This window comes from Rhinopithecus roxellana, chromosome 13 (assembly GCF_007565055.1).
Source record: "Rhinopithecus roxellana isolate Shanxi Qingling chromosome 13, ASM756505v1, whole genome shotgun sequence".
Taxonomy (NCBI): domain Eukaryota; kingdom Metazoa; phylum Chordata; class Mammalia; order Primates; family Cercopithecidae; genus Rhinopithecus; species Rhinopithecus roxellana.
Genome location: NC_044561.1, coordinates 18,371,766 through 18,481,914, shown reverse-complemented (window position 1 = coordinate 18,481,914; position 110,149 = coordinate 18,371,766). Strand labels below are relative to the sequence as shown.

Below are 110,149 nucleotides of genomic sequence, written 5' to 3'. Positions count from 1 at the left end.
CGTTTCTCCTGCCTCAGCCTCCCAGGCGCACGCCACCACGCCCGGCTAATTTTTTTTTGTTTTGTTTTGTTTTGTTTTGTTTTGTTTTGTTTTTTAGAGAGACAGGTTTCACTATGATGGCCGGGTGAGTCTCGAACTCCTGACCTCAAGTGATCCGCCTGCCTCAGCCTCCCAAAGTGCTAGGATTACAGGCGTGAGCCACCGCACCCGGCCCTAAGGCGGATCACTTGAGGTCAGGAGTTCGAGACCAGCCTGGCCAATATGGTGAAACTACGTCGCTACTAAAAATAAAAAAATAAAAATTAGCCGGCCGTGGTAGTCCCAGCTACTGGGGAGGCTTAGGCAGGAGAATCGCTTGAAGTCAGGAGGCAGAGGTTGCAGTGGGCTGCGATAGTGCCATTGCACTCCAGCCTGGGCAACAAGAGCAAAACTCTGTCTCAAAAACAAACAAACATATTTTAAAAGGAGTTCTACTTTCCCAGACATCAATGCCAGCGTTTTAGGGACAACTTTTATCTGAAGTTAATGTGGCCAAGTAGTTTTAAAATAATTTAGTAAGCTTCAAGGTTGTAATTAAAAGTATAGCTAACATATTCACTGTAATTTAGCCTAAGTACTTACATAATTATGAAGATTTATATAAATTACATATTTAGGATAAGTCAATAAGCATTCTTTCTAGATGATTTGAGCTAATTTCCTAATGCTTTCTTCCTGTCATAGGCATTTACCATCCTCAGCTTTGACAAATTTAGGAGGGATGAAAGGCATTTCCATTTTGAATTACAATGAAAATAATTAGTCTTGTCAGAAAAGATTAGAAGATAACAGTATATAATAATAGCTAGGATAAGGACATCTTAGAGGCTGGGCACGGTGGCTCACACCTGTAATCTGAACATTTTGGAACGCCGAGCCAGGAGAATTGCCTGAGCCCAGTAGTTCAAGACCAGCCTAAGCAACAGAGTGAGACCCCCCCCCCCGCAATCTCTACAAAATATAAAAAATTTGACCAGGCGCGGTGGCTCACGCCTGTAATTCCAGGACTTTGAGAGGCCAAGGTGGGCGATCACTTGAGGTCAGGAGTTTGAGACCAGCCTGGCCGATGTGGTAAAACCCCATCTCTACTACTAAAAATACAAAAATTAGCCAGGCGTGGAGGCACAACCCTGTAATCCCAGCTACTTGGGAGGTTGGGGCAGAAGAATCGCTTGAACCTGGTGGGGACGGTTGCAGTAAGCCAAGATCCCGCCACTGCACTCCAGCCTGGGTGACAGAACAAGACTCTGTCTTGAAACAAACAGAAAAACTAAGGGTTACCCTTGGAGCAAGAAAAACTGAGTAGGAAAAAGCCCATTTAGAGAGGTGCAATCCAGCCTTCTGTGATGAGGCTGCTGAAAGGTCATGGCCTGGCATTAAGCTCTCACAGGTGCTCTCATAATTTCTGGGTTTCTAGTATTTTCTTTCTTCTTTTCTTTTCCTTTTTTTTTTTTTTTTTTGAGACAAGTTTCACTTTTGTCCCTCAGGCTGGAGTGCAGTGGCGCGATCTCAGCTCACTGCAACCTCCACCTCCCGGGTTCAAGCGATTCTCCTGTTTCAGCCTCCCAAGTAGCTGGGATTACAGGCATGTGCCACCACACCCAGCTAATTTTGTATTTTTAGGAGAGACGGGGTTTTGTCATGTTGGCCAGGCTGGTATAGAATTCCTGATCTCAAGTGATCCTCCCACCTCAGCCTCCCAAAGTGCTAGGATTATAGGCATGAGCCACCATGCCCGGTCAGTTTCTAGTATTTTCATTTGCTTCTCTGCTGTTCTTGGACTAATTTCCCCGACTGGCTGAACCTTTGAGACCCCCTTATGCCAAACTTTGGGCCAACAATTTGGACCTAAACCAAGATCTTACACACACTTAGTAAATAACTAAAATAATTTCTCTCTCAAAGAGCTTTCCCAAGCTGATATTTGAAAATTGGTTATTAGTTGCAGAAGGGGGCATTTAGAATTACAAATTATTGGCCTGGCACGATGGCTCACACCTGTAATCCCATCACTTTGGGAGGCCGAGGTGGGGAAATCACATGAGGTCAGGAGTTAAGACCAGCCTGGCCAACATGGTGCAACCCCATCTCTACTAAAAATACAAAAGTTAGCTGGGTGTGGTGGCACAGGCCTGTGGACCCAGCTTCTTGGGAGGCTGAGGCATGAGAATTCCTTGAACTCAGGAGGCGGAGGTTGAGTGAGCCGAGATTGTGCCACTGCACTCTAGCCTGGGGGACAGAGCAAAACTCGGTCTCAAAAAATTACAAATTACAGACCGGGTGCGGTGGCTCACGCCTGTAATCACAGCACTTTGGGAGACTGAGGCGGGCAGATCACGAAGTCAGGAAATCGAGACCATCCTGGCTAACGCAGTGAAACCCTGGCTCTACTAAAAATACAAAAAATTAGCCGGGCGTGGTGGTGGGCGCCTGTAGTCCCAGCTATTCGGGAGGCTGAGGCAGGAGAATGGCCTTAGCCCGGGAGGCAGAGCTTTCTGTGAGCCAAGATTACACCACTGCACTCCAGGCTGGATGACAAAGCGAGACTCCCTCAAAAAAAAAAAAAAGTTTCAGGCTGGGCATGGTGGCTCATGCCTGTAATCCCAGCACTTTGGGAGGCTGAGGTGGGTGTATCACGAAGTCAGGAGTTTGAGACCAGCCTGACCAACATGGTGAAACTCTTGTCTCTACTAAAAATTAGCTGGGTGTGGTGGCACGCGCCTGTAATCCCAGTTACTCAGAAGGCTGAGGCAGGAGAATCTCTTGAACCCGGGAGGCAGAGGTTGCAGTGAGCTGAGATCATGCCATTGCACTCCAACCTGGGCGATGCAGGGAGACTCCTTCATTCATAAATAAATAAATAAATAAATAAATAAATAAATAATCCTGCCAAGGAGAGTAACATTCAAAAGCTACAATGAAACAAGAATTTGCAATTTGCAAGCATCTAATTTTTGCCAGGCACAGGTGAAAGAAGTTTATGGAAGCCTCCCTTAGATTATTACCTTTTTTCCTAGGTAACAAGTGAGACTTTGAGAGGTAAGAAATGAGTTGAGGCCAAGGTTCTACAAGACATTAAAGGAGCCTAAGTAGGATAGACCAGAGGGCTCAGGATATTAGTTCCAGCTATCAAATCATGACAGCTGCAATGCCCTGGGCACTGATTTCATGTATGGCTTGTGGTAGTTTAAAACATGCCTACACATTCCTTGACATTCCTCCCATATAGAGATGGAGTCTAAGTTCCTTTGCCTTGAATATAGGGTAGCCGTGCTGACTCTAAGGAACAGAATGTGGCACGTGGCAGAACTGATTCCAAGGCTAGGTTAGGAAAGGCAATACAGCAACTATCGTCTGGTTTTCTTATTCATTCTCTGAACACTTGCCCTTAGAATCCAGTCATCATGTTTCAAGGAAGCTCAGGCCACAGGGAGAGGCCATGTCTAAGTGTTCCAGGGACAGCTCTAGGGGTCCCAGGTCCTAGCTGACCGCCACCATCAACCACCAGACATGTAAGCTTTTGGGGGACCCTAGGCCCCATCCTTTGGGCTGCCCCCACTGGTGCTGAATGGATCAGAAACCAGCTGGCCCAGCAGGAACCAGCCCATTTTGCAGATTTGAGAGCAAAATATACATAATTCGTTTTAAGTCACTGAATTCTGGGGTGGTTTGTTACACAATAGTAAGTAACCAGAAACCCATAATTTCTGGATTTTTAGTATTTTCTTTTTCAAGAAAGGTCAGGTCTGGCGGCTCATGCCTGTAATCCCAGTGCTTTTGGAGGCTGAGGCAGGAGGATTGCTTGAGGCCAGGAATTCGAGACCAGCCTGAGCAACATAGCAAGATCCCGTCTCTGCAAAAATTCGTTAAAAATTAGCTGGGTGTAGTGGCAGGAGCCTGTAGTTCCCGCTACTTGGGAGGCTAAGGCTGGAGCAGTGAGCTATGATTGTGCTATTGCTCTCCAGTCTGGATGACAGAGCAAGACTCCATTCTCCCCCAAAATAAAATAACCAGAGCAGTGGTTTTAATGTTATCTTTAATTCCCTGTACAAGCCTGAAAAGTAGGTATACTGCGATCCCTTTCTGAAAAATGAGGAAAGGGAGATCCAGGTGATGAAATGCCTGGCTCAGGTTTCACACTAATTGGCAGGGTCAGGATTTAGCAGCTTCAAAGAAAGCGCCTTCTCCACTACTCCGGGGAGTCTCTAAGACACTAAAGGGGATTTTTCCCACAGCTTTAGGAAGAATTTGGATTCCAAAAACAGCTTGATTTTTAAAATCATAAAAACACCTGCTGTATTATCACCTACAACATGTCTCTGTATAGGCTTAAAAAGGCTCAGCAGCTTTATGGGTTATATAAGGCTTTACCCACCTTATTCTGTTTAATCTTAACTGCCCCATGAGCAGGTTATATCATCTTTCCAATTTCACAGGTAAAACTAAGGATAGATAGACTAACTCTCCATAGCCTGTAGGACGTGGCAGAAATGAGAATGCAAACTCGGGCCTGATTTGCATGTTTCCCTCTGCCTCGTGCCTGCCAAAAAATAGTTGGTAAGAAACACATTTTATTCAGTAATACAAACGAAAAGAAAAAGGTTTTCTGGCCGGGCGCGGTGGCTCAAGCCTGTAATCCCAGCATTTTGGGAGGCCGAGACGGGCGGATCACGAGGTCAGATCGAGACCATCCTGGCTAACACGGTGAAACCCCGTCTCTACTAAAAAATACAAAAAAAAAAAAAAAAAAACTAGCCGGGCGAGGTGGCGGGCGCCTGTGGTCCCAGCTACTCGGGAGGCTGAGGCAGGAGAATGGCGTGAACCCGAAAGGCGGAGCTTGCAGTGAGCTGAGATCCGGCCACTGCACTCCAGCCCGGGCTACAGAGCGAGACTCCGTCTCAAAAAAAAAAAAAAGAAAGAAAAAGGTTTTCTGTTGCCAAGATTCACAAGGGAGCCGAGTTAGTGGTCACTCACTGCTTAATACCCTAATTTCACAAGTGAAGAAAGTGAAGTTCCAACAAAATAGGCCTCTTGGAAGAAATGTAGACGTCGCTGTCCTTTAACGAGGAAAATTGCGTTCTCCTTCGCGCCTATGTATCCCTTCACACCAACGCTGTGAGTATCACAGGGCAGAAATGGGTGCTTGTGGTATTCCTGCACATAGGACCTCCTCCCCAGGACGGCAGTTACCCGCACTGCTCACATATTTGCATTTCTGTGGCCCCCTGTCAGCCGAGTCTGCACTACGTGGTAAGCGCTTGACATTCGCGGTCTCGTTTCCCCAACTCCACTCGCACTTCCCCTTTCCGTGCAGGCTAAGGACAGATTCAGGTTACGTGAGGGAAAGAACATTTCAATGAATTTGTCAGTCGCCTTTATCTCTATCAAAGCCAATCGTGACAAGTTTGTCTATTAATGCAGCAATCAGTACTGTCGCATAAGCCTCATAGATTTAGAGAGGCCATTTTAGAAACACGACCGAAACTCTGCGAAGTCAGCTTTGCCCAAGATCACGCCACTCGCACAACAGCTGAGGTTCGAACCCGCACTGGGAAGGCTCGGAGGACCCCAATCTAGCTCAAATTCCCCACTGCCGAAGCCCCACGGTTCTCTGCCGATGCGAACCGTGCAAATACAGGGGTGGTCGCGCCACACGCCGCTCTAGCCGCCAGCCCAGGCCCATCCCGCCGCCGTCTCCCCGGGAGAGTGTCGTGCCGCGAGTCTCGGGTCCCAAGTGCCACCCGCTCTGCCCCGCAGTGCGCGTGGGAACGCGGTGGCGGCGGCCTCGGGGCTGTCCACGGCGACCGCCTGCGCGCACGGGAGCGGGCTTCTGCTGTCCCCGCCGCGACCTCCTCCTCGCCGCCACCGCCTCCCCACCGCCCGGCCCGCGCAGGGGCTGGCGTCTGGGGGGCGCGCGGCGATACTTCTTTTCCGCCCGGCACCGCAGCAGCCACCTCACATCCGGGCGCGCGGCGGGGAAGGCGGCGCCGGGGCCCGGGTGCGTGGAGGGAGTTATTAAGGGGGAGGGGGCCGAAAAGGAGGGGCGGAGGGCCGGGCTGCAGTTACGGCGGCTGAAGAGAGACAGCCCGAGCGGGTCGGGGTGGGGGCGCGAGAGCGAAGGCTGCGGGGAGCGGCGCTGTGACCGGCGCGGGCGGCTGGGAGGGGAGCGGCGACCGAAGCAAAGGGCCGCCGAGCGGCGGAGGCACCGAGTAAGGGCCAGCGGCGGTGGCGGCTGGGTCCGGGGCACCGCGCGCCGGTGCTCGCGGGTGTAGAAGGGGCGCGGGCTCATTGCTCCCGGGGTCGCGTGCGTGAGCAGAGGGTGAGCAGAAGCGCGAGGCCCGCAAGGCGGCCGGCGGGTAGCCGGCGGGCTGGCTGGGGGTGGGGGGGTACCGAGCCGCCGGGCTGGGGAGGACGGCTGCGGGCCTGCGCCAGTTCCAGCTCGAAGCGCCCGGGCCGGGAGATTCGGCCTCCCTGCTCCCTGCGGCCGGCCGCCGCTCAGTGAGTACCGTCCCCGCCCTTCCTCCAAAGGAGGCCGCTGGGCCCGGGCCTGCGTGAGGGGCTGCGGGTTGGGGTCGCGGCCCGGGGAAGCCAAGTTTCGGAGCTGAAGCCGGTGCTCGCTCTTTCCTTGCCATCGGCGCCCCTGACATGGCCACAGGTGCGGCTCGCCGGGCGAGGGGCGCTCGGGCCCCGTCCCCAGTCCCTGATCCCCGGATAACAAGGGGCAGCTGGCGCCGTCCATAGGCAAGTGACAGGCACTTTACAACAGACTTCGCGGGTTCCCAGCCCAACCAGTCTTCTACCTGCCCCCAGTCCTGGAAACTTCCCCACCAGTCTTGAAAGATCCCCCTGGGTGGCAGCTCCTAATCTTGGTTTCTCTTTGTGTTAAAGCACCTTCTGCTTTTTACCGTGTTGATGCTTAGGATACTAGGAGAGATAACTGAGTACCAACGATTCTATCTCCGAGTTCTAATTTATAGCATAATTTTGGGGTGGGGACTTATTTTTAACGCTAGCTGTTTTAAGAGATTAAAACGTTTCAGCCTCTGAAGAAACAGCCAAGATTTCTGAAAACTTACTGTTCTCGGTGACAATTTTGTGCCGATTTATCTTCCAGGTGCAGAGCATTGTAGACCAAGGAGCCATGGATAGGAGAAGTGTGGGTGAAACAGAAAATGGAGATGCTTTCCTTGACCTGAAGAAGCCACCTGCCTCCAAATGCCCCCATCGCTATACAAAAGTAGGGTTTGCCACTAATGAAATAGTGTTTCTTTTTAGGTGGGGAAGTTAGTAACATTGTATAACCATTTAATTCCTATTAAGTGGTAATCTCATTCTGACTCACTACATGGACTAAATATTAACTAAATTTAGTAGAGCATTACTTTGAACATTTTTCTGCAAGTGCAGATACCTAGAGTTTAAGCTGGAATTTGCTTTGAGAGGCTTTTAGGTGAAGGGAATGTAGGCTTAGATTTTTTTTAAATTGCAGATCAGGCCGGGCGCGGTGGCTCAAGCCTGTAATCCCAGCACTTTGGGAGGCCGAGATGGGCGGATCACGAGGTCAGGAGATCGAGACCATCCTGGCTAACATGGTGAAACCCCGTCTCTACTAAAAAATACAAAAAACTAGCCGGCGTGGTGGCGGGCGCCTGTAGTCCCAGCTACTCGGGAGGCTGAGGCAGGAGAATGGCGTAAACCCGGGAGGCAGAGCTTGCAGTGAGCTGAGATCCGGCCACTGCACTCCAGCCTGGGCGATAGAGCGAGACTCCGTCTCAAAAAAAAATAAATAAATAAATAAAAAATAAATTGCAGATCAGTATACTTTGTAAGTTCTGTAACAGCTATGTCATTGGTATGTTATTGATTTACATACTGTACTGTGAGGATTAAAGCTCTAGGATGTGCCACAAAATTAGTGTCCTCTGTATTGATGTTTCCTTAAGAGGCAGACTCCCCATAGGAATGCTTTTGAGTGTGCTTGGCGGGGTAACTGGATTTTTCAATCCTATTTTTTTACTTTCTATTACAAATTGGATATGGACTCAAAAAAGTAAGGCTTAGTCATATTTCCCCTAGCTGAAAACTGGAGATGCTTAAACTGCTTGTCCAGATAACTGCTTTTTGGGGGAGAGAGGAAGTCATATTTATTAAAGATCTTGCTTCAGTACATGTCTTGTTGGCTACTGAATGTTTCTGAAGAAGTTGACAGGACTCAAATTGTAAATTCATTTCTCGGTCCCTAAAATATATCAGGCTGGTTCCCATAAAACTTGCTTCACAGTGTTGAAGTAGTTGGGACATTGACGACAAGAACGGTTATATCCTAATTGGGCCCACATCCGTATATCCTTAGTATGGACTTTTTTTTAAATTTAATTTTATTTATTTATTTATTTTTTGCACGCAACAGGGCCTCATTCTGTCGCCCAGGCTGGAGTGCAGTGGTGCGATCATGGCTCACTGCAGCCTGGACCTCCCGGGCTCAAGCCATCCTCCCGTCTCAGTCTCCCGAGTAGCTGGGACCACAGGCGTACACCACTACGCTCGGCTAGTTTTTGTATTTTTTATAGAGATGGGAATTCGCCATGTTGCCCAGGCAAACTCCTGGGCTCAAGCAATCTGCCCACCTTGGCCTCCCAAAGTGTTGGGATTACAGGGGTGAGCCACTGTGCCAGGCCTCAGTCATGGCTCTAACATGGCTAATTGTCCCTGGCTTCCTGGGATACTGACTGGTTAATGCTTTAAAGCCAGCCGTCGTTTATGTACTGGTACACTACTCTTACCTACTTGATAAAGTATCAAATGCTGTCAAATTAATATTCATTTTCAGCACTGAAGAAAACTGCTGTAAGAGAAATGTTTTCAGGTGTAAAGCGTTCTTGGTTGATTGCTGTCTTAGGATGGTCTGTTTTGGCATGACAGCATGTGAGCTGATAGAAAACTTTTTCCACATTCAGATTTGGTCTTCCCAAATATATTTCTCTCAAACCTGAGAGTGTTTAGAGTAGTGTTTCACAACTTAGATTCATTTCTTTTTTTTTTTTTTTTTTTTTTTGAGACGGAGTCTCGCTCTGCCGCCCAGACTGGAGTGCAATGGCCGGATCTCAGCTCACTGCAAGCCCTGCCTCCCGGGTTTACGCCATTCTCCTGCCTCAGCCTCCCGAGTAGCTGGGACTACAGGCGCCCGCCACGTCGCCCGGCTAGTTTTTTTGTATTTTTTAGTAGAGACGGGGTTTCACCGTGTTAGCCAGGATGGTCTCGATCTCCTGACCTCGTGATCCGCCCGTCTCGGCCTCCCAAAGTGCTGGGATTACAGGCTTGAGCCACCGCGCCTGGCCTTAGATTCATTTCTTGAAATGGTGACAGGTGAATTCTGAATGCAGAAAAGCCATCAAATGAAGTGAAATGTAAATCTTCCAGTACTTATTTTTTTATTTTTGTTTTTATTTTTTGAGATGGAGTTTCACTCTTGTTGCCCAGGCTGGAGTGCAATGGCACGATCTCGGATCCCCACAACCTCCCCCTCCTGGGTTCAAGCGATTCTCCTGCCTTACCCTCCCGAGTAGCTGGGACTACAGGCATGCGCCACCATGCCCAGCTAATTTTTGTAGTTTTGGTAGAGACGAGATCTTGCCATGTTGGCCAGGCTCATCTCAAAATCCTGACCTCAAGTGATTCATCTGCCTCAGCCTCCCAAAGTGCTGGGAGTACAGGTGTGAGCCACTGCGCCCGGCCCCCTTCCAGTACTTTTTGTTTTTCTTTTTCTATTTTTTTTTGAGCCATAGTCTCGCTCTGTCGCCCAGACTGGAGTGTAGTGGCGTGATCTTGGCTCACTGCAACCTCTGCCTCCCTGGTTCAAGTGATTCTCCTGCCTCAGCCTCCCAAGTAGCTGGGACTACAGGCACACGCTGCCACACCCAGCTAATTTTGTTTTTGTATTTTTATTTATTTATTTATTTATTTATTTTTGAGACGGAGTTTTGTTCTTGTCGCCCAGGCTGGAGTGCAGTGGTGCTCTCAGCTTACTGCAACCTCCGCCTCTGGGGTTCAAGTGATTCTGCTGCCTCAGCCTCCCAAGTAGCTGGGATTACAGGCATGCGCTACCACGCCGAGCTAATTTTTGTATTTTTAGTGGAGATGGGTTTTTGCCATGTTGGCCAGGCTGGTCTTGAACTCCTGACCTCAGATGATCCAACTGCCTCAGCCCCTCAAAATGCTGGAATTACTGGTGTGAGCCACTGTGCCTGGCCTATTTTTTTTATTTTTTATTTTTAGTAGGGACGGTTTCACTGTGTTGCTGGTGTCAAACTGCTGAGCTCAGGTGATCACCCACCTCGGCCTCCCAAAGTGCTGTGATTATCGGTGTGAGCCACCTAGCCCGGCCCCTTCCAGTACTTTATTATTATTATTATTATTATTATTATTATTGAGATGGAATTTCGCTCCTGCTGCTCAGGCTGGAGTGCAATGGAGCGATCTCGGCTCACTGCAACCTCCGCCTCCCAGGTTCAAGTGATTCTCCTGCCTCAGCCTCCCGAGTAGCTGGGATTACAGGCATGTACCACCATGCCCGCCTAATTTTGTATTTTTAGTAGAGACAAGATTTCTCCATGTTGGTCAGTCTGGTCTCGAACTCCTGACCTCAAGTGATCCACCTGCTTCGGCCTCCCAAAGTGCTGGGATCATAGGTGTGAGCCACTGCACCCAGCCTTTCCAGTACTTTTTGAACTAAAGTTCTGACTGGTTGTCTACTGGTAGAGTCCAGGCAGAGAGGCTTTTGAATCACTTTCACACACTGATCAGAGGTTAACATGTATATTTCGGCCGGGCGCGGTGGCTCACGCCTGTAATCCCAACACTTTGGGAGGCTGAGGCGGGCGGATCACGAGGTCAGGAGATTGAGACCACGGTGAAACCCCGTATCTACTAAAAATACAAAAAATTAGCCGGGCGCAGTAGTGGGCGCCTGTAGTCCCAGCTACTCAGGAGGCTGAGGCAGGAGAATGGCGTGAACCCAGGAGGCGAAGCTTGCAGTGAGCTGAGAACGCGCCACTGCACTCCAGCCTGGGGGACAGAGCGAGACTCCATCTCAAAAAAAAAAAATGTATATTTCATCTTTGTGTATGTTTTATCTTTATGCTTAAGTCATTTTTAGGAAGATAATTTCTCTTTCTTAGGGTAGGACTTGTGTTTCTTTGCAGTAAAGATTAAGAACCTCAGTATTGTCCATTTTTGATAGTCCAACCGCAGAATTCTGTCATACTTAGATAAATGTGCCTTGAAGAACTGGTTAAAAGCATTTTTTAGCTTAATGACAGTGGAGCTTAGATTTAAGTCTTTTCTACCAAATTAATTGGAAATAGGTTTACTTTCTACTCTTAAGAGGATTTAGTTAATAACAATTTTAGGATAGTGTTTAGGCAGTGTTAGGGTAGTGCTTTCATGTTTTTCAACACTCTAGTAATTTTATGCGGGACTTGGGGATAACGAAGTCTTCTCCCTTTAAAGAGAGGTTGAAATGATTATATGTTACTAGCACTGTAATAAATATGTTAGTTCCACAACTGGAATAATATTCAAACTATCCTTCTTCCTTTTCTATATACTGAGATCAAACTACTGGAATAAATAGACTAATAATGTTTCTGCCACTTCAAGTTCATGGGCTAGATCTGGAAGCAGTAGAGGGAAACTGTTCTCATTGGTGATTTTGAGGTGGAGTTTCGCTCTTGTTGCCCAGGCTGGAGTGCAATGGCGCGATCTTGGCTCACGGCAACCTCCGTCCCCCAGGTTCAACCTATTCTCTTGCCTCACCCTGCTGAGTAGCTGGGATTACAGGCATGTGCCACCACGCCCAGCTAATTTTTGTATTTTTTTTTTTTTTTTTTGAGACGGAGTCTCGCTCTGTCGCCCAGGCTGGAGTGCTGTGGCCAGATCTCAGCTCACTGCAAGCTCCGCCTCCCAAGTTCACGCCATTCTCCTGCCTCAGCCTCCCCAGTAGCTGGGACTACAGGCGCCGCCACCTCGCCTGGCTAGTTTTTTTTTTTTTTTGTAGTTTTTAGTAGAGACGGGGTTTCACCGTGTTAGCCAGGATGGTCTCGATCTCCTGACCTCGTGATCCGCCTGTCTCGGCCTCCCAAAGTGCTGGGATTACAGGCTTGAGCCACCGCGCCCGGCTTTTTTTTTTTTTTTTTTTTTTTTGAGACGGAGTCTCGCTCTGTCGCCCGGGCTGGCGTGCAGTGGCCAGATCTCAGCTCACTGCAAGCTCCGCCTCCCGGGTTTACGCCATTCTCCTGCCTCAGCCTCCGGAGTAGCTTGGACTACAGGCGCCCGCCACCTCGCCCGGCTAGATTTTTTGTATTTTTTTTTAGTAGAGACGGGGTTTCACCGTGTTAGCCAGGATGGTCTCGATCTCCTGACCTCGTGATCCGCCCGTCTCGGCCTCCCAAAGTGCTGGGATTACAGGCTTGAGCCACCGCGCCCGGCCTTTTTTTTTTTTTTTTTTTTTTTTGAGACGGAGTCTCGCTCTGTCGCCTGGGCTGGAGTGCAGTGGCGGGATCTCAGCTCACTGCAAGCTCTGCCTCCCGGGTTTACGCCATTCTCCTGCCTCAGCCTCCCGAGTAGCTGGGACTACAGGCGCCAGCCACCTCGCCTGGCTAGCTTTTTGTATTTTTTAGTAGAGACAGGGTTTCACCGTGTTAGCCAGGATGGTCTCGAACTCCTGACCTCGTGATCCGCCCGTCTGGGCCTCCCAAAGTGCTGGGATTACAGGCTTGAGCCACCGCACCCTGCCATAATTTTTGTATTTTTAGTAGAGATGGGGTTTCTCCATGTTGGTCAGGTTGGTCTCGAACTCCCGACCTCAGGTGATCCGCCCACCTTGGTTTCCCGAAGTGCTGGGATTACGTGAGCCGGCCAGTGACTTTTTTTTTTTTTTAATAGGTGGTGTATTCTGTGGGAACTTGTAGTTGTGTATGTTTACTTACAGGGTCAAAGGGCCCCTTAACCTTTGATCCTTCTTAGTTTAGTGTTCAGTTGCTTTCTGGGATAATGTTAGTAGTTTGTTGTTCAGAACTCGAAGAGTTTTTGTTTCTCCCCCATGAGTAGAAGAAGTACAGATGTTTTGGTCAGGTACTTTTCAGGATAATGTACCAGAGTTTCCTTTTGTGCTAAGACATCTTTAGTTCAGCTTGTTTCTCACATGTTAATATGCCTGGGGAATCATGTTTAGGCCTTGGGGAAGGAATTCTGAGTGGTAAGCAGGGGTGGTCCTGAAGATTCTGCTTTTTAACCCACTCCCAAGTGGTGCACATGTTGCTGGTCCACTGACTATACTTTGAGTATCAAGGCTTTGGTCTTCCTTAGAGAACTTGATAAATGGTGTTGGTGGTGTCAAGTAACTCAGAGGATGCATAGTTGTTATTTGGGGTTCAGAAGATGTTCATTGTGCTTCCAAGAATATCTTTGGAACTCAAGTTAGAGTCACATGGGGTGCTTTCAGGCCTACTCCTAAACCTCAGTGTGGGATGGTTATAAGTGGGTTTATCATATGCACCTGTTACCCTGAGGGTCTGGAGCCCCTAAGTTGTAAATGCTGCTCTGTTTTTTAGGCCAGATTCCTAAGACCAAAAGCTATATTTTGGTAGTATCTAAGTATGCATTTTTAAAGTGATTGGATCATGTTGAAGGACGTTTGTAGATTATAGAGTGGGGTCTCACCCGAAAGTTGTAGTTTAAAAGTGGTTTAGACAATGGTTCTCAAAGTGTGGTCCCTGAACTAGCATTAGCATCATCTGGTGACTTGTTAGAACTATAAATCTCAGGCCTCTTCTCAGTGGTGTTAAAGGAGAAACTTGGGGAGTAGAGCTTAACTGTCTGCATTTAACAAGCTCTTCAGGGGATTCTGACTCTGGTTCAAGTTTGAGAACCATTGGCTTAAGAAATGATCACCTCCTGACTGAGTGTAGTGGCTCACACTTGTAATCCCAGCAGTTAAGGAGACTGAGACGGGAGGATTGCTTGAGCCCAGGAGTTCAAGACCAGCCTGGGCAGGATGACAAGACCCTGTCACTACAAAAAAAATTTTTTTAATTAACTGGGTATGGTGGCATGTTGCCTCTAGTCTCAGCTACTCAGAGGTCAGGGACAGGGGACTGAGGTGAGAGAATCGTTTGAGGCTGCAGTGAGCCATCATCGGGCCATTGCACTATAGCCTGGGCAACAAAGAGAAGCCCTGTCTCAAAAAAAAAAAAAATCACCTGGCAGTGCTGCTAATTCAACTTTCTCTTCACCAGAGGCACTTGTTCACCAGTTATTAAGGAATATAGTACCTGCTATTCTGTTAGCAATGCTGTCTTCTGCTTGAAATACAAAATAGAAATGTTTTAGGCCATTCCGCTATTCAAATCCATGTGGTTTTTTTTTTTTCTGTTTTTTGTTTTGAAGTGGAGTCTCGCTCTCTCACCAGGCTGGAGTGCAGTGGCCCGATGTCAGCTCACTGCAACCTCTGCCTCCTGGGTTCAAGCAATTCCCCTACTTCAGCCTCCTGAGTAGCCGGGACTACAGGCGTGCACCACCACGCCCAGCTAATTTTTTTTGCATTTTAGTACACATGGGGTTTCACCATGTTGGCCAGGATGGTCTCGATCTCCTGACCGCATGAGCCACCCACTTTGGCCTCCTAAAGTGCTGTCATTACAGGCCTCAGCCACCACGCCCAGCCTCAGATCCATGATTTTTTCTTCAAGTGAACAGACTCTTTTTTTTTTTTTTTGAGACTGAGTCTCACTCTTGTCACCCAGGCTGGAGTGCAGTGTTGCAATCTTGGCTCACTGCAACCTCTGCCTCCCAGGTTCAAGCCATTCTCCTGCCTCAGCCTCCTGAGTAGCTGGGATTACAGGCATGTGCCATGATGGCCAGCTAATTTTTGTATTTTTAGTAGAAACGGGGTTTCACCGTATTGGTAAGGTTGGTCTCAAACTCCTGACCTCAAGTGATCTACCTGCTGCTGCCTGCCAAAGTGCTGGGATTACAGGCGTAAGCTACTGCACCCAGCCAAGTAGACTAATCTTATAGAGGATACATACGTTATGCTGTTCTTCTTTTGCTCCTGTATTTTGCCATTGATTCCTTATTAAATGACTGTCACCTGCCAGTTGGACAGGGAATAAAAGCAGAGACACTCAGAACATTCAGCTTGATACTGATCAGTGTTAAACATGCGTGTTAAAGGTAAAAGTGAATGTTGAATTATCTTAGTTTAACCTCATGTGGAATTTTTTTTTTTTTTTTGAGACAGGCTCTCACTGTGTTATCCAGGCTGGAGTGCAGTGGTACAGTTAACTCACTGCAGCCTTGAACTCTGCATTCAAGTGATCCTTCCACCTCAGCCTCCTGAGTAGCTAGGACTACAGGTGTGTGTCACCACACATGGCTTATTTTTTCATTTCTTTGTAGAGATAGGATCTCATTACGTTGCCCAGGCTGGTCTCCAACTCCTGACCTCAGCAATCCTGCCTCAGCCTCCTAAAGTGCTGGAGTTACACGTGTGAGCCACTGCATCTGGCCCCATGTGGACTCTTCATAACCTTGACTAGTTACAAAGTGGCATTATTGTAGTCATTAGTGTCTCCAGGGATCTTTAAAGGAGGCCACCCTAATTCGTGGCCGGTAGGCCAATTGGACATAGCAGTCAGTACAGCCATGTTTGTCTTTCCTTTAAAACAATCAGGAAAATGGACAAGCAGTTGATGTGACTGACTTGAGTAATCCTAGCCTTCTTGGATATAATCAGAAGACTTGAAGCAAATCCCCAGAGAAAAGAGTAACTGTGATTTAAATCCTAGGTTGAAACAGGAATCAGGTGGTCAGTTTTTCCGTATAAAAATCTTGTTTGATAACTTTAAATGTATCTTTCATAAACTGAGTAGTAACTCTAACAGGTGACATTTCTGTGACAAATTTAGTTATAAACTTCTTAAGCTAATATAAGGATACCTGTTTATGTTGGAGAAGGTAAATTATGGTATGAAAAGTCATTGGGAGGACAAGGTGGGAGGACGAATTGAGCCCAGGAGTTCACTATCAGACTGGGCAACATAGTGAGACCCCATCTCTAAAAAAAAAAAAAATAGCCAGGGGTGGTGGTGTGCACCTGTGGTCCCAGATACTCAAGAGGCTAAGGTGGGAGGATCACTTGAGCTTGGTAAGTTGAGGCTGCGGTGAGCTATGATTGCATCATTGCACTCCAGCGTGGTCAACAGAGTGAGACTGTCTTGGAAAAAAAAAAAAAATTCAATCTTAGTGTGTCAGCTGTCCAGAAAACCTATCTAACTGGAAGTTCTTAGAACGGGCTGGCTGGTAAGACCGTAGAGAATAGCTTCTGACTGCTTTTTACTGCCCGTTCCTTTTTGGTTGTTGTTGAGACAGAGTCTTGCTCTGTCGCCCAGGATGGAGTGCAGTAGCATGATCTTGACTCACTGCAACCTCCACCTCCCGGGTTCAAGTGATTCTCCTGCCTCAGCCTCCTGAGTAGTTGGGATTACAGGTGTGTGCCACCATGCCCAGTTAATTTTTTTTATTTTTAGTAGAGACAGGATTTCGCCATGTTGGCCAGGCTGGTCTCAAACTCCTGACCTCAAGTGATCTGCCCACCTTGGTCTCCCAAAGTGCTGGGATTACAGATGTGAGCCACTGTACCCGGCCTCTGCCTGTTCCATTTGTTTTAGTTTTATTTTGTTTTGTTTTGAGAGGGAGTTTCGTTCTTGTTGCCCAGGCTAGGGTGCAATGGTGCAATCTCGGCTCACTGCAACCTCCGCCTCCCGGGTTCAAGTGATTCTCCTGCCTCAGCCTCGCGAGTAGCTGGGATTACAGGCGCACACCTCCATATCCGGCTAATTTTTTGTAATTTTAGTATAGATGGGATTTCTCCATGTTAGGCTGGTCTTGAATGACCTCGGGTGATCCGCCTGCCTCACCCTCGCAAAGTGCTGGGATTACAGGTGTGAGCCACCACGCCCGGCCAGGAATATTTCCCTTTTAATCCCCCTTCCATAAATGTGACTTACATGAAATTTTACATAATGTCAGAATGTCCATCAGAATGCATAGTTGCTTCTGTGTAGGATTTCTGCAGAAAGAAATGGATAAGGATTTTAACTATTGTTCTTTTGGGCTTTTGTTGAGATTCATTTGCTTTCCACTTTAATACTGATCACCAAAAATGGGTGTTCATACTAGTAATTCCCCAACAGGTTTTGGGAGGCTTGACCCATTTTCTTTAAGGAAGGCTGCTGCAACTAAGAAAATATGTTTATGCTTCCTTGGGTGTGTGATTCTTGGGCAGTTAGCAGCTTGTTCTTGCCTAAGGATTTAGTAACCTGTGCCAAAAGTGAAGTCTCAGGTATTAACTCTTGTATTCTCCATATGGTAATCTTAAATGAATTCATTCGGGATCAGTAAGTTCCTATGGGTTAACACTTTCCAGGCTAGGGACAGTGGCTAACACTTGTAATCCCAGCACTTTGGGAGGCTGAGGTAAGATGATCACTTGAGCCTAAGAGTTCAGACCAGCCTGGGCAACACAGCAAGACCTCATCTCTACAAAATTTTTTTTTTTTTTTTTTTTTTGAGACGGAGTCTCGCTCTGTCACCCAGGCTGGAGTGCAGTGGCCGGATGTCAGCTCACTGCAACCTCCACCTCCCGGGCTCACGCCATTCTCCTGCCTCAGCCTCCCGAGTAGCTGGGACTACAGGCGCCTGCCACCTCAACCGGCTAGTTTTTTGTAGTTTTTAGTAGAGACAGGGTTTCACTGTGTTAGCCAGGATGGTCTTGATCTCCTGACCTCGTGATCCGCCCGTCTCGGCCTCCCAAAGTGCTGGGATTACAGGCTTGAGCCACCGCGCCCGGCCACAAAAATTTTTTAAAATTAGCTGGGTGTGGTGGCATGCGCCTGTAGTCTTAGCTGCTTGAGAGGCGGAGGCAAGAAAGATCACTTAAGTCCAGGAGTTTGAGGCTGCAGTGAACTATGATTGTGCCACTGCACTCCAGCCTGAGAGTGAGACCCTGTCTCAAGAAAAAAAAAAAACCTCCAAAAGGATAGATTAAAAAAAACCTCTCCAAAAGGGTAATATCACATCCTTTCTTGAAATACTCATAAGAAGGGAGCGCTCCTGGTTAGAGTGGGCACTTCCCAAGTATTCTGTCTTTAACCACAGTTGAATGTTTTCTTTGAAAATATCCCAAAGGGGTATTTCCACGAATAATGTTAAGGGCTCTTGATGAGATGGCAAATTTAAGAACTCTTCTCTTGGCCAGGCATGGTGGCTTACCCCCATAATCCTAACACTTTGGGAGGCCAAGGCAAGCAGATTACCTGAGCTCAGGCAGCCCAGCCAACATGATGAAACCGCATCTCTGCTAAAATACAAGAAAAAATTAGCCAGGCCTGGCGGCATGAGCCTGTAATCCCAGCTACTTGGGAGGCTGAGGCAGGAGAATTGCTTGAACCCGGGAGGCAGAGGTTGTGGTGAGCTGAGATCATGCCACTGCACTCCAGCCTGGGTGACAGAATGAGACTCTATCTCCAAAAAAAACTTGAGAGAGTGGAAGACCTAAAGGGGCGGGAATGAGAGTCATCTTCCTATGTGAAGCACTGAACCAGGCACACAGGACGTATTTGTGGACAGTTATAAAGAGCAAATTGTGTTTTGTTTTGTTTTGAGACAGAGTCTTGCTCTGTCACCCAGGCTGGAGTACTGTGTCGTGATCTCAGCTCACCACAACTTCTATCTCCTGGGTTCAGGCAGTTCTTGTGCCTCAGCCTCCTGAATAGTAGCTGGGATTTCAGGTGCCCACCACCAGGCCCAGCTAATTTGTTTATTTTTAGTAGAAACGGGGTTTCACCATGTTGACCAGGCTGCTCATGAACTCCTGACTCAAGTGATAGCTGGTCTCGGCCTCCCAATGTTTTGAGATTGCCGGTGTCAGCCGGCACCCCTGGCCCAAACCGTATTGACTTAGCTCATGGTTTCTCTCTTCCCCACTTACGTAGGGGATCTTCTTGTGCTCGGATACTACCTTAAGCATCTTAGGATCATGCTGGAAGGTAACACATTTAGTGCTGTAAACAGGAAGTTTTCTCTCATTTTTCCCTAAATGTCCGGGTGGACTTTGGGCCATATTTTGAGAAACATGCTCAATTGGAAGCAATAATTTTTAACCTCTTTGGCGTTCATTGGAAATCTTTTGAAGGTGTGAACATTCACTGCAGAAATTGCACAAAAGCATCATTTTCCATATGGTTTCAAATGGGAGGTCTTACACTCCTTGACACCATGGAACTGGTTTAAGAAGTCTTACTTTTCAAGAACAGTAAATACTGTTTACCTGGATGTTTACAGTGACTCCCTGCCGTTTTTACAACCCAAGAGTTGTCTTGTTTCTAAACCCATTTCTCAGACTATTAGTGAAGAAAATGGCTCTTTATAGACGGGTGAGCTATGTTTTAGCCATTGTATTTGGTCAAAAGTGTGCCCTGGCACAAATAATGTTGCTGGTGTGGTTAATGCCAGTGTGTAACTAGCTTGCTACTCTGCCTTCTGCTCTTACAGGCCTGTGAAGTTTGTACCTCTGTTCACTTAAACATCATCTTTCTGTATGCTAAGCATGTAAAGTCAACAATGAAAACTGGAATAATACGGAAGTGAAAATGAGAATTTTGTTAAGTCTTGTTAACTGAGAGTAGTTGGTGTTTATCACTCTGTGATTAGAGCAATAACTCTGTAAGAAGAAAGATTATATTGAACAAAACATTAACTTCAAATAACCTCTCAATTTGAAATTCTTTTTTTTCTTCTTTTTTTTTTTTTTTTTTTTTTTTGAGACAGTCTTGCTCTGTTGCCGAGGCTGGAGAATCTCAGCTCACTGCAACTTCCGCCTCCTGGATTCAACCAGTTTCTCCTGCTTCAGCCTCCCGAGTGAGGCTGAGATTACAGGCACGTGCCATCATACCCAGCTAATTTTTTAATTTTTAGTAGAGACAGGGTTTCGCTATGTTGGCTATGCTGGTCTCGAACTCCTGACCTCAAGTAATACACCCGGCCTCTCTTTTTGAGACAGGGTCTCTTGTCACTCAGGCTGGAGTGCAGTGATACAATTACAGCTCATTGCAGCCTGGATCTTCTGGGCTCAACCAGGTAGCCTGGACAACAGGCACACCACCACGTCCTGTTTTTTGTGTTTGTGTTTTTTTGTTTTTTGTTTTTTGTTTAGAGACAAAGTCTCCCTTTTTTTCCCAGGCTGGAGTGCAGTGGCGTAGTCTTGGCTCACTGCAACCTCTGCCTCCCAGGTTCAAGCGATTCTTGTACCTCAGCCTCCCAAGTAGCTGGGGCTACAGGTGTGCACCCCCACACCTGGCTAATTGTTTGTTTGTTTGAGACAGAATCTTACTCTGTTGCACAGGCTGGAGTGCAGTGGTGTGATCTCGGCTCACTGCAACCTTCACCTCCCAGGCTCAGGCAGAATTGCCTGAGCCTCCCGAGTAGCTGGGATTACAGACATGCCAGGCTTGAACTCCTGATCTTAAGTGGTCCACCCGCCTTGGCCTCCCAAAGTGCTGTCATTACAGGTGTGAGTCACCGTGCCCGGCCCACATTTTCTTATTTTTAAGCTAAGACGGTTTTTCTGTTCCAGGATTCCATCCGGGATACCATATTACATTTAGTTATCCTCTCTCTTTAGGCTCCTATTTTCCTTTTTTTAAGATTGTTACTTCTGTTAAAGTATTTTTTGATTTCCCGTCAATAGGACCAAAATTAGGCTTTTCTGGATGTTTTGTGGTTGTGTTAAAGTGTTAACCTTTCCCAGGTGACTCCTAAATAAATAAGTAAAATCATTATAGAGTTCAGCAAACAACTGTAGTAGTAATTGAGAACACCTATTGGGATCCCTGTTACCTTTGGAGGTAAAAGTTTCAAACAAAACACCACTTAGAAACTCTGTACATTAAGAATTTACACATTTATTGGGAGGCCGAGGCGGGCGGATCACAAGGTCAGGAGATTGAGACCATCCTGGCTAACATGGTGAAACACCGTCTCTACTAAAAAATACAAAAAACTAGCTGGGCGAGGTGGCGGGCGCCTGTAGTCCCAGCTACTCGGGAGGCTGAGGCAGGAGAATGGCATGAACCTGGGAGGCGGAGCTTGCAGTGAGCTGAGATCCGGCCACTGCACTCCAGCTTGGGCGACAGAGCAAGACTCCGTCTCAAAAAAAAAAAAAAAAAAAAAAAAGAATTTACACATTTAAGTGTGAAAGATTGTCTTTGATTTAATACAAGCACATTAGGGTTCTTAGTTTAGTATCTGCATGGGGTAGTAAGGGAATATGTGATAATCTTTAGTTACTTCTAAGAGTAAAAAATTGCTTTGCAGTGGTTTTTCCTGTAGCATTATGTATAAGTATTTACTATATTGCAAGGTCCTTCCTGTTTTTACTAGAAAAATTTTAAGCCCTTTTGTCCTTAGGATTTCTGTATTCTAGTAATATCTGATACCTTCATAACTACTATTGCTCCATCCTCCCTGCACCCCTCACCCCAGCCCCAAAGTTTTGCTAACCACACAGATCTGACACCATGTTTGCCCTGCAGATGTCTCTGGACTCTCCCATAGTGTTTTTTGTTCTTTTCTTTTTCTGAGACAGGGTCTCTCTCACCCAGGATGGAGAGCAGTTGTGGATCACTACTGCTCAAGTGACCCTCCCACCTCAGCCTCCTGAGTAGCAGGGACCACACTTGATGATTTTTTTTTTTTTTTTTTTTTTTTTTTTTGAGACGGAGTCTTGCTCTGTCACCCAGGCTGGAGTGCAGTGGTGTGATCTCAGCTCACTGCAACCTCAGCCTCCCTAAAAGTAGCTGGGATTACAGGCACCTGCTACCACACTTGGCTAAGTTTTATATTTTTAGTAGCGATGGGGTTTCACCGTGTTGGCCAGGCTGGTCTCAAACTCCTGGCCTCAAGTGATCCACCTGCCTCAGCCTCCTATAGCGCTGGGATTACAGGTGTGAGCCACCGCGCCCGGCCCACTCAATGACTTTTAAAATTTGTTTTGTAGAGATGAGGTCTCCTTATATTGCCCAGGCTGATCTGGAACTCCTGGACTCAAGCAATCCTCCCACTTCAGGCTCCCAAAGTTCTGGGAGTACAGGTGTGAGCCACTGCACCCAACTGACTCCTGTCTTTACTGGTGATTTATAGGTTGTATGTCAGTTCTTCAACAAATGTTTTCAGAATTTTGAACAGCCTCTAGATATTTCCTTATATTTGGAACGCTATTTATCTCAGTCTTCCAAAGTTTTATTCATATTTCTATCCACTTATAAGACAGGTAATTCATAAATAAATCCTAAATAAATGCAAATGCCTGATTGATATCCTGGTCTTAAAACTAAAATATCATCTAGTCCTAAGGCATTTTCTTGTCCTGAAGAAAACATTCAGATGCTTCAGTTTTCTGTAAACACTGAGAGAATTCATGGTATGCTATACCCAGTGATTCTTGTGGGCTGAGTGAGCAAATCTGTCCCTCCATCCTCACCCCAAGATGTGGAATCAGTGATCTGAGAAGCAGTGCACATTCTCCTATTGCAAGGCCTGGGATGGGAGTGTTGTCAAAGTCGTGGCATAGTGGTATGTGCTTTTTTACAAGGCAGTTGCAGCATTTTACTGGTGCTGAAAGTTTTGGAATTGCTTTTTTTTTTTTTTTAACTTTATTATAAAAAATATTTCAAAGTATGCCAAAAGGAGGCAGTAGTTTGCTGTATATATGGGTATATATGTGTGTTAGTGTGCATGTGTATATATGGGTAGATATGTGTGTTAGTGTGTGTGTGTGTGTGTATATGGGTAGAGATGTGTGTTAGTGTGCATGTGTATATATATGTGTGTATACGTAAGTGCGTATATTTCCTAGCTCTACTGAAAGGGCCTTCAAGCAAATGAGGATACCCAGTTCCAAGACTTTGGTGTTTTATGCAGTTCCCCACTTAAAGAAACCAGGATTTCTCAGAAATAGCTGATTCTAGGGCTGGAACAGGATGAATACAAGATAAGCCAGAACGTATGGCAGTCTTTAAAAAAAAAAAAAGATGGCATGTTGAAAAAGACACACGGGCCAGTTTGAAAAGGCACCCACTGGCAAAATCTGGGACAGTTTGAGCACCACATAATTCAGGACATTAATGAGTTATAGACCAACAGAAAAACCAGGAGTCGGCCGGGCACCGTGGCTCACGCCTGTAATCCCAACACTCTGGGAGGCCAAGACAGGCAGATCACTTGAGGTCAGGAGTTCCAGAGCAGTCTGGCCAACGTGGTGAAACTCCGTCTCTACTAAAAATACAAAAAACATTAGCCAGGCATGGTGGCAAATGTCTGTAGTCTTAGCTACTCAGGAGGCTGAGGTGGAAGAATTGCTTCAACCCAAGAGGCGAGGGTTGCAGTGAGCCAAGATCGCGCCAGTGCACTCCAGCCTGGGCGACAGAGCAAGACTCTGTCTCAAAAAAAAACAAAAAAAACAAAAAAACTAGGAGTCTGTGAGTCCATACCAATGATACATAGGTATATAAACGGGGGAAAGGAGGACTTGCCTTTACAGTATGATGCCAAGTGCTGGCTGGTAAATATGGAGAGAGGGCTAGAGTGGCAAAATGAAGAGTGGTTTGTTCAAGAATCATTAATGGATGCTAACTTTAGGGGAAAACTGGAGACCAAGATATTTGGATGATTTTAAAGTGTCTCCCCACAGATTGCATGCTAAATGCAAATGGGAAAGTAGTAACTAAATAGTAGAGAAACTAGGGAAAACCTTGACCAAATGATCAAAATTAGCACCACAGACAAAGGACAGATGAACATCATGGGCATCCAGAAGTGATGGTCTGAGAAGGGCACAACACCTCTTCAGTTAGTATTCTGCCCCATGTATATTTAGTCTCAGTCTAATCATGAAAAAACATCAGACCAACTCAAAATAAATAATGTTCTTTAACAGAAAGGGACTATATTCTCTAGAAATGTCAATATCATAAGAGACAAAAGTTGTAGAAATGTTCTAGATTAAGGGAGACCAAAGAGATACAACAATCAAATATCTGATTCTAGACTGGATCCTGTGTTGGAGGGGGAAGATCAATATAAAGGACATTATTGGGTCAGTTTACAAAACTGGAATTGGGAAGGTAGATTAGAAAAAAGTATTATCGATAACTGTAGTTATAAAAAAACCTGGCAGTTCTTCTCAACTTGAGTCTGCAGAAGTAAGTCCTTATGCCCTGCAGCATCTGTTATATGTGAGGGATTAGCCTCTCTCCTGTGCATCGGATACCGGCTAAGTACATCCTTGAGAGAATGGGAAAATAGTCACTCAGGTCATTTTCTGTAGGGCCAAATTCTCTCATGGAGCTGGATAACAGGCTGTAAAAGAATATCTTCATTCTTAGGAAATAGGCACTGAAGTATTTAGGAGTAAGGTATCACGACTTAGGCAATTTACTCTCAAGTTAGTTAAAAAAAAAAAAAAAACTCGCTCATATGGGGAAGCCAAAAACTTGGCTTCATGGAGGTAGAGAATAGAATGATAGATACCAGAGTCTGGGAAAGGTGTGTGGGTGGGATGGCAGAATACAAAGAGGTTGATTATATGGGTACAAACATGCAGTTGAAGAAGGAATAAGTTCTAATGTTTGATAGCAGAATAGAGTGGATGTGGTTAACAAGTGTATTGTATATTTCAAAATAGCTAGAAGAGAGGACTTTAAATGTCTCCAAAACATAGGAAGGATAAATACTTGAGGTAATGGACACCCCAGATATCCTGACTGGATCATTACACAGTTTATACATGTAACAGCATTATCACATGTACCCCATAAATGTATATAAAGATCTGTATCAATTTTTTTAAATTCTGCAAAAAAAAAAAAAAAGTAAATGATAAATAGGGAGAAATGTTAATAGGTAAATCCAGGTACATAGTATATGGATGCTTTTTGTGTTTTCTTAGTCTTGCAACATTACATTTAAAAAAAACTATCGCCTGCCAGGCCCAGTGGCTCACACCTGTAATCCCAGCACTTTGGGAGGCCGAGGCGGGCAGATCACCTGAGGTCAGGGGTTTGAGACCAGCCTGGCTAACATGGTGAAACCCTGTCTCTATTAAAAACACAAAAATTAGCCGGGCATGGTGGAAGGTGCCTGTAATCCCAGCCACTTGGGAGGCTGAGGCAAGAGAATTGCTTGAACCCAGGAGACGGAGGTTGCAGTGGGCCAAGATTGTGCCACTGCACTTCATCCTGGGCTACAGAGTGAGACTCCATCTCAAAAAAAAAAAAAAAAAAATTTATCCCCTTGTAAATTGGCATATAATGCATTTAAAATTGGTAAGATTAGGCAGAGGTTTTATCTAAGACTAAAGTTTCCTTGCCTTGCTGAGCATTCATTGTTATGGACTATAACAGTGTTATTGAATAGGAATTATGAGAGAATGTTTTTAGCCAGAAACTGATCACTTTTAAGTTACTAGATTATTCTGCTTGAGCTTGTAAGAACCTTGATGTACTCCAGTCCTTTCTGAAATAAGGCAAGATATAAATAAGAATTGTGTGAAGTGTTTAAGATGGACACTTAGAATTATTCAGAACAGAAAGAAGTTTAAAGTGTGTGGCCTAAGAAATGTAATTCAAAATGACTATTTGATTTCTCTTTTTAGGAAGAACTCTTGGATATAAAAGAACTCCCCCATTCCAAACAGAGGCCTTCATGCCTTTCTGAAAAATATGACAGGTATGTGTGTCATTCTAGTCCTTAACTACTTCTAGTCAATAACTTTTTGTTATACCAAACTTGGTAAATTAAGAATTGTATTGTTTTGAAGTTTTCTGGTAGAATTATGAAAGAGGAATTTCAAGAGGTAATAAGATGGGTTTCAACAACCTAGGAATGAAACTAAAATTAAAAAATGATCTGGCCGGGCACGGTGGCTCAAGCCTGTAATCCCAGCACTTAGGGAGGCCGAGACGGGCAGATCACGAGGTCAGGAGATTGAGACCATCCTGGCTAACACTGTGAAACCCCGTCTCTACTAAAAAATACAAAAAGCTAGCCAGGCGAGGTGGCTGGCACCTGTAGTCCCAGCTACTCAGGAGACTGAGGCAGGAGAATGGCGTAAACCCGGGAGGCGGAGCTTGCAGTGAGCTGAGATCCAGCCACTGCACTCCAGCCCGGGCGACAGAGCGAGACTCCGTCTCAAAAAAAAAAAAAAAAAAAGATCTGGTCAGCGTCACATAGTCAGAAAGCAGAATTAAGACTTGAACCCAATCGGGCGCGGTGGCTCACGCCTGTAATCCCAGCACTTTGGGAGGCCGAGGCGGGCAGATCACAAGGTCAGGAGATCAAGACCATCTGGCTAACATGGTGAAACCCTGTTTCTACTAAAAATACAAAAAATTAGCCGGGCGTGGTGGCAGGCGCCTGTAGTCCCAGCTACTTGGGAGGCTGAGGCAGGAGAATGGCATGAACCTGGGAGGCGGAGCTTACAGTGAGCTGAGATCGCACCACTGCACTCCAGCCTGGGTGATAGTGCGAGACTCCGTCTTAAAAAAAAAAAGACTTGAACAACCAGGAGTCCTCACCAGGGTCTTCTCTCTCTACCAGTGGTTTTTTGCACTGTACTTTGAGGGTACCTGCCTTGGGTATGCTGCTCAGGGGGGCTCTTAGTTCTTTTTTTGCATTCCCACAAAAAACTATTCAGCCATTCAGATTAGCTTTATTGCATCTTAGTTTCCTTTAGAAGAAGGTGGCTTTGGTTTGGGAAGACTATAGCTAAAAATGGTTTGAAAATCTCCTACAATAATCCTATATTGTACTACTTATGGCCACTTTAGTCATTTCTTTTTTTTCTTTTTTTTGAGACAGAGTCTCACTCTTTTTGCTCAGGCTGGAGTGCACTGGCGCGACCTGGGCTCACTGCAACCTCCACCTCCCAGGTTCAAGCGATTCTTCTGCCTCAGCCTCCCGAGTAGCTGGCATTACAGGCACCTGCCACCACGCCCAGCTAATGTTTTTGTATTTATAGTACCTATAGTACTATAGTGCCTATAGTCCCAGCTACTCAGGAGGCCAAAGCAGGAGGTTTGTTTGAGCCCAGGAACTTGAGGATGCAGTGAATTATGATTGCATCACTACACTCCAGCCTGAGCAACAGAGATCCTATCTCAAAAAAAAAAAAAAAGTCCTATTTAACCAGGAAATTGAACATTAATATGATGCTTTATATGTTAAAAAAAAAAAAATGTAGGCTATTATAAACCATCTACCTTGATATTTAAGAAATGATGGGCCGGGTGCCGTGGCTCACACCTATAATCCCAGCACTTTGGGCGGCCAAGGCAGGCGGCGGATCATAAGGTCAGGGGTTTGAGACCAGCCTGGCCAACATGACAAAACCCCGTCTCTACTAAAAATACAAAAATGAGCTGGGTGTGGTGACATGTGCCTGTAGTCCCAGCTACTCGGGAGGCTGAGGCAGGAGAATGGCGTGAACCCGGGAGGCAGAGCTTGCAGTGAGCCAAGATCGTGCCATTGCACTCCAGCCTGGGTGACAGAGCAAGACACCATCTCAAAGAAAAAAAAAAAAAACATTGATGCCTCAACCACATTCCCTGATGAAGGTGATACTTGAATAATGGCTATTCCAATTAGTTAGGATTTTTCTTTCTTTTTTTTTTCTTTGAGACAGAGTTTCGCTCTTGTTGCCCAGGCTAGAGTGCAATGGCACAATCTTGGCTCACCGCAGCCTCCGCCTTCCAGGTTCAAGCGATTATCCTGAGTAGTTGGGATTACAGGCACCCACCACCACACCTAGCTAATTTTTGTATTTTTAGTAGAGACGAGATTTCACCATTTTGGCCAGGCTGGTCTCGATCTGCTGACCTCAGGTGATCCACCCACCTCGGCCTCCCAAAGTGTTGGGATTAGCAGGCATGAGCCACCGCGTCTGGCCTACAAAATGTGTTTTAAAAGATTATCCGGGCATGGTGGCACTTGCCTGTAGTCATAACTGCTCAGGAGGCTGAAGTGGGAGGATCACTTGAGCCCAGAAGTTTCAGGCTGCGGTGAGGTATAATCATGCCACTTACTGCATTTCAGCCTGGGTGACAGAACTCTGAGACCCTGTCTGAAAAAAATAAAAACAAAGTTATCCTGGGCAGACAAACAGCTTTTATTTCTGAAGCAGAGACTGTGCCTGGTGATAAAAATAAAAAAGAGGAGAGAGCTTCTCATTTTGTTTCACCTCTCTGAGAACTAAAATTTGTTGGGCTCTTAAATGCTAGATAATCCTCACCACTACCCTAGAAGGTAGGTAGTATATATTTTATTGTGAGGAGTTGGAGACTGAAAAGTTAACTCACTTATTCAAGAAATGTTCATTGGTACCTGCTATGTGATAAATAAACTGTGCCAGGTTCTACAAAATATTCCATGGCTTCATGGAGCATTGGTCTATGGAAGGACACAATCAAACACTTGTAAAAATTTATCATTGCAAACATCACAGGCTGCAAAGGACAAGTGTGGAGTACATTGCTAGTGTATAGCATGACCTGGTCTGATCTGGCGGTTGGGAAGTTCTTTCTGCAGAAGATGCAGCTCAGTAACTTGTCCAGGGTGTTCCCATTAGTGGTGGCAAAACTAGAATTAGGGTCCAGATTTTTGGGCTCCAAAGTTTCTGCTCTGTGCACTGTACTACGCACCACCCCCTCATTACACAGAGAATAACAAAATAAAACCTAAACTACACATTTTAGGTCGTAAGAGCTGTCTGCCCTGCTTATGGAAAAACTAAGACTGTGCATAGAAATTCTGGAAAAATACACATCAAATGATCCAGGTACTACTTCTGGTGAGAGAGTTAAGGGATTTTTTTTTTTCTCCTTTGTGTTAATCTTCAGTAAACAACAGTTAATATTTATGGAACATCTTCTTTGTATAGTACAGGCATAGTTATTGTAATCCATGTGCACTCCAAGGTATATGGTCTGAATGTTTCAGTTGTGTACAGACCATTCGTTTTCAAGAGACTGCTGGTGTTGTGTGATCAACAACAAAGCATTACTGAATTAATAGCATGTTTTGGTTTTCGTATTAAAAGAGGTAACAATTCTGCAGGCATTCATGAAGTTTTCTATTGGAAATGGGTTTCCGGATGGGCGTAGTGTCTCACATCTGTAATTCCAGCACTTTGGGAAGCCAAGGCAGGCAGATTACTTGAGGTTAGGAGTTAGAGACCTGGCCTGGCCAACTGGTAAAACCCCGTCTCTACCAAAAATACAAAAATTAGCAAGACGTGGTGGTGGGCACTTGTAATCCCAGCTACTGGTGAGGCTGAGGCAGAAGAATCACTTGAACCTGGGAGGCAGAGGGTGCAGTGTCATGCCACTGCACTCTATCCTGGGTGACAGAGCGAGACCCTGTCTCAAAAAAAGAGAAATGGATTTCCATAACTTAATAGCTGAGGAGGTTTAGAAATCAGACTGCTTATAGGGTTCATGGGCGCAAGTGCTAACATTTGTATTTTCTGACCTGTAGTGATGGCGTCTGGGACCCTGAGAAGTGGCATGCCTCTCTCTACCCAGCTTCAGGGCGAAGCTCACCAGTGGAAAGTCTGAAGAAAGAGTTGGATACAGACCGGCCTTCCCTGGTGCGCAGGATAGTAGGTGAGCACACAGTCACTCAAAAGTGGGGTTGGTGATTTTAGGGACATGCTTTTGGCTGCTGGTTTCATTCTCAGCTCTGAGAATTGTATGCTTTGAGGGGAAATGTCATTATCAGGAAACTGATTTATCAGTTGGATTTTTCCTAATCAGCAGGGTAAAGTCATAGTCTACGTTGTCACAGCTATTACATAGCTGTCTTCTTATAGAAGACTGTTAGGCTGTGTGCTTCTGAATTAAAAGTACTGATTATCTTTCATTGGCATGGATAACTGAGTTAGATGCGGTGGGTAGCATAAAGCTGTGCTGGAAATCTCATTATGCTTTCTCTCATACGTGAGACCAGTCCTCGGGGGGTATGAATTAGTTCTGGCAATTATTTTTTATTTTTTATTTTTTTTGAGATGGAGTCTTGCTCTGTCACCCAGGCTGCAACCTCTGCCTCCTGGGTTCAAGCAGTTCTCTGCCTCAGCCACCCAAGTAGCTGGGATTACAGGTGCCTGCCACCATGCCCGGCTAATTTTTGTATATTTAGTAGAGATGGGGTTTCACCATCATGGCCAGGCTGATCTTGAACTCCTAACCTCATGATTCCCCCGCCTCGGCCTCCCAAAGTGCTGGGATTACAGGCATGAGCCACCGCGCTGGGCCTAGTTCTGGCAATTCTTAATTCATGATGGACTGTGATCTGAATACAAGGCTTCAATATGGTTTGAGACTGAAGTTAAGTCTGATCTTCCAACTTTTCTAGTTTAAAGTTTACCCCTTCAAACTAGAAACGTTGTTTAAGGGTGAAATGGAGACCAGGTAATATAAAAGCAGTCAAGGAAGTTGTTGCAAGAAATCTTTTTGAGATAAGAGGACGACCCATCATAAAAACTTGGAACTAAATGAAAAAGATAGTCCAGCTCTAGTTTAAGCTATAAGACCCTTCTACACAGTCTGTCAGTCCACTCAGCACAGTAATGTCTCTCAAATAATTTATCCTAGCAGAATCATTAAAGATATGCAGAGACTTTATTACAGTGATGAAAACTGAGAAGGAACCTAAGTATCCAACAGTAGAAATGGGTCATGTAAACTTCGGTATATCCATATATAGGAATATTACATTGCATTGTCCTGTAAAACCATGTTGCAGATGTGTTTATTGGCAAATAATGTTCATGACGTACTGACTTATAGAAAACTGTCCATATTGTATCCTGTGTTTGGAAAAAACTGAGACTGTGCACAGAAATTCTGTAAAGCATGCAACAGAACATTCTAGGAGCTGTTCGTGATAACAGAATTAAAGCAGATTTTTCTCACTTGGACTAATCTTCAGTTTCCTGGTTTTTCTAGGAAGACATTTTTTGTGTGGTGACTTGTTTGTTCTTCCTACACCAATAAATTTATTGAGATAGAATTTACAGATAGCCTGCACAAAAATATACCATTTGATGTCTTGACATGTGTATCTATCTGTGAAACCATTACCAAGATCAACATAAGCATTTTTATCACCCCCAAACGTTCCCTAGTATTCCTATGTGTCCTCCGTTTAGCTGCGCACCCGCCCCCAACACTTCCCCCTTCCCAAGCAAGCGCTGTAAACTTTCTTTTTTTTTTTTGAGAGAGTCTCCCGCTGTCGCCCAGGCTGGAGTACAGTGGTGTGATCTCTGCTTACTGCAACCTCTGCCTCCCAGGTTAAAGCGATTGTCTTGCCTCACCTTCCTGAGTAGATGGGATTACACATGCACGTTCCACCACGCCCAGCCCACTCCACCCGCCCCCACTGGGATGGAGTCTTGCTCTGTCACCCAGGCTGGAGTACAGTGGAGCAATCTCGGCTCACTGCAACCTCTGCCTCCTGGGTTCAAGTGATTCTGGAGCCTCAGCCTCCCAAGTAGCTGGGATTATAGGCATGCACCACCATGCCTGGCTAATTTTTGTATTTTTAGTAGAGACAGGATTTCACCACGTTGGCCAGCCTGGTCTTGAACTCCTGACCTCAAGTGATCCACCCACCTTGGCCTCCCAAAGTGCTGGGATCACAGGCATGAGTCACTGTGCCTGGCCCCAATTTTTGTATTTTTAGTAGAGACAAGGTTTCACCTTGTTGGCCAGGCTGGTGTCGAACTCCCAACCTCAGGTGATCCACTTGTCTTGACCTCCCAAAGTGTTGGGATTATAGACGTGAGCCATAGTGCCCAGCCTGATCTGCTTTCTATGTCTGCTTTGTTCCTGTAGATTAGTTTACATTTCCTAGAATTTTATATAAATGTAGTTACTATAGTACGTACTCCTTGTGTAGCTTTTTTCACTAAGAATAATTAAGATTCATCCATGTTGTTGAGTGTCTAGTTTATTTTCATTGCTTAATAGTATTCCATTGTATGGATTTAGCAGTTGGTCTGTTTATCTGTTGATATACATTTGGGTTGTTTCCAGTTTTTGACTGTTATAACCAAAGCTGCTATGAACATTCACGTACGAGACTCTGGACATATGCTTTCTTTTCTCTTGGGTAAAAAACTAGGATTAAAATGGTTGGGTTGTGTAGTAGGTGTATGTTTAACCTTCTGGGAAATTGCCAAACTTTTCCAAAGTAGTGGTACCACTTGACGTTTCCACCAGTGGTGTATGAGAGTTCCACTTGCTCCACATCCTCGTCAGCACTTGGAATGGTCAGTCTTTTAAATTTTAGCCATTCTAATAGGCGTGTAGTGGTATCACATGGTTTAATTTGCATTTCCCTAATGACTAATTATGTTGAATATCTTTTCATATGCTTATTTGCCTTCCACATAACCTCTTTGGTGAAGGGTCTGTTCAAACCATTTGTCTGTTTTTTAATTGGGTTGGGGTTTTTTTTCTTTTTTTTGAGATGTAGTCTGGCTCTTGGTACCCAGGCTACAGTGCAGTGGCGCAATCTCGGCTCACTGCAACCTCCACCTCCCGGGTTTAAGTGATTCTCCTGCCTCAGCCTCCCAAGTAGCTGGGATTACAGGTGCCTGCCACCACGCCTGGCTAATTTTGTATTTTTAGGAGAGATGGGGTTTCACCATGTTGTTCAGGCTAGTCTCGAACTCCTAACCTCAGGTGATCCACCCACCTCAGCCTCCCAAAGTGCTGGGATTACAGGCATGAGCCACTGGGTTGTTTTTTTAATTAAGAGGTTTTATGTGTTCTGAATTTAAGTCCTTTATCAGAAAAATGCTTTGAAATATTTTGTCCCAGTCTGTGGCTTGTCTTTGCATTCTCTAAACAGTGTCTTTCAGAGAGTAGAAATTTTTAAATTTTGATCAAGCCCAGTTTATCAGTGTTTTTTAAATGGATCATGCTTTTGGTGTCATGCCTAAGGAAACTTTGCCTAACCCAGTGCCACAAGGATTTCCTCCTATATTTTGTTCTAGGAATTTTTAGTTTTAGGTTTTACATTTAGATCTGTGATCCATTTTGAATTAGTTTTTGTATATATCTGGTACCAAATATAGATTTTTTTTTTTTTTTTTTTGGGACAGAGTCTCACTCTGTCGCCCAGGCTAGAGTACAGCACGGTGACCTCTGCTCACTGTAACCTCTGCCTCTGGGTTCAAGCAATTCTCCTGCCTCAGCCTCCCAAGTAGCCAGGATTATAGGCACCTGCCACAATACCCAGCTAATTTTTGTAGTTTTAGTAGAGATGGGGTTGCACCATCTTGGCCAGGCTGGTCTTGAACTCCTGACCTCGTGATCCCTCTGCCTTGACCTCCCAAAGTGCTGGATTATAGGCATGAGCCACCATGCCCAGCCCCAAATATAGATTTAAGTTCATTTCTTTGTCTGTGAATATCTAACCATTCAACACTATTTTGCTGAAGGGACACTTTTTTTTTTTTTTTTTTTTTTTTGAGACGGAGTCTGGCTCTGTCGCCCAGGCTGGAGTGCAGTGGCCGGATCTCAGCTCACTGCAAGCTCCGCCTCCCGGGTTCACGCCATTCTCCTGCCTCAGCCTCCCGAGTAGCTGGGACTACAGGCGCCCGCCACCTCGCCTGGCTAGTTTTTTGTATTTTTTAGTAGAGACGGGGTTTCACCGTGTTAGCCAGGATGGTCTCGATCTCCTGACCTCGTGATCCACCCGTCTCGGCCTCCCAAAGTGCTGGGATTACAGGCTTGAGCCACCGCGCCCGGCCTGAAGGGACACTTTTTAAGCAGTTATTTTTTCAAATACTGACACCTACTGTAGTTTATTAGTTGATAAAACATTTGCTAATAATTCTTAGATAAGGATTTGGTCAAAATAAAGGCACTGCAGAGACTAATCATGGAAAATCATATATTGTGAAGTACTTCTATTGCTGCAAAGAGAAAGGCCAGTGTCTCAGCCTTATTTAAATACATAATGCACATGTTACCCTGAATCTGTTGATAGCCCAATTTTACTGGTGATGTCTTCCAACCATCCCTTTCCTCCCATTAGTCGTGGACATACTATCTAAAAAAGAAGAGAACACCCTTGTTGGTTTGTTTAACTTTCTCTTTCCCACATCCTTCCAGATCCACGAGAGCGTGTGAAAGAAGATGACTTAGATGTTGTTCTCAGCCCTCAGAGACGGAGCTTTGGAGGGGGCTGCCACGTGACAGCTGCTGTTAGCTCCCGGCGCTCAGGAAGTCCATTAGAGAAAGATAGTGATGGGCTTCGTCTGCTTGGTGGACGTAGGATTGGCAGTGGGAGGATAATCTCTGCCCGGACTTTTGAGAAGGATCACCGTCTTAGCGATAAGGACCTGCGAGACTTGAGAGACAGAGACCGAGAGAGGGACTTCAAGGACAAGCGTTTCAGGGTTTGTCTCTTCTTCTTTTTTTTTTTTTTTCCAATTGAGACAGAGTTTCGCTCTTGTTACCCAGGCTGGAGTGCAATGGTGTGATCTCGGCTCGCCGCTGTCTCAGCCCCCCGAGTAGCTGGGATTACTGGCATGCACCACCACACTCGGCTAATTTTTTTTTCTTTTTGAGACAGCGTCTCGCTCTGTCGCCCAGGCTGGAGTGCAGTGCCCAGATCTCAGCTCACTGCAAGCTCCGCCTCCCGGGTTTACGCCATTCTCCTGCCTCAGCCTCCCGAGTAGCTGGGACTACAGGCGCCCGCCACCTCGCCCGGCTAGTTTTTTGTATTTTTTAGTAGAGACGGGGTTTCACCGTGTTAGCCAGGATGGTCTCGATCTGACCTCGTGATCCAACCGTCTCGGCCTCCCAAAGTGCTGGGATTACAGGCTTGAGCCACCGCGCCCGGCCTAATTTTTTATATTTTTAGTAGAGACGGAGTTTCTCCATATTGGTCAGGCTGGTCTCAAACTCCCAACCTTAGGTGATGTGCCTGCCTCGGCCTCCCAAAGTGCTGGGATTGTAGGCGTGAGCCACCACACCCCACCTGGGTTTGTCTTCTAGATTCTTCAGTAGTTCATGTGCTTGGGGACTTGGCATTCACTTCATTTATACCAGGTTACTTTGAGAACAGGCATGAACACAGCCTGCTCTTAAACCAGTCAGGGAAGAAGGGCTGGGGATGGTGAAGGGCCTAAGGTATACAGCATCATATCTTCCTTTCACTATTGAACTTTACAATGAAGAACTTGACTCTTAAGTAGAAATGCCTTGACTAGAAATTTTTTAATCTTGATTTATGTACTTTTCCAGAGAGAGTTTGGAGATAGTAAGCGTGTCTTTGGTGAGCGTAGAAGAAATGATTCTTATACAGAAGAAGAACCAGAGTGGTTCTCAGCTGGACCCACAAGTCAGTCTGAGACCATCGAACTGACTGGCTTCGATGATAAGATACTAGAAGAAGATCACAAAGGGAGAAAAAGAACAAGGCGACGGACAGCCTCTGTGAAGGAAGGTCAGTTCAAACTTTGGGAGGGAAGTTTGCTGTTTTAAAATGAGATGTAGGCCAGGCGTGGTGGCTCACACCTGTAATCCCGACACTTTGGGAGGCCGAGGCAGGCGGATCACCTGAGGTCAGGAGTTTGAGACCAGCCTGGCCAACATGGTGAAACCCCGTCTCCACTAAAAATACAAAAATTAGCGGGGTGTGGTTGCGGGCGCCTGTAGTCCAGCTACTCAGGAGATTGAGGCACAAGAATTGCTTGAAACTGGGAGGTGGAGGTTGCAGTGAGCTATCACACCACTGCACTCCAGCCTGGGTGACAGAGCAAGACTCTGTCTCAAAAATAAATAAAATAGAGATGTGATTATCACTGGCTAATTGTACACTTAGGAATGGGCACCAGATGTATAGGAAATGGCAAGTTTTTCATGATGCATCCTGATCTTGAAACTTTCTCCTTGATTCAAGCAATTCTCCCCTGCCTCAGCCTCCGGAGTAGCTGGGATTACAGGTGCCCGCCATGACGCCCCAGTAATTTTTTCAGTTTTTAGTAGACATGGAGTTTCACCGTGTTGGCCAGGCTGGTCTCGAACTCCTGACCTCAGGTGATCGACTCACCTCAGCATCCCAAAGTGCTGGGATTATAGGCGTGAGCCACCATGCCCGGCCCCTGAAACTGCTTCTAAAGTGAGAATTCACTAAGTGTAGATTGTACTATTTACCTAACTTGTTCTGCCTGCCACACTAAACAGAAAAGTCTCAAGTTATCCTGTAAGAGCACTGTGTACATGAAAGAGTTCCCCAGAAATAAGAAATGTGGTAGAAATAATGAGAGGTCTCATTTATTGGGCAATTAGGTCCTAAACACAGTGCTGAGTGTGTTTTGTCCATGTAATCCTTTGTCTCTTAATGACCTTGTGTAGTGTAGATACATTTTGTTGTTGTTGTTGTTGTTGTTTTGTTTGTTTGAGATGGAGTCTTGCTCTGTCCCCCAGGCTGGAGTGCAGTGGTGCCATCTCGGCTCACTGCAACCTCCGCCTCACGGGTTCACGCCATTCTCCTGCCTCAGCCTCCTGAGTAGCTGGGACTACAGGCGCCCGCCACCGCACCTGGCTAATTTTTTGTATTTTTAGTAGAGACGAGGTTTCACCAAGGTCTCGATCTCCTGACCTTGTGATCCGCCCGCCTCAGCCTCCCAAAGTGCTGGGATAACAGGCGTGAGCCACTGCGCCTGACCAGTGTAGGTACTTTTTTTTTTTTTTTTTTTTTGTAGGTACTTTTTTATGCCCATTTCATAGATGAGCAAATGGAGGCTCAGAGGGCTTAAGTAACTTAAAGACACCTAAGGTAGTCACCATGGAAATAAGTAGTGAAGTTAAGAGTAGAGCAAGATGCTTCGGGCCATCAGAACCTGCCTTCTTCATCATGGTATTAGGCCTTCTCAGGTCAGTTGTTTGTGATTTGCCTTCTCTCAAACTTAGTTTCAGGCCGAGCACGGTGGCTCATGCCTATAATCCCAGCACTTTGGGAGGCCAAGGCAGGTGGATCGTTTGAGGTCAGGAGTTTGAGACCAGTCTGGCCAACATGGTGAAACCCTGTCTCTACTGAAAATACAAAAACTAGCTGGGTGTGGTGGCGCCTGCCTGTACTCCCAGCTACTGGAGAGGCTGAGGCAGGAGAATTGCTTGAATCCAGGAGAGAGGTTGCAGCGAGATTGTGCCACTGCACTCCAGCCTGGGAGACAGAGTTGAGGCTGTCTCCAAAAAAAACAAAAACTTAGTTTCCTCAGCTGTAAGATGGGGTCAGATATCTCCCTTGGCAAATTGAAGGAGCCAGAGCTAATGTGTGTGAAGTATCTGCTGCAGAGTGGGAGCCCATTGTTCTGCAGACAGTCATTTTTTAGGGCAGTGGCCTGGCTCTGAGGTGGCCAGTCCCAGACTGGTGGTCTTGGGAAGGAGGCAGCGAAGAGCCAGGTGGGGACTAACCTGGGTTAAAGTACTGGGGCTGCTGCTTAGAAAAGGGTAATTTTTGACAAAATTTTGACAGCTGGGCTTATTTCTTTGTAAAGCGAAGAACAATGCCTATCATAACTTAAGGGTTACTTTTAGCATTGAAGAACACATGTACCTATCAGAACTCGGCCTTCAAGAAGGCACTTAGTAAATTCTAGCTGCTTCAAGCTTTCAGGGTTAGTTGAAAGCCTTTTGGCAGATACTAGGCAACCAAAGGGGAAAGCTTTTTTTTTTTTTTTGAGACTGAGTCTTGCTCTGTCGCCCAGGCTGGAGTGCAGTGGCGCGATGTCTGCTCACTGCAAGCTCCACCTCCCGGGTTCACACCATTCTCCTGCCTCAGCCTCCCAAGTAGCTGGGACTACAGGCGCCAGCCACCATGCCTGGCTTTTTTTGTATTTTTAGTAGAGATGGGGTTTCACCGTCTTAGCCAGGATGGTCTCGATCTCCTGACCTTGTGATCTGCCTGCCTTGGCCTCCTAAAGTGCTGGGATTACAAGCATGAGCCACTGCGCCTGTCCTCTATTTTTTTTTTTTTTTTTTTTGAGATGGAGTCTCACTGTGTTGCCCAGGCTGGAGTGCAGTGGCCTGATCTCTGCTCACTGCAACCTCCGCCTCCTGGGTTCAAGTGATTCTCCTGCCTCAGCCTCCTGAGTGGCTGGGATTACAGGTGTGCGCCACCACGCCCAGCTAATTTTTTGTATTTTTAGTAGAGATGGGGTTTCACTGTGTTAGCCAGGATGGTCTTGATCTCCTGACCTCATGATCCGCCTGCCTCAGCCTCCCAGAGTGCTGGGATTACAGGCGTGAACCACTGCACCTGGCCTGGGAAAGCTATTTTAATAAATAAGGGAGAAGTCAATGCCACCTAACATTTTGATGAAGACAAATATAAGCAGAAATAAGCTGATGGCATTTATTTAGAAGGAGAAAGAAATGGAGAATCACAATACTCATCTTCTTTTATAGTCTTGAAAATGTAATGCATATTACCATTATTTTTGTGCTATCACACATTCTTCTCCCTGGATAATGTAAGAAATTGATAGTTAACTTGGAAGACTTTGCTATTAAATTGGCTTTGAGATATGTCTTTGTCTCATTCTTAATTAAAGCAGCACCCAATAAAGCACCTCTTTAACGATAAAGATCAGGCTTCTGGTGAGAAAAAATTGTTTTTCTTAAGTGAGGTGAAATCTGAATTTCAACCATTCTTGTATCAAGTGCAGGAGCCAGAAGGAATGAGACAGATTGGTAGTGGCACCTCCTTATTTTACAGATGCAGAGAGAGATTGAGACCCGGAGAGAAGGGATGGATTTCATGGCAGAGCCTGGAGTAGAATCCAGGGGTCTTCGTTCATCCCATTAGATAACTACAGAATGTCTCTAGGTTGCCCTTGCTATGTATTTAAAATAAATTAAAACAAATAAAAACATTAAAAACTAAGATGTCAGATGCCTTAAATGTTAGCATCTAGCAGTTTCACTTTATCTCCCCATCCTAAAATCAACTGAACATTATAGAGTATACTTGGCACTATAGAGTAAGACAAAGCTGGTTAGACCAGGTTACCTACCCTCAGAGAGTTTAGCCTCACAGAGAGTTACTGTTATACAGTGTGATAAGTACTCAGAGATGACACAAGGATTATAGAGAAGGTAGCAATTAATTTTACTGGGTAGGGCAAAAATGGGTAGGCAGGGCAGGCTTCCCAGAGAAGGTCACATTTGAATTTCGCCTTGAAAGATGAGCTACAACAACCAACTGTAGGCAAGTGAAAATTACCCTTAGGCCAAGTTTCTCATAAATACTTTAGGTTGCTGAGCCCTGACTGAAAGTGGTGCTACAGGTGCATGGGCAAAAGCAGAGCTAAATTAATTTGGTTCCATTTTTAAGCAATAAGAGACTTGCAAAGACTATCCTTTAAAAAAAAAAATTATCACTAGAAAAAGAACTGGGTACGCTGCTGGACACGGTGGCTCACTACTATAATCCTAGCACTTTGGGAGGCCAAGGCAGGAGGATCACTTGAGGTCAGGAGTTCAAGTCCAGGCTGTGCAGTTTAGCGAGACTCAGTCTCTACAAAGAATTAAAAAATTAGCCAGACATGGTGGTGTGCACCTGTGGTCCCAGCTACTCTGGAGGCTAAGGCAGGAGGATCACCTGAGCCCAGGAGGTAGAGGCTACAGTGAGCTGTGATCGTGCCACTACTCTCCAGCTTGTGCAACAGAGCAAGACCCCATCTCAAAAAAAAAAAAAAAAAAAAACCCTCCACTATAGAAAATACGAAGTTCTGAGGAAGGGAACCATAATCCTCCCCCCATTCTATTGGTGGTCTGGCTTTATTAAGGCTTTTTTCCTCTTCTACCTCCCATAGAAGGGGGACTGTTTTATTCTTGCAACTACAGTACCTGCACAAGAAGTCTGCTTTTAAAGTCATCTGTGGCTCTTCTACATGTATATTGATGGCTGAAACCACAGAGCGACACTGGAGTTTACTTATCGGATGGTTTTTGTCCTGGTTTTGCTTTCAGGTATAGTAGAGTGCAATGGAGGAGTGGCCGAAGAGGATGAAGTGGAGGTCATCCTTGCACAGGAGCCTGCGGCTGATCAGGAAGTACCAAGGGATGCCATCTTGCCTGAGCAGTCCCCAGGAGAATTTGACTTTAATGAGTTCTTTAACCTTGATAAGGTGCCATGCTTGGCTTCGGTGAGTGTAGCAGCACACTTAAAAATGTGTGGTTAAATTTGACCTGAGTATTTAAGATATCTTTTTGAAAGTGTTGTTTTGCTAGATGCTTTTGGGGTTTTTGGCTTTTATTCTTACATATTTAAATTTTTGTTGGCTTTGTTTTGAGAAGCTTAATGGATAATAAGAGATTTTTTTTTTTTTGAGACAGAGTCTCGCTCTGTCGCCCAGGCTGGAGTGCAGTGGTCGGATCTCAGCTCACTGCAAGCTCCGCCTCCCGGGTTTATGCCATTCTCCTGCCTCAGCCTCCTGAATAGCTGGGACTACAGGCGCCCGCCACCTCACCTGGCTAGTTTTTTGTATTTCTTAATTGAGACGGGGTTTCACCATGTTAGCCAGGATGGTCTCGATCTCCTGACCTCGTGATCCGCCCGTCTCGCCTCCCAAAGTGCTGGGATTACAGACTTGAGCCACCGCGCCCCGCCATAATGAGATTTTTGTGCCAGTTAACTCTTTTTTAAGCCAGTGGTGTTAGACTAAAAATTCCTTTTTTTTTTTTTTTTTTTTTTTGAGACTGAATCTCTTTCACCCAGGCTGAAGTGCAATGGCGTGATCTTGGCTCATTGCTACCTCTGTCTCCCGGGTTCAAGTGATTCTCCTGCCTCAGCCTCCCGAGTAGCTGGGATCACAGATGCGTGCCACCACGCCTGGCTAATTTTTGTATTTTTAGTAGAGACGAGGTTTCACTATGTTGGCCAGGCGGGTCTTGAACTCCTGACCTTGTGATACACCTGCCTCAGCCTCCCAAAGTGCTGGCATTACAGGTGTGAGCCACTACACCCGCTGTGAAGGTGGCTTTTTATAACTGATGATTGTTGTCACACTGATCTACATTCCTTGGAGGAGGCTGCCTCTTTGATACTTTTGGGATGTGATGGTTCCAAAAACCTTTAATGAAAAGGAACTTGTAATACTTTCAGTATTGCTGTTAAACTCTTGAGGTTCAGTCTTTCTGGACTTTAAAAGTAGTAGTAAGCTCTCCCTGAATCTTTTGCTACCCACCCTTGCTCCTGCCCCATCAGCATTTATGGATTAGTACCTACTCCTTAATCATAACTGCTCCTCTTATTTGATTATTGTATGAGCGGACAAAGCTGGGCACAACAAAGCAGGCAACATTGGCCTATCTCCATTGTCACTGCCTGCTCCCCTACACCCAGAAGATTGCCACCAAGAATAAGTGAGCAGGCACTGTGTAGTACTGATAGGTACAGGGCCACAGATGTGTTCTTAGGCAGTCTTCTTAAATTTTTCTATGATGAGGTGCCAGGCTTTATTTCCATTCCATTGAAGAACAATATTTTAGTATAAAGTACAAATGTCATGGCAATGCCAAATTGGTATAAAAGTTTCTTTTCTTTTTTTGGAGATGGAGTCTTGCTCTGTCACCTAGGCTGGAGTACAGTGGTGCAATCTTGGCTCACTGCAACCTCTGCCTCGCAGGTTCAAGCAATTCTGCCTCAGCCTCCCAAGTAACTGGGACTACAGGCACACGCCACCATGCCCAGCTAATTTTTTGTTTTTCAGTAGAGATAGGGTTTCACCGTGTTGCCCAGGCTGGTCTCAAACTCCTGAGTTCAGGCAATCCACCTGCCCTGCCCTCCCAAAGTGCTAGGATTACAGGCATGAGCCACCACACCCAGCCTTTTTTTTTTTTTTTTTTTGGAGAAAAAGCCTCACTCTGTCGCCCACACCGCAGTGCGGTGGCGCAATCTCAGCTCACTCTGCTTTCTGAGTTCAAGTGATTCTCCTGTCTCAGCCTCCCAAGTAGCTGGGATTACAGGCGCCACCAACATACCCAACTAATTTTGGTATTTTTAGTAGAGATGAGGTTTCACCATGTTGGCCAGGCTGGTCTTGAACTCCTGAGCTCAAGTAATCTACCCGTCTTGGCCTACCAGAGTGCTGGGATTACAGGTGTGAGCCACCATGCCCGACCAGTTTCTAAGCATTTACTCTCATTATTATCTCAATACAGATCAGCATAGTGCACACTTGTCCTGTAGCACTGCTCTGGAGCATATGGAATGTGGCTCCAAAGCAATGTTGGCAACTATTTGTGTGGTTTTGTTCCTAAAGTTTCAGCAGCAATTTTAATTGTAAGTCTCCTAGCCAGTCCTTTGGATCATATCCAGATGCAAGTTTAATTTAGTAGATCTAAAACTGAGTGGCCCTTTCAAATTCTTAACTTCTGAGGGTATAGTATTTTTTTTTCTTTTAGTGACTTTTTCTTTTTTCATTCTCTTAGAAGACAGATGGAAATTTTTTTTGTAGTTTTTTTTTTTTTTTTTTTTGAGACACAGTCTCACTCCATCACCCCGGCTGGAGTGCAATGATACGATCTCGGCTCACTACAAGCTCTGCCTCCTAGGTTAAGGCGATTCTTGTGCCTCAGCCTCCTGAGTAGCTGGGATTACAGACACACACCACCACACCCAGCTAGCTTTTGTATATTTAGTAGAGACAGGGTTTTACCATGTTGCCCAGACTGGTCTCGAACTCTTGACCTCCAGTGATCTGCCTGCCTTGGCCTCCCAGAGTGCTGAGATTACAGGCATGAGCCACTGCTCCTGGCCTAAACCTAAACTTTTAGAAACTGGTAACATGCATATAGTGCTGATTGTTGCAGGCTTTATATACAGTAAGTTATCTGATCTTCACAAATCCCTTATAAATTAGATTACTATTTCCATTTACAGATGAGGAAACAGGCATAGAATTTAGGTAACTTGCTCAAAGTCACACAGCCAGTAAATGGTGGAAACTGACTTCTAATTTATAGTTCCAGTAATGAGTTTCTGCTCTTAACTCCCCCAAATATGCTACCTCTGAAGTATAAAGGTAGGAATAGCAACTGAGCACTGTTTGTCCTCTGGCCATTATCCTGAACCAAAACATGGTTAATGCTAAGCAGTCAGAACGAAGCCATTAACTCTGTCTCCATGCTTTCTGTGGAGGTGTTAAATTATATATTCTATAATCCACTAAAAAGCAAAACTGAGGTCAGTAAAAACAGATGCTGTGTGTTATATAACCAACTGAACTCTAATACAAAGTACTCAGAAAATTACAAGTCAATTGGGAAAAATAAGAAAGGCTGTAAAGGATATGAATATTAATTTTTTTTTTTTTTTTTTTTTTTGAGACGGAGTCTCACTCTGTCGCCGGGGCTGGAGTGCAGTGGCCGGATCTCGGCTCACTACAAACTCCGCCTCCTGGGTTTATGCCATTCTCCTGTCTCAGCCTCCCGAGTAGCTGGGACTACAGGCGCCCGCCACCTCGCCCGGCTAGTTTTTTTGCATTTTTTAGTAGAGACGGGGTTTCACCGTGTTAGCCAGGATGGTCTGGATCTCCTGACCTCGTGATCCACCCGTCTCGGCCTCCCAAAGTGCTGGGATTACAGGCTTGAGCCACCGCTCAATATCAATTGACAAGTATGTAAGTGCTTTAAAACAGTATTGGAGGCCAAGTGCGGTGGTTCATGCCTATAATCCGAGCACTTTGGGAGGCCAGGGCAGGCAGATCACGAGGTCAGGAGATCGAGACCATCCTGGCTAACACGGTGAAACCCCGTCTCTACTAAAAATACGAAAAATTAGCTGGGCGTGGTGGCGGGCGCCTATAGTCCCAGCTACTTGGGAGGCTGAGGCAGGAGAATGGTGTGAACCTGGGAGGCAAAGCTTGCAGTGAGCCAAGATCACACCACTGCACTCCAGCCTGAGTAACAGAGTGAGACTCCGTCTCAGAAAAAACAAAAAACAAAAAAAGTGTTGTATGCTTAGTAAGCTCTACAAATGTTGGGTGTTAATAAATATAAACAGAACTTTATAACAAAAGTGAGAATACACTATCTTTTATATAACTTAACCAAATTATTAGGCTACAAAGGAAATCGCAAATAACGCATTTGTTCGTTTTATTTAGAAATATTTATCAAAGGCTGAGGCAGGATCACTTGAGGCCAGGAGTTTAAGACTAGCTTGTGAGACCCTGCTCCAAAAAAAAATAAATAAAAATAAGCTGGGAGTGGCGGCATGCTCCTGCAGTCCTAGCTCTTCAGGAGGCTGAGCCCAGGAGTTTGACGCTACAGCAAGCAATGATCACACCACTGTACTCCAGCCTAGGTGACAGAACAAGACCCTGTCTCAAAACAAATTATTGAGTAGTTATAACCTCTGGGCACTGTTCTAGGAACTAAGGCCATGGTAGTAAACAAAATCAAGTTCTCATCCTCATAGAGCTTACTTACAAGCCAAGGAAACACAAGGATCAGAAATATACACGCACATACACATGTATTTGTGGACTATATTCACTTAGAAATTGACAAAAGCCAGAAAAATGTATACAAACTGAACATTTGGAATACATGCAAATTTAAATAAGTAAAAAAATTTTTTTAAATATGGTACTCTTACTACAGTGATACATGATAGATGCATAATTATATTGAATGAAATCAAATTGGAAATACTGCATGTTTAGAGTGATTAGCAGGAAGATCAGAAAAGTATGTGCAGAAGAAAATGTATAACCTTAAATCAATTCATTAGAAATACAAACAAAAAGAAACTAGTGAAACAAATACAAAATGTAAAAATTACTATAAAAATGGAAAGCATTGATCAGTACAACCAAGTAACTGTCAAAGAGCAAAAATGTTTCATGGAATCTGTTTGATTAGCAGAATGACATTATGAATCCAAACTAAATGACGTGGCTTGAAGGACCAGACTAATAGCCATACAGGTTACCTTAAAAATGGTATTAAAAATCTACTCTAATAAGGGCAGCTGAAACACAAATTGCAGTTCCCAGGCTCCTCTTGTCAATCAGCTGGTGGCTGACAATGATGTGGCAGAGGAGATACCCTGACCAAGAAGGCAGAGATATGGGTCCAGGTCTTTACTTCCTCTAGCAAGGTACCTCGTGAGGGAGGCCCTGCTACAGAATGTCCTATTTTGCTATGTGATAAAAATTACTGACTAGATAAACTTTAGGTTTAACCTTTTCATGTTTAAGATGCTTCAGTTTCTTGAAATTAGTATTTCCACTAAATATGTGTAAAAGCGACTTGTTTCTGCTTGTTATGCTTTAACTATAATAAAAGTTTTGCTTCTCTAACAGAAGAAAAATTGGTTATTAGACAAAATATGGACGTGACTTTCAACACTTTAATATCTTTAGGGAATGTCCAGATACTTTGTATTAATCTCTTTTGCTTTCTCATGTTCTTTCTTTGTATCTTTCTTTTTTTCTTTTGCAGTATGATCATAATGGAGGAAATAAAAGTTAAAATGCAAAGCCATTATTTTTGCTATTTGTAAATTTCAAACTCTTTTCAACACGGAAACATTTTTAATTATGTTTTTTAGTTTTTTTAATGGTTTTTTTGTTTTTGAGACAAATTCTCACTCTGTCTCCCAGGCTGGAGTACAGTGGTGCCATCTTGGCTCACTGCAACCTCTGCCTCCCGGGTTCAAGTGATTCTCGTGCCCCAGCCTCCTGAGTAGCTGGGATTACATACAGTTGCCCATCACCACGCCCAGCTAATTTTTGTATTTTTAGTAGAGACGGAGTTTCACCAGGTTGGCCATGCTGGTCTTGAACTCCTGACCTCAGGTGATCCACCCACCTCAGCCTCCCAAAGTGCTGGGATTACAGGCGTGAGCCAGCGCACTTGGCTTTTTAAAGTTATTTTTAGAATTCCTGTTTATCACTAAGATACTTATATTTTGGATACACTCCCCAATTTTTCACAGTGATGTATCATGCTTATCTTATATTTTAATTAATACAAAATTAGTGTACTTAAAAGTCAGCATTATTTAAGGTATGAGCATCTACAGGTGGAATGTGATTGAAATTGTCTAGATAATTCCTCTGAAAATAGAAATTCTGGAAACAATAATTAGGGTCTTGAATTAAAATCCCTTCAAAAGAAGTATTTTGTGGCTTAGTTTGGGTATGGATTATGAAAACATTCTTCCAGAGAAGAACAAAGCATAAATCTCAGCTTCCCCTGCTTAACTTTGGAAACTGTGGGTTCCAGATTTCAAGTAAAACAGTCACTAATTCTGTCATCCATGTACCAGTTTTTGAAAAAGCATGTTTTCTGTTTATCAGTGGGATTGAAGTGAAAGTATATGATTTATTTTCAAGGATATGTCTGATTTTTGGATAGATGTTTGCTCTATCTTGTCTTTTCTAAATATTGATATGAATACTGCAAAAAATCAGTTTTGGATATTTGACTGAATTTATGGTATGATGTGAATTGAAAAATTTTTTAAATGCTTAAATCTAGTTTTTAAGACAGATTGGCACTATTTCGTAATTTTTACCAAAGCAATTTATTGTTCATAGTGTGTTATTTAATTGCCCTTATTAAATGAAAACTATGGGCCGGGCGCGGTGGCTCACGCCTGTAATCCCAGCACTTTGGGAGGCCGAGGCGGGCGGATCACAAGGTCAAGAGATCGAGACCATGGTGAAACCCCGTCTCTACTAAAAATACAAAAAATTAGCCAGGCGAGGTGGCGGGCGCCTGTAGTCCCAGCTACTCAGGAGTCTGAGACAGGAGAATGGCGTGAACCTGGGGGGTGGAGCTTGCAGTGAGACGAGATCGCGCCACTGCACTCCAGCCTGGGCGACAGAGCCAGACTCCGTCTCAAAAAAATAAAATAAAAATTAAAAAAAAAAAGAAAACTATGGAGGTTGGATTTGGAAACAGAAAACACCTGAAAACTCTCAATTGATGTCAAACAAATAGAGATCAGTTGTAATTTCATCTTCCACAGTCATACTTTTGCTAAACTTTGACTTGGAATTATGGTCTTTATGAGCTCTATTTTTTTAGCCTTTGGCCTCTGAAACTCACAGGATTGAATTTCATAATGTTCATTACAACCTTGAAACCACTAAGTTTGAAGCAATGGTTTTCTTTCATCAGTTCCCCATTCTTGATGTTTAGTTGAAGGTCACTCATCAGCTTGTCAGTGGAATGCTGTGGCATTGACACTGTTCTCTGAGAACATTTGGTAGTACATGGATTTACTCCTGAGGCAAAGAATAGAAAACGGAAGAACTTTTTGTAGCATAGAGGCTTTGCTTTATATTCTTAGAAAGTAGGCTGGGCACGGTGGCTCATGCCTGTAATCCCAGCACTTTGGGAGGCAAAGGTTGGCGGATCATTTGAGGTCAGGAGTTCGAGACAAGCCTGGCCAACATGGTGAAACCCCGTCTCTACTAAAAATAAAATTAAAAATAGCCAGGTGTCTGGTGGCATACGCCTGTAGTCTCAGCTACTCGAGAGCCTGAGGCATGAGAATCACTTGAACCTGGGAGGCAGAGGTTGTAGTGAGTCAAGATTGCACCCCTGCACTTCAGCCTGGGCAACAGAGCAAGACTGTCTTAAAAAAATAGTAATAGGCCGGGCGCGGTGGCTCAAGCCTGTAATCCCAGCACTTTGGGAGGCCGAGACGGGCGGATCACGAGGTCAGGAGATCGAGACCATCCTGGCTAACACGGTGAAACCCCGTCTCTACTAAAAATACAAAAACTAGCCGGGCGAGGTGGCGGGCGCCTGTAGTCCCAGCTACTCGGGAGGCTGAGGCAGGAGAATGGCGTAAACCCGGGAGGCGGAGCTTGCAGTGAGCTGAGATCCGGCCACTGCACTCCAGCCCCGGCGACAGAGCGAGACTCCGCCTCAAAAAAAAAAAAAAAAAAAAAAAAAAAAAAAAAAAAATAGTAATAAAAAAGGAAAGTAGAGAGTTGGTTATACTCAGAAATTACCCAGGAAGGAGGAAGAAAAAGGTGTTCAAATTCCTAGGTTCTGATTATGTTTATCTTCAGGTCACCAGCATCAAAGGAAGTTTCAAAGTAAGTGACCCTTTCATAAGATTTAAACCTTCTTGTCCTTTTTCATCTAGAAACTATTAGTTTTTATTGTCTTTTTCTTCAGATGATAGAAGATGTTTTGGGAGAAGGGTCAGTCTCTGCCAGTCGGTTCAGTAGGTGGTTCTCTAACCCGAGCAGATCAGGAAGCCGATCCAGCAGTCTTGGGTCAACACCACATGAAGAGCTAGAGAGACTTGCAGGTAAAATGGCTTCAGATTCTGCCCTTGAAGGTAAACCTGGGTTTTTCCCTGATACGGTTCATTCGTCTTCATTAGTCAGGAGTAGATTAGGGTCAAAGGGTCTCTGGACAGCTGAAAAGCCTTCAGTTTGTGTCCTTTTAATATTGTCGAAGGGGCTGGGTGCAGTGGCTCATGCCTGTAATCCCCGTACTTTGGGAGGCCAAGGTGGGCAGATCACGAGGTTAGGAGTTCGAGACCAGCCTGGCCAACACAGTGAAACCCCGTCTCTACTAAAAATACAAAAATTAGCCGGGTGTGGTGGCGGGCATCTGTAATCACAGCTACTCGGGAGGCTGAGGCAGAAGAATCGCTTGAAACCAGTAGGCGGAGGTTGCAGTGAGCCGAGATTACACCACTGCACTCCAGCCTGAATTAAAGCGAAACTCCATCTCAAAAAAAAAAAGAAAGAAAAAAAATACAGTTGAAGGCATGTTCCTTTACTGGAACAGATTAATTTTGAGTATGTTTATTTGCAATATCAGGTCTGGAGCAAGCCATCCTCTCTCCTGGACAGAACTCGGGGAATTACTTTGCTCCTATACCATTGGAAGACCATACTGAAAATAAGGTGGATATTTTAGAAATGCTACAGAAAGCCAAAGTGGATTTGAAACCTCTTCTTTCCAGCCTTTCTGCAAATAAAGAAAAACTTAAAGAAAGCTGTAAGTGTTTATAATTTTTTTAGATATCTGAAAAAGTCTAGATGTTCAGTCTTTAGGCAGTTGGGTCTAACATACCTCTGTTTCCTAAAAAGTCAAATATATATTGGGTTTTTGTTTAATGTTCTTTTTTAAAAACTCATTTCATCAAAGAATACCACCTCTTTGAGAATCTCACAGTAGGTCATGAGCCCTCTGAGAACTTTTCCTATAAGTTCTTACCTAGGGTCTGGTTATAATAATCCAGTGAATGTTGAAAACAAACTCCAGTGAATGTTTTATTCCTCCAGAGCATAACTTACCATTTCCTCACAAATCTGCCCTAGTTTTCCATATTCTTGCTTAGGCTATAAATCCTCAACATAAAAATTTAGTGATATACTGACCACAGTGCAGGTAGCAATCTTGGCAATGTTGGGCTATCTGGGATTCTTGTCCCAGGTAACAAGTCTCCTAGAAGACTCATATCCTTCTGCAGGATGCACAGCAGGAGCTTGTCAAGTTTTAAAGCATAGCACCTCATGTTTGTGGTCCCCCAGTTTCTAGCATCTAAACATTTTAGGTTTAGTTTATGCCATCTCTTAGTACACAATTTGATTTTAAGTGTTACTAGTTTGTCTATTTTTGGTGTCAGTCTTTTCTGACAGTCTCATCTCAATTTTGAAATAAATTATTTTCATCTTATCTATATACTAGCCAAAGAGAATTCCTACCAGATATCTCTTTGCTTGATTTAACCTGGACATTCTCAACTTCTCAGCACATTCAGGGGTTGTGCTTTCCGTGGAGGAGGTAGAAGCAGGTCTGAAGGGCTTGAAGGTGGACCAGCAAGTGAAGAATTCAACTCCCTTCATGGCAGAACACCTAGAAGAGACCTTGAGTGCTGTAACCAACAATCGACAACTCAAGAAAGATGGAGACATGACTGCATTCAACAAGCTAGTGAGCACAATGAAGGCAAGTGGGACTTTGCCTTCTCAGCCCAAAGTCAGCGTAAGTATCTGGCACAAACCCACCCTTTTCTCTCTTTTTTTTTTTTTCTTTTTCTCCTTTTTCCCACCACAATAAATGGATTTTTAAAAAGGTATTCTGAGTAAGTTGGAAATTCTTTAGTAGTCATTTGGTCCTTGATGCTTTTGTGTGTTCCTTAATTATTGATACACTATTCATTACTGGAGAAAGCAGGCTTGTGGTTAATTTATATGTATTGTGGGTGACAGTATAAAGATTAAAAGATTCAGACTTATGTAATGCCTGTATAACTTTAAGTCACTGCTAAAATGAGGTAAAAAACTATCTTTTTGGATGACCTCCAGAGAAAAATTTTGTTATTCAGCTACTTAAGTTCATATACTTTACCATATTTGTATAGTAAAATCTTTATTCACATCTTCTAATTATTGCCAGATACCAGGGATTACCTGCTTTCTTGCAGCCATAGAAATCATTTGTAAAGTATCTAAGATGGGGCTGGGCACAGTGGCTCACGCCTGTAATCCTAGTACTTTGGGAGGCTGAGGCAGGCAGATCACCTGAGGTCAGGAGTTTGAGCTGGCCAACATGGTGAAACCCCATCTCTACTGAAAATAACAAAAATTAGCCAAGTGTCGGGGCGGGCGGCTGTAATCCCAGCTACTTGGGAGGCCAAGGCAGGAGAATTGCTTGAACCTGGACAATAGAAGTTGCAGTGAGCCGGGGTTGTGCCACTGCACTTCAGGCTGGGCAACAGAGTGAGACTTTAAAAAAAAAAAAAAAAAAGTAAGATGGGTTTGTCAAGATAATTACATTCTGTTAATTTACTAATGGAAAAAGCTGTGACTCCAAATTGAAAACAAAACTTGTAGGCATGAAGTTAGGTTACAGGGTGACACAACTGCATATCACCTTGTAAATGCAAGTGTTTATAATATACTGGTCTTTGTCCTAACAATTTTGAGAGGGTAGTTCTCACCCATAGCCTATGTGTTAATATCACTATCGCTTGATACAAACTAATGGGGAGGCAGGGTAGATATGAATAATAAAATCATAAACATGGACTTATTCTAGTTGCTAAGTTCTAGCAAATTTACCAAATTGAGTTTTCCCTCTTTTTTTTCCTGTTCCCTGCTTGCCTGGGAACTTACCAGTTAGCTAAGATGCAAATAGCAATAGCTGTTTGAATCATTATGTCTTATACCAAAAGAAAGCAACTGACTTTTAGCATTCCTTATCTGACCAATAGTGATAGAGATGTCAACATCCTCAGACAGAGGTGCCATTATTCCTTAGTGCCAGGACCGACCTTCTACCCTTGAAAGGAGGCACCTCAGATAGGTAGCCTGACTTCTTGGTATCTGACCACACCATACCAGTTGCAGGAGAATGTCCCTGTAAACTGCTTTAGAATTATTTTTATACAAAGAATTATTATATACAAATACTTTCAAATGAAGACCAGACTAAAAGATGGTAGACTATCCTATTTTCCTTTCTGTTACCTTTGTGTCTTGGTAATTGGGTGCTGGCTGCAATGGTGTGGTTCATATCTTGTAATTAGCCTCTTTCTTTTGGTGTGAGCAACTAAAAATATGGAAGGGGGATTCAGCAGTTTACCTGATGTTTTTCCACATTTTATTGCAGATATGATTCTAGGATTTGATATTAACACAATTTACTCTTGAGTTGTAAGGGCAATTGGTTTGATGTTGGGGTTTTAGTACTCTGAAGTATATCTGGTTTTAGCTGAGCAAATGAGCCTCAAACACCTGCCAAAGGGATGGATGACATAGTCAAGTGGCTAGGCAAAAGCTAAGACAAACTCAGCTAACAGGAAAGAACACAACAAGGAAAGTAATGGAATAAGAATAGCAGGTGTTGGCCAGGCGCGGTGGCTCAAGCCTGTAATCCCAGCACTTTGGGAGGCCGAGACGGGCGGATCACGAGATCAGGAGATCGAGACCATTCTGGCTAACATGGTGAAACCCCGTCTCTACTAAAAAATACAAAAAACTAGCCGGACGAGGTGGCGGGCGCCTGTAGTCCCAGCTACTCAGGAGCCTGAGGCAGGAGAATGGTGTGAACCCGGGAGGCGGAGCTTGCAGTGAGCTGAGATCCAGCCACTGCACTCCAGCCCGGGCGACAGAGCGAGACTCCGTCTCAAAAAAAAAAAAAAAAAAAAAAAATAGCAGGTGTTATCTCAAAATATTGCTCTATTTGCATGTTGTTAAGTCATGGTTTACTTTTTGAATTCAGCATCTTTAATTACTACTGCTGTGTATGTTTTGTATACTATTTCTGATCTGCCTCCATCCATTTCGGTTGTCATATTGGTTCATCCAAAAGTAATACATGCTGGTTCAATCTAAATTATATTTTAAATTATAGATTCTATCCTCCAAGTATACTTCCATGTGGTATAAAGTTGTCTATTTGTTTTCATTAGATGGAAGTAATGACTCTTAAAGAGATTACTTATGAAATCATCTGCCTTTAGTCCCAATGCCAAAATCAACAATAAAATACTTGGGTATCCTTGGGCTATTTGTCATGCCTAGACACTGCTTTGGATTTTGACAGCTCCATCTAGAGAACGGGAAACTACACCAGAGAAAGCACTTCACGCAGAGCTAAATGGGCATAGGGATGTCCTGAAGTGCAGGAGGGAACTCCAGGCTGGATGCACAAAATGTAACCACTGGCCAGACCTGGTGGTGTACACCTATAGTTCCAGCTACTTGGGAGGCCAAGGTGGGAGGGCTTGAACCCAGGAGTTAAAGGCCAGCCTGAAGAACATAGACCTGTCTCAAAAAGAAAAAAAGGAACCACTACTGCTTTAAGAGTGGAGGATTTGAATTTTGCCCTGTATGTGATACCCATTTTGGAACAGCTCGCTTAAAAAATAATAAAGTTGCCAGGCACAGTGGCTCACGCCTATAATCCAGAGGCAGAGGTTGCAGTGAGCCGAGATCGCCATTGCACTCTAGCCTGGGTAACAGAGCAAGACTCTGCCTCAAAAAAAATAAAATAAAATAATAAAGCTTAAATTTCCTGAAATATGAAACTCTGAAATTTAACAATTTTGGCCAAACCTGCATGTTGTTTACTATGATTTTAAAACCATATGTGTAGGCTGGGTGTGGTGGGTCGCATCTATAATCCCAGCACTTTGGGAGGCCAAGGCCAGAGGATTGCTTGAGCCCAGGAGTTCAAGACCAGCCTGGGCAACATGGCAAAACCCCCTCTCTACAAAAAATATAAAAATTAGGTGGGTGTGGTGGCATACGCCTGTAGACCCAGCTACTCAGGAGGCTGAGATGAGAGGATCGCTTGTGCCTGAGAGGTCAAGGCTGCAGCAAGCCATGATCGCACCACTGCACTCCAGACTGGGCAACAGAACAAGACCCTGTCTCAGAATTATATATATATATGTGTATGTGTGTGTGCGTGTGTGTGTCTCCAATAAATCTTGTTAAAGGTAATGGGTAGCAAGAGTTGTCTCAAGTTAAGTGTTCCCTGGTTTCACCATTTTCCCCCCTTCTTTTGGTCACAATGTTAGAAACAGGGAAATGGACTTAGGGTTAGCATAGTGAGGATCTCTGAGGGGACTTTGCATGTACATGCGAACGGTCTTTCCATCCCCAGATCTTTTTTGGGACCTGTGTGATGACAGTGGAACAAGTTGGTCTAAGTTTTCTATGACTTGAGCATCATTCTTCTATTAACTCCCTAGGAGTATTTTATGCTTTCATGTGGTCCCCAATCAATCTGTAAGTTAAGTGAGTTAAGAAAGTTAAAACCAGTTTTCTTTTGACTTTTTTAGCGAAACCTTGAAAGCCATTTGATGTCCCCTGCTGAGATTCCAGGCCAGCCTGTCCCTAAGAACATCCTGCAGGTACTTCACAATCTTATACTGAGGCCTTGGAGTCTTGAATAGTAGTCTTCTGAACCAGTTTTGTTTAGTGGTCCAGCTTTGGGCCTTAGAAAATGATCTATGTTGCCTGGCAATCAGAGATGTGATATTGTTGCCTGACATAGTTTGGTGTTGCATAGCAAATGTTGCTAGCTGAACATTCAGAGAAATGTGTTGCATGTACACATGCCAAGTCCTTCAATTGAGCATGAGGGAGATCCATCTTGTGGCTCTCAAAAGTTAATCCATAATTCACAGCCTCTGAGTAGAAGGAAGAACTAAGTTCACAGGAATTTGGCTTTTCTGCCTTTAGGAACTTCTGGGTCAACCAGTTCAGAGACCTGCTTCTTCTAATCTTCTGAGTGGCCTTATGGGGAGCTTGGAGCCTACAACATCTTTACTGGGCCAAAGAGCACCCTCTCCTCCCTTGTCACAGGTGTTTCAAACCCGAGCAGCCTCAGCTGACTACCTTCGCCCAAGAATACCATCACCAATTGGTAAATATACTTATTTGTCAAAAAGAAATATGAATTTATGGCCAGGCACGGTAGCTCATGCCTGTAATTCCAGCATTCTGGGAGGCCGAGGTGGTGGGCAGATCACCTGAGGTCAGAAGGTTGAGACCAGCCTGGCCAACATGGTGAAACCCCATTTCTACTAAAAATACAAAAACAGCCAGGCGTGGTGGTGCATGCCTGTAATCCCAGCTACGCAGGAGGCTGAGACAGGAGAATCGCTTGAATCCAAGAGGTGGAGATTGCAGTCAGCCAAGATCACGCCACTGCAATCCAGCCTAGGCGACAGAGGTAGACTCTGTCTCAAAAAAATAAATATTATACTTTTGGGGGATGGGGGAGCAAAGGTGGAAGATATCTTATTATCAGCTGTTCTTCTAGGTGAATATGTTCATGTTGTAGATTTTTTTTTTTTTAATTGAAATCTAACTGATCCAACTCTTTAGTCTTATTCCTTATTTTGGGAATTCAATCCAAAAAAAGTTAATTTGGCTTCTTAAGTTTTTATTTGATACAGTAGAAGTCAGTGTAGTGGTTCTCTGTGAAGCTATTGAGTTTTGATAGATAATCCGCTGTTAAGTCTTATGGCTAATTAGGAATGTGACTGAAAGAAAAGTTCTAGAAAGTGTCTTAGCAAAGTATTTACATGGAATGTCGTTCCTGCCATCGTAGGCTACTTTAGGCTGCTGGCCACTCTGGTTTCTGCCAAACAACCCTCGAGAGGCATTTTTTGAAATCTTCTGTCCACAGTCAAACAGATAGAATGAAGAGAATGTGTACTCTCACAGCAGTGGTGTCTGCTTTAATACCAGATGGCTTAGTGATAACAGGACAAATTGCTGGCTAGAAAAGCTCTTCTCTCCGAGAGGTCTTGGCTTTAAAAGGAGCAAAGCTGACGGCTTAGTTGAGAAGCAATTTAGACAGTGCTCTAGTTGAGGTCCACATAGCCCACTGTCAGGGCACAGAGGGAGAGGGACATCTGTCAGCCCAAGATATCAGTGCTTTCCAAGAGATGGAGTTCAGCAAGAAATGGCATGCATTAATGAAAATGCCTCCCTGATGCACACATACCATCTTGGTACTCACTGAGACTGTAACTTTCCTGACAGGTTTCACACCAGGACCACAGCAGCTACTCGGAGATCCATTCCAAGGCATGCGCAAACCCATGAGCCCCATCACGGCCCAGGTCAGGCTGAGCTCTTTCTCAACTCAATCTCTTGCTTGCCCTTCACCCTATCGGTGCATGGGGAGTGGAGAGCTGAATTGTTGTGATTCTTAAAAATGGTTTTGAGGCCAGGCATGGCGGCTCATGCCTGTATTCCCAGCACTTTGGGAGGCAGAGGCAGGAGGATCACTTGAGCCCAAAAGTAAAAATGAGCCAGGTATAGTGGCATGCATCTGTAGTCCCAGCTACAAGGAGGCTGAGGCAGGAGAATCACTTGAGCCCAAGAGTTTTGAGACTGTAGTGAGCTACTGTACTCCAGCCTGGGTGGCAGAGTGAGACCCTGTCTCTAAAACCAATAAATGGTTTTGATCTATAGTTCAAGCTCAGTGAAGGTTAGACAATTTGCTGAATAATTGAAGTAATAAAATTGTTAATCTTGATCACTGCGATGGCAGCACAATTTAGTGAGGTTTGCAGTATCTAACTTTTCTCAGCTTCCGTTTAACTTACCTTTCTAAGAGTGTAGAGAGACCTTTGTAGAAAGTATGGTGTCCTCACTCTTCTCCTGACCCTCCCCTCTCCTTTTCAGCAGATGAGCCAGCTGGAGTTGCAACAGGCAGCTTTAGAAGGGCTGGCCTTGCCACATGACCTTGCTGTACAGGCAGCAAACTTCTACCAGCCTGGTTTTGGCAAACCACAGGTGGACAGAACCAGAGATGGATTCAGAAACAGGTAAATTACTAATCCTGCTCATGTGGAGATTTACAGATAAGTTTTCCTGAAACTAACAAATTACTTATCTGCAGTATAATTCTGTTGCACATACTGTGGTATGTTGTTCAGTATGTGGTAGAAATTCCATCCCAATCCAAATCAATAGAAGAAACAGATTAAATAGAGGAAATAAGATTAAATTCTGCAAGGCATAGGGTTTTCATTCTATTTGGTTTTATGTCCGTTCTTGATTTATAAATTACTTTTTTTCTTTGAGTTTGCTAATTAGCTATATGGAAGGGATGCTGCTCGCCTAATTTACCTCACAAGATTGTTATGAGTAAATATATTTTAAAATCTTAGGATGTTTCTACCAGTTAAACAATTCAGTTTTACAAATGCAACTAGCATAGCTCCTTATTCCTTTTCCCACAGATTCAATGTTCTTACCAAACTCCCTTGATGCAGGTTTAGCTGCATCGACAGTTTCTTGGCCAGAGCTGATGGGTTTGTTGATGAGAGTTGTTAACAAGTAGATTACGGAGTTCACTCTCCTCCTCTTTTTCAATACTTGCAACAAATGATAAAATGAAATTATAAGTTGGGGAGAAAATGGAAAGGGGTGGCAATGTTATTTTGTGTAAAATAAAACAGACAAAACTATATAAAACAAATGTGTAGCTTATTATAAGGCAAACTTCCTTGTTAACTACTCAGAGGGCCTCCATGTGCCCTGTACCAGTAATACCCGTTTTCCTCCTCAGAACTCTCCACTGTCCAGCGTTTAAAAGTAATCACTACCTTAATTAAAAATAAATAATTTATCACCAAAATACACATCCCTGAACACTATAGTTTAGTTCACCGTTAAAATACTTGGTACTTAATGTTTTGATGTGATTCTTAAAGTTACTACCACAGTGCCTCAGTGTTTTGCTTCACCTGTTAACCCTTTCAGAAGACACTGAGACCAGGAGATACCCTTACACAAGCACATCCTATTTATAGCACCCTTCAACCAAAACAGAGAGCTCCAGACTGGTCTGCTGAACCCCTCTCACATGCTTTCTCTCTATAGCATAATGCTGTTACCTAGTATTCATTGATGTGATTGTGACTTTCAGAGTACTTTTAACTTTTTTTTTTTTTTTTTTGGAGACAGTCTCTTGCTCTGTTGCCCAGGATGGAGTGCAGTGGTGCAGTCTTGGCTCACTACAACCTCCTCCTCCTGGGTTCAAGCAGTTCTCCTGCCTCAGCCTCCTGAGTAACTAGGATTACAGGAGTGTGCCACCACGCCCGGCTATTTCTTTGTATTTTTAGTAGAGATAGGGATTCGCTATGTTGGCCAGACTTGAATTCCTGGCCTCAAGTGATTCACCTGCTTCAGTCCCCAAAGTGCTGGGATTACAGGCATAAGCCACCACACCTGGCCCAGAATTTTATAGGATCTTCACATCAACCCTGTGAGGTAGATGAGGGGAGGTGCGTAACTGCATTTTACAGATAAAGAAAACAGGTTTTTACAACATGGCTTACTCAAAACTAGCAAGCGTATTTGAGTCAATGTCAGTCTAGCCTTCATGTTTTGGATCAGCGTCATCCTCTTAGGTCCTCCCTGTGTACAGCTGTGTCCCTCCAACAAACATGCCTTTCCACTTACCTTGCTTTTTTTAATTGTATTCATCACTGTCTAGCATACTATTTATTTTTTGTCTCCCTGCCTGTAGTAACCCCACTCCATCCTGCAGCCCCAAGAATATAACCTCCATGAGGCCAGAGATTCTTTTTCTTTTATTCACTGCTATATTCCAAGAACCTGGAACAGTGTCTGTAGCAGGTGCTCAAATATGTTTACCAGAAGGAATGACAGGTCATGTGGAACCCCCAGTTTGGGGTTCATTTTTTAGTCACTCAGAATAGTACTGATCTGTCTGCCCATGTTGTCATATACACAGTCACAGCATGGCGGCAATGGGGTACTAACTAGAAAGAAGCCATGAATTTAGGTTTTCCATCTATCAGAGAACTTCAGGTCAGTGACTACACTTGGGTCTTGACCTTTGAGATCAATCTTATGTAGACCAAGAGTGGTCCTAAAATAACTGAAACTCTTGATTCTGTATTTGATTCAAATGAGTGTCACACAGAGCATCAGTTCTATACCAGGCACTGTGCTTATTATTGCTGCTCCCTGCCCAGTGAAGCACAGCCAGCCCAAGAATGAAGGCCCTCCCTAGTGCACCTCACTGGTGTAGTCTGCAGTAAACTATACACCAGCTCTGGATAACCCTACAATTCCAAGGCCCTCGCAAGTTCCTGTACCTGTTCCATCTACCTGAACTGTTGTTCTCTATCTATCTTCAGCTTCTTGATGATCACACCCAGTGGAATGCAGCTGCTTCCCCAGGAAGCATCCCTGCAGTGCCTTGTTATTCCTGCTAACCCCTCCATTTTCCCAGTGTACTTTGTTGGTGCCTACTATCTACATGCCTTGGTTTGCTCTAGGTGATTGTTTTCCCCACTAGACTGAGAGCTCTTACAAGACTGAGACCGTGTTTCATTTTGCTTTTGTCTTCCCTCAGAACTTAGCATGTACTTTTGCATATGTTAGGCCTAAATGCTTGGGAAATTGAACTGGATAAGGGAAAGGGGATGTTAAAATTCCTAGGCTGGTCTTGAGTATTATATGGTTTTAAGACTTGAAGTTAAGGAGATTGGGGTTCATGCTGATAATTGGTTTGTTCACAGGCAACAGCGAGTGACCAAGTCACCAGCACCAGTGCATCGAGGGAATTCCTCTTCCCCTGCCCCTGCTGCCTCTATCACAAGCATGGTCAGTGACCTTTAGTGACTGTGAAGGACTTGAAGGCTTCTCCCTGTTTGGTTGTGCATGTGTTGTACCACTGTGTGCCCTAAATGTCCTTGAGTTCCTTCCACAGGAATAACTGACCTTGTAGTCTTTCATACCTATTAAGTCTTTCCCCTTTAGGACACAGTCTAAGTCTTAGGATTTTAATGAAGCCCCTATATTGGGGAAAATATGTTCCAGCAGAGATGATCATGGGCCAGGGCACACGAGGTGATATAGTATGTTCAAAGAAATGAACCAGGTGTGGGGAGACAGAAGGACAATAGTGAGAGACAGGAGGTGAAGTGGACAGAGGTGACTGGGTCAGACAGTGGCGAGTCTATTGAAACTTGCAGAAGAGTTCACAAATTCGGATTCACCACTTCAGGTCTCAGTGATACAAACTAAGGCTGGAACAGAAGGGTTTGCTTATATGCAGTGACAAGTCTAGTTTTATAACTATCATTAAAAAATGTTTAATGCCACCTGGGCGTGGTGGCTCACACCCGTAATCCCAGGACTTTCAGAGGCTGAGACAGGTAGATTGTTTGAGTTCAGGAATTCAAGACCAGACTGGGCAACCTAGTGAGACCGTGTCCTGTACCCCTAATACAAAAAATTAGTCGGGCATGGTGGTGCACATCTGTAGTCCCAGCTATACTCTGGAGGCCGAGATGGGAGGATCACTTGAGTCCAGGAGGCAGGGGTTGCAGTGAGCCAAGATTGTGCCACTGCCTTCCCTAGTGAGTCCCCATCTCAAAAAAAAAAAAAAAAAAAAGTTTCATTCCCCACAGATCTTTATCATCCAATCAAAGCTGATAAGGAAAAAAAACCTTTGCTGTGTGCTTCAGAACCCCACATGGGTCTTTGCACCAGTGACCTTGAAGGCAGCAGAGTTTGGAAGGAACTTTTCTGTTTGTAAGTCATGCCCTGTCTCCTGCCATCAAAGATATGGGGTTGTTTGGTGAGAAAAGGCAAATGCAAAATAAAATCACCAAAGTAGAACTAGTGAAGAGATAAGAAATGACTCCAAATGATTAATCCTGATGGCTGAGGAGACTATTGAGATAAATTTGACTTCTCTGGTAGCCAAGTTAAGAAGGGAAGTATTAGGAGTATGGAGCAATTTTGGTGAATCCTGATGGCTGAGGAGACTATTGAGATAGTCTAGTAGCCAAGTGAAGAAGGGAAATATTGTTATATTTCTGGCCATGTTCTTTCTTGCCAGCCTAATCCCAGGTTGGGAAATGGGTAATGCAGAGGCTGCATAGGCATGTCCCCATTATCACAGAGTTGTAAGCAAGCGATAATGTACTTGGGACATTGCCTGTTTGCCCCATTCTGTTTTTCCTCCAGCAGCTACAGAACAGAATACTAGAGTTGGCCTATGCTACCAATGTGGGGACTCTTTGTTGAGTAGCTTGGCCAGTTAATCCTGGCTTAGTATTAGAGAAAGGCACTTAAAGAATGTGCTAATGCCAATTGTTTTTCTCTGCAGCTTTCTCCTTCCTTTACCCCTACCTCAGTGATTCGTAAGATGTACGAGAGCAAAGAGAAAAGCAAGGAGGAGCCAACATCTGGAAAAGCAGCTCTTGGTGACAGTAAAGAGGATACTCAGAAGGCCAGTGAAGGTACCGCAGAGCTGTTAAGGGCACTGCTCAAGAAAGTATATAATGGGGAGAACATGGGCCTGAGTGCTGTGCTGTCCAGCCTGATATTCTATACAAAGCCCTGGGCAAGACCACTAGCTTCTCTGGACTATGGTTCTGTGTCAGTGAGAAGGTTCTGTGTGACAGTGAGAAGAATTGCGCCAGCTCACAGTTGCTCAGTTGCTTGAAATTCTGACCAATCTAAGAGTGCTACTACCAGACGGGTAGAATGAGTGTTAGTTTAGAATCCTTAGTTAGGCTTCAAAGTTGAATAATTAGTATGCTTATTTGACAAATTAGTATAATTCAGCTAGTTTTACTTCTGAAAGATTATATCCAGCCTGTGGAGACTTAAGTGTCCAACATAGGAAATATGTGAGAGGCTTTTTTTTTTTTTTTTTTTTTTTGAGGCGGAGTCTCGCTCTGTCGCCCAGGCTGGAGTGCAGTGGCCGGATCTCGGCTCACTGCAAGCTCCGCCTCCCGGGTTCACGCCATTCTCCTGCCTCAGCCTCCCGAGTAGCTGGGACTACAGGTGCCCGCCACCTCGCCCGGCTAGTTTTTTGTATTTTTAGTAGAGACGGGGTTTCACCATGTTAGCCAGGATGGTCTCGATCTCCTGACCTCGTGATCCGCCCGTCTCGGCCTCCCAAAGTGCTGGGATTACAGGCTTGAGCCACCGCGCCCGGCCTATGTGAGAGGCTTTTAGGAGTTGGACAGTAGGGATTGTGTGAAGGACATGGTAACGTGCGGATTCTAAATTAGGGTTTACACAGGTGTTACAGTATAGATCTGAGAGATTTTTGCCTGTGTTTGAGAAGGCTTGGGGTGGGTGGTGGGGAGGAAATCTTGTTGGTACTATTAAGACAGTTTGGTTCTTTGGCCAGACTCTAATTGCCATTTAGATTTTCTGTTGTGATGGATTTGCATAACTAGGCCATAGCCGTTTGTGCAGAGAAGGGTGCCCAACAATTCATCTTCTGGTCCTGTTTATTAAGCAAATGATGGTTCCTACCGTGTAGTCCTCTAAACTTGTTAAGGGTATCAGATAAGAATTGTGACCTTAAGAAATGAGATTTATTAGACCAGTGGGAGACTACAAGTGTTTGGGAGAAGTTTACCAAAATATTTTTTGTTTGGATCCTCACAGAGAACCTCCTGTCCTCCAACTCTGTCCCCAGTGCCGATCGAGACTCTTCTCCCACTACAAATCCAAAACTGTCAGCGTTACAGAGGTCTTCGTGTTCCACCCCACTGTCCCAGACCAGCCGTTACACCAAAGAACAAGATTATCGACCTAAAGCAACTGGGAGAAAAACACCCACCTTGGCATCCCCAGTTCCTACAACACCTTTTCTCCGCCCTGTCCACCAAGTTCCCCTTGTCCCCCATGTCCCTATGGTTAGGCCTGCTCACCAGCTTCACCCAGGGTTGGTACAGAGGATGCTGGCCCAGGGAGTACATCCACAGCATCTTCCAAGTTTGCTCCAAACTGGTGAGTTTCCAGCCTGACTTGGGTGTCATTTTGTGGGCCTAGAGGACAATTGTTGGCACTGATGAAGTGCTATAATGTGGGAGATTTCCATCACTTAGAAAGATGTTACTAGAGGCTCCCATCTAACTAGCAGGCAGTGGGTCCAATCCAATCTCCTAGTCCTTTAAAACATTAGGAACCTAGCTTGAGGATTTTCTTTTTTTTTTTTTTTTTTGTAGAGACAGAAGTCTCACTCTTGTCTCCCCGGCTGGAGTGCAGTGGTGCGATCTCAGCTCACTGCAACCTCTACCTCCCGGGTTCAAGCAATTCTCCTGTCTCAGCCTCCCAAGTAACTGGGGCTACAGGTGCACGCTGCCAAGCCCGTATAATTTATTTTGTATTTTAGTAGAGACAGAGTTTCACCGTGTTATCCAGTCTGGTCTCAAACTCAGAATCCTAAGCTCAGGCAATCTATCCACCTCAGCCTCCCAAAGTGTCAGGATTACAGGCATGAGCCAGAGGATTTTTTTTTTTTTTTTTGAGTCAGAGTCTCGGTCTGTCGCCCAGGCTGGAGTGCAGTGGCGCAATCTCTGCTCACTGCAACCTCCGCCTCCCAAGTTCAAGGTCCCTGCCTCAGCCTTCCAAATAGCTGGAATTACTGGCACCTGCCACTATACCTGGCTAATTTTTGTATTTTTAGTAGAGACGGGGTTTCACCATGTTGGCCATACTGGTCTTGAACTCCTGACCTCGTGATCTGCCTGCTTTGGCCTCCCAAAGTGCTGGGATTACAGGCATGAGCCATTGCGCCTAGGCCTTCATTCTTAACAAAATTCCAGATCAGCAAAACTGTACAGTGAAGCTGGAAAACTTCCAGGTAGCATTAAGACTACTCAGCTGCTTGCTTTTTCTGCTCAACAGGTGTGCTTCCTCCTGGGATGGACTTGACTCATTTACAGGGAATATCTGGCCCTATCCTGGGTCAGCCCTTTTATCCTTTACCTGCTGCTAGTCACCCTCTCTTAAACCCTCGTCCTGGAACACCTCTGCATCTGGCAATGGTGCAACAGCAGCTACAGCGCTCAGGTAGGTTCAGGAATTTGACAGGTGAGTTTGGGATGGACTTACGGAGTCTTAAAGCTTTTAGGACTAGTTTTCAGTGGACATGAATTAACATTCATTCTTTTAACTTGTTCTAAATTTGGGACAAGAGTGTAACCAGAGAATAAGATGAAGTAAATTGACCTCTATGCAATTTGGGATTACTGTTCCTGCAAAGTCAGTGGGAAAAGTCAGGTGTGCTCTGGCTTTATCCTTTGCCTGTTAGGAGAGAGGGCTGATAATCCAGCAGAGGTTCAGCATCCGGCCTGCTCAGGGTATATGCCCCCTCACCAGTTAATGTTGCTGCTTCTGTGATGTGGTTACTTGCCATGAGAAGTAGAGGTCACGTCATCCAGGGTGGGTTTTCAATACTGGTAGCTTCTGAATAGCTCAGCTTTCCATGGTACTGTTTTCTGGCATTGTTGGTATTTTGCAAAGGAGTTTCTAAAGAAGCCCTAGAAAAAATCCTCTAGTAAAGACTTTTCTTTGGATAGGGTTTAATGAAGCAGGGTCCAATAAACTTCTTTCCTTCTCATGCTGTGAATGATAACCCTTCTTATCTCCACAGTTCTGCATCCTCCAGGCTCTGGTTCCCAGGCAGCAGCTGTCAGCGTTCAGACAACTCCTCAGAACATGCCCAGCCGGTCGGGCCTGCCCCACATGCACTCCCAGCTGGAGCATCGCCCCAGCCAGAGGAGCAGCTCCCCTGTGGGCCTCGCCAAATGGTTTGGCTCAGATGTGCTACAGCAACCCCTGCCTTCGATGCCTGCCAAAGTTATCAGTGTAGATGAATTGGAATACCGACAGTGAGCAGGGCAGGCAGACTCAACTAAGCCTGGACCTGTGGTGGCACCCTGGGCAGGACCCTGCTTCCTCATCTCGGGTTGGTTTATGGGCTTTTACTTTGGAGCACTCTGTGTGAAGCTATTTGGTGGAACCCATGCACCTGGTGTGGTCCGCATTATGATGGAAGGATCTTAACCAGGCGAGTGGAGTGTACATTGTCTGAATACAGGATGCACAATGTTGTCAGTCCTGGAAATGGTCTTTCTTTTTTGTAAGATATGTGAATGAAGTGTTGGTGTCCTCACCAAGAGGTGGCACCTAAGGGTTCTGAGGAAATAAATGTATAGACCCTTATGTACAGACCTGTGTATAAACAACTTTTGTATATACATATAGGATAGCTTTTTTGAACTTATACAGCTGTACATAAAAGTAGCTGATATTAGTTAGGCCTGTGTCAACCGTTTGGATTTTTTTCACTTGTACATTTGGGATTTTCTTTTGGTTGATTAAAATTGCATATGCTAAGTGTGGGAATGAAGTAATGGCATTGTTGTGTTTATTTCCTCTCTGAAACCCTTCCTAATTTTGTTTGTTTGGAGACAGGGTCTCACTCTGTGTGGCTCAGGCTGGAGTACAGTGGTGCAATCGTGGTTCACTGCAGCTTTAACCTCCTGAGCTCAAGCAATTCTGTCACTTCAGCCTCCCAAGTAGATGGAACTACAGGCACGCACCACTGTTTTCTTATTTTTTGTAGAGGCAGGGTCTTACCATGTAGCCCACGCTAGCCTTCCTAATTTCTAACCAGCCAAGCTATGCTCAGTATGTTCCTTTAGGAAAGTGATCTGAGAAAGTTTAAATTTTTCTTTAAAACCCATGTAAACTGGGCACTGTGGCTCACACCTGTAATCCCAGCACTCTGGGAGGCAGAGGCGGGTGGATCACGAGGTCAAGAGATCAAGACCATCCTGGCCAACATGGTGAAACCCCATCTCTACTGAAAATACAAAATTAGCTGGGCATGGTGGTGCGCACCTGTAGTCCCAGCTACCCAGAAGCCTGAGACAGAAGAATGGCCTGAACCTGGGAGGCAGAGGTTGCAGTAAGCTGAGATCACACCACTGCAGTCCAGCTTGGTGACACAGTGAGACTCCATCTAAAAAAAAAAAAAAGTTAATTGGACTCTCTTGATTTAGGATAAATCAGCTATGGCCTTTTTCCTTGAGCTTTAAAGACCCCAACAGGTCAGTTTACACTGGACTGACCCTATAGATGGCGTAGCCTTGTGGCTAATACCAGGATATCTATAGTGTAATTTCCAAGATTAAACTGACCTAGTGAAAACAATTTGTTTATTAAGGAATCATCTATTACATATGGTAGTTTCTCAAACAAATCATGTTTACTGGGGCATCCTGTTTCTTTAAGCTCAGAGTTCTGATTCAACCCACTGAAGTCTAAGAATTTCCCTTAAGACTCATGCATTAATTGACTCCTTGTGTTCTGTATCACGTTCCTCACAATTGTTTTATTATTCACCTTAACTATTAGTACATACACAGCACTGACGGATAAAGATTCTACAGAATACAGTGCGGTCGTGAGTCCCCTTTCCTAACGAAGTTTTTCAGTCCTGCTATGAGGTTATACTTATTTCCCATGCTACTCAAGTTAATTTACCAGAGTTCTAGATACTTGTCCATTTAGGACCATTTTAGGACTCCATGCTAAAGGGTCAGATAATGAGGTGAAGGTCAAGGTGGTTGGATTTTTGACTACAAGGTTGGTAGAGTCTTGAGCAGCCTGAGTCTTGAGTGTTAGGGAATAATGACTGTAAGCCTGGAACTGCCCACCCTGCCCTGTACTTGCAGGAATACAAGAATGCAGGTCACCTTTCAACAAAACCTGGCTTTGTGGATTATGCATGAAGTCAGTTTCTTCCTGGTACTTTCCTTTCAACCTCATTAGTAATCCCCTTCCCCCATGCTATTTACTTCATGTAATTCCTCAGCTTCAGAAATAGACCCTATGTTTAGAATTTTTGGCAAATGCTTTCTGGTTTCCACAGGTGGAAGCTGGAAAGCAGTCCCAAGTGTCAATGGCAGAACACAGATGCCTGAATCCAGTTCCACCTTTCCTGTGTATCCTCTTCCACTTATCTTACTTCCCCTTCATGTTGAACCAACGTTAATAGGTGCAAGGTAAGGAGGACTGGTTTGAAGCTGCTAGTAAAGCCTTCCTTTTCAGGCTAGAAGCTAGTAGGACAGAAACAGGTACCATGCAAAGAGCAAAGCCATTAGCTGGTGATTGGCAAAATGGAGCCAGAAGGAAATAAGGGAGTGTTGCTAAGAGTATCAGCAGAAACTAGACATACAGGTTTTAGCAAAAGTGTTTTGGCAAACGGACTAGAGGAAGCAGGGGTGAGGGATGAAGGCAAAAGACACATGAATGCAGTCTTCAAGGAGCTAAGACCTTGATGTAGGATGAGGGCAGAGAGAAAGGGATGTCTTTGGAGAAACTTTTGATGTCTTGCAGGCATGAGATGAGTTCAGAAGCAATCAGTGCTGGAAAGATACGCAAAATAAAAGTTAAGAGAAGCTAAGGATATAGAAGGCATCCTGAAAGTAAAACAGCTGAGGGCCACAAAGCATATAATGGAAAATCTGTTAAGCTGGGGAGGTCAGGTAGGAGAGGAAAGAATAGTCCTTCCCAAGGGAGGTCAGTGGTAAAAGGAAGTATGAATGAAGTGAACAGAGAATGCAGCTAGGCCTTCCCCTAGGAGATAGCTACTGAGTGTCTTATAAGCCAGACTATTGAGAGGAAAGGGAAGTGTGAGGTCCATTGGCCTTTTGTTGTGAACTATGAGCATAAACACAAACCAAGAATGACAAGAACTTACAGGGCTAAATTCTGGTTCTTCAATAATTCTATTCCCTTTACCAACAATTGATTCAAAAATAGACATGTGGCCAGGTGCAGTGGCTCACACCTGTAATCTCAGCACTTTGGGAGGCCAAGGTGGGCGGATCATGAGGTCAGGAGATGGAAACCCTCCTGGCTAACACGGTGAAACCCCATCTCTACTAAAAATACAAAAAAATTAGCCAGGGGTGGTGGCGGGCACCTATACTCCTGGCTACCTGGGAGGCTGAGGCAGGAGAATGGTGTGAACCCGGGAGGCAGAGCTAGCAGTGAGCTCATGCTACTGCACTCTGGCCTCGGTGACAGAGTGAGACTCCATCTCAAAAAAAAAAAAAAAGAAAAATCCAGATGAGAGACCATGGTGGACTGGACATAAAGACCAATGGTCACCCAGGCTGGAGTGCAGTGGCCCATCTTAGCTCACTGCAGCCTGGACCCTCCAGGCTCAAGCAATCCTCCCACCTCAGCCTCCCAAACAGCTGGGACTACAGGCACGCACCACCATGCCCAGCTAATTTTTTAAATTTTTTGTACAGATTTTGTAGGCCTTGCTATGTTGTCCAGGCTGGTCTCACTCCTGAGGTCAGGTGATCTTCCTGCCTTGGCCTCCCAAGGTGTGAGCTACTGGGCCCAGTCCCCTCTGCCCATATTGTTACCCACCACACAAAGATTTTTATCAATCAATTTCACATAATCAGAGCAATCCCCTTAAATTCCTATATTCCTAGCCCCCCCAAACATCTGATTATGTCCTTATTATCCTCTCAAGTAGTCCTGACACCAACCCTCCTCCTAAACCTCCCACCTCCATACATACACATATGTGAACACACAAACCTGCTTTGATCACACCAGTTGCCTCGCTTGCAACGTTCTGCCTTCACACCTTTGCCCAAGTTACTGGCTGAGGCCAGGACTTCCATGGGGATTCAAGCAGAAAGGCTGGGTTATGGAAAAGAAGGCATTTAGTTGGCCAGGCGCAATGGCTCATGCCTGTAATCCCAGCACTCTGGGAGGCCGAGGCGGGCGGATCACGTGAGGTCGGGAATTCAAGACCAGCCTCACCAACGTGGAGAAACCCCATCTCTACTAAAAAATACAAAATTAGCAGGGCATGGTGGTACATGCCTGTAATCCCAGCTACTTGGGAGGCTGACACAGGAGAATCACTTGAACCCGGGAGGCGGAGGTTGCGGTGAGCCGAGATCACGCCATTGCACTCCAGCCTGGGCAACAAGAGCGAAACTATCTCAAGAAAAAAGCATTTAGTGGCCCAGCTGGCAGCATTTCAGCTCAACATTCAGCCCAACACTGATGATGTACAGCTGTGCTCTGCATAGGGCAGACAGCCCAGTAAAAGGCTGGATGCAACAAAAGCCAAGAGTCATTGAGTACTTATATGTCAAATACTGTGCTAAGCAATTTATAAGTACCTATCCCTCCACTACTGACAATCATGACGGCAGAAAGTAAGTGCTATTACATGTTACATGAGGAAACTGAGGCTCATAAAGGCTGGGTAATTTGTTCAGGGCTCCACAGCTAACTAGAGGTGGACCTGCAATTTCAAACCCTGATCTGCCTGGTCTAAGTACTTAATTACATGATATCCCAAAACAGGTTGGCCTTGCAGGGAATTTACATAAAGTCCTTCCTCTCTCCAGTATCATGTGGGAAAGACCACTTGAAAGGACTGAAAGCCACATCTAGTTTGGAAGGGGTTCCCATAAGTAAACATCAAAGAAGATGCTGCATGTCATATTTTTATCCATTTCACACTCAAGATCAAGTTTCCAAGGATCCCTTCTGTAGCTACTTCACCGTATATACCCTTCCTCATTCAGCCCATCCCAAAACAAATTCTGACAATGACACATGAGCTGTATGTAGCTGACCAGCCTACCAGGTCTTTTATGCAGTTCGACATACAAGGTGACACCAAGGTAAGACAAATGAAGTTCCAGTTTGGGTGCCTCCATCTCCCTCCCCTGGATCCTGATCCAGTAACTGCCAAAACCAGAAAGAACTGGGGTAGGGTGCTTGATCATGGGGAAGGCTGTTGTGGTTCGCCCGGCAGATGGAAAAGGGGAAAAGTGTCACTTCTTCACAATTTGAATGACATCCTCGTCCTCCAACGTATGGTCTTTACCCACTTTCTGAGGATTGTGTTTCACAGAGAGACCCCAGACCAGAGCACTGTATGGAAGGGAAAAAGAACAGTCAGTGTAAATAATTTTTTTTTTTTTTTTTTTTGAGACGGAGTCTCGCTCTGTCACCCAGGCTGGAGTGCAGTGGCCGGATCTCAGCTCACTGCAAGCTCTGCCCCCCGGGTTTATGCCATTCTCCTGCCTCAGCCTCCCAAGCAGCTGAGACTACAGGCGCCCGCCACCTCGCCCGGCTAGTTTTTTGTATTTTTTAGTAGAGGCGGGGTTTCACCGTATTAGCCAGGATGGTCTCGATCTCCTGACCTCGTGATCCGCCCGTCTCGGCCTCCCAAAGTGCTGGGATTACAGGCTTGAGCCACCGCGCCCGGCCTAGTCAGTGTAAATAATAACCTAGCTTCTGCCCTATTTGCCTGGATGCCACCCTTCTGCTCAGATTTAGAATCACACTCTTCAGAACCACAGACGCACACAAGTTTTATCTTCCTGAACAGCATGAGACACTGAAGCCTTAACATATAAGGCAACAAAGACTTCTGAAGTTGTGTGGTTCCTCTTATTGCAGAAAGTCAAAGACGAAAAACATGATTAGTATAAAGAGCCTCATTTAAAATTAAAAGAAAGCATGAATTTGTTATAGAGAAATAACCTGGGCCGGGCGCAGCAGCTCACGCCTGTAATCCCAGCATTTTGGGAGGCCAAGGCGGCAGATCACCTGGGGTCAGGTGTCCGAGACCAGCCTGGCTGACATGGTGAAACCCCGTCTCCACTAAAAATACAAAAATTAGCCGGGCATGGTGGTGGGTGCCTGTAATCTCAGCTACTCAGGAGGCTGAGGCAGGAGAAAGGATTGAACCCGGGAGGCGGAGGTTGCAGTGAGCCAAGATCACACCATTGCACTCCAGGTGGGGCAACAAGAGCGAAACTCCGTCTCAAAAAAAAAAATCCGTCATTTAATCTTCAGAGAAATATCCTGAAAATTTCAGATTGATTCTTACAGATACAGTATCACTTATAGACTGTTAGAGAATACCTGTTTTTGCTGGGTTTCCTGAAACCATCAGTGGGTACTGACAAGAAATTAGGGCCTCCCTCTTCAGCCATGCCAGGAAAATCTTCCTCCCTAACAAGAAACTGTACTTATACATCCTCCTGATTTACTGGAATATGTGAAGGTAATTTATATCCATGGGCCTCCAAACTTAAGAATATGTTGTGCTAATGATGAAAACTAGTGAATAAAACACCAAGACCTGCCTCACAGAGACTAAGAACCATGTACCAAGAGTAAAAAAGGTGGCCATATTGTTATTATATATTATATATAAAGTACATATGTAAATTTTATATATATCACATATATAATTTATATATTACATAATATATATTTGTGTTTTACATCATATATAATTATATAAAATATAGTTAATATATATTATACAAATATATATTATATATAAATTATATTAAAATATATATTATATATAAAAATATGTAGTCAAAACCTCTTTAAAAAAATCTATATTCCAGGCTGGGAGAAGTGGCTCATGTCTCTAATTCCAGCACTTTGGGAGGCCAACGCGGGCAGATCACGAGATCAGGAGTTCAAGACCAGCCTGGCCAATATAGTGAAACCCTGTCTCTACTAAAAATACAAAAATTAGGCCGGGCGTGGTGGCTCACGCCTGTAATCCCAGCACTTTGGGAGGCCCAGGTGGGTGGATCATGAGGTCAAGAGATCGAGACCATCCTGGCCAACATGGTGAAACCCCATCTCTACTAAAAATACAAAAAATTAGCTGGGAGTGGTGGCACACACCTGTTGTCCCAGCTACTCGGGAGGCTGAGGCAGGAGAATCACTTGAACCTGGGAGGCAGAGGTTGCAATGAGCCGAGATCACGCCTCTGCACTCCAGCCTGGGCGACGGAGTCTCACTCACTCTCAAAAAATAACACACACAAAAAAAACACAAAGCACAGAGTAAGGGATTGATGTGGTCAAGGACATGAAGGAAATGGAAAAGGGATAAGTGTTATAATTAATTAGGCCTGAAGCTGAAAGTTTTCTATTATTAAGACAGTTGTACCAGCCTGGGCAGCATGGAGAAACCCTAACTCTACAAAAATAGAAAAAATTAGCCAGGCATGGTGGTTTGCACCTGTAGTCCCAGCTATATGAAAGCCTGAGGTGGGAGGCTTGCTTGAACCCAGGAGTTCAAGGCTGCAGTGAACCACAATTACACCACTAGACTCCAGCCTGGGCGGCAACAGAACAAGACCCTATCTCAAAAAATAAAAATAAAGATAGTTGTGCTATAACTAAAGAAAAAGAAAAAAACAGTAAAATAAGGAGCAAATAAAATCCTGTTTGCTTCGATATGTTTCTTATCTGAGACATTTTTCTCCCCTTTTTAATTCCCTGGTAAATTTAAAGTTCTGAAGGTTTGGAACAGTGTTTTGCCACCATAGAAGGAAAGAGCTATATATAAATCTACAAAGTTTGAAAAAGGACAGTGTTTAACTTTTTACAAAAGTCATCTTTCCCAGTTAAAGTAACTGCCAAAGCATAATGTTTTGACTGGTGGAAATTAGCACTTACATGTCGAATATAGTTGTTTTATATATAAGGATCTGAAGGTCAATAAAGGACTTCACTCTCTCAGTACTCTTAGGATCAGAAACAAGTTTTGTTTTTTGTTTGGCTGATTTTTTGAGGCAAGGGTCTCAGTCTGCTGCCCAGGCTAGAGTACAGGGGCATGATCATTATCATGGCTTGCTGCAACATCAACCTCCTGGACTCAAGCAATCCTCCTACCTCTGCCTTCTGAGTAGCTGGGACCACAGGTGCCTGGTACCATGTCTGGCTAATTTTTTAATTTTTGATAAAGACGGGGGTCTCACTATATTGCCTATATCTCACACTCCTGGACTCAAGCAGTCCTCCTGCCTTGGCCTCCCAAAGTGCTGAGATTACAGGCGTGAGCTACCACACCTAGCCCTATTTTCTTCTTTTGTTTTTAACCCTTTTTCCTATTCAAAAAAAAAAAAAAATGCAGCGGGCACAGTGGCTCACGCCTGTAATCCCAGCACTTTGGGAGGCCAAGGTGGGTGGATCACGAGGTCAGGAGATCGAGACCATCCTGGCTAACACATGGTGAAACCCCGTCTCTACTAAAAATACAAAAATTTAGTCCGGTGTGGTGGCAGGCAACTGTAGTTCTAGCTACTCGGAAGGCTGAGGCAGGAGAATGGCATGACCCCGGGAGGCAGAGCTTGCAGTGAGCCCAGATTGCACCACCGCACTCCAGCCTGGGCAACAGAGCAAGACTGTCTCAAAAAAAAAAAAAAAAAAAGAGTAAGTCTGGGTGCAGTGGCTAGTGTCTGTAATCCCAGCACTTTGGGAAGCCGAGGCAGGAGGATCGCTGGAGCCCAGGAGTTCGAGACCAGCCAGGGCAACACAGGGAGACCCTGTCTCTACGAATAAAAAAAAAAATTACCTGGGCATGGTGGCACACATCTATGGTCTCAGCTACTCAGAAACTGAGGTAGGAGGATTGCTTGAGCCTGGGAAGTCGAGACTACAGTGAGCTGTAACAGAGCCACCACACTCCAGCCTGGGAGACACAGACCCTGTCTTAAAAATAATACTAAGTGGGAAGGCTAAAATGAACCCTGTAGTATTGAACTAGAATCAGAGGTAACAGTATACACTCATGGTTTTTAGGAAAGATGGATAAATGGATAGTGAGGAAGGATAAGACAGAGAAATACAGATGTGTATATAAGCATCATCAGTATTCATACATGTATTTCCTAACTTTATTTGCTAAGAGGGCCTACAGGCAATGATAACCTACTTGCTAACAATGAGTACACTTAGCACCCACATCTTGAAAATTGGAGCTCCTTGGAGAAGTGACTAATTTCCAGGGCTAGTGCAGGTAAAAATCAATGTCATTTGGGAACATCTAAGTATTAACAGTACCAAAAAGTAAGGAAAGGCTGGGCACAGGTGGCTGATGCCTGTAATCCTGTACTTTGGGAGGCAGAAATGGAAGGATCACTTGAGCCCAGGAGTTTGAGAAGCCTGGGCAACATAGCAAGACCCCATCTCTACAAAAAATAAATGGCTCATGCCTGTAATCCCAGCACTTTGGGAGGTGAAGGTAGGCGGATCACTAGAGCTCAGGCATTGGAGACCAGTCTGGGCAACACAAGTCAGACCCTGTCTCTACAAAAAATAATAGAAAAAACTAGCTGGGCATGGTGGCGCACACTTGGGGTTCCAGCTACTCAGGAGGCTGAGGCAGGCTGAGGCTTGAGCCCGTGAGATCAAGGCTACAGTGAGCTATGATTGTGCCACTGCACTCCAGCTTGGGCAACAGTGAGACCCTGTCTCAAAAAAAAGCAGCTTATCAAAAGAACACGGGCCAACATGAAGGAGTTCCTAATGGCCAAAGCTTTGTAATAACTTGAGCAACAAAATAATAACAGTGTTAGATTACATCCTGTAGAATAAAATAACCAAGAGCTCATACGAATAGGAATTATGAGTTAAATAGGGGAAGTGGTAGCTCTAACATACAGAAGTCCAATAAATAAACATAAAAAAGGAAAATAAAGAATCACCATTAGGCTAGGCGCGGTACCTCATGCCTGTCTGTAATCTCAGCCCTTTGGGAGGCCGAGGCAGGCAGATCACCTGAGGTCAGGAGTTTGAGACCAGCCTGACCAACGTGGTGAAACCTCATTTCTACTAAAAATACAAAAATTAGCCAGGCATGGTGGCACACGCCTGCAGTAGTACCAGCTATTCAGGAGGCTGAGGCAGAAGAATTGCTTGAACAAGGGAGCCAGAGGTTGCAGTGAGCTGAGATCACGCCACTGCACTCCAGCCTGGGTGAGAGGGCAAGACTCTGTCTTAAAAAAAAAAAAAAAAAGAAAAGAAAAAAAGAATCACCGTTAGGTAAACACCATAGCCATAAATGTCACACACAAGCCTCACCAGTAGATGCTAATATCAGCAGGCAAAAATTTGAAGATAAACAGGACTTTCACAATCTCAAAAGTACCCCAAGATACTTATCAAATACGTAGAGAAAAATACTATCTTCACAGCAGAGAAACCCACCCTATGCCAACATAACCAAGTAATCAATGTGAATATTATCCTCAGTAAGGTATATCAACATCATGAATCTCATGTAATGATACACTGAGAAGAACACATCATTATTTTTGTGGTATTCTTACCAAAAATACATAATCTCATTTCAATCATAAGAGAACACTGGACAAACTCAAAATAAGGAACATTCAATCAAATAACTAGTGAACTCTTCAAAAGCGTCAAGGTCATCAATGACAGTGAAAGTCTAAGGAAATATTATTGGTAGACTAGAACACAAGAAGACTACAAACAAGTAGATGCCACACAGGTTCCTGGAACACAAAATAGACACTAGTAAAAGAAAAAGTAATAAAATTCAAATAAGGTCTATAGTTAACAACATCATACCAATGCTTATTTCCTGTTTTTGATAATTTTATAGTAATGTGAGCTGTTAACATTAGAAGTGGGGTGAGAGATAAAAGGAAACTCTTTGTGCTATATCTGCAACTTTGCTGTAAGTCTACAATAAGTTCAAAATAAAAAATTAATATGCTGGGCATAGTGGCTCACACCTATAATCTTAACACTTTGGGAGGCTGAAGCAGGTGACTCTCGAGCTCAGGAATTCAAGACCAGCCTGGGAAACAAAACAAGACCTCGTCTCTAATAAAAATTTTTTAAGGCCGGGCATGATGGCTCGTGCCTGTAATCCCAGCACTTTGCAGGGCTGAGGTCGAGAGTTCAAGACCAGCCTGACCAACATGGAGAAACCCTGTCTCTACTGAAAATACAAAATTAGCTGGGTGTGGTGGCTACTTGGGAGGCAGCTGAGGCGGGAGAATCACTTGAACCTGGGAAGAAGTTGCAGTGAGCCAAGATCACGCCATTGCACTCCAGCCTGGGCAATAAGAGCGAGACTATCTCAAAAAATAAAAAATAAAACATTAGCCGGGTATAGTGGTGTGCACCTGTAGTCCCAGCTACTCAGGAGGCTGAGGCAGGAGCACTGCTTGAGCCCAGAAGATTGAGGCTCCAGTGAGCTATGATCGCACCACTCACTTCAGCCAAGGCAACACCAAGACCCTGTTTCAGAAATAAAATAATTCTTTTTTCAACCTGTGTCATCAGTGAAAAATACAAGAGATTAGGGAGGTTTTGCCCATGTTTAAGGTTTAGAAGGGGGCTCAACACCCAGTAGAGGCCAGTGTGACATTGGCAGGAATTATTAATATTTGCGTTTGCCAAGAGGAAGACGAAATAATAAGGGAAGGTCAGGTCTATCTGTGTCATCAGGTTTCCTGACCTAAAGAGGTTTCTAGAGCTCTTCCTATTCTAATTAGGCATGGTTTTAAGAAGACACTGCAGAGTTCTAGCCAAGCAAACATTTCAGTAGCCTCCTTCCTGCCTTCTTTTTAAAAATGCCATCCTAAGAATTACTAGTTAGTGAAACTGGTAACTTATAGGAAAAAGGAGGGACCACATGCCCATGATACTTACTATTTAAATTCTTTGATAAGATTTTTATGAATCTTCATGCAGAAATCCTCCACTGTGGTCCTGGAGTATGGAAGCACCACTGGGGATGTGTAATCTGGTAACTGGCCTTTGGGTTTGGTGTAACTAGAATAGAGAGGGCATAAAGATTATCACCTTCTTAGAATATCTCGTGTTGAATGTATAGCAACCCTCCATCACCCCTGATATAAGACCAGGACAACCTCCAACCTGAGGGAAAAAGTGTCCTCAATATGACCTAGTAGATAATAGGGACCAATTTACTTATATTTTCAAAAAGAGCCAGATTTTGTTAATGAACTCCAGAAAGTATCATCTTAGGACAGTCTGGTTTAATTCCTACAGCAACATTACCCTATCCACAAAGACTTACATTCTCACTAGTTTCAGATAGTCCCAGATCTTTTCCAATAGGTCATCAAAATTCCAGCGGTGATGGGCAGAGATGGGTACACAGTGAGGCACCTTATAGATGATATCCAATTCCTCAATGGAGATTTGGTCAATCTTATTTAACACATAGATACAGGGGATATAAACTCTACAGAAGTTGAAGAAAAACAGGGTATTAGTGTGGAGTTGTTGACAAAACTGTCAGACTGTTGAACAGCACACCCTCACCCAGACCCAACTGGCGCTCTCAAGAGGGATCATAAGTAGCAGATCAGCCAGAAAAAGAAAAAAGAAAAAGTGAACTATGGGTTGAAAAGTAACAAAAGTCAGGCCCTAGTACCAGACATAAAGCTAACTGCTGGGAAAGCATACTGCAGTGGAAAGAACACAAGCTTTGAAGTGCTCAGACTGATTCTAATCCCAGCTGGCCCTCCATATATGCAGGTTTTGCATCCTTGAATTTAACCAACTGCAGATCAAAACCCACAGACATGGAGGGTCAGCTGTACTATAGCATTTTATATAAGGGCCTTGAGCATCTGCAGGTTTCATTATCTGCAAAGGGTCCTGGAAGCAATCCTCTGTGGATATGAAGAGGTGATGTTATGTATCCCTAGGAAAGTCACTTAACCTCTGAGTCAGTTTCCTACATGGCTGTTTTAAAACATAATTTATATTTAAAGACTAAAATATGTTTTATTTATTGGTACAATAAATAATATTTATTGGTAAAAATGATATCGCATCCACCAATGTCATATTCCTAGTGTCCAATGAATATGACAGCTAAGGTTACTAATGATTAGGCAAGCCACAACTTCTCACGGTTTAACAGCCTCACTTGTAAAATGCCTAACTGAAAACACTGGCTTCTGTTTGTTTTCAAATGAGGAGTAAATACACTCATCCAACATATAGGAACAAATGACTAGGAGAACTAAAAATATTATATGCAAACGCTACAAGTAATTTTAACAGTGACTTAACTTATTAAAGTCTCAGTAATATTAATGGGCTGGGCATAGTGTCTTATGCCTATAATCCCAACACACTGGGAGGCCAAGGTAGGCAGATTGCTTGAGTCCAGCAGTTCAAGACCAGTCTCGGCAACGTGATGAAACAGTATCTCTATAAAAAATACAAAAATTGGCCGGGCGCGGTGGCTCAAGCCTGTAATCCCAGCACTTTGGGAGGCCGAGATGGGTGGATCACGAGGTCAGGAGATCGAGACTATCCTGGCTAACACGGTGAAACCCCGTCTCTACTAAAAAATACAAAAAACTAGCCGGGCGTGGTGGCGGGCGCCTGTAGTCCCAGCTACTCGGGAGGCTGAGGCAGGAGAATGGCGTGAACCCGGGAGGCGGAGCTTGCAGTGAGCTGAAGTGAGCTGAGATCCGGCCACTGCACTCCAGCCCAGGCGGCACAGCGAGACTCCATCTCAAAAAAATAAAATAAAATAAAATAAAATTAGCTGGGCTTGGTGGCACACGCATCCATAGTCCCAGCTACTCAGGAGTTTGAGGTGGGAGGATGGATTGAGCCTGGGAGTTCAAGGCTGTGGTGAGCCGTGATCACACCACTGCACTACAGCCTGGGCGACAAGAGCATGACCCTGTCTCAAAAAAAAAAAAAGTAATGTATCATGAAATAGATATTCAGCTACATACTCTTAAGATGGAGAAAACAGACACAGCCTGGCCCGCTCAGACTTCTGTAGGACACAGCCTATAGGACTTCTCAGGTGGATTAATTCTGGAAGAGCAGACTGACCTACTACTCTCTTCAACTATCACATGACAAAGATTAGGGGGCAGCTTAGTTTAAAGCAAGTAACTGAAATGGAGAATTTCATAGAAGGGGGCTGTAAAAGAAAAAAACTGAAATGGGGAATATGACCATCACAATTAAATTTAAAAGCAAGGAAAGATGTCAGAAATCAAAACGAATCCCTCAGTTTAGAGCTAAAGAAACCAAAGCCAGCAGGCATGGTGACTCATGCCTGTAATTCCAGCACTTTGGGAGGCAGAGGCAGGCAGACTGCCTGAGGTTTGAGACCAACCTGGCTAACATGGAGAAACCCCATCTCTACTAAAAATACAAAAATTAGCCGGGTGTGGTGGCGGACGCCTGTAGTCCCAGCTACTCGGGAGGATGAGGCAGGGGAAGTGCTTGAACCCTGGCGGCAGAGGTCGCAGTGAGCCAAGATCGTGCCACTGCACTCCAGCCTGGGCGACACAGCAAGACTCCAAAAAAAAAAAAAAAAAAAAAAAAAAAAAAAAAAAAAAAAACAGGGCAGAGGCCAGGCACAGCGGCTCATGCCTGTAATCCCAGCACTTTGGGAAGAGTTCAAGACCAGCCTGGCCAACATGGTGAAACCCCATCTCTACTGAAAATACAAAAAATTAGCCAGACGTGGTGGCAGGCGCCTGTAATCCCAGCTACTTAGGAGGCTGAGGCAAAAGAATCGCTTGAACCCAGGAGGTGGAGGTTGCAGTGAGCCAAGATCGCGCCACTATACTCCAGCCTGGATGACAGTGAGACTCTTGTTTCACACACACAAAAAAAGTCCACTATCATTTAAGATAGTAGCACAGGGCCGGGCGTGGTGGCTCAAGCCTGTAATCCCAGCACTTTGGGAGGCCGAGGCGGGCAGATCACAAGGTCAGGAGATCGAGACCATCCTGGCTAACACGGTGAAACCCCATCTCTACTAAAAAATACAAAAAACTGCCGGGCGCGGTGGCTCAAGCCTGTAATCCCAGCACTTTGGGAGGCCGAAACGGGCGGATCACGAGGTCAGGAGATCGAGACTATCCTGGCTAACACGGTGAAACCCCGTCTCTACTAAAAAATACAAAAAACTAGCCGGGCGACGTGGCGGGCGCCTGTAGTCCCAGCTACTCGGGAGGCTGAGGCAGGAGAATGGCGTAAACCCAGGAGGCAGAACTTGCAGTGAGCTGAGATCCAGCCACTGCACTCCAGCCTGGGTGACAGGGAGACTCTGTCTCAAAAAAAAAAAAAAAAAAAAAAAAGATAGTAGCACAGCCTGGACGCAGTGGCTAATGTCTGTAATTCTAACATTCTGGCAGGCCAACGCAGGCGGATCACTTGAGGTCAGGAGTTCAAGACCAGTCTGGCCAACATAATGAAACCCCATCTCTACTACACAAAATTAGCTGTGCATGGTGGTGCACACCTGTAATCCCCACTACTGGGGAGGCTGAGGCAGGAGAATCGCTTGAACCTGGGAGGCGGAGGTTACAGTGAGCTGAGATCACACCATTGCACTCCAGCCTGGGTGACAGAGTGAGACTCCATCTCAAAAAAAAAAAAGGCCGGGCACGGTGGCTCACACCTGTAATTCCAGCACTTTAGGAGACCAAGGTGGGGTGGATCACCTGAGGTTGGGAGTTCGATACCAGCCTGACCAACATGGAGAAACCCCATCTCTACTAAAAACACAAAATTAGTCAGGCATGGTGGCACATGCCTGTAATCCCAGCTACTCAGGAAGGCTGAGGGAGGAGAATCGCTTGAATCTGGGAAGCAGAGGTTGCAGTGAGCTGAGACTGAGTCACTGCACTCCAGCCTGGGTAACAAGAGTGAAACTCCACCTCAAAAAAAAAAAAAGAAGAAACCAAAGCCCACTATCATTTAAGATAGTAGCACAGGCTGAACACAGTGGCTCACGCCTATAATCCCAACATTTTGGGAGGCCGAGGCAGGCGGATCACTTGAGGTCAGGAGTTCAAGACCGGCCTGGCCAACATGATGAAACCCCATCTCTACTAAAAATACAAAAATTAGGTGGGCATGGTGGTGCACACCTGTAATCCCAGCTACTCGGGAGGCTGAGGCAGGAGAATCTCTTGAACCTGGGAGGTGGAGGTTGCAGTGAGCTGAGATCATGCTGCTGCACTCCAGCCTAGGCAACAGAGTGAGACTCCATCTCAAAAAAAAAAAAAAAAAAGATAGTAGGACAACTGGAATTAAGATAAACTTCTGCCAAATTCAAGATCCAATACTGTTTCCATCACAAGGCTTCCAATCCAGTCAGGCACAGACTGCACACTCAGTCAGTACCTGTTTCCTTCCACCACATCAATGAGGTCATCAGCTGTAGCATCACTACGTAGAGTCACATCGGCATTATGAATCTTGTATTCGGCCAGAATGCTCTTCACAGTTTCAGCATCCAGCTCACTCTGGGGGCACTGAAAGGGAATAGCAGATGACTAGTCAGCACAAAATTAAAAAAAAAAAAAACTTGCCAACTGTACCAATATCCATGTACCTGGAAAATTCTAGCTAAGATGCAAACTCATTACTAAAGACATCCGGGATGAGTATCACTGACTTTTAGTAGGAAATAAATGTTCAAACTCCAAGGAAGGTGTTACACGCTGAACTGTGTTCCTCCTTCCCCCACCAAATAATTCATATGTTGAAGTCCTAATCTCAGTATCTCAGAATGTGACTGTATTTGCAGATAGAGTCTTTAACGCGGTAATCAAATTAAAATAAGGTCATTAGGGTGGGGCCCTAATCTAATACTGGTGGTCCTAATGAGAAAAGGGGATTAGGACACAGACACACAGAGCAAACACCAGATGAAGTCATATCTGTAAGCCAAGGACAGAAGCCTCAGAAGAAATCAACCCTGCCATCACCTTGATCTCAGACTTCCAGCCTCTAGAATTATGAAAAATAAATTTCTGTTATTTAAGCCACCCCATCTGTGGTACCATATTATGGCAGCCCTGGCAAACTAACACAGAAATAATCTTAAATGTTCAAATTCAAACATTAAGACAGGATAATGGGAAAGATGTTTTGGGGAGGACAGCTTAAACCTATGCCAGTCAAATCATCTGGAGTGTTAAATTTAGTAGGAAACTCTCAGTCCTCAATTCTGACATAGAAGCAGCATTTGACAGAACTGGTCACTCCTATCTGAAACACTTTACTTGGCTTCCAGTATTTCAAACTCTTTCAGTTTTCCTTCTCTCTGTCTAAGAAGTTTTATCTCTTTGAGTCTCTTTTCTTTCTTTTTTTTTGAGACGGAGTTTCGCTCTTGGTGCCCAGGCTGGAGTGCAATGGTGCAATCTCAGCTCACTGCAACCTCTACCTCCTGGGTTCAAGTGATTCTCCTGCCTCGGTCTCCCAAGTAGCTAGGATTACAGGCGCGTGCCACCATGCCTGACTAATTTTTGTATTTTTAGTAGAGACAGGGTTTTGCCATGTTGGCCAGGCTGGTCTCCAATTCCTGACCTCAGGTAATCTGCCTACTTCGGCCTCGGCATCAGCCACTGTGTCTGGCCGATTCTCTTTTCTTTTTTTTTCTTTTTTGAGATGGAGTCCCGCTCTGTTGCCAGGCTGGAGTGCAGTGGTGTGATCTCGGCTCACGGCAACCTCCTCCTCCCGGGTTCAAGCGATTCTCTTGCCTCAGCCTCCTGAGCAGCTGAGATTACAGGCGTGTGCCACCACGCTCAGCTAATTTTTGTGTTTTTAATAGAGACAAGGTTTCACCATGTTGGCCAGGATGGTCTCGATCTCTTGACCTTGTGATCTGCCCACCTCGGCCTCCCAAAGTGCTGGGATTACAGGCATGAGCCACCGCGCCTGACTCTCTTTTCTTTTCTATCTATCCTCACATCCTTGGTGATCTCAGTTAGGCCCATGACATTAAAGTTGATAATCACGAAATTTATATATCCAGCCTAGATAATTCCTCATGCCTTTTTTTTTTTTTTTTTTTTTTAGTAGAGATGGGGTCTCACTTTGTTGTCCAAGCTAGTTTTGAACTCCTGGGCTCAAGTGATCCTCCTGCCTCAACCTCCCAAAGTGCTGGGATTATAGATGTACAGTCGTGAGCCACTGTGCCAACTTACCCCACATGCCTTCTTGACAGAAACACCTGGATGTCTAACTGGCATCTAAAACTTAACATCCTGATCTTCTCCTTCCCTCCAAACCTACTCTACCAAAAGTCCTACCATTTTAGTAATAAGAGTTCATTTTTTTTTTTAGCTCAGGACAAAAAAAAAAAAAAGTGGCTGGGTATGGTGGCTCACACCTGTAATCCCAACACTTTGGGAGACCAAAGCAGAAGGATAGTTTGAGGCCAAAAGTTCAAGACCAACCTGGGCAACATGGCAAATCTCTGTTTCTACCCAAAAAAAAAAAAAAATTAGCCAAGCCTGGAGGCATGTGACTATAGCCCTAGCTACTTAGAAGGCTGAGGCAGGAGGGTCACTTGAGCCCAGGAGTTTGAGCTAACAGTGATTGTACCACTGTACTCCAGCCTAAGCGACAGAATGAGATCAACCAGGCTGGCCAACATGGTGAAACCCCGTCTCTACTAAAAACACAAGAATTGGCCGGGCACAATGGCAGGCACCTGTAATCCCAGCTACTCAGGAGGCTGAGGCAGAAGAATCGCTTGAACTTGGTCAGCAGAGGTCACAGTGCTCCAAGATCGTGCCATTGCACTCCAGCCTGGGCGACAGAGCAAGACAGAGTGAGACTCCATCTCTACATAAGTAAATAAACAAACAAACAAAAAACAAAACAGGTATCTCTGACTCTTTCTTTCACAATGCATACCCAATCCAGATGTAATTACTATCAGCTATTTCAAAATCTTTCCACAACCACTTTTCAACTCCTTCACTGTCACAACCCTGGTCCAGGAAGCTATCACTTCTTGGTTATTGCAATAACCTCTTAAATTATTTCTGTTTCTGCTCCTAACCTACTGCAATCTATTCTCAACATAAGAGTCAGAATTATTCCACTAAACCTAAGTCAAATCATGTTTGTGGGTCAGAACTCAACCAACAGTTACCCATCTCCTGTAAAGTAAAAGCACATATGTTCCTATGTTATGACTTCATCTCTTACTACTCTCTTACTTGCCCATTCTGCTGTTCCTCAAACATGGGAAGACATGCCCTGCCTCAGCACCTTTCCACTTGGACGTCTCCTCTGCATGAAGCAAATGCTCTTCTTCAAGATATCCACTTGGTTCACACCTTCATGTTACCTCAGTGAAGACTTCCCTGACCAACGTTCTTAAAACTGCAACCCTCACACCAATGCTCTATCTCCTTTCCCTACTTTGTGTTCTCACATTTATCACTGACTAATACATTATATTTTACTCATTACTATTGTTTCCTATTCTATCCAACTAGAAAATAAAAGCAGGGGGTTTCACTATTCCTTCTTCCATTCCTGCTCAGAGCCTAAAATAATGCTTGGCCCATGGTAGACACTCTATAAATTTGTGTTAAATGAATGAAAACAGAAGACACTGGCGGCCATGTACTTTATGCAAGCATAATATTGGTCCACACTCCCATATCATCCCCAATAGATAATCCAAAAGAGGAAATAAGCAGCAAAGGTAAGTCTGAGACTGGCTCCTATCCTAATCTTGAATTCTTTCTTGTCAGTCATTATGAAGTCACTGTGTTATCTCAATTAGTGCAGGGAAAAGCCAGGAAATTTTCCATTGTCAATGTCCATGCACCCCAATCCACTCCCCACTCCTATTCCTGCAGCAGCCTGCCCCATGTCGTCTTCCCCACTTACAGTGGCTGTGAGATTAATGCCTCCCTTGTCTTTCTTCTTAAAGCCAATGTTGGGGGGTTTGCTGTTCAAGCGAATGCCAAAGCCTTCCAGCTCATTTTCAATTATCTTCTTATGTCCCAAAGGTTTCAGGACATCCAGAACAATCAAGATCAAATTACAGGTTCGGGCCACTGAAGAGTAAGAAAAAAACATACCCAAGAAAGTTCAATAAAGCCTTAACTAACCCAAATACTCAAGTAGAGGTGTTTTTTCCCCCTACATTTAAGTGTCAAAGGATTTTTTTTGTAATACATACATACATACACCAAGTTCTTATAGCTACAAAAGATTTATACCAGAAGTCAATTTGCTTTGTATGCCATGAAATCAGCACATCTTGGCCCAAGAGTTGACACATTTTCTGTCGCCTAGGCTGGAGTGCAGTGGCACAATCTTGGCTTACTGCAACCTCTTCCTCTCGGGTTCAAGTGATTCTCCTGCCTCAGCCACCCGAGTAGCTGGGACTACAGGCACATGCCACCATGCCCAGCTAATTGTATTTTAGTAGACATGGGGTTTCCTCACCATGTTGCCTGGGCTGGTCTTGAACTCCTGAGCTCAGGCAATCCACCCACCTCAGCCTCCCAAAGTGCTAGGATTACAGGTGTGAGCCACTGCGCCCACCCTTGGTTAGCATATTTTAAACCAAATTTAATGAGGTACAACTTTTTTTTAATTATATCCATGTTAAAGCACACAGTTCAATGGCAAATGTATATACCTGTGTAACCACCTAAGAAATCAAGACACGGAATATTTCCATCACCTACAGCATTCCTTTGTAACTCCTTTCAATCTTTCCCACTATTCCCAGACAACCACTGATCTGCTTTCTGCCACCATAGTTTGCACTTTTTAGAATTTCATATAAATGAAATCATATAAAATAGATTATTTTGGCACAGCACAGTGGCTCCTGCCTATAATCCTAGCACTTTGGGGGGTTGCAGCAGAAGGACTGCTTGGAGCCAGGAGTTTGAGACCAGCCTGCGCAACAAAGTAAGATTCAATCTGCACAAAAAAAAAAAAAAAATGTAGTATTTTGTGCCTGAATATCTTATTTTTATTAATATATATTTATATTTATAATGACTGAGACAGAGTATCACTCTATTGCCTAGGCTGGAGTGCAGTGGCATGATCATAGCTCACTGTAGCCTTTAACTCCTGGCCTCAAGCAATCCTCCTGCCTTGGTCTCCCAAAGTGCCAAGATTACAGGCATGAGCCACAGTATCCGGCCTATTTCTATATTAAAATTCATTTGTCAAAAATTCTGATTCCAGCTGGGAACAGGAGCTCATGCCTATAATCCCAGCACTTTGGGAGGCTGAAGCGAGATCACCTGACGCCAGGAGTTCAAGACCAGCCTGATCAACATGGTGAAACCGACTTTACTAAAAATACAAAAACCGGCCAGGCACAGTGGCTCACATCTGTAATCCCAGCACTTTGGGAGGCTGAGACAGGAGAATCGCTTAAACCCGGGAGACGGAGGTTGCAGTGAGCTGAGATTGCGCCACTGCACTCCAGCCTGGGCAAAAGAGCAAGAATCCATCTCCAAAAATAAGTAAATAAATAAAACATTAGCTGGCCATGGTAGTGGACACCTGTAATACCAGCTACTCAGGAGGCCGAGGCACAACAATCACTTGAACCAGGGAGGCAGAGGTTGCAGTGAGCCGAGATCATGCCACTGCACTCCAGCCAGCCTGGGTAACAGAGCTCCATCTCAGGAAAAAAAAAAAAAAATTCTGCTTCCATCAACTTTCTAGTTCCTCTTTTTTTAAAATTCTCCTTTTTGAAGAGACAGGCTCTTGCTTTGTCACTCAGGCTGGAGTGCAGTCGCATGATCATAGCTCATTATAACCTCTACTTCCTGGGCTCAACTGATCCTCCTGCCTCAGCCTCCTTGAATATCTGGGACTACACATGTGTGCCATGTCACATGACTTTTTTTTTTTTTAATTTTTATTTTTGCAGAGACAGGGTCTTGCAGTGTTGCCCAGGTTGGTCTCGAACTCCTGGCCTCAAACAATCCTCCTGCCTCGGTCTCCCAAAGTGCCAGGATTACAGGTATAAGCCATTGCACCTGACCCTCATTCTAATTTTTTTTTTTCTTTGGAGATGGAGTAGAGACAGCATTTTACCACGTTGTTCAGGCTGGTCTTGAACTCCTGACCTCACGATCTGCCCACTTCGGCCTCCCAAAGTGCTGGGATTACAGGCTTGAGCCACCATGCCCAGGCTCAGTGGTAGACTTTTTTTTTTTTTTTTTTTTTTGAGACAGAGTTTCACTCTTGTTGCCCAGACTGGAGTGCAATGGTGAGACCTCGGCTCACCACAACCTCCACCTCCTGGGTTTAAGCAATTCTCCTGATCCAGCCTCCTAAGTAGCTGGGATTATAGGCATGGGCCACCACTCCCAGCTAATTTTGTATTTTTAGTAGAGACAGGGTTTCTCCAGGTTGGTCAGGCTAGTCTCAAACTTTCAACCTCAGGTGATCCGACCGCCTCAGCCTCCCAAAGTGCTGGGACTACACGCATGTGCCACCATGCCCAGCCTGATTTTATTTATTATTTTTTAGATAGAGTCTTGCTCTGTCACGCAGGCTGGAATGCAATGGCGTGATCTCGGCTCACTGCAACCTCCACCACCCAGGTTCAAGCTATTCTCCTGCCTCAGCCTCCCAAGTAGCTGGGACTACAGGCATGCATCACCATGCCTGGCTACTTTTTGTATTTTTAGTACAGAGAGGGTTTCACCATGTTGGCCAGGCTGGTCTCAAACTCCTGACCTCAAGTGATCCACCCGCCTCAGCCTCCCAGAGTGCTGCAATTATAGGCGTGAGCCACCACGCCTGGCCATGATTTTATTTTTATTATTATTTTTTGACACGGAGCCTTGCTCTGTTGCCAGGCTGGAGTGCAGTGGCGCGATCTCTCGGCTCACTGCAACCTCCGCCTCCCAGGTTTAAGCGATTCTCCTACCTCGGCCTCTCGAGCAGCTGGGACTACAGGCATACACCACCACACCCAGCTAATTTTTGTATTTTTAGTAGAGAGACGGGGTTTCATCATGTTGGCCAGGATGGTCTCGATCTCCTGACCTGGTGATCCACCCGCCTCAGCCTCCCAAAGTGCTGGGATTACAGGTGTTTGAGTCACCACGTCTGACCTTATTATTACTATTATTATTATTATTTGAGACAGGGTCTCTGTTTGTTGCCCAGGCTACAGTGCAGTGCCATGATCACGGCTCACTTGCAGCTTGACCTCCTGGGCTCAAGAGAGCCTCCCACCTCAGCCTCCCAAACAGCTGGGACTACAGGAACACACCACCACATCCAGCTATTTTTTTTTTTTTTTTTTTGAGACAGAGTCTTGCTGTCACCAGGCTGGAGTGCAATGGTGCGATCTCGGCTCACTGCAACCTCTGCCGTCCAGATTCAAGCAGTTCTCCTGCCTCAGCCTCCCAAGTAGCTGGGATTACAGGCACACGCCACCATGCCCAGCTAATTTTTATATTTTTAATAAAAATAGTGGGGTTTCACCATGTTGGCCAGGATGCTCTCGATCTCTTCACCTCGTGATCCGCCTGCCTCGGCCTCCCAAAGTGCTAGAATTACAGACTGTGGAATTACAGTGCTGGAATTACAGACTGTGAGCCACCGCGCACGGACGGCCAGTGATATCTTAAGCCCAGTGACTGAAGTGATAGAAAAGAGGTCAGAGAGACAGCCAGGGGACAGGTCATTTACGGTAAAGACTTTGGGTCTCATCCCAAATAATACGGGAAAACATCAGAACATACAGCCAAGAAATGACATGATCTGACTTCTTTTTGTTTGCTTTCTTTGAGACAGAGTCTCACTCTGTCACACAGGCTGGAGTGCAGTGGCATCATCTCACCTGACTACAACCTCCGCCTCCCAGGTTCAAGTGATCCTCCCATTTCAGCCTCCCAAGTAGCTAATTTTTGTATTTTTAGTAGAGATGGGGTTTCACCATGTTGGCGAGGATAATCTGGAACTCCTGGCCTCAAGTCATCTGCCTGCCTCAGCCTCCCAAAGTGCTGGGATTACAGTCATGAGCCATTATGCCTAGACTGATCTGACTTCTTATACACAATCATTCTAGCTGTAGTGAGAAGATACTACAGAGCAGCAGGATAGCAGCAGGAAGGCCAGTGATGGGGCTATAATGCTAGAGACAAGGCATCACGAAGGAAGTGACAATATAGGTGAAGAGTTTGGAGTCACTACAAATCAAAGGGGAAAAAAATAGAAGGTGTTGGGGAAAGTGGCCCATTATACAGAAAAAATTAAAATTGGATACCCTTCTAATATCAGATATAAGAGTAGTCTCCAGGTAAATAAAGGACCCAAAAGTAGAGAAAAAACAGGAGACTATATCTAAGACCTAAGGAATGATAAGGACTTCTTAAATAAAACTTTAAAAGCACAAACCATAAGAAAAAATAAACAGTAGGCCAGGTGCTCACACCTGTAATCCCAGCACTTTGGGAGACTGAGGCAGGCGGATCACTTGAGGTCAGGAGTTCGAGACAAGCCTAACCAACATGGTGAAACCCTGTTTCTATTAAAAATACAAAAAAATTAGCCGGGCGTGGTGGCACACACCTGTGATCCCAGCTACAAATAAAGAGTAGATTCTAACAAAATTAAGGGTTTTTATTCAACAAATACCACCTTGGACAAAATGAATGGGAGAAGATATTTATAATGTGTAAAGCAGTTTCTGTAATAACGAAAATATTCTGCATCTGTACTGTCCAATACAGTAGTTACTAGTCACGTGTAGCTAATAAGCACATAAAATGTGGCTTACATAATTGAGGAACTAAATTTTAAATTTTATTTAATTGTAATTAAGTTTTAGTCACATGTAACTAGTAGATATCATATTAGACAAAGAATTTAAGAGAAGTTCTTGAAAAACAGTAACACAACAATCACTGCCTGGGCAATATATCGAGATTCTACCTCTAAAAAAGTAAAAATCAAAAAAAAAAAACAAGAAAAATTTTTAAAAAAAAGTAAAAATCAATTAGCCTGGCACGGTGGTGCATGCCAGTAGTCCCAGCTACTCAGGAAGCTGAGGAGAGAGAGAACCTCTCGAGCTCAGGGTTTTCGAGACCATCCTGAACAACATAGTGAGACTGTCTCTCAAAAAGTAAAAAATTAGCCGGGCATGATGGTACATTCTGCCTATAGTCCTAGCTACTCAAGAGGCTGAGGAGGAAGGATCGCCTGATCCCAGGAGATTGAGGCTGCAGTGAGCTGTGATCATGCCACTGTACTCCAGCCTGGTCAAGAGAGCAAGACCGTCTCTTAAAAAGAAAAAAAGAAAGAAAAGAAAATGTGCCATGAACTGAAAAGTATGATTAACTCCATCCTTTGGTAGAGTTTCCTCCTTAGCATAGTAGCCAGGAAGTCAGTCACATAACTCAATGTTTTTCACTTAAGGATGAAAAAGGGGGGAAAAAAGAGTGGCTGGCCTCTAGATATATTTCAAAGGTAAAACAACTGGATATAATGACGTAGTAGATGTGGGGGATGAAAGGGAAAAAAAGATTCGACCTAAAAGTTCTGAAGGATAAATTTGCCTTTATCAATGTCTTTTTGTTTTTTAATTTTTAAATTTACTTTCATTTTTTAATAGAGATTAGGTATTACTATGTTGCCCAGGCTGGTCTCAAACTCTTGAGCTCAAGTGATCGCCCCGCCTGAGCTAAGATCAAGAATGTAATCTTATATAAGTTAAGTTTGAGACACCTAATTAGACATCCAAGCGGAGATATGTTGGCAGCTGGTCTGCAGTCATCAGAAGGCAAAATACTGCCACACATTTCATAATCATTAGAATATAGATCCAGACATTTAAAACCAAAGAACTAGATGAAATAACCCTCATTCGGCATAGACAGAGCAGAGACAGAGAAGAAAAGAATCTCCAAGATTAGGCATTGCGGCAATCCACATTTAGAGGGCTTGATGATGGGGCAGATCAAGCAAAGGAGACCAGGAAGAAGCACTGGTGTCAGAGATCAGGTAAAGCAAATACTTCAAGGAAGGAGTGATCAACTGTGTTACTCTCTTTAGAAAGATGTGGACAATAAACTGGGCATCAGGTTTAACAATGGGTAAGTCATATGTGTCCTTGTTAAGAATAGTCAGGAGTCGGGAGGGCCCGGTGGCTCATGCCTGTAATCCCAGCACTTTGGGAGGCCAAGGTGGGTGGATCACCTGAGGTCAGGAGTTCAAGACCAGCCTGGCCAACGTGGTGAAACCCCATCTCTACTAAAAATACAAAAATTAGCCAGGAGCGGTGGCAGGTGCCTATAATTCCAGCTACTCAGCAGGCTGAGGCAGGAGAATCACTTGAACTCAGGAGGCAGAGGTTGCACTGAGCCGAGATCGTGCCATTGCACTCCAGCCTGGGCAACACAGTGGGACTCCATCTCCAAAAAAAAAAAAAAAAAAAGCCGGGCGCGGTGGCTCAAGCCTGTAATCCCAGCACTTTGGGAGGCCGAGACGGGCGGATCACGAGGTCAGGAGATCGAGACCATCCTGGCTAACACGGTGAAACCCCGTCTCTACTAAAAAATACAAAAAACTAGCCAGGCGAGGTGGCGGGCGCCTGTAGTCCCAGCTACTCGGAGGCTGAGGCAGGAGAATGGCATAAACCCGGGAGGCGGAGCTTGCAGCGAGCTGAGAACCGGCCACTGCACTCCAGCCCGGGCAACAGAGCGAGACACCGTCTCAAAAAAAAAAAAGCAAATACAATACACAAGAGTCTGAGAAAACAATGCATCCACAAAACAAGAACAAGATGCTAAAAAAAAAAAAAAAAAAGGAAAAATCAGAAGACAGAAACAAAGTCTTAGAAATTAAAAACAATACTACGGCAGAAATACACTCAATAGCAGGATTAGAAGATAATGCTGAGAAAATCACTTAAAGAAAAAATTAAGAGACAAAAGATAATTTTAAAAAATTACAAGGGCCAAGTGCAGTGGGTCACACCTGTAATCCCAACACTTTGGGAGGCCAAGGCAGAAGGATCACTTGAGCCCAGGGGCTCAAGACCAGCCTGGGCAAGACAGCAAGACCCCTACAAAAAATTTTTTAAAATTTAGCCCAGCGCGGTGTTGCATGTCTGTAGTCCTAGCTACTCAGAAAGCTGACATGGGAAGACTGCTTGAGCCTAGGAGTTCACAGTTATGGTGAGCTACATACGATCAGGCTGCTGCACTCAAGCCTAGGTGACAGAGTGAGACTCTGTCTTTATAAAACAAGAAAGTTAAGAAAATTATAAACCCAGAAATCTAGCATTCTATTAGCAGTCCTTCCATAAATAAGGAACTCAGAGGAAATTCAAAGAAAACAGGAAAATTTCCAATAAAATGGAAGATATGAGTAGTCATGCTGAAAGAGTCTACCACACCAGGAAAGGGAGATGGAAATTAAGAAGAAAAAAAAAAAAAAGGCAGCCCAGGAAACATGGCAAAACTCTCTCTCTACTAAAAATACAAAAAAATTAGCCAGGTATGGTGGCACGCACCTGTAGTCCCTGCTACTCAGGAGGCTGAGGTGGATCACCTGAGTCCAGGGAGTTGAGGCTCCAGTGAGCCGAGATTCCACCACTGCACTCCAGGCTAGGTAATGGGAGTGAGAGTGAGACCCTGTTCCAACAACAACAAAAAAAAGAAAGGCTCCACCAAATATCCAGCAAGATAAATTAAAGAAAAGAAAGAGAGGGCCAGGTGTGGTGGGTCACGCCTGTAATCCCAGCACTTTGGGAGGCCGAGGCAGGCAGATCACAGCATCAGGAGATCGAGACCATCCTGGCTAACATGGTGAAACCCCATCTCTACTAAAAATACAAAAAATAGCTGGGCTTGGTGGTGCCTCAGCCTCCCTAGTAGCTGGGACTACAGGTGCCTGCCACCACACCGGCTAATTTTTTTGTAGCTACTTGAACTACTTGAAGTAGCTTTTAAGATCTTCCAGTGAGGGGGAAAAAGTTGGTGATTTATCAAAAAACAAAAAAAAAGTTCTAACTATTGGACTCAACAGCAACAGTAGACGCTATAAGAGTGTTCTTCAAATTTCTGAGGGAAAATGACTTCTAATTTATATATCTATGAATAGCAAAATTAATGACCCCAGTACAAGGGTAAAATAAAAATAATCTTCAAACATGAAAGGACAGCACTCTGGGAAACCAAGGCAGGCAGATCACTTGAGCTCAGGAATTTGAGACCAGCCTGGGCAACATGGTGAAACTCCGTCTCTACAAAAAAAAAAAAGAAAGAAAAAAAAATTAGCCAGGCATAGTGGCACACCCCTGTAATCCCTGCTACCTGGAAGGCTGAGATGGGAGGATTCCTTGAACCCAGGAGGCAGAGGTTGCAGTGAGCCAGGATTGTCCCACTGTACTCCAGCCTAGATGACAGAGTGAGCCACTGTCCCCCTCCAAAAAAAAAAAAAAAAGAGAAGACAGAAAAATTTACCTGTATCATTCATCCTCTCTGGGGAAGTTATTAAAGAATGTGTTGGCCGGGCGCGGTGGCTCAAGCCTGTAATCCCAGCACTTTGGGAGGCCGAGACGGGCGGATCACAAGGTCAGGAGATCGAGACCATCCTGGCTAACACAGTGAAACCCCGTCTCTACTAAAAATACAAAAAACTAGCCGGGCGAGGTGGCGGGCGCCTGTAGTCCCAGCTACTCGGGAGGCTGAGGCAGGAGAATGGCGTGAACCCGGGAGGCGGAGCTTGCAGTGAGCTGAGATCTGGCCACTGCACTCCAGCCCGGGTGACAGAGCAAGACTCCGTCTCAAAAAAAAAAAAAAAAAAAAAAAAAAAAAAAAAAAAAAAAAAAAAAAAAGAATGTGTTTCAGCAAAACATCCAAAAAAGTAAACATTGCCTCTAGGAAATAGAAGATCCCACACAAGAGAAGAACAGAAGATCTCAATATGACGGCCATATAAAACGTCTAAAGCTGCATTGTCCAATACAGACTCCACTAGCTCCTTAATTGTACTAGGCACATTTCAAGAGCTCTATACCCATACATGCCTAGGAGCTACAATGTTGGACAGCACAGATTCAGAACACTGCTAACGTTGCAGCTGAGGTCCCTTCAAGTTTCACCTCTAATGAGAAGTCAGGTGAAACTATGCCCTTCACTGTGGTATAACCTCAAGCCTAGTAGTCCTTGACTAAAGGAACAGTATCAGAGAAGGGAATGATATCCCAGGATGGTGGCAAGTGCCACTCACCTGCAATGACTTGACGACCTCTACCTTTCCCATCCTTGGCACCTTCAATGATACCTGGGAGATCCAGGAGCTGCAAGATTAAGAATGGTGGAAGAGGATGAAAGAAAAAATTAGTTATACATTTGAAAATATCAAACAGAATTTCTCAAGTACCTATAATTTATCAGACCCCAAATCCAATCTTCCTTATAAGTGAGTGTGTGACTATTACTTTTTTTTTTTTTTTTTTTTGAGACAGAGTCTCGCTTTATTGCCCAGGCTGGAGTGCAGTGGCGCGATCTCGGCTCACTGCAAGCTCCACCTCCACGCCATTCTCCTGCCTCAGCCTCCCCGAGTAGCTGGGACTACAGGCACCCACCACTACGCCCGGCTAATTTTTTTGTATTTTTAGTAGAGACGGCGTTTCACTGTGTTAGCCAGGATGGTCTTGATCTCCTGACCTTGTGATCCTCCCGCCTCGGCCTCCCAAAGTGCTAGGATTACAGGCGTGAGCCACTGCGCCTGGCCATGAATATTACTTTTAATAAGCATCTACTAAATGTCAGCTACAGGCTTTTTTTTTTTCTGGGAGATGAGTTTCATGCTTTTTACCCAGGTTGGAGTGCAACGGCACAATTTCGGCTCACTGTAACCTTTGCCTCTTGGGTTCAAGCAATTCTCTCCTGCCTCAGCCTACCAAGTAGCTGGGATTACAGGCACCCGCCACCATGCCCAGCAAACTTTTGTGTATTTTTAGTACGGATGGTTTCACCATGTTGGCCAGGCAGGTGTCGGTGTCGAACTCCTGACCTCAGGTGATCTGCCTGCCTCAGCCTCCCAAAGTGTTGGAATTACAGGCTTGAGCCACCATGCCCAGCCTATAGGCGTTTTTTGTTTTCTGTTTTGGGAGACACAGTCTCACTCTGTTGCCCAGGCTGGAGTGCAGTGGCACCACCTCCGCTCACTGAAACCTCCACCTCCCGGGTTCAAGCAATTCTTCTGCCTCAAACTCCTGTGTAGCTGGGGACTACAGGTGCACGCCACCACGCCTGGTTAATTTTTGTATTTTTAGTAGGGACGGGGTTTCACCATATTGGCCAGGCTGGTCTCAAACTCCTGAGCTCGTGATCTGCCCGCCTCGACCTCCCAAAGTGCTGGGATTACAGGCATGAGCCACCGCGCCCAGGCCAGGTTTTTTATGTACTTTACCTAGTTGAAAATGCATAACAACTCTGTGAGATAAGGATACTAGCTGAAGTTCACAGCGGGTAAGTGACTTGTCCAAAGTCATAGTCCTAATAGGTTATAACCCATGTTTTCTAGCCAAAATCTATTATTCTACATTAACTTTTTTAAAAGACAGAGTCTCACTCTGCCACCCTGGCTGGAGTGCAGTGGCACGATCTCGGCTCACTACAACCTCTGCCTCCCAGGTTCTAGCAATTCTCCTGTCTCAGCCTCCAGAGTAGCTGAGACTACAGGGCACACACCGCCACACCCGGCTAATTTTTTGTATTTTAGTAGAGACAGGGTTTCAATGTGTTGCCCAGGCTGGTCTCCAACTCCTGAGCTCAGGAAATCCACCCACCTCAGCCTCGCAAAGTACTAGGATTACAGGAGTGAGCCACCATTACCAGCCAATTCTACATTAATATTTTTCAGTGTTTCCCTACTTTTCAGAAGGCTGAGCCTCCATATAAATTCCTTACAGCAGGTATCAGCTCAATCTTGATATTTATATATGATATATATTGAGATTTCTGCAAATCCTCAACTTACAAAAATTTCTATAGCTGTTCTTAAGCAGGAAAGCATAACTGAATCACCTGGAAAAACTTAAAAAGTAGAGAGCTGAAACCCATCCCTGCAGATTCCGATTTGAAGGGCCAAACTAGGGTTCAGATATGGATCTGTACTTCAAAAAGCTTCACAAGTGACTCTGATGTGTGCCCCAATAAAAAATGATTGCTCAGGCTGGGCCCAGTAACTCACACCTATAATTCCACAGCACTTTCCTAGAGGCCGAAGCAGGCAGATCGCTTGAGCTCAGGAGTTCGAGACCATCCTGGCCAACATGGTGAAACCTCGTCTGTACAAAAAATACAAAAGTTAGCTGGGTATGGTGGCACATGCCTGTAATCCCAGCTACTCTGGAGGCTGAGGCACAAGAATGACTTGAACCCGAGAGGTGAAGGTTGCAGTGAGCCGAGATTATGCCACTGCACTCCAGCCTGGGCAACACAGTAAGACTCTGTCTCAAAAAATAATAAAAATAAATAAATTTTAAAATATTTTAAAAAGATAAAAATGACTGCTCAACTGCCCAGAAAATGCAGTAACGTAAAAACTTCACAGAAGTCAGTGTACCTAATGATGTGACTGAAAAAAACCAACCCCACGGCACATGTGATTCAAATTTACATCTCAGCAAAATTATAAACTATTAACTTGACTGCCCTTAAGAATCAGTCAAGGCCGGGCACGGTGGCTCAAGCCTGTAATCCCAGCACTTTGGGAGGCCGAGGCGGGTGGATCACGAGGTCAGGAGATCAAGACCCTCCTGGCTAACACGGTGAAACCCCGTCTCTACTAAAAATACAAAAAAAAACTAGCCGGGCGAGGTGGCGGGCGCCTGTAGTCCCAGCTACTCGGAGGCTGAGGCGGGAGAATGGCGGGAACCCGGGAGGCGGAGCTTGCAGTGAGCCGAGATGGCACCACTGCACTCCAGCCTGGGCAACACAGTGAGACTCCGTCTCAAAAAAAAAAAAAGAATCAGTCAAAACAGTTAAAACAAACATAAAATCTAAAAATACCAAGGTCTACCATATGGCCAATAGTGAATTATGCCGGGCGCGGTGGCTCAAGCCTGTAATTCCAGCACTTTGGGAGGCCGAGACAGGCGGATCACGAGGTTAGGAGTTCGAGACCATCCTGGCTAACACGGTGAAACCCCGTCTCTACTAAAAAATACAAAAAGCTAGCCGGGCGAGGTGGCGGGCGCCTATAGTCCCAGCTGCTCGGGAGGCTGAGGCAGGAGAATGGCGTGAACCCGGGAGGCGGAGCTTGCAGTGAGCTGAGATCCGGCCACTGCACTCCAGCCCGGGTGACAGCGAGACTCTGTCTCAAAAAAAAAAAAAAAAAAATAGTGAATTATACACACAAATGAACTGAAAACAGAGATGCAGCTTATTAAAACATCACTTAAAATATCTTTGTTTTTTTTTGAGAATGAGTCTCGCTCTACCACCCAGGCTGGAATGCAGTGGTGCAATCTTGGCTCACTATAACCTCCACCTCCCAGGTTCAAGCGATGCTCGTGCTTCAGCCTCCTGAGTAGCTGGGATTACAGGTGCTCACCACAATGCCCCACCAATTTTTTTATGTATTTTTAGTACAGACAAGGTTTCAGCATGTTGGCCAGGCTGGTCTCGAACTCCTGACCTCAAGTGATCTGCCCGCGTCAGCCTCCCAAAATGCTGGGATTAGAGGCATGAGCCACAGTGTCCGGCCTTGTTTTGTAACAGGTATTCTCAGCCGGGCATGGTGGCTCAAGCCTATAATCCCAGCACTTTGGGAGGCCAACGTGAGCGGATCACCTGAGGTCAAGAGTTTGAGGCCAGCTTGGCCAACATGGTGAAACCCCATCTCTACTAAAAATACACAAAAAAATTAGCGGGGCGTGGTGGCGGGCACCTGTAATCCCAGCAACTCGAGAGGCTGAGGCAGGAGAATTGCTTGAACTCGGGAGGTGGAGGTTGCAGTGAGCCAAGACAACACCACTGCACTCCAGCCTGGGCGATGCGGCGAGACTCCCCTTTATTTCTTTCTTTTCTTTTTTTTTTTTCTTTTTTCTTTTGAGATACACTCTCGCTCCATCGCCTAGGCTAGAGTGCAGTGGTGTTATCTCGGCTAACTGCAACCTCCACCTCTCGGGTTCAAGCAATTCTCCTGCCTCAGTCTCCCAAGTAGCTGGAATTACAGATGCCTGCCACCACGCCCCACTACTTTATTTGTGCATTTTTAGTAGAGACAGGGTTTCACCATGTTGGCCAACCTGGTCTCGAACTCCTGACCTCAGGTGATCCGCTCACCTTGGCCTCCCAAAGTACTGGGATTACAGGCTTGAGTCACCATGACTGGCCAAAAGATAATTTAAATCAGATATGCTTTGCTCTAAGAATATAAGAAATTACAGAAATATACTTTGCATTAAATAAACTACAATGAAAACTGATTTAGGAGGTGCTAGACAGTTCAACTTCTCCATTCAAGAACCTACTCAAAAAAAAAAAAAAAAAAGAAAAGAAAAGAAAAAATAAAAACAAAAGAACATACTCAGGCCCAGCACAGTGGCTCACGCCTATAACCCCAGCACCTCAGGAGGCTGAGGCAGCTGGACTGCTTGTGTATAGGAGTTCGAGACCAGCCTGGGCAACATATTGAGACTCTGTCTCTATAAAAAAATAAAAAATTTGTCAGGCATGGTGGCGCATGCCTATAGTCCCAGCTACTTGGAAGGCTAAGATGGAAGGATCACTTGAGCCCGGGAGGTCGAGGCTACAGTGAGCCATGATCGTGCCCATGCCACTGCACTCAGCCTGGGTGACAGTGTGAGGGAGAATTACCATGAGGCAAGAAGTACAATAATAACTGTTACAGACAAGACCCACAGATGGATGCTACAATGGGCAGGCAAAAGTTTGAGGAAAAACAGGATTTGCATCTTCTTGAAGTATCTCCCCTAAAATATATATTAACTGTCCAAAAAAAGGGAACTTTAGAGAAACCCTATAGACACAACCATAACCAACTGATAGAGGACAATATCACCAAAATAAAAATTAGCCAGGCATGGTGCCACATACCTATAGTCCTAGCTACTCAGGAGGCTGAGGCAGGAGAATCACTTGAACCCAGGAGTTCAAGTGGAGGTGGAGGTTGCAGTGAACCGAGGTTGTGCCACTGCACTCCAGCTTGGGCAACACAGTGAGACTTCATCTCAAAAAAAAAAAAAAGAAAAAGAAAAAGAAAAGGCCAGGCACGGTTGCTCACACCTATAATCCCAGCACTTTAGGAGGCCGAGGCGAGTGGATTACCTGAGGTCAGAAGTTCGAGACTAGCCTGACCAACATGGTGAAACCCCGTCTCTACTAAAAATACAAAAATTAGCTGGGCATAGTGGTGGGCACCTGTAATCCCAGCTACTCGAGAGGCCGAGACAGGAGAATCGCTTGAACCCGGAAGGCGGAGATTGTAGTGAGCCAAGATCGCACCACTGCACTCCAGCCTGGGCAACAGAGTGAGACTCCGTCTCAAATAAAAAAATAAATAATGCCCCCCCACAACACACACACACACACACACACACACACACACACACACACAACAGTATGAGAACTGATATTAGCGAGAATTCAAATAATCTACATAAATAATCTAAAACTTGTTAAAACTGGAATATGACTATAACCTCAAAGAGATCATCTGAAAGAGAGAATAAATAAACTGAGGGAAAAAGTGCAAGGGCTTTCTAACGGTGGCAGCTGAACACAGGCAGAAAATTCATTAAGGCCCAGACAGGTGCGGTGGCTCAAGTCTATAGTCCCAGAACTTTGAGAGGCCGAGGCACACAGATCACGAGGTCAGGAGTTCAAGACCAGTCTGGCCAATACGGTGAAACCCCATCTCTACTGAAAATACAAAAATTAGCCAGGTGTGGAGGCATGTGCATGTAATCCCAGCTACTCGGGAGGCTGAGGCACAAGAATCACTTAAATTCTGGAGGCGGAAGTTGCAGTGAGCCGAATCACGCCACTGCATTCCAGCCTGGGCGATACAGCAAGACTCCGTCTCTTAAAAAAAAAAAAGAGGCCGGGCATGGTAGCTCACACCTGTAATCCCAGCACTTTGGGAGGCCAAGGCAGGCAGATCACGAGGTCAAGAGATCGAGACCATCCTGGCTAACAGTGAAACTCTGTCTCTACTAAAAATACAAAAAAATTAGCCAGGCGTGGTGACGGGCGCCTGTAGTCCCAGCTACTCAGGAGGCTGAGGCAGGAGAATGGCGTGAGCCCAGGAGGCGGAGCTTGCAGTGAGCTGAGATTGCACCACTGCACTCCAGCCTGGGCGACAGAGCAAGACTCCTTCTCAGAAAAAAAAAAAAAAAAAAAGGCAATTTACTAAGGCCTTTACAAAAGTAAAGGCAACCTAAATTTAGCTTTTCTTCAGAGGAAAATATTTTAAAAGTTAGGTTTAAGAATTTAAATGTATCAACTAATGATTCAACATTCAATAACAACATTCAATAAAACAGTCAATGCCTAATAAGCAACATTCAATAAACAGTCAAGGCCTTTATATATCTGAATTTCATGTTACAACCAACCAAAATCTAAGAAAAACATATTTATTTAAATCATGGGGCCGGGTGCAGTGGCTCATGCCTGTAATCACCATTTTGGGAGGCCAAGGTGGGCAGATCACTTGAGGTCAGGAGTTCAAAACCAGCCTGGCAAACATGGTGAAACTCCGTTTCTACTAAAAACACAAAAAAATTAGCTGGGTGTGATGGCGTGTGGCTGAAATCCCAGCTACTCAGCAGGCTGAGGCAGGAGAATTGCTTGAACCCAGGAGGCGGAGGTTGCAGTGAGCCAAGACCATGCCACTGCACTCCAGCTTGGAAGACAAAGCAAGATGCTGGTCTCCAAAAAAAAAAAAAAAATGGAATTACAGAATTTTAAGGAATTGAACATTAAACTACTTCAAACTCCAATGCCTTTAGAAGTTAAAGCAGGCAAGGCCAGGCAAGGTGGCTCACGCCTGTAATCCCAGCACTTTGGGAGGCTGAGGCGGGCAGATCACAAGGTCAGGAGATCGAGACCACCCTGGCTAACACGGTGAAACCCATCTCTACTAAAAATACAAAAAAATTAACCGTGCGTGGTGGAGGACACCTGTAGTCCCAGCTACTCGGGAGCCTGAGGAAGGAGAATGGCATGATCCCAGGAGGCAGAGGTTGCAGTGAGCTGAGATCGTGCCACTGTACTCCAGCCTGGGCAACAGAGCGAGACTTTGTCTCAAAAAAAAAGAAAGAAGTTAAAGCAGGCAACTTAAATACACAAATCAACTATGCATAGTGCAAAAGGAGTTCTAGAGACTTTAGCAAGGTAAAACCTAAGTCCCATAGTTTTCAAAGCACTGTACACCCACTCTGTAGGCCAATATCTGCCTATGTGATACATCAGTCTTCTTTACAACATCTGTGGTGAGTGGTGGTTCACCCATTACTTGGACTTCTTCACACATAGTAATTCATTAAATAAGAGGTACCACTCCATTTTTAGGCACCTTTACTGTTAAAGACCTTCCTTACACAAAAAAAAGAAACAAAAGGCTGGGCGCGGTGGCTCAAGCCTGTAATCCCAGCACTTTGGGAGGCCGAGACGGGCGGATCACAAGGTCAGGAGATCGAGACCATCCTGGCTAATACGGTGAAACCCCGTCTCTACTAAAGAATACAAAAAAAAACTAGCCGGGCGATGAGGCGGGCGCCTGTAGTCCCAGCTACTTGGGAGGCGGAGGCAGGAGAATGGCGTGAACCTGGGAGGCGGAGCTTGCAGTGAGCTGAGATCCGGCCACCGCACTCCAGCCTGGGCGACAGAGCCAGACTCCGTCTCAAAAAAAAAAAAAAAAAAAAAAGAAACAAAAATAAAACTCCCTCTTTAAGTGGGTCTAATTCTGTATTCTTCCCCCACCAAGTCAGATAACGAGTCCTATCCCATGAAACAGCTTTTTAGGGAACATCCTGGGCAATCAACTTAATCCAGTTAAGATTAAGGACACCTGGCTGGGCGTGGTGGCTCATGCCTGTAATCCCAGCACTTTGGGAGGCTGAGGCAGGAGGATCACAAGGTCAGGAGCTCGAGACCAGCCTGCCCATATGGTGAAACCCCATCTCTACAAAAAAAAAAAAAAAAAATACAAAAATTAGCCGGGTGTGGGAGTGCGTGCCTGTAGTCCCAGCTTACTCGGGAGGCTGAAGCAGGAGAATTGCTGGAACCCAGGAGGTGGAGGGTGCAGTGAGCCGAGATTGTGCCACTGCATTCCAGCCTGGGAGATAGAGTGAGACTCTGTCTCCAAAAAAAAAAAAGATTAAGGATATCTACTAGTATGCTTATATAACTTAGTTTCTGGAGAAAGCCAAAAGAGGAGGAGAAACAGAGGCAGAGGACAAAGGGAGGAAAGAGAGCACCACGTAAAAAAAAAGCTGGGGGACTCTAAGCTCAGAAGAGACTGAAAGAATGAAGGTTTTCTGGGAAAGAGAAGCAGAGGAGTTAAACAACTCTATTTTGAAATACTCAAAAGTCCTGAGAGAGGTGTCAATAGCACCCCACACACACACACAAAAAAGTCATTATTTTGAGCTGCCAAAATTGTGACTCTCAACAAGACTCTGAAACCAGCTAGAATCAAGCCATGGTCCAGAGTCTAGATACGTCCACACTGCTTCATTCTTGTCATATGCATTTGGACATAGGATCCCAAAAAGGGACATGTGTCTCTGCATGGACATCTGACCAGCTGTAAAAAAAGACCATTAAAAATACAACCAGGGGGTCAGGCGCAGTGGCTCACACCTGTAATCCCACACTTTGGGAGGCCAACGTGGGTGGATCACAAGGTCAGGGGTTCGAGACCAGCCTGATCAGCATGGTGAAACCCCATCTCTACTAAAAATATAAAAAATTAGCCGGGCATGGTGGTGCTCACCTGTAGTACCAGCCCCCACCCTCAAGTGAAAAAGTAGTTCAAGTGATTCTCCTGCCTCAGCCTCCTGAGTTGCTGGGATTACAGGCATGTGCCACCACGCCTGGCTAATTTTATATTTTTAGTAGAGACGGGATTTCTCCATGTTGGCCAGGCTGGTCTCAAACTCCCGACCTCAGGTGATCTGCCTGCCTTGGCCTCCCAAAGTGCTGGGATTACAGGCGTGAGCCACTGTGTCCAGCCCTTTCTCTGCATTTTCACATGCACTATCCCATTTTATTAAGGTACTGTTCTATTTCCCCTACCAGGTAGTAAGTGCCTGGTAGATCAAAGATCAGGCCTGGCATACGGTGAGCTCCCAATAAAGTTCTTCCTAAATGAAGAATAGATATCTTTCCCTCCTTAGTCTGCAGGCTTGACTTACCTGGATCTTGGCACCTTTGTATCTGATGACACCAGGCACAGTGGTCAGAGTAGTGAATTCATAGGCTGCCACCTCAGAATATACCCCTGCCAGGTTACTAAGCAGTGTTGACTTCCCCACAGATGGAAAACCAACAAATCCAATTCGAGCATCACCTGTCTTGGCCACATCAAAACCTAAAACATCAATGAATACCAAAAAGAGAAGAGTTATCCCCAGGAGTGTTACGACTCACATAATTTCTTTCATATATTTTACTGCCTATCCCTCTATTTACTGCCTATCCCTCTAGGCACTATTTCTCAAACTTTTTATGGTTTACCTTTAAAGGAGAACTCAAGCACACAAAACTTAAGGGCACAGCAATTCACAAAATTCAATGCAGTGTTTGATATTAAAAAAACTGTATTCAGGCCAGGAGCGGTGGCTCACGCTTGTAATCCCAGCACTTTGGGAGGCCGAGGTGGGCGAATCACGAGGTCAGGAGATCCAGACCATCCTGGCTAACACGGTGAAACCCCATCTCTACTAAAAAATACAAAAAAGTAGCCGGGCGTGGTGGCGGGTGCCTGTAGTCCTAGCTACTTGGGAGGCTGAGGCAGGAGAATGGCGTGAACCTGGGAGGAAGAGCTTGCAGTGAGCGGAGATCAGCCGCTACACTCCAGCCTGGGCGCCAGAGCGAGACTTCACCTCAGAACAAACAAACAAACAAAAAAACTATTCAAAACAGTCAGGCACAGTGGCACACATCTATAGTCCTTGCTATTCCAGAGGCTGAGGCAGGAGGACCTCTTGAGCCCAGGAATTCAGGTTAAGCCTGAGCAACATGGCAAAACCTTGTCTCTACAAAAAATACAAAAATTAGCCAGGCATAGTGGTGTACGCCTGTAGGTACTCAGCTACTTGAGAGGCTGAGGTGGGAGGATCACTTCAGCCCAGGAGGTTGAGGCTGCAGTGAGCTGTGATCATACCACTGTACTCCAGCCTGGACAACAGAGCAATACCCGGTCTCCGAAAAAAAAAAAAAAAAAAGGTACAGTTCAAACATATGTATGAAAAATGATCCAAAAATAGGGTTGTTAGCTACTCTACCTATGATGTAGCCCTGCTCTGCCTATGGAGCAGCCACCCTTTTATAACTAAAATAAACAAATTAATTAATTAAAAAGTTTTGTTTTTGTTTTTTTGTCTTACAAATTCTGTAAATTGCATGACTGACTGGGTTTTTCTTTTCTTTTTTTTTTTTTACAATGGCTGCAAACAAGTTCAGAATCAAATTTGTGACCCTTCTCTACCAGGTGCACAGATCTTACACCATTCCTTTTAGTCCTAAATCTTATCTCTCTTGGCTTCAACTTATTTTTCCTACATTTTCCCTTTGCATCAATTTCCTTACTTATTTTTAATCTTGTTGATGATATTGATTTACATATTTCTGTAAGCCAATGTAAATCTACTTTGGTTTTCTTTTTTTTTTTTGTGAGACAGAGTCTAGCTCTGTCATCCAGGCTGGAGTACATGATCTCGGCTCACAGCAAATTCTACCTCCCAGGTTCAAGTGATTCTCCTGCCTCAGCCTCCTGAGTAGCTGGGATTACAGGTGCGTGCTATCACACCCAGCTAATTTTTGTATTTTTAGCAGAGATGGGGTTTCACCATGTTGGTCAGGCTGGTCTCAAACTCCTGACCTGTAATCCACCCACCTCGGCCTCCCGAAGTGCTGGGATTACAGGAGTGAGCCACCACGCCCGGCCCTACTTTGGTTTTCTTAAGATGAGATCTAACTCTATCACCCAGGATGGAGTACAGTGGCGCCATCACAACTCACTGCAGCCTCAACCTCCTGGGTTCAAGCAGTCCTCCCAACTCAGCCTCCCAAGTAGCTGAGACCACAGACATGTACCACTATGCTAGGATAATTTTTTATATTTTGTACATCTTCTTTCATACCTATGCCTCATTTGTAAGCCCGCAGAGACAGGGATTTGCTGGTTCCGAACTCCTGGCCTCACGCAATCCTCCTGCCTCAGCCTCCCAAAGTGCTGAGATTACAAGAGTGAGCCACTGCAACCAGCACATGTAAATCATTTTGTATCAGGGCAGGATATAAATAAAACTACAGTACACTTAGACAATATCCATTTGCCTCTGAAACCGGCAGAATAAAAATAAACACGGTTCAAGAATTCATACTTAGAAAATATAAATCTACTTTAGTAGAACATCTTATTTTTCTCTTTTTAAAAAACTTTTTTTTTTGGCTGGGCACAGTGGCGCACGCCTGTAATCCCAGCACTTTGGGAGGCCGAGGTGGGTGGATCACCTGAGGTCAGGAGTTTGAGACCAACCTGACCAACATGAAGAAACCCCGTCTCCACTAAAAAAAACAAAAATTAGCTGGGTATGGTAGTGCATGCCTGTAATCCCAGCTACTCGGGAGGCTGACGCAGGACAATCACTTGAAACCAGGAGGCGGAGGTTGCGGTGAGCTGAGATCTCGCCATTGTAATCCAGCCTGGGCAGTAAGAGCGAAACTCCATCTCAAAAAAAGAGATGGGGGTCTATACTGATCAGGCTGGTCTTGAACTCCTGGTCTCAAGTAATCCTCCTATCTCAGCCTCCCAGTGTGCTAGGATTGCAGGCATTGAGGCACTGCACTGGGCCATCTTTAGTTATTTTTAAACCACATGTATGTACTATTTTGACAAAAATTATACCCAAAAGTATATATCCTGAAGAAAAGCACAAACCTTCTCCTGGACCCCCACCACCACCACCCTTTGGAGTAATGAGTTCTCGACGAAGCTTAGCAAGACGAGCCTTAAGCAGCCCCAGGTGGTGTGCTGTGGCCTTGTTCTTTTGAGTCCGAGCCATCTAAAAGGGAGGAATCACAGCCATAAATTAGAAGCAGTGAACGCTTCCCCCAGCTTTGAGAGAATCATTTTTTTCCCCAAGTTTTGTTAGCATACCCATTTTACAGGCTTTAAAAGAGTAAAAAATCCATTCTCTCCCCCATTCAGCTTATTTCCCTCACTACAAAGCAAAGTAAGGCCCAAAAAGGAGAGACGATTAAGGTCATTCCAATTAGTGCCCCCGACTAGACTAAAACCCATCTGCGGGTTCCTTTTCTACTGTTTGTAGCTGTTAGGACCCATGTGACACTGGGACACCACTTTCCTAACTGTAAAGCGCTCTGAGGGCCGCAGGCAATGGAATCACACATTATCCAGGCGGAATAAACTGCTCCCACACAGATGTCATTTTACTTCCAGATCAGATTACTGGGAGCAAATACTCTGAATCAGGGAGTCATTAGGGTAGAGACTGGGGAAAAGGGGGAATAAGGGGACGGAGCGAAGGATGATAACGAAAGATCCTTAAGTATCTGACCAAGTCAGAGATGGAATAAGGGACAGGATTCAGTGTTGCTCAGAGAAAAAAAAGAAAAACAGAAAAATACAACAGAACAGGAGCCAAACACTGGGAGGGGGTACACACCAAGGGCCTAAGGTGCAGGGGTGCGGAACGCGGGCCCGGGCAAAGGGGAGTCCGGGAGCGTGGGCGCGGGACGAGGGGAAAACGGGCCCTGACTGAGGAGAGTTGGGGACTCCAAGTTGTGGCGGAGGGCAGTCGGAACACGGGCCTGGCTGACAGAAGTCGCGGAATCTAGGCCCGGTCCTGACGCGGCTCAAGGGAGAACAGGAAGGAGCGACGCCACCGAAGAAGGGATGCTCAGACTAAGAGTGAGGCGCCAGCTGCGTCCATTACCTCGGCTTCTATCTCCGCGATCTTAGCTAAGGTGCTGCTCATCGTGGCGAGTACCCTGTGGCCTCCACACTGTCTCCTTTCACACACCCGCTGCCAAACTGCCACCGCCACCAGGCGCTACTGCAGTACGCAGGCGCGGTACTTTCGCATTCTCGCGAGAGAGTTCCGCGTAGGGGTCACCACGAGTGATGTAGCGCGGAGTTGTCTCCTCCCCCTCAGCCAACCCCGCCCCGTCCCGCGAGCCAGTGCGGTGTCATAGAGCCCGCGGGAGCGGGGGCCAGAGAGGCCACCCCGGTCTGGGCCTCCCCGAGCGCGCCGAGGGTCGCGCGCAGCTCGGCCCCGCCCAGCAGGACCCGCTCCCCGCCGCACTGCATGGTGCTGAAGGCTTCAGTGCTGGAGACCCCAGGGCGTGGTGCAAAGCCGATTCATACTCCGCACCCCTGTTCCTCGCCAGCATCTGCGGGTCCTGGGTCCCCATTTTCACAGGTGGGGTGACACCCCGACTGCCTCCATGGTCTTGCGAGAGCGTAGAGACCCATCTTCAGCCTGTCTCACCCCCTTTGAAAAAGAAGATGCCCCCTTTCTATCATTCAAAATTATTTTTAGGTTAGTTTTGTTTACTCCGAACCCCGAGTAGAGCACATGGGGAGCCCACAGTAAGTGCATTCTTGAATGGATAATTCCCAGAGAACTGCTGCTTGCAACATAGCTTGTAATACCAAAAAATTGAAATCTATATTAACACCCATCTGTAGGAAAATGGACAAATGAATAATGCCTCCATCCGGTTTTCGAAGTACGATTACAGCCGTTAAAACGTAGATCTGTGGTCTGACTGGATATCCAGGACATGTTAAACGGGAAAACAACTAGCAGAACGGCACCTATGTAGTGATATCATTTATGTTATTTTTAAAATTAAATGTACATTTATATAGGTGTACATGTATGAACGTGCATTGTTTAAAGGCCTAAACAGAAAAATACATCAGAAGCTGTTAACAGTGGGATGGGATACGAGAAAAGTGCCTTTCACATTTTATTCCACAGAATTTTGAAGTTAAATTTTTACAAGATGAATGTATCCATGTATTACTTGTGTAATAATAAAATTTAACATTTCAAAAGACTCCTCTTCCCCGTGTCTTATGAGGAGGAAGCCAGGACATCCAGGAACTGTGTGGTGGTTTTGAAAGCGGTTTGCCTCAGGATCAATGGGTTGTTTTGATTGATTGATTATTCCAGTGGGAGTCGACAGGCCAGGCTTAACCCACAGGGCTGGCCTCCACCCAGCACTGGGAGGGAAGTTTAATTTAGTTAAATATGTAAACAAGAACTATTCTAACTTCCCAGAGACAAAAAAGGTAGGTTTTCTCGTGCATAAAGAGGGAGAAACAGAAAGGAAATCTTTTACAGAAGGTCCCCAAAGGGTCAAAGAGAGTTTCTTCTTTCTTTTCTTTAACCTCAGCCTTTTTCATAAATAAATTAAGGGATGATGAGGTAATTAGATCCCACACCATTAGCAATGGAGGAGGGAAGATGAGGAGGTCCAGCTGGAATGGGACATAATCAAAGATCAATCTTAAAAGAAAGATAAAATCAAATCAGCAGGCCTATCCTACCTTGAAGTACTTAAGGAATTAATTGGCTGACAATATCAAGGGCATCACTGCTCTGTGAGTAGGTGCTCCTTAGCAAATCTGTTATATGAGGCCTACAGATAAGCACTTACTGCTCAAAGACATCCTAGGACCCACCTTGGGGCCCTGAACTGTCAATAGGCACCAAAGAGTAATACTCATTTTCCCCAGAGTCCTGGGTGGCCATCCTATTCATGCAATGATTATTTGCGGTGCTCCAACTGCTGCCTGGCACTGTGACAACACTGGGGACAGAGCAGAGAGTGAATCAGATATGCTCCTGCACATAAGAAGTATCCAGGCCGGGCGAGGTGGCTCATGCCTATAATTCCAGCACTTTGGCAGGCCAAGGCAGGTGGTGGATCACAAGGTCAGGAGATCGAGACCATCCTGGCTAATACGGTGAAACCCTGCGTCTACTAAAAATACAAAAAATTAGCCGGGTATGATGGCGTCCGCCTGTAGTCCCAGTTACTCGGGAGGCTGAGGCAGGAAAATCACTTGAACCCGGGAGGCGGAGTTTGCAGTGAACCAAGATTGCGCCACTGCACTCCAGCCTGGCAACAGAGCAAGACTCAGTCTAAAAAAGAGAAAAAAAAAAAAATCCAGGCTGGGGCTGGGCGTGGTGGCTCACGCCTATAATCCCAGCACTTTGGGAGGCCGAGGTGGGTGGATCACCAGACGTCAGGAGTTCGAGATCAGCCTGGTCAACATGGTGAAACCCCATCTCTACAAAAAATACAAAAATTAGCTGGGTGGTAGTGGCGTGCGCCTGTTATCCCAGCTACTCTGGAGGCTGAGGCACGAGGATTGCTTGAACCCAGGAGACGGAGGTTGTAGTGAGCGGGGATGGCGCCACTGCACTCCAGCCTAGCAACAAAGCAAGACTCTGTCTAAAAAAAAAAAAAATATACAAAAATTAGCCGGGCGTGGTGGCGGGTGCCTGTAATCCCAGCTACTCGGGAGGCTGAGACAGGAGAATCGCTTGAACCCCGGAGGCAGAGGTTGTAGTGAGTCGAGATCATGTCATTGCACTACAGGCTGAGCCAGGACGACAAGAGCAAGACTCCAGCTCAAGGAAAAAAAAAGAAGTATCCAGGCTGGGACGCCAAGGCCAGGACCTTAGGTTCAGCTCCTAAGAGCCATAGCTACCCCATGTCTGTTAAGTACCAGCTGCAGCAGGGAGGGCCCATTTGGTCATACCAGTAAACCACTAGCACCTTGGTACTAAATGTGTAAAAAATAAATAGGCCGGGGACAGTGGCTCACAGTTTAATCCCAGTGCTTTCAGAGGTTGAGGTGGGAGGATCACCTGAGGCCAGGAGTTCAAGACCAGCCTGGGCACTGAAGCCAGGCGTTCAAGACCAGCCTGGGCAACATAGGGAGACCCCATCTCTACTAAAAAAAAAAAAATTACATTAGCCAGTATACAAAAAATTTAAAAATTAACCAGGCGTGGTAGCGCATACCTGTAGTCCCAGCTATGCATGAGGCAGAGACAGTAGGATCGCTTGAACCCAGGAGGTCAAGGCCACAATAAGCCGTGATCAGATCACTGCACTCCAGTTTGGATAACAGCAAGACCCTGTCTCAAAAAAAAAAAAAAAAAAAAATTATTCAGGCTTGGTGGCCCGCACCTGTAGTCCTAGCTACTGGGAAGGCTCAGGCAGGAGGTTCGCTGGAGCCCAGGACTTTGACGTTACAGTGAGCTATGATCCCACCACTGCACTCCAGCCTGAGTGATAGAGTGAGAAACTGCCTCTTAAATAAATAAATAAATAAAAGATTGACAGAAAATCTTCATCTCTTGCTGAGACACTCCCACCATTCCAAAACAATTACATGTGGTCAAATATACAGGCTTTCTCTGTTTTACTTCTGTGATTCCCATTAAACCATGATTCCTGGCCAGGTTCGGTGACTCATGCCTAGCTCACTCCCAGCACTTTGGGAGGCCAAGGCAGGAGGATCGCTGAAGCCCAGGAGTTTGAGACCAACCTGGGTAACACAGCAATACCTCATCTCTACAAAAATAAAAAAATTAGCTGGGTACAGTGGGCAACATGACGAAACCCCATCTCTACAAAATATCAGTGTGGTGGTGTAATCTTAGCTACTCGGGAGGCTGAGGTGGGCCCAAGAAGACAAGGCTGCAGTGAGCTGTGATCA

At 44.9% G+C, this 110,149-nt stretch overlaps 2 protein-coding genes across 11 annotated transcripts; one reads left to right on the top strand and one right to left on the bottom strand.

Moving 5' to 3' along the window:
- The first annotated feature begins 5,997 nt into the window (after window positions 1-5,997).
- On the top strand, window positions 5,998-64,902 carry EIF4ENIF1 (eukaryotic translation initiation factor 4E nuclear import factor 1). 8 transcript variants are annotated; one of them, XM_030914640.1, is made up of 19 exons: window positions 5,998-6,037; window positions 7,154-7,276; window positions 25,808-25,881; window positions 29,686-29,813; window positions 34,332-34,618; window positions 35,469-35,670; window positions 40,203-40,378; window positions 48,381-48,516; window positions 49,038-49,217; window positions 49,975-50,207; window positions 54,016-54,087; window positions 54,419-54,602; window positions 55,730-55,809; window positions 56,378-56,520; window positions 59,251-59,335; window positions 60,849-60,981; window positions 62,147-62,491; window positions 63,392-63,556; window positions 64,140-64,902. In XM_030914640.1, exons 2-19 carry the CDS (start codon window positions 7,181-7,183, stop codon window positions 64,379-64,381), a joined length of 2,961 nt encoding a protein of 986 aa, XP_030770500.1. In that variant the 5' UTR covers window positions 5,998-6,037; window positions 7,154-7,180; the 3' UTR covers window positions 64,382-64,902. The 8 variants fall into 8 exon arrangements, with proteins under 8 accessions (XP_030770500.1, XP_010358984.1, XP_010358983.1 ...); XM_010360682.2 differs by lacking the exon at window positions 5,998-6,037 and adding an exon at window positions 6,060-6,248 and having other exon boundaries at window positions 56,381-56,520; XM_010360681.2 differs by lacking the exon at window positions 5,998-6,037 and adding an exon at window positions 6,060-6,248.
- A 4,258-nt stretch (window positions 64,903-69,160) lies between these two features.
- DRG1 (developmentally regulated GTP binding protein 1) lies at window positions 69,161-106,527 on the bottom strand. 3 transcript variants are annotated; one of them, XM_030914637.1, is made up of 10 exons: window positions 106,341-106,514; window positions 105,323-105,446; window positions 102,573-102,748; window positions 93,404-93,473; window positions 92,286-92,414; window positions 84,059-84,228; window positions 80,546-80,676; window positions 76,443-76,610; window positions 76,052-76,174; window positions 69,161-69,475 (listed from the first exon to the last, which is right to left on the bottom strand). In XM_030914637.1, the coding sequence occupies exons 1-10, from the start codon at window positions 106,380-106,382 to the stop codon at window positions 69,376-69,378; spliced, it is 1,233 nt and encodes a 410-aa protein (XP_030770497.1). In that variant the 5' UTR covers window positions 106,383-106,514; the 3' UTR covers window positions 69,161-69,375. The 3 variants fall into 3 exon arrangements, with proteins under 3 accessions (XP_030770497.1, XP_030770498.1, XP_010358982.1); XM_030914638.1 differs by having other exon boundaries at window positions 92,322-92,414; XM_010360680.1 differs by lacking the exon at window positions 92,286-92,414 and having other exon boundaries at window positions 106,341-106,527.
- Between the last annotated feature and the right edge of the window lie 3,622 nt (window positions 106,528-110,149).

What these genes read in the sequence shown, in the direction of transcription:
- EIF4ENIF1 (XM_030914640.1), top strand. Translation starts at nt 7,181, where the DNA reads ATGGATAGGAGAAGTGTGGGTGAAACAGAAAATGGAGATGCTTTCCTT. An exon ending in AGAAAAACTTAAAGAAAGCT is followed by an intron (nt 49,218 to 49,974) that starts GTAAGTGTTTAT and finishes TCAACTTCTCAG; the next exon opens with CACATTCAGGGGTTGTGCTT. An exon ending in ACAGCAGCTACAGCGCTCAG is followed by an intron (nt 63,557 to 64,139) that starts GTAGGTTCAGGA and finishes TTATCTCCACAG; the next exon opens with TTCTGCATCCTCCAGGCTCT.
- DRG1 (XM_030914637.1), bottom strand. Translation starts at nt 106,382, where the DNA reads ATGAGCAGCACCTTAGCTAAGATCGCGGAGATAGAAGCCGAG. An exon ending in TCGCGGAGATAGAAGCCGAG is followed by an intron (nt 105,447 to 106,340) that starts GTAATGGACGCA and finishes CCTCCCTTTTAG; the next exon opens with ATGGCTCGGACTCAAAAGAA. An exon ending in ACAAAGGTGCCAAGATCCAG is followed by an intron (nt 93,474 to 102,572) that starts GTAAGTCAAGCC and finishes TTAATCTTGCAG; the next exon opens with CTCCTGGATCTCCCAGGTAT.